The sequence below is a fragment of the Mastacembelus armatus genome, chromosome 14, assembly GCF_900324485.2.
Source record: "Mastacembelus armatus chromosome 14, fMasArm1.2, whole genome shotgun sequence".
Taxonomy (NCBI): domain Eukaryota; kingdom Metazoa; phylum Chordata; class Actinopteri; order Synbranchiformes; family Mastacembelidae; genus Mastacembelus; species Mastacembelus armatus.
The window spans coordinates 10,195,420-10,312,449 of record NC_046646.1 but is presented as its reverse complement, the minus strand read 5'-3'; the positions used below and the strand labels follow the sequence as shown (position 1 = coordinate 10,312,449).

General features: G+C 40.2%; 9 protein-coding genes across 16 annotated transcripts; 3 read left to right on the top strand and 6 right to left on the bottom strand.

Annotated features, from left to right (window-relative positions):
• The first annotated feature begins 1,596 nt into the window (after positions 1-1,596).
• hsd20b2 (hydroxysteroid (20-beta) dehydrogenase 2) lies at positions 1,597-4,582 on the top strand. Its single transcript, XM_026328757.2, has 11 exons — positions 1,597-1,747; positions 2,175-2,221; positions 2,391-2,466; positions 2,547-2,657; positions 3,059-3,126; positions 3,253-3,297; positions 3,418-3,452; positions 3,547-3,628; positions 3,743-3,808; positions 4,209-4,355; positions 4,445-4,582. Exons 1-11 carry the CDS (start codon positions 1,597-1,599, stop codon positions 4,580-4,582), a joined length of 966 nt encoding a protein of 321 aa, XP_026184542.1.
• Positions 4,583-5,798: 1,216 nt separating this feature from the next.
• On the bottom strand, positions 5,799-14,597 carry slc12a9 (solute carrier family 12 member 9). Its single transcript, XM_026328908.2, has 14 exons — positions 14,177-14,597; positions 12,240-12,481; positions 11,948-12,082; positions 11,698-11,835; positions 11,305-11,607; positions 11,065-11,172; positions 10,628-10,739; positions 10,348-10,505; positions 10,192-10,274; positions 9,989-10,113; positions 9,116-9,308; positions 8,848-9,022; positions 7,900-8,046; positions 5,799-7,803 (listed from the first exon to the last, which is right to left on the bottom strand). Exons 2-14 carry the CDS (start codon positions 12,448-12,450, stop codon positions 6,962-6,964), a joined length of 2,730 nt encoding a protein of 909 aa, XP_026184693.1. The 5' UTR covers positions 12,451-12,481; positions 14,177-14,597; the 3' UTR covers positions 5,799-6,961.
• A 732-nt stretch (positions 14,598-15,329) lies between these two features.
• Positions 15,330-22,773, top strand: gnb2 (guanine nucleotide binding protein (G protein), beta polypeptide 2). 2 transcript variants are annotated; one of them, XM_026328831.2, is made up of 11 exons: positions 15,330-15,993; positions 17,463-17,542; positions 17,640-17,678; positions 17,776-17,882; positions 18,535-18,598; positions 18,821-18,983; positions 19,817-19,883; positions 19,969-20,170; positions 20,714-20,930; positions 22,015-22,151; positions 22,349-22,773. In XM_026328831.2, exons 2-10 carry the CDS (start codon positions 17,486-17,488, stop codon positions 22,119-22,121), a joined length of 1,023 nt encoding a protein of 340 aa, XP_026184616.1. In that variant the 5' UTR covers positions 15,330-15,993; positions 17,463-17,485; the 3' UTR covers positions 22,122-22,151; positions 22,349-22,773. The 2 variants fall into 2 exon arrangements, with proteins under 2 accessions (XP_026184616.1, XP_026184615.1); XM_026328830.1 differs by having other exon boundaries at positions 15,332-15,993; positions 22,015-22,746.
• A 792-nt stretch (positions 22,774-23,565) lies between these two features.
• On the bottom strand, positions 23,566-56,642 carry mink1 (misshapen-like kinase 1). 4 transcript variants are annotated; one of them, XM_026328951.1, is made up of 32 exons: positions 55,246-56,642; positions 49,868-49,933; positions 49,408-49,590; positions 49,212-49,322; positions 49,040-49,130; positions 48,806-48,936; positions 48,665-48,719; positions 46,544-46,622; positions 45,363-45,538; positions 45,194-45,263; positions 44,873-45,083; positions 41,640-41,747; positions 40,946-41,032; positions 36,849-37,025; positions 36,584-36,754; positions 35,982-36,140; positions 35,450-35,529; positions 35,242-35,345; positions 35,050-35,141; positions 34,465-34,488; positions 33,946-34,097; positions 33,668-33,785; positions 32,254-32,370; positions 31,864-31,975; positions 31,349-31,498; positions 30,545-30,688; positions 29,831-29,965; positions 29,621-29,721; positions 29,366-29,515; positions 29,122-29,281; positions 28,897-29,036; positions 23,566-28,759 (listed from the first exon to the last, which is right to left on the bottom strand). In XM_026328951.1, the coding sequence occupies exons 1-32, from the start codon at positions 55,300-55,302 to the stop codon at positions 28,676-28,678; spliced, it is 3,795 nt and encodes a 1,264-aa protein (XP_026184736.1). In that variant the 5' UTR covers positions 55,303-56,642; the 3' UTR covers positions 23,566-28,675. The 4 variants fall into 4 exon arrangements, with proteins under 4 accessions (XP_026184736.1, XP_026184738.1, XP_026184737.1 ...); XM_026328953.1 differs by lacking the exon at positions 40,946-41,032; XM_026328952.2 differs by lacking the exon at positions 34,465-34,488 and having other exon boundaries at positions 55,246-56,641.
• Positions 56,643-59,543: 2,901 nt separating this feature from the next.
• Positions 59,544-75,582, bottom strand: pld2 (phospholipase D2). 3 transcript variants are annotated; one of them, XM_026328955.1, is made up of 24 exons: positions 75,417-75,582; positions 71,599-71,762; positions 71,352-71,479; positions 68,906-69,048; positions 68,681-68,774; positions 68,213-68,278; positions 68,061-68,119; positions 67,706-67,951; positions 67,463-67,606; positions 67,280-67,363; positions 67,101-67,179; positions 66,892-67,002; positions 66,570-66,779; positions 66,278-66,434; positions 66,082-66,200; positions 65,732-65,845; positions 63,836-63,940; positions 63,356-63,444; positions 62,630-62,743; positions 61,478-61,524; positions 61,046-61,180; positions 60,326-60,479; positions 59,948-60,065; positions 59,544-59,811 (listed from the first exon to the last, which is right to left on the bottom strand). In XM_026328955.1, exons 2-24 carry the CDS (start codon positions 71,729-71,731, stop codon positions 59,587-59,589), a joined length of 2,874 nt encoding a protein of 957 aa, XP_026184740.1. In that variant the 5' UTR covers positions 71,732-71,762; positions 75,417-75,582; the 3' UTR covers positions 59,544-59,586. The 3 variants fall into 3 exon arrangements, with proteins under 3 accessions (XP_026184740.1, XP_026184741.1, XP_033181443.1); XM_026328956.1 differs by having other exon boundaries at positions 75,521-75,540; XM_033325552.1 differs by having other exon boundaries at positions 75,299-75,420.
• Positions 75,583-77,556: 1,974 nt separating this feature from the next.
• chrne (cholinergic receptor, nicotinic, epsilon) lies at positions 77,557-84,154 on the bottom strand. The gene is made up of 12 exons (XM_026328296.1): positions 83,980-84,154; positions 81,396-81,529; positions 81,139-81,183; positions 80,892-81,001; positions 80,624-80,779; positions 80,419-80,519; positions 80,139-80,339; positions 79,611-79,725; positions 79,387-79,501; positions 79,100-79,307; positions 78,671-78,804; positions 77,557-78,515 (listed from the first exon to the last, which is right to left on the bottom strand). The coding sequence occupies exons 1-12, from the start codon at positions 84,041-84,043 to the stop codon at positions 78,348-78,350; spliced, it is 1,551 nt and encodes a 516-aa protein (XP_026184081.1). The 5' UTR covers positions 84,044-84,154; the 3' UTR covers positions 77,557-78,347.
• Positions 84,155-86,555: 2,401 nt separating this feature from the next.
• gltpd2b (glycolipid transfer protein domain containing 2b) lies at positions 86,556-90,474 on the top strand. 2 transcript variants are annotated; one of them, XM_026328298.1, is made up of 4 exons: positions 86,556-87,121; positions 88,787-88,836; positions 88,998-89,176; positions 89,271-90,474. In XM_026328298.1, exons 1-4 carry the CDS (start codon positions 87,052-87,054, stop codon positions 89,869-89,871), a joined length of 900 nt encoding a protein of 299 aa, XP_026184083.1. In that variant the 5' UTR covers positions 86,556-87,051; the 3' UTR covers positions 89,872-90,474. The 2 variants fall into 2 exon arrangements, with proteins under 2 accessions (XP_026184083.1, XP_026184082.1); XM_026328297.1 differs by having other exon boundaries at positions 88,787-88,845.
• A 1,332-nt stretch (positions 90,475-91,806) lies between these two features.
• atp1b2b (ATPase Na+/K+ transporting subunit beta 2b) lies at positions 91,807-101,995 on the bottom strand. Its single transcript, XM_026328299.1, has 7 exons — positions 101,311-101,995; positions 97,113-97,241; positions 96,913-97,020; positions 96,505-96,710; positions 96,182-96,241; positions 95,568-95,663; positions 91,807-95,400 (listed from the first exon to the last, which is right to left on the bottom strand). The coding sequence occupies exons 1-7, from the start codon at positions 101,399-101,401 to the stop codon at positions 95,233-95,235; spliced, it is 858 nt and encodes a 285-aa protein (XP_026184084.1). The 5' UTR covers positions 101,402-101,995; the 3' UTR covers positions 91,807-95,232.
• A 472-nt stretch (positions 101,996-102,467) lies between these two features.
• Positions 102,468-115,599, bottom strand: nyap1 (neuronal tyrosine phosphorylated phosphoinositide-3-kinase adaptor 1). Its single transcript, XM_026328623.1, has 6 exons — positions 115,452-115,599; positions 109,177-109,544; positions 107,316-109,094; positions 106,964-107,203; positions 105,929-106,035; positions 102,468-105,329 (listed from the first exon to the last, which is right to left on the bottom strand). The coding sequence occupies exons 1-6, from the start codon at positions 115,517-115,519 to the stop codon at positions 104,874-104,876; spliced, it is 3,018 nt and encodes a 1,005-aa protein (XP_026184408.1). The 5' UTR covers positions 115,520-115,599; the 3' UTR covers positions 102,468-104,873.
• Positions 115,600-117,030: the final 1,431 nt, after the last annotated feature.

The window sequence follows — 117,030 nt, the reverse complement described above, 5'->3', positions numbered from 1 at the left end:
ATATATTTTGAAATATTCCTTTTTAAAATTTGCACTAAAAAACACTTGGTCACCCTTCACTGGGGAATAATTGCATCCCAGAGGATTAAACCAGTAGAAATCCCAATGGCAAAAATATTTGTCCCTAAACACCAAAAGCAGTTTCTTCCACTTGTTGCATTGTGGCCTATTAGTAAGTAAAGAAGATAACAGAAACATGCAGGTTTTGCCCTAAACGCCTGTGATTTTGTGTTTACAGTGTGCAATTAATGAATTAATTATGTCAAAATAATCACAGTTTTTCTTCAGGCCCACTGAGGATCTTAGACCCCTGAGCAACTGATCTCTCCCCCCATTGGTTATGCGGTTTTGGAAACAATCCCACTCTGCCCCTCCTGTTCTACGTGTAAAATACTTTGCCATCACATGTGGCCATATTTTATACTTACTTAAGGATTTTAAAGGGAGGCAGGGCACACAAAGGAAAACTATAAGAAGTACGGAAAGAACAGAGTAACGTGCTGTAGGCTGAATCACTACGATAAAGCTTTATCTGAGGAATATAATAAAATATATCTTTTAGACGATAAGACACTTTTTCTCATAACTCTGCTCATAAGACTGCGACTGCAGCTTGTAGACTATCACGACTATTATCACTCAGGCAGTTGGTCTGGAGCATTTTTCATTTTATCGATGTACAGACATTGAATATTAACGAGTGGCTAGGACTGTGTCTGCTCACAGTAAAACCTGACAGATTGTAACTGGAGACTTATCAGCTGTCATAAATACCATGTCATGTTCACAACTACGTTATTGTTTTATCTCTTCTACAGCTTCTTGTGGAGCCACAGTTCTGTTTGGGCTTTTGCGATTAGATGCAAGCGCATAATGAGGACAGGTTATTTCACTGGATGTGCAGGAGAGAAATCATATTAAAGGAGCACTCCGCCAATTTTGTACATCAAGTTAGGCATCATGATAATCACTTATCCTGAAAAATATTGGTGTACGTCAGATTTGTAGCAGAACGTCTGTGTTTTGTATTTTGAGCATGGCGTTTGACAGGAGAGGGAATTTATTAGAAAGGATTTTATAAACTACAATATCAAGTTACATTATGGGAACTGTAGTACCTAATGGTTTTTTTTTTAGTTTGACTAAAAGTTAAGGTATCTCTACCTCTGCTGCTTTTATTTTCACAACTCTGTTTCTTTATTGTGAATAAATTCTAGGACAAACAGAAATCACTTGGTTGTTTCTAGTCAGCTCTGTGTTTTTAGAAAAAGTGATGATCATGAAATCTACTTTGCACGACTTACAACAGTTTTAATTAGAAAGTGTCTCTTTTGTGGTTTGAGGTTTTCGTTATCTTTGAAAAAAAACTTGAACCAGTGACTTGTGTTCAGTTTGCAGGGAGTTGGTAGAGTTTAGGTGTATAATGTGGGTCTAGGGGTGGCTGTCAAACTCATGCAGAAAAGTGAGGGGTGGAGCAGTGTGGGAGGAGCACAGCACTATCGGGTCTTCTAACATAAAGTCAGGTTAAACCATCTTTCAAACATTTGTGCGTCGTGCTACAAGGGACTCATGCTCAGTCAGAAGCTCTGTTGCAAAATGTCATTCAGTGATGTGCTGGCCACCATTGGGGGACTTACTGTTGCTTTCTACCTGCTGAAACTATCCTGGACATGTTGCTGTGGACTCCGAGAGTATTTCTTGTCAAAGCTTTGGCAAGTAAATTTAAGGAGATATGGGCAATGGGCAGGTAAAGTCAAAGAAAATAAGCATTATACACACATTTGTTACATGTGAGGACAGTTGCTGTTTTATCAGAAGAGGACACATCAGGCTCAGTGTGGATAAAACCTGCACAATAAGAGACTTGATAAGATGTTCACATTCCTTCTTGATGGGATGTTTCTGTTCTAACACCTGCAAAGGTTTAAAACTTTACATTTAATTCAAAGTCAGTTTTCACTTATGACACGTTTCCTACTGGAAAATAAACTAATTTAATATGGCCCAAGAGTGAATTTTGTGATGATATTGAAATGGAGAAGAAACTGGTCTTCTGGTCTTAGATCCTAAGGATCTACATGTAGTAACATTTCTGGACTACTAATGAGTTGATTTTAACTTAAATATAAACTTGATCAATTGATTCCTGTAACACTGCTTTCTCCTGTGTGCAGTTGTTACTGGTGCCACATCTGGCATTGGTAAAGCTTATGCCTGTGAGGTGAGTCTCCAGATTCTCTCTGCAACAAATCCTTACCTTGCTTTTTTAAATTTTATTGATCAAATTTCAAGTGTGCAACTGTGACCAGGTGACATTTGTCCTATTGTTCAGGATTAAATGTTTTATACTCCACCAATGCAGAGTCTTTTATTGTTTAACATCTTTCTAGTTAGCACGGCGAGGCCTGAATGTTGCTTTGGTGAGCAGATCTGCCAAAAAGCTTCAGGAGGTTGCAAGAGAGATCGGTGAGTAAAAATAATATCAGTGCTCTAAGCCATATCATTAAAAAGTAGAAATGATCCAAAATGTTCTTTGTCTCCTTTAGAGAAGCAGTATGGACGAAAGACTCGCACCATCCAAGTGGACTTCACAGAAGGTCACAGTATTTACCCCGCAATAGCCGAGCAACTACAAGGCCTGGAGATTGGAATTCTGGGTAAGCAGACGATTACGGCTCTATTATTTATGCTCTATCTGAAAACCTCACAGGACAAAGTACCAATCTGTGTACCAGCTCCTGTAAACAGTACGTGGGTTAGTACACGTGTGTTTCTGGGCTGGGTTTTGCACTGACTTGTTGGAGTGCAGTTATTGCCATGATGATGCGAGCCAATGCAGATTCAAGGAAAGCACAACTAAAAACAGCCTGCATGGACCTCACCTTTAGAATTAGTCTGTCATTTTTACACATTAGTTTTATCTGGATTAAAGGAAGAAAAAAAAACATAAAATGTGTAGGCAGGTGATTTTGTTACTTTTGCACGGAGTCAAGCATCGATTAGACTGACACAAGACAAATCTTATTAAGAGTGTTTTTTATGTGTTTGTAAACAACAGTTAACAACGTAGGAATGGTCTATAGTGACTGCTTCACCTATTTCCTGGATGTACCCGATGCAGGACAGGTAATTTCCCTTATACGTTTTCTGAAGCCAATATACTGATTTATTGTTATTGATTTTATTGACTGTGCCTGCTAGAAAACAACAAATTTGACACTCACATATAGTTTGTTTTTTTTTGTCCGTCAGAAAATCACTCAGCTCATATACTGCAACATTTTGTCTGTCCCTCAGGTAAGATAGAAGTGTAGAGATTTATTCTGTGACAGTGTGTTTTCAACACACACACGCAGTCAGAGCATTGGTTTGTTTCTTGTTGGCTGCTACTGTTAATGTTTTATTATCCTCAAACAGATGACCAGGCTGATTCTTCCAGGAATGGTCGAAAGGTACAGTCACACATTTTCAGAGGTTTACGGCGGATATGCGATAATGAGAAATTAAGATGACTTTGTGGACATTTATCTTTCATCTCCTTCACAGAAAGACGGGACTGATCATCAACATCTCGTCTGAAGCGGGCATCCGTCCGCAGCCTTTGCTGTCCCTTTATTGTGCCACTAAGGTACTTTCTCACCCAGAATCTCCGTTATGTTCACAAATATTTTCAAGCGCATTAACTCGATCACACTCACTTAGTGGTCTGCTTGTTTTGTGACTCTGAATCTTTTCATTTCAGATTTTTGTAACCTATTTCTCTCAGTGTCTGCATGCTGAGTACAAGTCAATGGGAATTACTGTTCAGGTAAAGCATCTGCTGACTTAAACCTAAATCTTCCCAATCAACTAAACCTACTTTATTTGTAAACATATGCATTACATATGTGTTTCTATGTGGCCTTCACTTAGCTGATATACAGTATCTGATCAGCCTTTACCCACTAATATTGACAAGAAAACATCCAAGTGACATTTGAGGCAGCTGCCGATCCAGTGGCCCACTGACACACTAACCAAAGACTAATTTGAACAGTGTCTTTTTATTGATTGAACAAACACGCAGCTTATAAAATGAACCTTTGACCTCTGCTGCTCTCGCTGAGACAAGCCACCTTTCGCTTTCTGCTCAAATTGAAAATAGTTTTTAGTGCATGCTTTCATGATGTGAAGGAAGTTTAACCCATCCAAAGTTAATGTTTCCCCAGTGTGTGGCCCCCTTCATCGTGTCTACCAAAATGACCAACATGAAAGTCAACAGTTTTGTGAAGAGCGCTCCAGAGTTCGCTCATGACGCTTTGAACACTGTGGGTCACTCCAACTACACCAGCGGCTGCCTGTCCCACGCACTCCAGGTCAGAGCTGAGAGACAGTGATCACTTGCTAAAAGTCGACCTCTGCGCTGTCTTAACCTTTGACCTTCTCTTTTCTTACCAATCTACAGGACATGGCTTTGGCGATACTCCTGCCAGACTGGATTCGTATGTCATCATTCCTCATCATAAAGCTAGCAAACCAGGCAAAAAGGATAAAAAGCGAAAGAAGAGTGTGCAAGGAAAATCTCAAAATCAAACTCAAGTAATCAGCTGCTGATTTCAACTCTATTTCGCGATGAGTATATGAATGTTAAACAACACATGGGTGCAACATCTTTACTTAGCTTAAATAACTGTAGATTCATAGCAAGGTTACTTTAAAACTGTTTTAAATTACTGCCAAACATACTGACTATAAAGACTATTATTACAATATTAGTTTTAAAGATACTATGTTGTACATTTTACTCTAGTAATAAGGACAATTCATATTTCATATTCTGAGACTTTGAAATGTTGAAAAGTTTATAATTGTACTCGAGTCGGGCAACAGTAAACAGTCGTCTACAGAGTTAAATATGTGGAGTGGCTCTGTCATTAGAGGGGGAAAGAGAGGCAGTAAGACAATATAAGATGAGCAGCTGGACAGGAACAGCCGTTTTGTTCATCACACTACTGAGATTAAGAAAACGCATAGGGATAAACCTGTTTTTATATATATATATATATATACACACACACACACACACACACACACACACACTACTCACAAAAAGTTAGGGATATTTGACTTTCGGGTGAATTTCAGAATGCGCCTAAAATGCACTATGACCTTTACAGCTGAACTTAATTTGACCTTCTCTAAACTTTTGAATGCACATGTCCAACTGTTTAATGTTTCAGTACTTACTGCATAACATGGTGTTCTCTAACAAGGTGATTAACCACAAAAATCACAACAAGTGTCTGATCCAAGACCATCGACCACTAAATGTTCTGGTTCATTGACAGTTTGTATTTAAACAGTCCTCTTCATCATGCAGAACATTTAGTGGTCGATGGTCTTGGATCAGACACTTGTTGTGATATTTGTGGTTAATCACCTTGTTAGAGAACACCATGTTATGCAGTAAGTACTGAAACATTAAACAGTTGGACATGTGCATTCAAAAGTTTAGAGAAGGTCAAATTAAGTTCAGCTGTAAAGGTCATAGTGCATTTTAGGCGCATTCTGAAATTCACCCGAAAGTCAAATATCCCTAACTTTTTGTGAGTAGTGTGTGTGTGTGTGTGTGTGTGTGTGTGTGTGTGTATATATATATATATATATAAAAACAGGTTTATCCCTATGCGTTTTCTTAATCTCAGTAGTGTGATGAACAAAACGGCTGTTCCTGTCCAGCTGCTCATCTTATATTGTCTTACTGCCTCTCTTTCCCCCTCTAATGACAGAGCCACTCCACATATTTAACTCTGTAGACGACTGTTTACTGTTGCCCGACTCGAGTACAATTATAAACTTTTCAACATTTCAAAGTCTCAGAATTAGTGACGTAAAGACAGCGGACATGCAAACAGGTTTTAAGGGGAATTAAAGATTTCCTGTTGATCATTAACCACACTTCAAGTTAGAACATACTCAGAGGGAAGCAGCCACAGTTTTCAGCAACTTAGTTTTCGTGTTTTGTTAGAAACCTGCTCAGTGTGGACCATTATGAAGCAGAACAGGACAAGAATGCAGTAACATTTTTATTCTGCGTTTTGTAAATATGGTGAAGTAATTAATGAGTAACAATGTGGCAACGTGCTTTGGTTCAGTCTTGACTTGCTCTGAATCATTGGTCCTGACAGAGGTTCCTAATTAATATTCATTATTGTTATTATTATTATTAGCATCTCCAGAGTAACCATCAGCATCACTCTCTTTGGTGGTTTTTTTTTGTGAGGGCACAAAAATTCATCAACAACAAATGATACTCATTCAAATCTACAAAATATTTCCCTTTGTAAAGACTGAAGATGCACATTTAAGAGTAAAAGAAACCAGAAACCAGAAATCCTAACCTATTAAAGCTCAGAAATAAAAAAGCATTTGGATCACTTAGCCTAGCAAACTGTGGACATGTGGAAGGCAGCAAATAGACAGAGCAATTAAAAAGACCGGGTGTTATAAACTAACACCAAACTGAGCTAATAAATTAAGGTCTTATGATGGTTATTTATCAATAAACCCCACAAATAAATCATGTTGTCCCTGATATCATATATAGACAGCTCTGTATTCACAGCCCACACAACCTATACTACACAGAACAACTGTGTTGTTGTTCTGGAGCATTTCTGACATATTTTTCTTTCTGTCTCGTGAAAAGAGACATAAAGCTAATGTGGACAAGCAGCTATACCAACAGAAAACAGTCCCTTATGTCTTGGCTCAATCACCAAGCCAACTCAAGTATATAAAACTCAGTGGTGTATTTGTGTCCTTCAGTACAAGGTACAGTAACTGGTGCTACATACTCTTTAGCATTCGATTACTATTACATTACGTGTAAGTTTTACATGTAACCAGATTATGCTTAAATAAGACTCACTGCATTTACAGGGGCAACTGACAAAACATGAACCAAACTGACTGCACATGCTCAGAGATCCGTGTATGTCACTGGGGTGACACCGTGAATCAGGAGCGTTGGTCCTAAACCATAGGTCACTGCTTCCAGCTGAGCTAAGTACTGCTGTGACTGGCTGCGATGAGCAGGAGGTCGAGGTAAATACAGGAAGCGAACAGCAGCTTGCGAGCTGTGCTCCGTCAACATGCAGTTCACCGCAGACAGAAACCCCTCAGACAGAGCTTGTGTCGGCTCTGAAGAAGGCACCCCGTCTGACTTGGCGTGATGCTGCACCACAGAGTCCCACGGCACGATCTTTATCGATGCCCTGATCCTCAGCTTCTTCAGCAGCTCTCGAAAAGTCTCCTCATTTACCACCCAGCCCTGGTCACTAGACTCGGTCTCCACATTCAAGAAGATTCTCATTCTGGCATGGCGCCATTTGTTAGACATGTTGAGCACACAGGCCATCTGCAGCAGAAAGAGGCTGCACACGTCCTGATAGTCACGGCTGCCTGGCTGAAGCAGGTTGAGAGGCCACACGTCTATTGTCCGCTCCGAGCCGTCGACCTTACTATCTTTACCCTCTCCCTCTAACTGGAAGAAATAACGGCCGAGACACACGTTCTTACTCATTTTAACTGCATCAGAAATGATCCCAACATACTCCTCCGGTGATAGCCAACGTGGGCTCTCGACATGTCTGACTGGGGGAAAATGGGCCTGTAAAGAAGGCAAGTCAACCCCAAAATTATATTCACCGTCACTATTCTGCCCTATTGATGAGTCACAGAATGCAGTGTCTTGTAGGAAGAAGTCCTCGGGAGTGCAGCTGTCATAGAAACCCAGAATCAGTGTGTTGGGCTTCATACCACCTTATGGATAGAAACAGAAAGGCAGAGTGCACAAAAGTCACCAAGTGTAGATCAAAGTATATCTGAAGAGTGTATCTAAGAGAAATCAGAGCTTACCTAGGCCTGTGATGCGCAGCAGATGCTGTGTTCCCTGTCTGACAGAGGGAGACAGAGTCAGGTCTACAAAGGCCTTAACCCCGAGTTTATCAACCAGGCTCAGCCAGAAGTTATACTGCTGCTGGACCGGGTCTGAGGGCAGGGTGTCTAAAACATAGGAAAAGTAGAGATGAACATGAACGTGTGGATTTGATGATTATATATATTACACACTCAGACATTTCAGTGTTTTAATGAATATAAGGGGACAGAAAGGAGAAGTGTGAGTTAGTGAATAAGTGAAACAATGTGTCTGCAGGTTGTTTTCTGGATTCCTGAGGTGCCAAAAATCAAATTAATAACAAATAATAATAATAAATTGTTTATAATAAATAAATTATAATAATAAATAAAAAAAATTAAATAGTTTCTCATAGTTTTATAAAGAAATGTACAATTTTGTGAAATAAACAAGGAACTAGATATTTGACTGAATTGAAACTGTCGGGTTTGATGCCAGTGTGGAACAAAGAAAACACTCTCTTATTAATAATGCAAGAGAAGCAGCAGGTTGAAAGTGAAAGTCCATGAAGTAACTGTCCATAATGGTGGCTCGACTATAGGAATGCTGTTACATAACTTCAGTGAGACCCAAAGTATTACTATATTTCCTGCTCGACCTGTTAGCAAACGGGCTGATAAAAATTATCACTTGATTCCAGTTGGATCAGTAACAGGCTCCAAGGGGGATTTCTACTCTGCTCTTCAACCTCCAGCACATGTTGCTATAAAGACACATTTTCAATCAGACAGCAGTCTGCAGTTCTGAATATAAGCTGATTATCCTGGGGAGGTGGGGGCATTTGCTTCAGTAGGGGGTGAAACTACAGAGGAAAACGATTGGAATAAAAGGATAATGTAATATAATTATCTGTGGGTGGCCAGCACAGACCATCATCAGAGCATTACCCAGATCTCCCAGCTGCACGTGGCCCAACACATACAGTCCTCCCTTCTTCAGCTGGTTCACAAACAAGATTAGCTGAGAGGAAGAGCGAGGGTTGGCCACCATTAACAACACCTGTGGCCTCCAGAACTTCACATGGTCTTTCCTCACATCCAGCATCAGCAGGTACTTACGCACCTAAATCACAGCGGAGAAAGGGAAACAGCACTGTTGATAAAACAGCACACATACTGCATGCAGGACTGTGTCTGAGTGGATTATTCCAGATACCTGATGGAAAATGAGAGCCTGGCTGATGTAGCCCCAGCTGCTTGTGGGCGATCTGTAGTGCAGGAAAAGCAGGAGCAGTAACAGGAGGACGATGCTGCCTGAGGAGTACACGGGGTTAATGACGAACATCATGACTAAACAGCTGAGAATCCCCAGGAGGCAGGTGTGCCAGGAGAAGAGCTGGAAGGTCGGTCTGTTAAAACACACAGGAAAAAACCAAACAAACAAAAAAAAAAAACAAAAAAAAAAACACTGTGGCCGTCACACATTTCAAATGCAGAAGTGGAGAGAAGCAATAAAGATTACTTCCACAGTCCCATGAAATACACACGCATAAAATAGGCCGATAAGATTGTTAATCTATACGATGTTATGGCCTTTCAAATCTCACTTTCTAACCTCATTTAAAGGAGACAGTTCTCCCCAGCGTCAGAGTTTTATCTTTGAGTGTCACTGTGCACTTTTAGATATTTTTTTTGTTCCAGGATTTATGGCCGTGCTCATTGATAAGACTATGAATAAGTGATTTTGAGCATTGGAAACATAAAACATGTTGTTATGATGGTATTCATGTTGCAAATTAATTATCAGTAATTACTTTTATATTACTGATGAACTTGTGGATTATTTTTCTCAATTAATCATTCAGTTTTTAAAATGTCAGGAAAATAAAAGTTAAAGGGCCCATAGCAATTTCTTAGGATGAAAGGAAAAGTCTTCAAATGTCTTGTTTTACTTATTTAATAAATAATAAAAAATATTGTGTGTTTAAGGATTAGATTCTTTTTCTGCCAGTGGACATTCGATTAATCGACTGATTATTGGGACTGAGGTATTTGACCTTGTTAGCAGGTGAAAATAATCTGAAATTACCTGAAATTTGGTGCTGATGCCCACTCAAGAGCCAAGCAGGCCAGGTCAACCGCCGCGTAGGCAAGCAGGTAGAAAACAGTCACTAGACTTGCTACTGCATTGAGCTCGCCTGCAAACACCACACACTGAAACACAAACACATCACGTGACCCATCATGCAATTCTGTAAACAGCCGATTACAGAGAAGAGAAGCTGCGCTCACCTGAGCCAGGCCCCAGGTGTACAGCACTGCCACCCACGGATTCCCTGAGCTTGACGTGATGGCAGCTGGTGCTAATGGCAGGCCTGTTTGGAAAACAAGTCTTTTAGGAAAAGGCTCAGTAGACAACGAAGGCACAGCGAAAACATCAAACCTCACCAAAAAGGTGATCCAGAGCAAGAGCATGGAGGATCCGGGACGCTCCAATCATAGCGCACATGGCAGCTGACAGAGAGGCGCAGTATATCCCGACAGTGACGAACGGTGGCCAGATGTTTATTCTCTGGAGGAACCCATAATCCTGAATCAACAGAGTCCTAAAGAAGAAGAACCAAACAGCATCTTATTTGTGTCGTAACTGCAGCTGCTTATCTGAGTGTTGGTCACTCTTTTCCCAAAGATGTTAATAACAGAAACACCACAAAGAGCCATTTCAGACCTGTCACAGGTGGCGCTGACCAAGATGAAGACGAGGACGTACACTGTGAAAGTGTACAACACGGCTACAATGGTGCCTTTTGGGATGGAAACACTCGGAGTCTTCAGCTCCCCTTCAGAGAAGACGAGTAAGAGCAAACATCAGGGTGTGCACATGCAACATTTACTGGACTGAAACATTAGGGCTGTAAAAATGATTCTGCACACTGACGTCATTCAGAGGTAAACGTAGCAACACCACAGTGGTGAAATACTTTAGCTAAAACTACTTACAGTACTTTTCATATCAAATAAAGTAGAGTTTGTAACATCAAATAGAAATACTCTAGTAAAGGCCAAGTACCTCAAAACTGTAGCAGTTTAGTGCATTTTTTGTACGTCAGTAAAGCATCTACATTGAAATGAAATATGTGTAACTTTATGACAACAAGCATTAACCTGACATGTTGGCTCCAGCCATGATCCCGGTGCAGCTGGTGAACATGACGGCAAACACGGTGGCAAAAGACATGACAGAGTTGGTGCTGTAGTCCAAAGAGTAACCAGCTAGAGAACAAAAATGAGGAACAGCGAGGCCTTCATTACAGGCTCCTTAGTTCAAAAGTGTTAAGTAGCTTCACTTGTGAATGTACTTTCATATCCTCACTAACATCGACCTCGTACCCCGTCAATACTCACGGCCCAGGTTGCTCTTCAGCGTGGCGGCGCTGAAGCCCGTGTAGCTGGCGTTGTAGCGGAGGGTCTGGTTGCCAGGTCCCTGGTGGGTGATGACAAAGTCACGGGGTTTGACTGCCACAGAACTTATGAAGATGGAAAGCAGGGACACGGTGACAACCAGCAGGATTACAAAGGCGGTACGGGAGTAGATGTGGGCGCCCACCAGACACACCAGCAAGCACAGCAGAAGGACGCCTGAGGAGTACAGCACTGTGTACCAGTAACCCTGAGGAAGCACCCGCACCCCCTCGGACACAGAGGACTCTGTAGAACGGAGGAAAAAACAGGCATCGGGTTGTGTATTAAATGATACAGAAGAGGTTTAGTTAGAGAAACACATAAGCACAAACTTACCAGGATCTGAACCAAATACGTCAAGTATTGCCTCCACAAGACCAAGAACATACTCTCCACACGCAAACACTTTGGCCAGAAAAAACATCAGACCAATGCCTCCTCCAAACTCTGGACCTAGAGACCGACTAATCATGTCTGGGCACATTTTGTTAAGGTGGATGTTTCCACTGAAATGAGGGAAACTGTGGCTAAGAACAGACAACACTCAAGAAAACACTGAGAAAGTTAGTTTGCTCTGCGAGGATACAGTATGCTCCACCGCCTTGTATAGCACCATTGGTTGATATGGCACAGATGGACAGTACGGTGAGAGATATAATGGTGTAGGCTACAATCACCATTAACAGACCCTGCAACAGCCCCGCATGACCAACCACAAACCCTGGAAGAGAGATCATATCAGTATTAGTCACTACAGCACAATGACTCTGGGATGCTACATGTGATTCATCCAAACAGCTTTCGTTTTTTTAAATGTCCTCACACACACACACACACACACACACACACACACACACACACACACACGAATCGCTCACCTGTTCTCAGGAACAGCACAATGCTGAACATGGAGAGGATGGTTGGCACCATCACTCCAAAAAAGGTGTTTAGTTTTCGTGGGTCTTTATTTGGCGTGCCAGATCCGGGGGGTGGCTCAGGGGTGGTGCCCGGTGCTGCACCACACGCCACTGTGGTAACAGACAGACCACACACCCCCGAGGTGACCAGGGGGGTGCGTTCGTTCGACATGGCTGGTGAATTGAGCTTCGGATCAGTCTGCCTGTGAGGAAGAAACCAGTGATGATGAGTGTCAGAAGAAAGAATTGTAAATATGGGACATAGTGAGACAAGTTATTACTGAAGTCACTGCTCACTTATTACAATATTTTTCCATATATCAGTTTATCTTCACAATGTAAACAGCAATCAACTAACTTTTGTTTATTTATTTTTGGACAAAACAAACCAACATTTGTTTTCCAGTCACAAGTGAACCAACGATCGTAGCCCAGCACGCACACACACACACACACACACACACACACACACACACACACACACACACACACACACACACAGCTGCACTCATGTATCACACGTTACCATCAGGTGACTGTGATTCATCTGACCTTCTCTTCCCTACGTTCTCCTCAACAAGTCTCTTCTTTCTTTATGAGTCACTACAAGATGCAGCAAAGCTCAAGCACTGACAACAGACTGAGGGTCCCTGAGGCCTGACTGAAGTCTGCCATTCCCTCTTCCTGATGAAACCGCTCGCTCACACCTCAGGTTGGTATTTGCAGTCAGGTGATTCGCAGCTGAGTGTGTGTTTTGACATGCAACTCAAAGCAAAGAGCAGGTCATAGCAGCATGGCTCTCTGCGAACAGGTGATCTTAGTTTTGCTTTTGTTCAAATGCCTGAATTCACCTTTGCCATTCACTCCCCCCAAGGGCAAAGTTTTCATCACTGAAGCTGTGGCCATAGTTGCCTCAACGCCTGAGATCTCATGATATCAAGCCCTAACTAGGGCAGAAGGTTTACACAACACAGCATGGTGAGACATAACATCCTAATTACTGAGGGCAACACCCAGCAACTGACATTGTTTTTTTTATTTCTTAAGTTTATCACTACTTAAACATTTAGTCATTTAGACTTTAATCAGCATTTTAAGCATTTTTGCTTGTGGAAAAAAACCAGACTGGTTCCAGCTGTGAGTGTTGGCTTTGTTTGTTACAAATGAATGAATTCAGCTTTGTGGTCAGATAAGTAACTTGGACTCTGGAAAACGAGCCTTTTACACAACAAACTGCCTAAATCCAGCAGATAACTGATAAATGAATCAATCGAGTAAATAATTGTCGGTGCAGCGCAGATGAATGTATGTTTCCGGTGAGCACCACTGGCTGTCAGGCCCTTCCAAACACACAGTCGATTGACTCTTCTTGCACAAGGTTCACAGATGTTGAGTAAAACACGAGTTGGGGCAGACTCTCTCTTACAGGGAAGTCACATGCAACGATAATCAACCTGTGAAAACTTTAGTTCCTGTATCAGAGCTGACGGGGGGAAGTGTGATGCTCTGCTGGTTGCTCTGCATGGCGAACTTAATGCAGACCGCCTGAACCTAAAAAGCAGGCCCTCTGTGGGTCCCCGGACCCTATTTTCCAAACAATAACCCTTTTCGTCATATATGCGTAATATGAGGGCGGGATAAATCCTTTGACGCACTTTTAATTGTCCTAAATGTGGATAATTTGTGGGTCATATTTGCAGCTGCATTTTAAGCAGATGCCTATTTACGTTTTGAGGCTCAGCGGCAGGAAGTGGCCGCAGAGCAGCGGCGGTAATAAAAAGACGCACCCGGTGTGGAGACAACGCTCCCGCACTGTGTCATTCAGCATCATCCCGTATTTACCACTACGTGAACCGTGCGGGGTTTACTGTCAGTGCTGACACGACATTCAAACTTACCTTGCTGAACCTCCTCCGGGACGGTTTAACCCGCTTCCTGCTCGAAAACTCCTCCTCGTTGTGGTCTCGCCGAGCCCGCCAGTCTCCGCCGCGCGTCTCTGGCGCACGATGCTCCGGGTCAGAGGCGCAGGGGGGGCGGCCTGATGCAGACCGGTGGACTGGGCTCACAGCTGTCCCGAGAGTTGGATGCTGCGGGAGATGTGGTGCCCAGTAACAGCATCGCAGCCATGGCACGCCTCGGCCCTCTATTATTTGTTCAGCGGTGTCACGGGACAGCACACAGCGCCCATGTGACATCCTGGAGGGGTGGGCGAAAAAACGCCACAAATACCAGCCAAGAAAACAAACACGCCCCTGAGCCACAGACCGGTCAGACACGACTCCACAAAGTCACTTTAACGACACGACGTGGAGATCTCAGCTGGTTATGCGCAAAGTGTGTTTTTAATGTGTGGAAACAAACAGTTCACACACAGACTGTGGCTGCTGAGCGTGGGGTGTGAAGTTGTGCCAGAGGATGGACTGTAAGGACGTTTCTGCACAGCAGGGGTCACTGCTGGCGTTTATTATGTTTTGCTCTTATTACCTTCCACTAACAGCTGAATCTGCTCATTGACGGATTAAAAGGTTTTGTCTCATGAAAACTAACTAAACTCAGTGACTACATTTGAACTAAATATATAAACAGTTTTATTAAAAGTCTGAATCTAAAGTTAAATAGGGGCCACATTTACACTAGTGGGACTAAAACAGTATCTCGATCCCGATCGACTATTTTCATTTGGAGACAGAAAAGGCAAAAATAAAGTTTTTAAAAACTACAATTCAAGTCTCGTCATATAAAAGTTGAGTCAGTGTCAGTTTTGGTTGAAGATCTGACTTTAACAACAAACACAAGCGCTTTTATTTTGGTCTCAATATCAGGCATCAATGCAGACTCAGTGTTTCTTCACTTAAATATCGACTGGGAACTCAAAAGGTCCAGAGACCCTTTGAGGACCCCTGACCTGGGGCCCTAGTGATCATAGTGTTCATCCTTTGGTAAAGGGGAACCTCAGACTAGACCCAAGCGAGGTGGTCTGAGCTGATCAGAGGGGGTCTTTGGGGCTCACTAGTATTTAAGAGATGGGTGTGGCTCAAACAGACTTCAGGCCCGGATTTGAGGACCCTGCTGCAAACGCCGGTTGCCTGATCCTCAATGGACCCGTCTGCCTGCCTTTACCCTGGAAGGAAATCCACGAAGTGCATCCACGGATTAGTGGATCTCCTGCAACAAGACTGGTTTTTAAGGTCAGTTCTGCAGGTTTCGGTCGGTCATTCCGCAGGCTGTCCTGGAGAAGTGTCGGCACAGGGAGGAGGGGACCAAACAGAGGAAGGAAACGAGGATCACGTCACGAAAAGCCGAGTCGGAGTAAAAGGGGCCGAGCAGTGTTTTAATGCCCAGCCCTTGATGCGGACGGGGACCGAGCTGGGGGCCGATCGTGTTTGTTTACCCACTGCCAGACAGAGATGTTTTTGTTCCCTTGTCGGGTGTGAAAGGGGGCAGAGCACTTCAGAGAGGAAGCAGCAGCAGATTTCGTCTCTGTCGGGACTTCAGCTAAAGCGGAGACATGGAAATGTGTGTATCCCTCCTCCGCTTGTCTTTTTGCTGAAGGACTGTGGAAACAACCTCATCGTGACACACAAGTGGATCTCCTCCGCGGCTCGTCCCTTTAATGACTGAACAACACACGGAGTCAAATCATCCACGGGACTCCGGGGACGCTGCTTTCAGTTTTCCACGGGAGGAAGAAACGCCCCATCGGGAGAATTAACAGGTAGCCACCCGTGATCCGGCACCGTGACCGCGGCTGTGAGGCCTGCCTGTTGAGTGAGGGCTGGACGGGCGAGGATGCGCCTGTTCACGGCATCTTTTCCTCTAGATTCGTTTGGCTAGTTAGGATCCGAGTGTGCGTGGGGAGAGGTGGGCCTTCATCAGCCACTCTGTGCCGCCCAGTGCGTGATGCAGCCCGCATCCACGCAGCCTGTCGTGGTTTTCGTGCACCAGTTTGTCTGACATCAACATCTGCTCTGTCAGACGTGCGGTGGGGGGGGGGGGGTACAGGGTCTGTATGTACAGTCTTCTCCAGGTGCAGATGCAGCAGTGCCATGTTGGTGCAGTCACACATCAGACATGCACCACAAGGGGTGGGGCCACTCACACTGGGCATCTTAGCATTTGTGTCTTCTTGTGTTATAACCCATGTTGTTAAAGACAGTGAACCCCCCATCATGAGAAGATGCGTGATTATACTAAACTCCCATCATCATCATCATCATCATCATCATCATCATCTTCTTCTTCAGCAGCAGCAGCAGCATTTTGCAGGGTGTGAGCCTCTTTCTGCTACTAGGCCATGCAGCAGTGCAGGTGCATGTGTGTCTGGGTGATATGTGTCTTTTCCACTCTTGTACTCTCTGCCCATTGACATGACTCCAGTCGTCTTGTTGAACCCGTCCAGCCCTGATCTCTCTCCCCCATCCGGGGAGCAGGGACCTACTGTAGCTAATTTTCTTATAGTGTGTACTATGCATGTTTGCAGTGGACTGTTTTCATGTATTTGAATAGCTTTACATATGCAAACACACTGGTTCCATATCTGGGAGACTGTTTGAATGTGTTACTGTGCTGCTATCAGTTAACTGGAAATGCTGCTTCCTACTCAAAGCCCATTGTGTGTGATGCTCAGTGTGGGAGCCCAGTTGGCCCATAGCTAAAGGACACGTCCGCTACTCTTTGACACACTGGCCCGATATGTTCATACTTAGGGACCACAGGGAGCCAATGGAAACTGACTGTGTCCAGCAGTAATATGAGCTTTGATCTATGTGTGCACAGTGTAACAGGTTCCCTCTGCTCCGAAGGGAGGGACTCTAAGCTGCTTTGTCATTACAGATTATTCTCCTCAGTTAAATCGGGCATGGTTGCACAGCCATAAACAGATTACAGGGTTTCTTCTCACTGTGTGGGTTCAGTAAAGCTAAGAGATTAGAAATCGTGTTTATATATTAATATTTACTTCCCCAAATCAGGGACGAACAGTATTTTAGGTAAATTATTTGACTTCACTCATTTTTGATGAAAGTGGACCCCTGGATTACTGGATTATAAAAGCATGAAATTATTCCAATCCCAGTGGGTCACTCTCATATACGGGGACAGTACTTTTTAAATTTTTTTTCATTTTGTGATGGTTTTCCATGTAAGTCAGTGTCTAATATTTGAAGTCATCCCACTAACCAACAGGTGACGGCTTGGACACATCCAAAATGAGTGAGCTGGAGCAGCTTCGTCAGGAGGCCGAGCAGCTTAGGAACCAGATAAGGGTAAGACAGATGTTTTCATAGTTACATTTTCACCATTAGCACGGTAACACTGACATATTCACCTCTTGGATTATCTTTTTCTTTGCATGCCCATCAGGATGCCAGGAAAGCATGTGGAGATTCAACCCTGACACAGGTAAGTGCTACTGAACGTCCCAGGTGTTAAGATACAGAGTTATAACTGGTCTAAATCTTTCCATCACAACATAGTTATCCTCTCCACACTAACCTAGATAACTGCTGCTCTGGATCCTGTGGGGCGGATTCAGATGCGGACAAGACGCACCCTCCGTGGCCACCTTGCCAAGATCTACGCCATGCACTGGGGTTCAGACTCAAGGTGGGTCTGTACTATAACGGAGCTCTTATGTTATTGACTTAATGCCTTTGATTTGCCTTTTACTTTACTGCTGACGTGCATCGGTTTTCCCTGAAGTGCCTCAGTAGGAAATGGACATTTTGAACAGGCCACTTGCCTCCTTACAATCTTTGGTTCAATACCATAACAACTTTTAGGTGGGATGATGCATTATAGTTGAGCTGTAGCAGAAAACTGTTTTCACTGTGCATTTACTGTGTTGTCAAAACAAAAACATTATTTTAATGCATAACATTACTTTTAATTGCCTGTAAATCCTTTAGGTCAACCACATCGAATGGAATAAAGCAATTATTCTGCTTGTTGGGTGAGAGTTTGTTTTTAAGCCACACTAGTGGCTTGGCTCAGTCGGTCAGTAAAGACCCTGGTGATCTCCTGACTCTTCTAGCACCATCATGAGGTTTTAAAATGTCCCATTGCAACAATTTCCACAAAATTCCAAGTGTAAAGGGAGCAAAGTGAGACTAGAGTTAAACAGCTAAAAGATGTTGTGCCTTCTTATTTATTATTTATTAACAGAAGGTTTGAATGAATGTCCAGCACCATTGTTGTACGAAATGACAACAAAAGCACGCAGAGAGGATATTAGATGTTTGAATGTTTGTCTCCACAGGCTTCTGGTTAGTGCCTCTCAAGATGGAAAACTGATCGTCTGGGATAGTTACACCACTAACAAGGTAAAATCAGCTAAATTATTCTCATCATGCTGGATAAATGGTCACAGTGGAATAAACATTCTTTTGCAGGCATGTGATTGACTAATAGCTTCTTTTACAACCATTGTTTTGACTTATTGGGACATTTAAAGAGGCGTTGGATCCCCAGCGTTAATACTGTCTCACTTTTACGCTCTTATGAAATGTTTGCATCGGGGTTTCCTTCTACCTTTCCCGTCTTAGATACACGCCATTCCCCTTCGCTCCTCCTGGGTGATGACCTGTGCCTACGCCCCCTCTGGGAGCTACGTCGCCTGCGGTGGCCTCGACAACATCTGCTCCATCTACTGCTTAAAGACGCGTGAGGGCAACGTCAGGGTCAGCAGGGAACTACCTGGCCATACAGGTGAGAGAACATGGCTTCCTGTGAGCCAAACTGATGAGGCATTTCAGACGGGCACGCTCCAGTCGCCTCTTCTCCCAAACAATGAGCATTTCATTCACAGGGCAACACAGTCTTACTGAGCTGAGACAGTGAAACTGTGCTGATGTATGTTATTAGATTTAAAACCTTTCTGCTTTCTCTTTGGCAGCATCATGCCATGCATTACTGTTATGTTTGAGTCTACAAATGTGTATTTGAAATTACAACAAATTAAATAGGAATCTATTAGGTTAAACAAAGCACTTTTTCTGCAAATGGGCACAAATATAAATACGAAAATAATCATGATGTCTATTGTTGAAAAATGGACGTAATATCAAGATGTTTCTATTGCAGGTGTGTAGTTTCTACTGGGGATGGGATGGACATACAGTAACCACATCACTTTAACAGCTTTAGGCTGAATGTGTCCAGCGAGGGGTTAAAAAAGAATTAATCTATGAATATTCTGGTAAAAAGACTAAAAACACGTTAAACATCATAAAGGTCTTGAAATGAAAACATGATCTGTAGTAGGTTCAGAATAGCAACATATAGCATGTGTATCTAAACATCTGATTTGGTTTTGATAAAAAAATAATTTCCATCAAAACCTGTTTGGTAGACCGATGCAAATGCAGGAAATGGCTTTCATATATTAACTCCATCCTTGCCCTAGTGTTTTGTTCATTCAGCTTCTCTCTCTCTTTGAAGGTTACAGTAACTCACAGTAGACACTAGTACACTGTACAGGTTTTATGAAAATGTGTGTATTATCTTTAATGTGCACTTTTCATTCATTTCTGTATCCTCAGGTTACCTGTCATGTTGCCGTTTCATTGATGACAATCAAATCATCACTAGTTCAGGAGACACCACATGGTGAGTCAGAGATCGCAACACACACGTGCGCACACATGCTTTCATGAGCTGACAGGAGTCTAATCTCTGCACTCTCTGCCCCCAGTGCATTGTGGGACATAGAGACAAGTCAGCAGACCACGGTTTTCTCGGGCCACACGGGCGACGTCATGAGTCTGTCCCTGTCACCCGACCTCCGCACCTTCGTGTCAGGGGCCTGCGACGCCTCGGTCAAACTGTGGGACATCAGGGACAGCATGTGCCGACAGACGTTCACAGGCCACGAGTCGGACATCAACGCCATCTGCGTGAGTACGCTCAGGGCACGGGCGGCCCAGTACCCAAACTACAGTTGTCAAATATGTATTGATTAACAGATAATTCTGTTGTCAATTAAACTCCAAATATCTGGCATTAGTGTCAGCCCAGCAGTGATGTAAAGTGGCAGACTGTCCCTCCTGTTACTGTTTGAAACAAGACCATGTGTGACGTCACACATGGTCTTGTCTCCAGCTTTGGGAGGGATTTAAACAATTAACACCATATCCTGACACTCTCCAGGTGGAGTCTGGAATCAGGTTGTCTGACAGTGTGACAAGTGGATAGAGTCAGTGTGAAAACGCAGTGATCACAACACACTGACTCACTCAGGTTCAAAGAGCAGACACACCAACAGTCAGTTTTTTGATAGCATGTGGAATATTGACAGCTCTTCCCCTACGCTGAACCACTTACTTGTACTGTATTTGCATGTGTTTACTGTGGCTTCGTTAGAGGACTGATGTAACCGTCTTTTTAAAGAGCCATCCACACTTCCTGCTTCTCATCCATCTTCCTGTGCTGCTCCTCAGTTCTTTCCCAACGGCAGCGCCTTCGCCACAGGCTCGGACGACGCCACCTGCAGGCTGTTTGACCTGCGTGCAGACCAGGAGCTCAGCATTTACTGCCACGACAACATCATCTGCGGCATCACCTCTGTGGCGTTCTCGCGCTCTGGCCGTTTGCTGCTGGCTGGCTACGATGACTTTAACTGCAACATCTGGGACGCCATGAAGGGAGACAGAGCAGGTGGGTGGAACTGGCAGGAAAAAAACAGCTGTACACTGGTGTGATGCAGTGTAAACTTAGAGGGTTACACAACATTTAGTTGGAACGCAAAAAAAATTAAACTGCCAAAATAGTGAAATGTATTTTACTGTACCACTGCAAAAACAATACTCAGTTTGAGCTGCAGTGTTTCAATCAAAAACAATGTAAAAAGCCTGTGAATCAATAACTGAAGACAAGTAACCGCAATTCTGATTTACAAAGGCTAACTACCTCTTTAATAAAGGAAGAATTGCTTAGCTTTGCTAAAGTAAATAAAAATGTGCAGTTAGTTGTGATAACTGGTTAAACTGCCTGATTAGAGGTGATAAGAAAGTACACCATTACCTGCTGACAGCCTGACTCTCACCTTTAAAGCTCATTACTCTACCCCTGGAGATGAGCTATTTTAATGGGTGGATGAATCAATTTGTCAAATTTAAGGGATTTCATTACCCCTTAATCATGATGGGGTAATTGTGGCTGGCCCTGTCATGAAAAAATATTTGCCAAGCGGGGGTTAACTTGGTGCTACGGAGCTGCAGATGCATCGTTAACTAAAGAGATTCCAGTGAAAATGCCTCAAATCTTCTTTCCCAGTTAACTATAGCTGCAACCATTAGGTGATTAATAGACTGACAGAAAAATAACAAGCAAGTATTATTTTTCAGTTTACATTTCTAGAAATTGCTGCTTTTCTCAATTTGTTAAAATAAGTATCTTTGGGTTTTGGTCCACCTGCTGGCTGGACCTAAAAAGCAGCTATGATACCTTCAATTGGATGGAGTATTGTGACATGCATTTTTCACTTTCTCTGTCATTTCATAACTAACAGATTAATGACATAGTTGAGAAAATATTTGTCAGATTAGAAGAAGTCATTAGTTGTAGCCCTGCACTGAAGAATTTGATGCATTTAGGTTTACATATGAAATCAAGCTCCACCCCAGACTTGGCATCAAATTCACACACTGGGTCACTGTGGTGTGTGTGTGGGTTTTAAGAAGTTTCATGGAGCAAAATATTTCACAGTTAACAAGCCTTCTTCTGTTTGTCCCTCCTTCAGGAGTCCTGGCTGGCCATGACAATCGGGTGAGCTGTCTGGGTGTGACTGACGATGGCATGGCGGTGTGCACCGGGTCCTGGGACAGCTTCCTCAAGATCTGGAACTGAGCCATGCACATAAAGAGCAAACACACACACATACACACACACACATATATATATGTCCAACGAGACAAGACACCGCTCTGATGCTGGGACCCAGCCCTCACACTGTATGTAAAACTCAAACTGCAACATTGTACTGTACATAAAATATATGACTTAAATACAAGTTTACACAAAACACACACTACCTGCAGCTGATTAAGTGCACAGTAGCAGGCTACAGTATATACACACACACACACACACACACACACACACACACACACACACACACACACACACACACACACACAGAGTCTAAAATGTCATGGTGTGACCAAGTACAGTTGAATCTCGAGTTGCTCAAGTAAAAACACAAATGCCACTATTACCTGAAGCCTTTTAACACATGTAACATCATCATTTAACACACACACAGACACACACACACACAGACACACACACACACACACACAGCTCCTCAAGTTAAGCAGGGGAGAAGAACGTATTTGACAATTGTCTTTGTTTACAATAAAGTCCAAGATGCGCTCCAGACAAAATTTTATGTACCGTCTTTGTCTCAGTACCACACATATTTTAGCAAAGATGGAGAATCATGTCCACTGACACACACACACACACACACACACACACAAAAAGAAAGAAAAAAAAAAAATCACTGAAAGACAGGACTGACGATTGACCAAGGGGGGAAGAAGAGTGAAGTTATTTATCATCTTAACATCACATAGTCACAGCTTTTATAGAAATGTACCCCACATACCTGAAGTTTTTGTTCCATTTTTTTTACACTTATATTATTCATGTTTTCCCTGTGTGCCTCGGATACACTTTGATTATTAATAGAGAATATCGATGCCATTAAATTAACTCAAAAAGATTCAGAAGGTGGTAAAAATTAAAAGCATTATAAGATACATCTGATTAAAGCAGTTGCCAGTATTTGTACTTTGACTTTGTCAATGTATTATCTGGACATTATGATGGTATAATTGTACATAATATTAATAAATAATAGCCTCTCCTGTCAGTTGTTGTGGTTTCATTCACCTTCAGCCACTAAGGGGTGCTGCATCTCATTTAGGATCTGTGGTTCACAAAGTAGAGACAAAAGCTTTATCTCTAAATGTTTTATCTTTATCACTAGGCAGTTCATTTCATTCATCTAAGAGTCTGGCAGTGAAAGCTAAACTGTGCCTCCTGAAAAGTAGGATGCTTACATAGTCTCATTTTTTTTTTTTTTAAATGAAGCTAGTTTAAGGGACAAGCAGATTAGCACCATCATGTGGTTTTCGAAAAATATTTCACCTGTATGTTAAAAGAATGCACATTATTATTTTTATTCTGGAGTCGTACTTACTCCTCCAGTAAAAATGTATTTCAAAAGTAGCATGATGGACATTTTTCAAAATACAAAGACATTAAACAAGACTAACACAGTCTAATATGAGATCAAGGTCATTTATTTTTCAAACAATTCTGTATTAAGACATGAATTCATTCAACACAATCTTTTGAAAGTTTAAAGTTGATCAGTCTATGAAATACAATCTGGAGTTAACCTCTTACAAGTAACACAGACGCGCGCGCACACACTAAAACATTGCAAAGATGTTTACTGTCTTTAAAAAAAAAAAACAAATTACTGAAAAAGAATATAGATATTGTAGTTCTGTCCAAAGATCCACACTGAATTAGAGCTCCCCAAGTTTGATCTGCGTCATTCTCAGCTACAGCTGCTAATCCTTTCACACGTTATTGATTAGAAATATTAGCTATGAGAGAGGAGTGCCTAAGCCATCATCAATTTATCGATACTTGAAAGTTCTAAAAGGCAGTTTCTGGGATTTCATGACAGCAAAACGAGAACAAGCATCTCGACAGGTGATTGTGTTAAACTGACAGAGAGAAGCAGTTATTTTCTTGTGATTTAAAAAAAATAAATAAAAAGATTTAATACAGAACAATTTCTGCAACAAGCAACACACAAACCAGCCTACATTCAGGCCAGTGAGGAATCACTTCCTGCCCATTGCACTGAGATGGACAGCCGCGGCTCTGATTCAGTCCGACGCTTGTATTGCTTATAAAAAAAAAAAAATTAAAAAAAATGTCGTCTACACCTTCAGTGCTCCACCTACATTTCATTGGTGCTGCTTTCTTTGATGACAAACCTGTTCATTCATCTTGTCTGCTCAGAGCCAAGTTATATGAAATCAGTGTTCAATACTGTTCGTACTTATGGTCGGACTGACATAAATGCTCCCTAAAACTAAAGTTGTGAGGTTTAGACCTTTTAATGGCTCTTGGCAGGAAATTAAATTGCACTTTCACACCTTAAGGGTCTTATGGAAAAATGAAGAAAAAAAAAAAAAAAAACACAGAACGACCGTTGTGTTTGCAAAGTGGAAGCAATGATTAAAGTCTGTCTACAGTGTACATGGAAAAAGTTGTACACAGCTCTTTGTGGGAGCTGCTTGAGGCTACATTAGACCAAAAAAGTCCAACCAAACAGTTGCCAAAACTGCTGGATCATGGGTAAAGTAGAATATGAAAAGAAGAACGTGTGAAATAATAAAAAGGGTATTTCTAACTCTGTTACATTTGTCCATCCTCAGTCAGACAATGTTCCAGGAGTGTAACACTCAATTAGTGGATTATTGTTTTACTTATATTTGACCACACAAATCCCAGGTCACTGAGGGAATCCTTTTTCAATGTTAAGTTAAAAAATGATCAAAATGAGCCAAAGGTTAAAAAAAAAAACAAACAAAAAAAAAAACAACCATGGCCTACGCATTTCAGGTGAAGTAAGATTTTAGATTGTGAGTCTTTTTAAAAATCTTTGAACAATAATTCCTGGGACATTACAGATCTGAGTTTATTGTTATTACGTGCACTGGGTGATGTTGCTAGGCAGCACATGAGATGTTCCAGACAAAATGTCAAAGGAAATATCTCAACGTGCTCGTGGACTTGTGAGTATCAAACTAAAGTTAACAGACAGGAAATACACTCTGTAATAACGAACTAATGCATTTTTCACTTGTTAATTGCTGCCTATTTGATCCAATCTGAAAAGCCTGGGCACATTAACAGCCTGTCAACCCCACACAGGCAATTTTCACCAGAGACCAAGAGTCCAACACCAATCTGTGAGTCACCAAACGTGTCTGAATCGCAGCCACGGTGGACTCCAGTGGTAACCAGAAGAGAGACTTTACATTTCTGTTTGCATAATATAATGCAACAGAAACACTGCAGTAATTGACACTGTCCATATAAACACAGCTGTCTCAGCAGACCGCTCGCTTCACTATAACAAGCTACTTAGACTGGTTACATACTGAGGTTTGACAGAGTGAATGAGGGGAAAAGAAAAAAAAAACAAAAAAACATCTCTCTGTTACTTATTGTGCTTCGATTAATAGAGTGGTACACATTTTTTATATAAATACAAATCTGTCTTATAGATAGATGTACATTCACTTTTATTTCTCAATATAGACTAAATTTACATATTTTATAAAACAGGCTTCTCAGAATATATCAAGCTACTTTCCCGACTACAATCAACACAATCAACATTATTGAAGAATAAGCGCTGAGCTCAGTTTTGCTGCAAGGACCTACATTTTCTGAGCAGACATCACACATTTGAATTTGATCTGTGCACAAGTACTATGTTTTGTCTACAAACATGTTTCACACTTATGGCTTTTCTCTACGCTGGCTCCCATCGTGAGTATCCTCTACATGTTACACTGGATTAATCGGACATTTGTTAGCTTATTGCAACATTCTGAATAGATAATTATCTTCTGATTGTTTTAGGTTATATCTCTGGTGCCAAAAAAAAGAAAGAAAGAAAAAAAAAAAAAAAAAAAAAAAGCATTTCAAGTCCCTCTAAGGGATATTCTGGAGTTGACTTAAGTGCACTTAACTGGCACAGGACATTTATCATAACAATAGAGCAAATAAACTCATGCCTCTTCTTCATGTGATTTCAAGTAAGAGACAAAAGCATTAAGGGTGTGGGGGGTGATTCACAACCCATCCTAAAACCTCTCATCTTCCCAACTCCAAGGCACTGCTTTGACTGTAAACATGGCAGACTGATTTAAAAAAAAAAAAACAATAATTTGATCATTAAAAGCATGAGCTCCTGGGGGATTGTAACTATGTTAATAAATATTAAAATGTAGGTCATGGCACATAACAGGTATTTCAGAATAGAAACACATTTACTAAATGGGAAAACAACTTTGATACAGTACTACATACTCTATCTCAATGGCTTACATGCACAGCAAAGTATCTGCTTGAGATATATTTATAAATGTACGATTACAGAAGTGAAAGTGCTTTCCATGCCCATTTACAGTTTAATAATCTCACCATAAAATGATTTATATAATCTTTGATTAAACTCTGCTATGACCATATACTGCACTCTTAATAGCTCTCTTTTTAGCTGTATAAAATATGTCTCCTTAAATTAAAGTGTGCCTTTTTGCACACTATGCAACAGATCACTAACCAAGATTTCTTTTTTTTTTACTGGCAGGTTCACACAAAAAAAAAAAAAAAATGACAGTCCTGTTTTCGTGACTAGAGTGAGTCACTGAAGAAAAAAAGATCTGTGTGTTGATCTGTGCACTGCTGACAGAAAATCACCAACCTACTTCCTGATACTGCTGCCTCATTCAGTACTACTACCATATTGCCTGGTGTATGAGTGCACACAGTTCCCTTGGGGGAGAAAAAAAAAAGAAAGTGGGAATGCACTTCTAACAAACACACAGTCGAGATCTATAGAAAATACTTGGATAATAAAGCACGATCCCAAAATACTGGTTAAAAACTGCAGACTTTTTGGATTTATGTGCTGAAAGAGAAACACTGGTTAGTGATCTGTAGGGATAGTTTCTTTGTAAATATCTTTAGTTACCATTTGAGTTGCATTTCCTTTGGCCTTGGTTCAAACCCCAGTTGCAGAATATGCTGTGAACTTTGGCAGAATGTAAAGATATAAAATACATCAAGTCTCATGTGTTCCAGCTATGTTCTCCAAAGCGCCTGATGAAATGGATTCCACTGTGGTATTGCAGTCGCCCAACATTTAATCTTTCCACTGGCCCAAGACAGTACCACACTTAGAGCTATTTCTCCCGGAAGAACACTTCTCACAAAAAGATCTACACTAACAAAATAGTCTAAAAACTGAAATATAATACAGCAGAGTAGATAGATGTGTACAAGGGTGAAAGGGCCCTGAAAATGATGGCCCTTAATCACTACAGTCTCAGTGACATCCTCTATCCATGCTTCTCTGACATCTTCCTTTACTAACAAATGTCTGCCTACAAATCCCCCTAACAATACCAGCCAAACACAAGAACTCTCCTCCTCAAACAGAGACACCACAAGAATAGCATATATTGCAACGTAATGGCAATATAATTACAATAAAATTAAGAATACCAGTAGGCTAATACCAATACAGAATCACTACATATAAATATCAATTTTTGTATTTTGTAAATTTATGAAAACAAAAAGTTCAGATACAAGTCCGATGATTCGAATAATTAATGGTTTCACCAAATCATAAAATAGGCAAGAGTAGGAGATTTCACAGTACTCATTTTAAGTACTGCAGATATAAGACTTCTGATTGGTTTAATTTTTTATTTGTTTTCGAACTGAAATTTATTTTGCTTTTGAAGCATTCAAGGCTTACTTGCCATAACTAAAAGCTGCAACATCATTTGCCATTCAGGCCAGGAAAAAAACAAAACAAAAAAAAAACTACTTTGTCCTGACAGTAATGTCCTTTTGTATTTCTTTGTACTAAACTATTCTTTTAAACCTCCATGAAATTGGAAAACCTCCATAATATCAAGGGTCCTCAGGCCACTGCAGATGGCTGATCCAGCATTATATTATTTGATGTCCACGTGTCTAGTAGCAACACATTGAATAGAGAGTATATAAGAGGCCTGCAAATGACTCAGATCTAAATGTTGGGTGCTATCTATTTACAGCTTCATTTTAACATGTAGTATTGGTAAATAATTCCTTCTTCAAAATGCACTGTAGAACCATCAAGGAATGTTTTTAACATACTTCACAATTAGAAACTAAATAGTTACGATTGAACACAGCTCCACCAAGTAAATCAAGACAAGAATATATACAATACAAATTAATAGATGTTATTAACATTTGAAGCTCATCTATCTGTGAGTTTCATGATGACTCCAGGGAGAATGTTATCAGGGGCTGCAGTAGAAACTGTATCTTTAAGAGTGTAGGCTGGAATGAATCTGGACACTGTTTGTGCCTGTATATAAGACTTGGTGTGTCTCTTTGGAGCATGAGTGATGAGAGAGAGCTAGCCATAGAGAGAGAGAGAGAGAGAGAGAGAGAGAGAGAGAGAGAGAGAGAGAGGGAGAGGGCGAGCATTTGAGTGCATGCGTTTGCAAGACTGTTGGATGCACTTCCTATTCCAAACCCTGCTGGGTTTCCACACACTGACCAGAGCAGCTGTTCCTTCACCAGTTCATGATGTAATTTCGGTTCAAGGTCATGAAGTACACCTGGCTGCTGCCTCCAGACCGCACTGATGCAAAGAACACCTGAGGGACAGCACAGACAAAAAGGACATATGTTACTAATGTCATGGAGGCAGATGATTCGCTGTGGCGACCCCTTGAAGGTGCAGCCGAAAGGAAAAGTAGACTATCCTTTAGGTTTAATTGTTTGCATCTCTTACCTTGTCATTTCTCTCACAAAGAAACTTCAGCCTCTGAGCTCTTTTGTGCATGAAGACACCATCCAGGTGGCCAGTCTCCACTGAGCGAATCTCAATGGCCTTTTCTCCCCAGCCCATGATCTGATTAGAGCAGATATGAGCTGCAAAGCAAAGTAATATCAGTATTAGACAATGCACTTACAGTAGCTCCATGTAAGTTTGTTTGGGATTTACAGTTTCTCATACCAACGGATGTAGGCATCTCGCCCCACTGCAGGACCACATCCTTGATGATGCGGCCGTAGGTGTTGACGTAGACGCCCTCATCTTCGTAGCACAGCAGCATCTCCATGCCATCTGAGTTGGGCAGGAACACAATTGCGTGTGGTGTCACATGGCTCTGAATCTGTTAGAGATGAAAACAGAAGGGATGATCTCCAGTGGATTTCACATCTCCAAAAACAGTACAGTGTCTGATAGTAAAACCTACATGAACAGGGATATAAATGTCATAGTTGTTTCCAGAGTCCACATCAATGGCATGGAAGCCAGCACAAGAACCATAGATGACCTTCAACCTCTGGCCCTCCTCCACAGTCAGGTCAACCAGGAGAGGCCTATGTGGCAGGTCTGCAAAAGACTGTTTAAAAGGAGGAGAGTAAGTATGACAGCAACCAGCTTGAAAGCTCTTCTAGTTGACTGACCCCATACAATTAATCCAGCACAAAGGAAAAGGGAGACTTACCTTGAAGGCCATGAATTTGTGATAAGGCTTGGGTGCCCAAGCATAAACCTCCACTGCATTCTTCAAAGCAATCACCAGGAACTTTATCCTCTCATATTTCACTAAATGGAACAACCGCAAGGCCATCGGATATCAGATACATGTAATCAATAATTTACTGTGCCGAACGCAGGTATGAGAATGTATACGAAACCATCATCCCTCACTCACCCACTTTGTAGTGCACACATCCCTCCATCTCTCCCACAGTGGTCCAGCCTTGCTTCTTCTCTACCTCAGGGTCATTGTGAAGGATCTTATTCCTTAGCCAGGCCAGGTAATAGACACGTACCTTGTTTTTCTTGCCTTAATAAATGTAGTGGGAGATCAATTACAAAGAATGCAAGTGTCTAGGTTTTGGTTGTCTTATACTGCTTTAAGACTGCTGAAACAAATGCTTAACCATACTGACTGCCTCTACCTATGTTTTTAAACATGACTCCTGCATTTTTGTGTGGCAACATCAAACAAAACTTAGTGAACAGAAAATTATCATAAATGTTTTACAAATAACTATCAGTCCTTAGAAGACCCAGTAAAGTTAAAGTGTGTCTTAGCACCTACAGAGCACAGAAATGAAAACAGCAAACCACAGGAATGTGATTTTGAAGTGCAAATTCAAAATGCAATGCTAAACAATCACCCTGAAAGCCTTAGCATCATTTGGCTAATAGCAGTATTTCACTTTCAATTATTCAACTCAAATTTATTTGTATCACACCGAATTACAATAAAACATTATCTCAGGATTCTACATAATAAGGTCAGTATTACAGAGAAAATCCAACTAATCCCTCTTTAACGGTCAGCAGTCATATGCCAAAAGCACAGACAGCTTAAACCAACAGTAGTGAGAGCAGACTGGCAATGAGCGGCAGTAATGACCTGATATAGTAATGAGCAGGTTGAGGCCCTCCAGGACGTCCATCTGTTGGAACCTGCGGGAGTTGATGAGGGGGTAAACCTTGCCCTGACCACTACGGTCCAGTAGCTTCAAACCATTCTCTGTGCCCACCAACAGGTTCACACCTGGGAACACACATACACAAGTAATTTGCTTTTTTTTCATTTGGCATAAAATGACTAATTAGTTACCACAGCTAGAAATAATTTTGCAGGATATATGGGTTGTAACTTATTTGACATTTTGTATGCTTTCATGTAACATTTTAATCCATAGCAACTTGACCACCATCACTTTTATTTTGTTTAGAGAAGTATAAAAGATAACTGTAAAGAATGCATGGCATAAATGTATCAACCAGCTCACTGAAAATAAATAGAATTTCACATAATGTTCAACAATACACAGATTTTGTTACACAAACACAACTGCAAAGTCACCAATTATTAAACAACAAGATAGTGGTTATCAAGCTTGTGAGAAGAGGGCAGAAGATCAGGAACTGATAAAGAGCTCTGATAATAAAACGACACACTGCTATTATCAACAGTCATCAGTAGAGCTAGAAGGTACACTGGTGGTGTCAAATATGTGGTATGCAGTATTGATCAAACTTGCAACCAGAGCTCTGCTGGAGCTGATAGAGATGTGGAAGGTTAATCTAACTTGTCCATAATGTGGTCACTCTGGTTACTGCAAATGTATACCATACTGTGGGCACTACAGTTAAAAATGTATATAATCTCTGTTTTTCCTTTACACTCAATTATTGAGGCCATTCTCACCCCAAAGTGCAGCACACAGGATCTCAGAGTTGAACCTCTTCTTGTACTTGCGGATCTCAGGTGTGTCATTTGGAGGGCGTGTGTTAGTGGGATTCACATTCACCATGGATCCTTTTCTCACCTCCATCTTCAGCTGCTCAAACCTGGAGCCTACATGCAGATGCAGCAGAGAAATTTTCAGTGGAAAAAAAAAACAAGTCAGGGCAGACTGATAAAAGATTAGGAACTAGATACAAATCTCCCATTCACCATTCTTCAAAAAAAAAAATAAACATGATTATCAAGTTAATACTTGTACAACATGTATGTTCTAACATTATACAAAATACACCCTCAACGTTGGAAAAAAAAAATAGATCTTTACATATTTTATTGGACAGGAAATAAATAATGTCAAAAATTGGTGAAAAATGTTGCAAACATCTATAACTGCATTTTTTAAAATATTTAAGAAATCAAAAGCAAAAGAAAACCCAAGCAGATGTTCCTGCAAGATTGAAAGGCTTCTGACTCACCACTGACAGATATGTTATCCCCTGTACCTCCTGGTGACTGGTACATCCCCAGATCCACAAAGGTGGTGAAGGAGGATTTGCCAGATGCTTTAACCAAACCTCTGGACTGATACTGGTAGGGCAGGAGAATGTGTGAGGTGGACAGTGTTGTTTAAATCAACATCAAGTCTGAGGAGATTTTAGCTTCTTACACTAAATGTTAACATTTAGTACTTTTTAGCCTTATGTGGTAGTAAAACAAATTATATTTCTATATTATATTTCTGAGAGCCAACTAACTAAAGTGATTTTCAGAAAACCCAGTGGACTTGGGTGGAATGATGGCAAGTTTACAGAACACAAAAATAAACCAGGAGTGTAGGACTGACAATTAGTATCAGGAAGACTTACATCATAAACAGAGTCCTTCCCAGGGGACGAGTGAGTGGCTGAATCTGTTGGGGAGTGGGAGGGTTGCACCACATCTGGCAAGTTAGTGTATCCATTATGGCTCCGTTTCTCTGGGGTCTTTTGGGTAAGAGAGACCATGGCGAGAGACCAGGTGCACGCATGTACACAAACACACACACATATATTTAATTCATAACAACAGACTTGGATCTATTGGAGCTATTCTGTTTACCAGGATAGGAAATAACAGTTGCAACAAAACTTGCAACATGTTCTTAACACTGGTTAAGTGTTGTGGGTTGTGTGTTTTATGTTGATGTGCCACTGCCATTTTAAAATTTTTATAATCCTCTGCATTGCTTTTTATTTGTTGTACATATCAAAGTCAAATATATAACAACTGCATATGACATTCTAAGAAATTAATAAGTATCTTACAATACAAGTGACAGCTGCTATTTTGTCTCACCAAAGAGGAACAATCTCACTTGTACAGTGGTATCTAACATGTCCTCCTGACGCTGATACTGACTGTCCAACCTAGTGTGTGACATATATGCAGGAATGTCACTGTTCTAATGTGGTGCAGCTGAATTTCTGTGCTGTAAGTGAAACCAGCTAAAGAATCGCTTCACAAACAAAAAGCATATTTATGGTACGTGTGAAAGTAATTAATCAAAATTCCCCTTCAGTGTATGTTAGTTACTTACAATGCCAGACAAATAAGTAACTCTGTATCTTTCCCTGATATTCAGTTATATAGCCACAGCTTAGCACAAAGGGTTGACACTTAGTGCATTTTCAAATAACACAAACAATTGCACTTCAGTGAAGGTGCAACATTCAAGTCATCATGAGCCACATGCAGAATGGATGCTGTCTGTGACTGAATCATATTGCTGAACCTAATGCAGACCAGCTTTACTCAAGTCATTTTTATACAATAAAAACAATATTCAGTTGTCACATTAATGACACACACTCAGTAACTGTACAATAGGTTTCAAACTGTTTTTGTGGTCAAGTAATATTACAGTGTTTTGACAGGAAATATGACACTGTATTGCACGTCTGCCTCCTTCATGATTAATGTCTTACTGTGCCCTTCTGAACTCTGGTGTAACATGCTGAATCTACAAATAGGCTCTTTGGCAATGAGGGAGTGACACCAAACAGTCATTGCTGACAGTCATTGCTGATACCTTAGAATTATTATTTTTTTTCTGCTTCACATAAAGCCATGCATTCCTCATTTGTTTGTGTATAAATGAATTAAAAACAACATGACTGAACAACAAAACTGAACCAATGCTCTAATCTTTCTGCTTTGTAATGTTTTTTGACATACACTACATTGATTTTTGCATCAAGTCACATAGAATTGTAGGCATCATTAAGTATACATATGACTCACGCGCTGCACCAGCATTGTCTGATCCCCATAGCCTCCAGCTTGCTCTCCCTCTCCCCCCTCGCTTTCATCTTCATGAACCACCATGGTGTTGACAGAATCGGTGTCTGCATCCCTGTGGCTGAAATCAAAAAAGAATGTCAAAGAATGGCATAGGGCCCCAAGGTTAATAAGGAAAGAGTGAAAAGAAAAGTAATTATAGAAACTACTGAATTCTTCAGAAGTAAAGTTGAAAAAACTTTACTTCCTGAATCATCAACATCTGTAAGTGACAGTGTTACCGATCTGTGGGGCTTTCTTCCTCCTCTGCTCCCTCGCCACTCTCACTCTCCTCACTACTCTCGCTGCTCTCAGAAGACGAGGAGTAATCATTTGCCTTGACTGGGGGCCTTGGCTGCTCCTCAGCACGTTCCTTAGCAAAGAGGCCATGGTCCTGCACACACATGCACCACAGTTTATTTCATGAATGCATTCAACAAGCTTTTCCACATAATTGCAGCTATTAAAAGTAGTAAATAAAAGTAATGTATGCAGTACTAATGTTAAAGATAATCCATACACAAGTGAGAAATAAACAGGAGGATGGCCTCATAAACAGTCCCCATGTAACTCCAGACTCAAAAATGCAAACACATTATAAAGAGTGAAAATTCATTCAAAGACACGATTTCTCCAATAAATGAAGACACAAAAGCATGCAATTCATTCTACAGGAACATGTATTACAGCCACTGAATGCAGATACAAACTCATGCACAAACACTGAGCACTGCACAACACACAAAGACAGTGATACTAACCTCCCCTATAGCTCTCTTGTAACTCTGTACATTTGAGGTAAAGTCAACAAACAGGGATTTGAGAAGAGGAAAAACATGAAGGGAAACAGCAATACTGTGGACAACATAATGTGTAACGGAAAGGCTGTTTGAGGAACAAGACCTTCGGTTAGTAATCTGTAAGGCTGGATTCGACAGACGTGCCCTATGTTAAAACGACACAAGGCTTATTAGGTGCCAAAATACTGCAACTTTCATGACAGCAAACTGTTTTGTCTGTGATGATCTTAAGGTAAACTGAAGGAATACAGCATTCACAAACAAATCCACCAGGAATACGTACTTAGATGACATTTACTTCAAATAACTGAGGAGGGTTGGGTTATTTTAAACCAGAGAAAATATCTGTGTGAATCCAGCCTTAGCCAATTTGCAGAACAGGTGTGTTATGCAGGGTTTGAGATCAAACTAAACATAAGTACAGTAAGTTAGTGCCTTTTATTTTCTAACTGCTTCTATCTGAGCTGTATTATCTGTTGCATGCACCGATGTAAGTAGGGGATACTGGAGAGACAGCCAATATGATATAAGTCTAAAAGGACATACAGCAGGGCGTCCAGGGCGAGAAGAGGTGCGAGACTCCCCTGGCTTATGACGACTATCATGAGACAGAATAGGCGAATCCATTTTGGAGGAACCTGAAAATAGCAATGTGGTAGAGTTTAGTCATAATTCTGAAATTAGGCTTATAGCAATGACAGCCTTCAGATAAATAGCACTAGGGAGGCAGGGACTTACTGAGGATGCGATGCCTCTCTAGAGAACCAGTCTGGGGTAGATTGGATATGACACTCATACTATCTCCTCTCTCCCAACGATCGTTGCGGCTGAGATCTGGATTGCTGCCAAGAGCAAATCACTTATCTCAAGCTATCATTACAACTTATCATGATTTAAGACACACTAATTAAAAGAAATATCCAATCAAAAGATTTGGCTCTCGTACCTGGCTCTTACTGGATGCCTTATGCCAGAGGTCAGGTTGGTGTTTAGAGCTGTGGCAATTGAAGCAGTTCTCTGGGGAATCTGAGGGCAGCAACATCATAGCGTGACATGTACCATTATTTAGTTCTACGAATCTACGTGATCAGAAATGTTTTCATTTTAAACCCTTAAACAACTCTTAAAAAATTACATTAACTTCATGGAAGATTCACTTGTCATCCCAAGAATTATATTGATTATTGCATATAAAACCTTTGAAGGTATTCACATAAAAATAGTCCTAAACTGGACAAGAATTTCCCCAGATATAAGCATGTGAGTACAAGGTCAAAACAGTGAATGGAAAAACAGTTTGATCCACAAGTTACAGTTTGGGACAGTTCGTATTACTTATTCTTTCGATATCCACTTACTAACGACGGCTCACTAAAATGATATTTGTGTACAGATATAGAAGAGTTTATTTAATAGTACGTTCAAACTTGGTTTATGTTTCAGGTTATAAACCTATTGCTAAAGCAAAACCAGCTTACCTTGGGTGGGAGTTCCACATCTGGCAAGCGGATCCAGGGGCCGCGATCTTCTCTGATCTGGTGCGCCTGTGGTGCTTGGGTTTCAGAAGTGGGGTCTGAATTTTGACGTACCAGCTCTCTGGAGTGAACGGGACGGGGTGTGGGGGTAAGGGAGGGATCCTGGGTGGGGAAGGCGGACATGGTCTTAGTGGGCTGGTCACAGAGGGACTGGGAGCGAGGGACAGGGGCAGCATAAGGCTTCAGAGGAACCAAGTGAGCCATCTGGAACTGCAGAGGAAAAAAGCAGCAGCAGCAGCAGCACGCCAGGAGGGAAGAGCAGTTGAGCGGAAGGGAAGAGTGCACGAGACAGTCGGAGAAGCAGGCCAAAGTGAAGAAGAGCGCAAGGTTGCATTTGTATTCCAAGGTGATTTTTTTCCCCAACATGAAGGAATAAAGTGGAAGTAAAGAAAAGGAGGGAAAAGAAGAAAAATGCATAAAAAAGATAGCACAGATAAAGGGTAAAGCAGCTCAAGAATTAGGGGGCAGAAAGGCTTAAGCAGTTGTACTGTACCTTCCACTGTTTCTCCCAGTTTTAATTAGCTGAATTTCAAACAAACACCCACCTTGCTCTGACCACCTTGGGGTTCAACAGGCCTCTGCATTGGTGGAGTCTGAGCAGACTGGGCCGCTGCCGACTGGCTGATCGAGTCAGAGCGTGACTGGATGGCAGTGTCAGAGACAGTGGTGCAGATTTTGGGGGAGCCCTGTCTGTTGAGTTTACTTCGCTCCTCCACCTGGAATGACAGGATGACAGTGAGTGAAGGATTTACTAGAGTACAGTAGTATGACAGTGGTATGTAAGGCTGGAAATGTAGGTAACAGTGCTACCTCACGAGCCCAAGAAGGTTTGTTGTTGGGCTCCAGGTTTTTGTTATAGTGGTATAGCTGGGGTTTCTTTTCTTGCTGCTGCTGTTGCAGTGACACCAGGTAGGCATGCTCCTGCTGCAACTGCCTCTGCAGCCGCTCTGACTGACGCTGTTCCTCTAGCTGCTTGCGTTTATACTCCTGAGCAAAGAAACACAGTGCAGTGAAGATGCTGCTTCTCTCAGATAGGACACAACAACCAGGTCAAGCAGGCCATAACCAAACCAGGACATTTGCAAAGGGAAAATCTGCATTCCGTTAATTAAACAACAGGCAGGTTGACATATGTTCACATATGTTGCCTACATCCACTGACTTCACCCACAGAGATAATGCAATGTCTGTCAAGCGCGTAGTCGTATTTTTAGTGCAGCAGTCAATTATCAACACACATGAAAAGAACATTGATCATGTCTGTAGTTAAACCTTTTGGTGCTGTACATTAAACAATACAAAAGTGTGTCAGTTGATATATGCTTTTCAGTGGGAGATGTGGGCAAAGGTCTCAGCCTTTCATGGCCACTGTGTACACAAGGAACTTAAAAGAAAAATGAAGAGTTCTAGCTGTAACTCACTAAAATAGAGACACTTGATCAGCTTCTTACAGAAGTGATTAGATAACCATTCTCAAGCAGTAAATGCTACTGAACAATTGAGCATCTCACATCACACAAAGTTACATTTAATACACAATCTTGGATAACTTGCCAATAGACTTAAATACTTAAGTGCTTTTCTTCTTGAATTGCAAATCAGTATAGGTCACAAATAAAACACTATATTTACAAGTGAATCTTAAGTCGTATGCTCACATATAGCCTGTGTGCTCTGGGTTGTGAAAGCATGAAACTGTGGATATGAAAAACTAAAATACCAGTTTCAGTATAAACAACAGAAATGGGAGTGCAGCAATTTAGGAGGCTTGTGGGATTTTTCCACAGTGAGAAATCCCAGTTTGGCAACTGATGGGGATGTCTTATCCAGGTGCTTCCCCGTGTGGGAAGGGACTTTAGAATAGACCAAGGACATAATGGGGGGTTTGCAGTACTGTGCATCTCTCAGAAGGAAGTTGAGTAAACTGCTGTGGACATCTACGCTGCACTGCTGCCACTGTGACCCAAAGACTGATATGAACCTATGGTTTAATATATACAGATTTATTTTAATGGAGAGTATTCTGTATTTTTATGATTTCATCTATATTTTACTGTTTTTAAAGAGAGGAATCCTCCACAGCTACAACACAGTTTTGATTCTTGTTTGAGGACAGACCAGTTATCTATTTTTAGGCAAAGGGCTGATATTCCTTCTTGAGGGATAATAAGTTAGATGGCACAAAGCAAAAGACAACAGCTGAACGAACTCTACAGCTTGTTCATACCTTTATATTAACATTCAAAAAAAGCCTTATTGTCGTGATATATATAGTTATTCCAGAAAGCACCAGGAAATGTCTCAATATAGATTCAAACTAATGAACTTTATTGAGCAATGAAGTGTGACTGACTTCATGCTTCCTGCAGCTGCTCAACAACGCTGTCTAGCACTTCCTCTTTATTTTTTATGCGTGTTAGAACTCCTCTGATTTTCTGAAACGGCTTGGTACTACCTGATTCACATTTTGCCTACTACTATATCCATTACATCTAATGAAAAGCAACATGAAGAGACCCAGAAAGTAAGTTTGTATTAACACATTTCAGTGAAGAAACAAGAAAGTAATAGGAGTTAACCCTCTGGGGTCTGAGGGGGTTTTTGGGGCCTGGACAAATTTTGACATGTCCTGACATTTGTGCTTTTTTCAGTGTTTTTTAAACATATTAATGTCTAAAGTCTAATAACACTGTAATCAGCACAAAATTGGCTACAATAATATGTGAGCTTCAAGTTTATACATTATTGTGTTTTTGAGAAAAAAAGTGTTTATGCATGGCTAGTGAAAAACTACAATTTTTTACTCACTGAAATAAGACCATAAAACACAAACAGAACATTGGTTCACAAGACTTTGGAGACCAGCATGTTGTAGGCTCAAGTGTTTACTTCAGAGTGCTGTGAATGTCATCTTGTTCACACATTCACAGAAAACAATACACTGATTTAAATTTTCTAAGACACTTTTTGTCCAGAAAGGCCATATGCAAGCGGGTGTGTCTGAGGATGAATAGTCATGTGATTTACCTGAGAACACAAAAGACGCACTGAACGTCCAGACAAAGGCGCGCATAATGAGCCTTTCAGTCAATGTAGATGGGACGGATTAGTGCTGTACAATACAACACAATGAGGAGCAAACGATCCTCATTTGAGTTAAAATCAGTGTTTTTACAAACTAAACTATTTGTCTCTGTGTGGAATGTAAGGAGCGCCGCTTCACATGCGTAACGCGCCATCATCCAAACACGCCGAAAAAGTGAGTAAATTCTATGATGAAGTTTGATATTTTGTGTCATTTCTCGGGGGCGTGCACATATTTACCTGGTTCACCTGAGATTATTTACATGTGAACAGTGGACAGTGTACAAGGCGGGACCGCATTACCTGTAATGAGGTGAGACAGGAAAAAAACGGACTTCTCCTTACGTTCATACAGATTAAATAAAAAGTGATGATTTGTTTTCGACTTGAATTGTGTCACCTTAAAGAAAACATTTCAAGCTTTCTAGCCATATAATTCTTATTTTTATGAGCCAAGTATTCGCTGAGATTCTGGTTGTTTTATTTACACGTCTGTGAAGAGAAATGGCAGAGACAGAAAAGTCCGAGAGCGCACCCTGTCGGCTTTCTTTATTTAAAAAAAGCACAACGTTTTGTTGTTATTATGATGGTATACCACTAAAACTAGACCCTTTACAGATTTGAATGATATACTTCTTTTATCTGTACGATCAGAATTGACGGAGTAATTTAAGTTTGTTTCGGCCTTATCAGAAAAAGATGCGTCAAAACGCGCCGGCGCGTTCGTCGACCCCAGAGGGTTAATTATAGGCAAGTCTATTAAAGTTGTTAACAACAGGATGGTGGCTTATATCAACCATACACAATTGATGTATTTAGAGAACTGGATACTGTGTTCCAAGATGGCACTGTAATCACTCCAATAATGTACTAAAAGTTTCTCTTCATGCTCCCTAAAAATGTAGTGGCATTGAGCAGGAACATCAGAGTCCTTTTCTGGCCAGGCCAGAGTGTCTATAAAAGAAACTTCCTAATATGATGGATAAAAATCATCTTACTACAAGAAGCCATTTGGGGGCTTTGTGAGAGTCTGAAAACTATATCCATTGCTTCACAGATTCGATCTGTAATTACTTTGCATGGGGGAAAAAGACTTTTGAGCCAGTGTACTGTATGATGCTGCAGTTCCAACTCTGGACATTGTACCAAGATTATTGTGATTGCACAGCACCGTTACTGGAGATTTCCCCAATATATCATTACCGTTGAGCATGGCGATGAACCCGTGTGCTCTGAGGACACTTGCGTGTGGCTATTCCTGTGCTCTGGTGCCCATAAAGACATGCATATCAGCAGGACTGGGTTTTTCTTCATCCAAATAACAGCAACAAAGTGCTCAGTCCAAATGACAGCAACTCCTACGCTCTACAGGAGCTAGCTAAAACACAGATGTCAGGAGTGTGGTAATTCCTCCCCTCAATGTAAGCATGATACACTTACACATTGAAAGCTAGTCAAAACTGCCCCAAAAATCTAGGTCAGAGCATGTCTTGTTAAGACATGCAATATTGCAATCATGCTCTGCAACATAGAGAGTATATCCACATTGAGGTATTGCAAACCAAAAACCTGAATCTGTGTATTTTGTTACAAATACAAGTAGAGCTTTAAGAATCTAATTGTAAACGTATTCATATCAACTGCCATTTAAAAGCATCGACCCCTGAGACAAGCAGATGTAAAACTGCAGTGTTTGTTTTTGTGAAAACCAAAAGAAGTAATGTTGTTGTGAAGACGAATGCAGTATATTTTACAGTTAATTTAAAATGGGAACCTTGGCAGTCAAAACAAGAAATGCTAAAGGAATAGTGAGGACCAGTTACCATAAGCAGTGCTTGTTCCTGAAGAAGCTGCTGCTGAAGGATTTCTAACTGCCGCTGCTCTTCTTCTAACTTATGCCTGATAAACTCCTGAGAAAAGGTAAGAAAGCAGGAATGACAGGCATTAGGGTAAGAAAAGAGAAATTAAAATATAAAAGGCAGAAGGGTAGAGGATGCAGGCTTATAACAGTTATTTAATAACTCTGGTAAGCAACAGAAGCAACGTGTACTATAAACATCAAAACTTCAAACACTGAATTGTAGTGACAGTAACATGCACCTTAACCTTTTAGAGGCTCTAAGAGTCAAACAAAACTTAGGATTAAAGCATAAAATTGCTGACTAGCTCTAGATAGACTATGATTAGCAGATTAAGAGTAATTCAAATTATCAGCAGTAGATTGTTGTAAGGTACTATCCAAACATAAAATCAGTAATTGGCACTTCAAGATGTTGGTGTTATGATGCCAGACTTGTGTTACCAAGGGTAGACTGGAAACAGCACACAAGAGAGGCACAGAGCTCACCCACAGAAAACTCATCTCTGAATAAATACACTAATTTAGACCCTTGCTGCTATGGCAACCTACTCATGGAATTTCACCACCAGAGCAACTTGCACTGTGTTACTGCTGGACACACCCACACTTCATATTGATTGGCCGATTGCAGCCCCATGTCTCCTCTGGTTGGTTACCTGCTCCCTCTCAGCCAACCTTCTATCTTCCTCTCGCCTCATATCGTCAAGTCTCCGATGGGGACCTTTTTCTTGCTGCCTCACCATCTCTCGCTCTTTTCTCTGTTGCTGGGAGAGAAGGGTGACAAGAAAAAGAGAAATGAGCATAGTCGTTATGTTTTCACATGGGATTCTATAATGGATAGCCTGCATATAAGCAAACCCTCTCTTGTTTTTGGTGCAAAGTGTTGGGGGGGGGGGGGGGGAGATGGAGCGGGAGCACAGGGCAGAGAATTGAGGCTGTGAGTCATTCTCACACAAGAAAAACACACACACACCTATTGCTTTTGAGTCATCTTCTGAGTCTGCTGCTACAAACCCAAACCACAGTAGAGCTCTGTCCAGTTATTCACTTTACAGTGAGCAGTCTGTGTGTATTTTAAGAGGCACTGAAACAACAGTAACCTCTCTGGGATTACTACGTTGTGACAAAACACTCAGATGTTGTTGCACTCTACTGTAGTAACAAAGAGCCAGATATGACAGAAGAGCAGCTGAAAGAGGTACAACATTACTATAATAAAATAGCTTACTTAACAGCAGTCCTAACTGATCATAGAAATCAGTGCAATTATGTGCACCTCATTCAAATCCCATCTTCCTCTCATATCACAGCTGCTGCCAGTTTGCCCAGTAAGCTGAGTTAAGCAGGTATGTCAGCAACAAACAAAATTTTACATAAATAATGTTGCTAACTCAACCAGAGGCTACAATCTGCTGGTCAATAATAAATTAATTTAACACAAAAATCACAGAGCAGCATATTTCCAAAGTTTCCTGTCATTGTTTGGTAATACATAAATGCTTATCTGACCAGTATACCAGTCAAATCAATAAATAAATTGGTAATAGCTATAGGATGTAAGGCAGAGCTTTCAACAACGTTTTATTAGTCTAAATGAACACATTTCCTGTCACTGCAGTATGTTGACAGGTAAAACTTTCACAGGATGTAGACTTTGTCAGCTGCTGGATTTTTTAACCAATACTTCGCAAGCTTTTTAATTAAGAACTTGTATTATGCAAACGTTTGTTTTAATTGGACATCAAGAAGATGATTACATTTCACTTGTGATCCAATTCATGTAATCAATAAGATTTGTTCCTGCATGTACTTTTAAACTGCGAAAGTCGAATTTCTGTCATTCATCACTGTTTTGCAGTTTAATACATCAAGCTATAACTTACAAAAATAGCATGCATATAGAATAGTTTCTATGCAATATATTGGTCAAATTAACTTGCAGCTTCTAAGGATAGTTTTTAAAAAAGTTAAGGTTTTCTCACAACAGGCAAATGATCTTAGTGTAGAGAAAGTCAGTCTTGAGCCATAACCTCCATACTCCATAATTGTTGACTTACAGTTTCCATGCATTTTACAACCTTTATAATAACAAACCATCACTCTCTAAGCTGCAAAAACCTCTCACAAAAAAAATGTTTGCAGAATGAATAATTTATACCTTCTAAAGAGCTAGACTGACTATCTTTTTTATTGCATTGTTTTTTTACACTGTTACTGTGTTTAAATATGAATGTTACTGAACATTTTTTTAGAAAAGGTACTGCTGCCAGTGAAGGTGACCTCAGCTTTTATTTAGCAATTGCAACCAGTGATTTAGTCATGGAAGTTCTGAGTTGGTGACAGGAAAACTGGATATGTACCGGTAAGCATACTGGTGTGTTTTATGTCCACTGCATGAGCATCAATTGCAAATCTCTAAATATAAGCTCTTGCATGCTTTTTCATTTTAAGATATTTAAACAAGATCAAAAACAGATTAAAGACAGGCTATGATCAGAAGTTTGACAAGCTGCTGGACAGTTGTGAAATTTTGGGAGTATATGTAATATCTGATGTTAATGAGTGAACCTAAACTACAGACACCATGCATTTTCAGCCCATTGAGTAGGGAGACACTTTCAGTTCAACAGAAGTTCAATTTCAGTCTTCACACAAAAGTATTTCCAAAAAAACCCACATATTCTATAAATGGAACATTAATATTTCTCCATTACCTCTTGGAAAACTTTGGCTTTTCTTTTACTGGGAATATGCTTTTCACAACAACAACTTTATGCAGTAAGCTGTTGGACAGATGGTGCTGTTCCATGGAAATGTGTTGTTGATGTTCTATGGTGTAGATGTTCCATGGTGTTGGTGTTCTATGCCTCTGTGTGTTCAGTTTTTAAGTGTGGTTTGGAAATGCCACAATACAGGACAGGAAACATCTCAGTAAAGTGGCCCAAATAGATCAAATCGTATGTCCAAACCTTTGACTGGTACTGTATATAGTCTAACAAATTCCAAAATAAGACCTATATGTCCCATGCAGTTCATTATCTTTTTACTTTCCTTCATTCAATTAAAAGACAGAGCGCTTAAAAGTAGGACAGCCAGGTTTAGTATCAGCACTTTCCTGAGGCTGTTCATTTTGCAACTCGATTTTGTGCAGTAATGGCGACATCTTAAAAACAGAAATATCAGAACAAATGAGCTCTTGAACACAAATCAGCATAAAATATATCTAAAATCAATCAAATCAAAAATTGATTTGTTCATGGAGGTGTGGTTTATAACCTATAATGCAAACAGCCACCAGGGGGGGATCCACTTATGGTGGTTTTACTTCCTGGGAGCTGTCACATTTTTATGTAGGCTGAATCTCAGCCTCGCTCCTTACTGCAGAAATAAGGGACATCCTTCATCATGGCAGATCGGAATGACTTCTGTGTAGGCAAAGGACTGATAAAACAAGGGAACTGAGATTCATCCTGTGTTTCCTGGCTTCTCTTATTCTTTGCATCTGATGTGGGCACTACTAAGACGCAAGGAAAAGATGTTCAGTAGTTTCGTGTTGATTATGTTTTTAAGCATGTTTTAATTTGAGTACTGCAAGACCATTTGCGTCTCACCGCTTAACCTGAATGTTTTTATCGCAGCTACAGAATTGATCTCTGCTCTTTGTGACTCTACTCGCTATTAATAATTAATACATCCACAGCAGTAGCACAAACTTTAGAGGCATATTTTTAACTGGGTCAAGACCTAATATAAACTTCCTGTCTTTATGCTATAATTACCTATTTACCTGAAGCTTCGTATTCAGAGTCCAGACTTGAAGATGGTATCAATCTAAACAAAAAAAGCATATTCCTTATGAAGTCTAACTACTTCTTTAGTTGACAATTACCTCTTCAAGTCTCCGGCGCTGCTCCTTCTGCTCTTCAATGCGTTTCTGTCGGTCATGTAACAGTTGCCTCTTGTGTTCCTCAGGGTCTCTGCGTTGAGCAGCTAGTTGAGCCTGTTGCCTCTTGTGTGCCTCTGAGCGCTCTTTGTTCTCCTGCTGCAGACGCTGGAAGTCGCGCCTCAGGGTGGACTCACCGGGTACATTTAGAATTGAACTGATGACCAAAATTTAAGATAGGAGAAAGGAGAAAGTGAATTTGTGGGATGTCCACAGACAAAACAAGTCAAGAACTCAAAATATTTTGCGAAAATACATTGAAATTACCTTGACTCTCTGTCATCCCCGCGATTTTCATCCTCTTCATCACTACCACTGTACTCATACTCTGTTTCCTCTATACAGAAAATGAAAAAAAAAGAATAGTCAAAACATTAAACAAACACAGTGACATACTAATGTACACTGTCCAAGAAGACACCACACATTTGCTTACCTTTCTCTCCCCTTTTCTTGCGTGTACGGTCAATATGGTCTTTCAACTGAATTCGGACCTGGCGCTCAGTGGGCTGGTCCCTGATGAAGGAGTGCTTAAGCAGCTGTTCTGTTGATGGTCGGCTGGGATATGTCTTCACAAGACAGCCCTCTATAAAGTCAATAAATTTCTTGGACCTGGAAATTAGACAGATGATAAACTGGTGAGGGAGAGTGGGAAGTTAGGGAGGCATAGAATAGTTGTCAGCTGGGCTATTATCTGATTGTTTTTTATCCAACAACAATCCAAAAGATTCAAGTGAGATAAAAGTCTCTCTTTAGCGTTCTTCACATCTGGAACTGTGAGCATCATTTATTACAGGAAAAGGCATTTCTGAAAATCCTGAATGTTATTTGTATTGTTACTATTTCTTTATATTTGTTACACAAGTGTGTGTTAATTTTAAATAACACACATTGACTGACCAGTTCTTCATGATTACAATTCAAATTTTTATAACTTGTAGAAAAACATTACAATTTGCATGTTGCGGACTCAATACTAGTGCAAAGCGTATGGGTTCACACATTGTAAAAACCAGAAACTGCTAATCCAAATGTACCTCAAGTAACCCTAAACATATGCACTGACAAGTCACACATTTTTTTTGGTAATTTTGCATTGTCTTGTACAGCACTCTTTCCACTAATGCTCTTCTCATTAAGTTTTTTTTTTTTTACATGCACTTAACCAAGTTATCATGGTAGCACAGTGCATGTCAATATGCTATGCTGCCATTATCTGAGATTTTCCATTGTAACTAACTAATTATTGAATAACTTGTGTTATTCCAATGCAAAGAGATAGTTCATTTATGTTTAGCTGAAATTTAAATAGGGAGGCAGTCTTTTGCCATTTTATATGATGCCACACCACACAAGGCAAATGTTTCCATGTAATTTGAGAAGCAAAAACACTGGAACATTATGTAGCTACTGTAACAATGCCTGATTGTAAAAATTATATATTCCTCTTGTTTTAAATGTTTTAGGCAATGTCCTCTTTAATTTGTCTTTGAAAATTGAAAAGGTTTTACGTTTTTTTTGGGATTAATCACAACGTGAAGAAGGCCTGTTAAAGGTCTATGACAGTAAATAAAGAATGGCATGTAAGAAGAGACAGAAGGATGGTTGATAACTCACCATTTTTTGGACTTAAGTTTTGGAGGGGGATTTCTGGGAATCAGGAAGAGGGCTCTCATCGGGTGCATGTCACACAAGGCTACAGAAATAAAGAAGGTGAGAGCTGTTACAGATAGTATTACTTAATCCTCCTTACTGTACTGAGCGCTGTGGTACAAAAGGAAAAAGGAGTGCCACAATAAATATTGTTAGAGTGTTACATATCCAAACACATGGAAGTTTGTAAATAATACTAGCCACCATTACACATATTTTCTGTATCCTCAAACATGGTTACAGCTGTTGTTATCCAATCTTTCCTGGTGCCTCAGGCTTATTGTTACATTGACTCTAAGAGCAAGGACTGTGAGTCATTTTGTTCCCAGCGTAGGTAGGTAGCTAAACCTGACTGGTTAGCTTTGGAGTTTCTCAGTAAATAGGCTTTTGTAACAGTCTTCAGGACATATGCAACGTGACTGAGACAGTCACAGGCCAGAGGGAATTTCTTTTCAGCATTTAAGCATAGAACATAAAGATCACAGTCTTTGTAATAACGTGTGCCTCATATAAAATGCATTTACACATAGCAATCACATTTAAAAAGAAATCAGTGCTCATTCAGGAAGCTTGTATGGCTTGTTTGCAGTTTTGGCATTATCAGTTTTGCTGTAAGTTCTCTCCTATTTTTAAGTCATATATTTCAAATAGCCTGGCCACTAATGTAAACACCATAACAAACTGGTATCACTGTAACAGTTTAACTCATTAAGACTGTTAGAGCTCTATCATCCTCATCACGATGATAAAGAATAAGAAACTCCAGAGACAGGGCTGGAACTAATGGCATTTATAATGCTTTAAAACAGAAAAAATAACTTAAAACTGTTGTCCATTACTTTCTGTTTTAGTGCAACTTTTTTACGAGAAAGCATACTTCAGTAGTGACTGGAGGACTGAGCTAGTTCACACTGCATAATTCATTATGGCACATCAACACCAGCTTGTCAGTTGGCCTATGTGCCTTATGTCATTCACAGCAGCAGCAACATGCTCTATAGAAGTCTGTATGCAATGTGACATATGCATATGTCTTAATGATGTGGAAAGAGGCTTCCACTTTCAAAAAATGTGTGTGCCAGCAGTAAAGATTTATTTATAGACTAAAAACTGGAGTTTAAAGATCCCCTTCAGACATGTTTTACATACCTGAATGATGATTTGTGTCTGATGTTGGTCCACTTAAGTTTAACTATTGAACACAGGTTATTGCCTGTGTTATTAAAAAAAAAAAAGTCCATTCACAATGTATGGCCTTGAAGTATCTACAAGTTTTTCTTTCTGAAGGTTTCAGACTGGACAATAACCCCTTTCCAAACTAGTTGTGAAATGACAATAAAAACCATAATTATGTTTTTAAACTAAGGTTTAAAGTGAGCATAGAGAAATTTTCCCTCTTCGAGTGCTAAACATTGCACATATATCCTTCTGCAAAGTGGAGTTGAAACATCTAAGGGACATAAGAAAAATAAAAAAGAAAAAGTATTGCCTTTAATAGAGCCAACAACTGCCACAAACTCGACAACTGCCCATAGGTGACTGACACATTTTGAAAGCACACTGTAAGCATGCTTTAAAATGTGTAAAGAGGTATTTAGAATTATTACTATTTATAATTAAAATGTACTGTACTATAACTGTAACTCTTGCTCCAGGAGTTTTAACAGAACAGCTACCAGCTGCTTAAACATGGCAGCGACTCAGGCACATTAAGTTACTCATGTTGAGCCACTGTTTAATATGGGATTTCTTTAACACAGCTGTGATATATTTTACAAACATTTTAGCTGTTACTCTTGAGTGAGACTTTATTTGCTTCTTAGTCAGGTTTGACACTACTTCTCCAGGCAGACAGATCTCCTCACTAAACAGACCAGAGATCTGTGCAATCAGCCTCCACAGGCCAACTACCAACTCACGACTACACTACATGGAGTACCATGACTCATCTGTCCATCTGAAGACATAGACAACAAGGCCCCATATGCAAGACAGGCTCATTCATGAGGTCTTTTAGAATGAGCTTTGAGATCATGAGAAAATATTTATTGCTTAGTACATAGAAATACAAGTATATACACTTACGGGGAGCTCCCTCCGCCATCTCAATAGCTGTGATCCCCAACGACCAGATATCGCTCTGTAAAATCCACAAGGTATCAGGTCTCTATTTTTCATATGATTTCAAATCATAGTGCTCACACACAAAAAAGGTGTGGGTGTTACCCTGTAGTCATAAGTGGAGTCAGGGTTTTCATCACAGGCAATAACCTCAGGTGCCATCCAGTAAGGTGTACCAATGAAGGTGTTCCTCCGCCCAACGGTTCTGTCCAACTGGGCACTCACTCCAAAATCAACTGAAAGTGGACCAAGTATTGAGATGAGGTGTGACAGTGATGGACAGCATATACCAATAGTATTGTACTTTTGCAATATAATGGCCAAAAACCTTCAACATACCAAGCTTGACCTCTGCATTTTCTGTTAGCAGCACATTCTGGCCCTTGATGTCTCTGTGGATAACTTTATGGGCGTGGAGGTGAGAAAGGCCCTAGATAAAGACAAGGAAGTCAAAACTGGCCAGTAAGGAGCAAACTCTGCTGCAAACTTTTGACTGACTGCAGTTTCTCACCCTTAATATCTCTCTGCAGATGTAAGCAATCCAGTCCTCCTTTAGAGAGCTGCCCTTGGTGTTTTTCACCAGGTCCGTCACTGATCCTGCCCCACAAAACTCCATCACCAGCTACATGCAAACACAAATTTAGTGAACACAATAAATGCAGCATACTGCTATAAAATCATCATGGCAGGTAAAAGAGTAGACAGACCCAAAGTTGGTCATCGTGTCCTGGTGGGCTCTTCTTGACAAAGGCACCGTAGTATGTGGCTATATTTCGGTGGTGGCTATATTTTTTCAGCATGTTGATTTCTGCTTTGATCTCCTCTTCTTCCTCCTCTGTAACATCCATCACTTTGATGGCAGCCAGCTGCCCCGTCTTCACATGACGGCCCTGAATCAAGAAAATGGTGGATTCATTGTAAAAGTGGTCAACAAAGTTGAAAATCAACCACGGACTGACCATTAAGTGTGCCTAATTTGCCTCACGGCATCATTTCACATTTCCTTCTAATAAATCTCTTATCTCTCAGTCAAAACCACTTTAAACTTATCAGCCTGGGCACTAAAATAGATCCACTGTAATCTGAGAAATTTATGCACAGAACCTTTAAGAAAATGGAGGCAATGGAATGGTCTTTATAGCTGCACCCAAAACTTTTCAATCTCACCTTGTACACCTGTCCGTATGTCCCATTGCCGACAACTTCAACCAGCTCAAAGATTCCTGCTGGATCCTGTGGGGGAGAGGGGCAGATTTATAAGTCACACAACAAGCTGAGAGCCCAAGATATTTATGTTTTTTTCTTTGAATTAGGAGATCAGCTTAATATTTTCAAGATATAAAACATTCCATATAAAATATAAAAAAGGTTAAAATAAACTGTAATTAATTGCATTTTTTTCCAAATCTAGGAAAAATGCTAAACTAAAAAGTCTCGACTCAAAGCACACCATATTTATTTTTGGTTTTAAGTGGGTGATGTTTGCTTTGTTCTTCGTTGAATCCTCCACATTTACACTTCAATGACAACCCTAAGTGGAGGTTGTATTTCATGTTTTTTTCATTTGCGAGTCATCCTTAAATACAAAAATGCTACTAAACTGCACCCGCTTTAAACTGTTCCATAAAGGATATAAGAAGAGTTAAAACAAGGCTAACTACTGTTGAGGCACTGCTGCGGACACCTGGGAAACCATAATATCTGAAATTATTTTCCTGTGCAATAGAAGCAGTATACAACTACCCAAGTAAGCATAACATATGCATAGCAAATTTCATACACACAGACCCAAGAAAAAAAAAAAAAAAAAAAAAAAAAAAAACATATATAAAAGTAAGAAACAAGAACCCCAAATTGTTGCCTCTGTTTACACTGAAATTTCAGGTTGAAACTGTTTTTGCAGTTCTATATTTTCATACAAATCATTTGAACTCAATCTTCCCAACTCTCTACTCACACACTCACTACCCACCCACAAGACCTTTCCACGGAGAAAACAAGCAGATAGACTAAATATTGATATTAGATTAGATATACAAAGATGGATTCTGACAACATGGGCACGGTTTCTGGCCTTTCCATTATTTGTACATTTTAAGTTTCAATGCTGTGAATGCATATTTCACTGACACTAATAATGAGTAGGTTGCTTTGACTTAATTATGCAACCCCCTTCGAATAGACAAGGGAAAATGACAAATAGTTCCACTTTCCTGCAATTTCAATATGGCTTTAAGAAGATGTGTGGGCGGTGAGACTGCCGATTTGGGTTTAGAACGTACAGCCTGACCTATCCGGCTTTCATCTGTTTCCAGGGATGGGTTTTCTGTGTTCAACAAGGAAAGGAAAAATTCCTTTGCAACAGGAACACTTATGGGGGGGGGGGGTGTAAATATAAGCTGTATATATAGCTATGAAAGATTTAACAGTAAAATGGGGAATAATCACACATTTGAGGCAAAACGCACATAGCTCATATGATGAAATAAACATACCAGCCAGATTCTGAAGCATGTTATATACAAGGAGACGAAGGAGGGGGAACCATGACGTAAAGCAGGAAGCAAGAGAATGATGGTATGGTATGGCAGAGAATAATGTAATGATAGAGTGGGCAGCAAGGCAGAGGCGGTAATTTCACCCACGTCCAGCGCAGAGAGTGGGATGAGAGGAATGAAGTGATAGAAGGGGAAGGATGCAGTTCTTTTTGAAGAGTAGCACCAGCAGCACACACAGTCAAATAAATAGCAATAATTGCAAAAAAAACACACAAAGAAGCAGTAAAGCTACAAGGTAACTCAAGGAGAAATCTACACTCAGCCTATAAAAATGCCAGCTTTAATACTTCTTACGGAAATCATGCTGGCATGTTAATGTATAAACTCAAAATAGTGACGAGCCTCAGGGAACAATGCAATGAATTTTTCTCAATTGTCAGGCTCCATCCAGCCCGTTATCATGAGAACAATCTCAGTTCAGGAGGGTTTGAACTTTAAAAGTCACTGGCAATAGTAAAAAAAAAAGCCTCACAAAAAAACAACAACATTGCAACCCAAACATTTGCATTCCCCCAGTATCATTAAAGAACTGTTTTCTATTTGACTTTAAGGGTTTTTAAGTGTCTTTGTAAATACTAAATTCTGAGATAGGCAGAGTCTTTTATTAACAACTGAGATGAACTTTTGTTTTTAAATTACAAACTAATCCCAACAGCATCTGAATTTCTCAGCAACATCACATCATTTTAACATCACAAACATTGATAAATGATGTAAACATATTTTAACTCAAGAATGCTACTGTTGGATTAGGCTACCATTATGGGCCTGATGTCAGTAAACACACCGCAAATGGCCTAAATTACAATCCATCCCATGTTAAATATTAGCTACAAACATCTGAATGTGGATTTTTAATAAATTGTTGGTTCTTTAACCCCCTGTAGACTATTCTCGCAAATTCACCTCAAACCACTTTTGATATGAGTAAATAAAATAATTTTTATCGATCCATCCATCATCTATTATTCCTATTTAGGGTCATGGGATCTGCTGGAGCCTAAAATAGTTCATATAATCTCAATAAATAGAATATAAATAATATATTTTTTTATATAATTGAAAATAAATTTAGGGAGTAAGGGGTTAAGTCAAACAACAGAATGACTGCGAATTGATAATCACAACATGAAAAAAGATGACACTGAGGAACAGGTGGCTGACTGTCTTTAACCATTCAATATAATTTTTACTCATATTTCCAATAATGCTGTGAAAAATTCAAACCAATCTGAGTCCAAACTTTCTTTCATATTACTCCATTCATCTCTTTCATGCTTATGTAAAGTTATTTATGCAAAACAGAGTGAGGAAGGTTTCATGACAACAAAAAGTCATAAGACTAAATTTCTCCTGCGCTTCATTTTCACAAGGATGGTATGACTTACTAATCAACATTCATACATTTTCTGAGTTTCTGTTTAAAACTGAAAACAATTATAGCTGAGAATTTTTAATGTGATATTAACAAAACAAGTTAAATTCAACAAATGTTTTTGTGGAAGTCTGACCTTTTAAGTTTTTGTTTAGTACAGCCATACGTAACCAATTATGTCACCTGTAATCTACACAGTTGTGCAAATGATTTGATTTTATTCCGTGCTATTGCCACTGAAATGAGGTTATTTCTACACTAATGATGAATTGCCTGTGCACAGTGAGCTGTCGTTATGTAATGCTGAAGTTCTTTCATATTCTGTAGCAGATTTCTTGATCTGTGCTTTGACTGAGTTACTTAAAGCTTCCCTGTGGGGTTTTTATCCTCTGATAGCATTATGGGTGTTTTTTCCTATGAGCAGCTCCCCATTTTGTCTATTTTGTGCATGCAAAAGGACACACATTCACGCAGGAAGGCACAAGTGATGTGGTACCCAGTCCTGCCAGTGTTTTCACACTATCCCACACTATTCCACTGAACAACATCCAAGGTATGCAAGGCAACGCACCACCAAAGGCAAGGAAGAACACTGCCAGCCATGTAATACAGAATGTAAACATATATACTTTTTTTTTTTCTTTACAAGAAATCATGGTGAACATTTACAATGGTCAGTTCACCAAAATCACAAAAACTGTTTCACACTTATCTCTAGAAGAGGCTGGCTATGCATTGACACAGTATTTACGCCTCACTACGATAGCAGTTCATTCAACTGTCTGTACTCAACTTCTCTTTCCACAACAACTGATTGCTCAATGCCCCAAACAAATGGCAGCTGCTAGTGGTGGGACAAGAAGAACTTTAACCCGTTTCCCCGAATGCACAACCAAGGTGGAGAGTAAGAGACATTTATTCTTATTGGGTACAGTATAGTGTATTTAAAAAAGTATATAAGTAATATGCCATATCTGTTTCCAACGCATTGCTATATTCAAACATCACTCCAATTCATTTTCTAAAACCAGGCCACAAATTGCACTAGTTTCTCAGAAAGCCACTGAAAATACTCAGAGCACAACACAGATTTGACTGAGACTGACAATTCAATAAAATCAATGACACAGTGGTACTTCCATTCAAAACTATATTATAAACCCAGATAAAATGAGAAATTTCTCATATTTAAATTCCATACATATTTTTAAATAAAGAACTGGGTCATTTCTAACAATGTACTATAGTTTTGAAAAAAAGTCTAATTCAAGACCTAATTCAAATCAGAGAAAGCAACAACACTGGAACAAACAAGCCACGATTTGGATAAACTACCTCTGATCCTCTGTTAAGCTCCATAAACCTACAAAGCTACACCAAAGTGCTGCAGAACCGCCTGACAATTACAGTGAGTAGAGGAAACCCTCTAAAATGGCTTTTCCTCTTGAATATCATCTTGGATGTTCTGATGTTTCATCATTGGCACATTTTGTACCTCTAATTTCAGTTCTTAGATAAGATAAGGTAAAACAAGCTTTATTAATCCCCAAGAGGAAATTCAGTAGTGTTTATTTTTTTATTAAATATAAATGTAAACACTATGGTTATATTTAAGATGCATAGCTTGTTGGGGGTGATGAAGCTATAACCTATCTTTTCAAAAAACAAGTGATTGAATGCATAAAACATTTTTTATAACGGTAATAGGACTGTCTAAAAACGATTTATTGCTGCAAAAATGATATCCGACACCCCTTTCATTGTGACAGAGCAAAATATCAATAGGGTATTAGAACAGAGATCTTAATTCAAAAACTCCACACTGCACAAGAGGATTTGTCATCCAATAGAAAAAATGGTGGGCAGGTTTTTTTTTTTTTTTAAAAAAAAAAAGACTTTCATTTCTTGCCAGGCAAAGTGATGCTCAGGTTAGAGAATGGTGGTCAAAAAAGTAGGGCCTTCAGGTTGGACCACAGAACAAAAAAAAACAAAAAAACAAAACAAAACATGTCAATGTTTGATATTTGGTATTTTGGAAAGGTACAGTACTCGAATATTGCCAGTGAATCCAAGTAAACTAACCCAAGCCAGAAAGACCAGATCCAAAACTCACAAGGACATGGTCTGATTTGAGGATTTACCATTGAGCTTGGCATCATGGTCAGGCCCTGAAAATGAAGAACCTCCAAAACAACAATGACTTTAATAAAATAGATGCTGTTTATACCGCAGAGGTTATAATTCGCAGCTGAAAATAAAAAATGTAATCATTTAATGATCAAATGATGTGTGATTTAGTCCTGCAGACAGAAACAGCCATGATTAGTGTGTTTCCTTTAATTACCATACTAATCACGAAGTTGTCAGGGTTGAATATTTGAATTGTTTATGAAGGAGATAAATCATTAAATATATCTGATTGAAATCTGTGACACTGTGCCTACAGCAGTACCAGGCCAATGGATGTTTATTCCACCTTAACTTTGTTGCGTGGGTGTAAAATGGTCGTGCATGTGTCAGACGCAAACTGACACAACGTCTAATGAGTCGGTCTGCCATCGTTTGACATGAAAAAAAAGTACAGCACACTTGTCTTTAAAAACAATACTCACCCTCAGAGCCGCGAGGTCTATGTCATCCAGGCTTCGTGTGGGGGCGTTTTCAGACATAGCTGCCCAAACTTACAGCGCTAGCTAACAAGTTAGCCAGTTATATTGACAAACAGTACTTGAGGGATTTTAAGCGGCTGCTTAAACAGGCTGCAAAGCGCTTCAGCAAACACAGCAAACGGCCTGTTCAGTTCGCTGAACAACACGGTCTGACTTAGATTAGCAAACACATCGCAGATAGCGCTGCAACAGACGCACCCAGCTGGCTAGCTCACGTCAACTCTGGCCGAGAGCTGGATGTTACCCGCAGTTGTTTTACAGACAGTGCCGGGCTGCAAATTTGTGCTAAAAACACATTCAACTTCAAATAAGAGGGTTCAACAAACTGTTAATGTCACCGTTACCCGGTCATCGGCACCGTACTAACAACTGTCAGGTCTTCACTGCGGTGCACCTCCACTGTTGTTGAACACCTTGCTGCGTTCATTTTGACAAGACTCCGCGTCTGTGCTGCTGTAAACCATCCCAGCTAATGATACATGGGATAAGACGACGCGTGTCGCAGGAAAAATAAATAAATTTAAAAAAAAAAACTACCAGGCAGGTCTCTGTGCTGATCAAGTATTTAAAAAAACAAACAAAAAAAACATTTAGGGCTCGGCAACGCAATGGTTGTTTTTAAGGAGAACGCAACGTCTGATGTGATGGCGTCCGGGTCCGTCCGTACCGCACCAGAACCGAGACTCAACCTGTCACCAGCAGCCCTAAACAGTCCTCCTGTCAGAATATCTCTTCCAGGATAAGACGAAAGATGATGGCCTGGCTTGTAAATGCGACTCTTTGCGCCAGCAGTTGTCAAACTTGTTATCACGACTTTTATTGTCCTCGTTCCCGGCCGGGGCGCGCGGTAATCCGAATACGAGTCAGGTGCGCGCGATCGATCTAACGTTAACTAGCTGGCTAACGTGGCTAAGCTAGCAGGCTAAATGGTCTTTTCCAGAATAAACTTTCCTTCTTCATCCATTTTCTGTGTTGACAGTCGCGCCTAGCACTGCCAATGTTCCGGTGGAAGCACAGGCAGGCACTGTGTTCTCGCCAGCCACCGTAATGCTTGTAAACGGGGCCCCTCGGTGCTTCAAAGTTGAGCGTTACTTTGGTTCTCCACCGTCCAAATGTTGTGAACCAGCTGTAGTCCAACACTGCGAGATACGAGGCAGCTTCAAACTGTGAATAACAGCCAAACTTGATATTTCGCCATGTTTTGCTTCCCGAGTCCGCCCTCCCTTCCTCTCCCAGCTTCGCTGTAGTCTTTCGGGCTTGGACTGGCGATTGGCTGCACTAAACACTCCTCAAGTGTTTTCTTCTCCTGGATGGCTACGGAGCTGCATCAGGGACAAACCAGCTGAAATTATACAGAGGAACTCAACCCACGCTACCTATTTTTCTTTGAGCAGGTCTTCTTCTGACATATCTCTTCAGCTCTGACCCTCCTGGTCCCTCAACACACCTCAGAATTGAGTTAAATCAAAGTTAAATTATGCTAAATAACAAACCAACACGCTGCAATGTGACATCCCTGGTATTTACAGTTTTCCTGCTCTTTATTTTGCTCTTTAGAGTTTCAATTGATCAGGCCCAACCTGTCTCCATCATGCAATGCTTTGCAGTAAAACATGATTCATTTGTAAAGCTGTACTCCAAGACAGCAATCTGGCACATCATTAAAAACAGAGGTTATGGTAATAACCTGTGTTATATATCGAACATTTCATTATCACCATAGAAAATGCACTTTTTGTGGAAGTTAAGAGCATTTTTTTTTAAATCAAAGTAAATCACTGTCTTTTTGAAATTTCATAAAAACAAGTTTATTGATTAAACAAAAGGAATACCTAAAGTACACGTAGTTCATTACTGTACTTCAACAATTAAGTGATATTTATTATCTCTCTACTCGTCTGAGTGTTAGTGGTCTATATGTCACTCATTACAACTATATCTACAGATTAGACAGACATACATGAAGGTCTTCACATAGTGACTGTTAGGAATAACAAGAATCAGTTAAAAAGTTAACAAGTAATATCTCCATCCTGTATTGGTAATGCTGGCTAGGAGTTAAATACAAAAACAAAATCATGTTAGAAACAGTATAAGGTCACTTCTAAGTATATTATAGGCACTTCTATAGAATCTTTAAACAAATACCACTCGTGACAACCATTTTGTGCTTTCTAAGAAAGCCTAACAAATACCCAGCTTCTAGTGTGCAAAAGCCTATAGCGGCTTTTCAATCTCTTCCAAAGGAATGTGTCAATGTTTCTGAAGTCAGCAATGCACCATTTCTAAACACAGATGGTTTTACTGGCTCCTCTGTGAAAGGTGCTTCATGTCAATCAAGCCAACTTTGTCTGTCACATTTACACACAAGTTGTAACCACATAGATAGTGTTGTCTTGTGTGCTGGTTTCGAAAGCCTTCTGTACAATTTCACTGGCTCTGTCATGGATTCAACCACTTTTTGAACAAACTGGATTATCCACATCAATCCATCACTCAATATCATCAGTTAACACACTGTAATGTGCAACAGTAATACCTCCCAACAGGTATTATATAAATATATAAACAAAATGTCCCCTTTAGTTGCTTCATAAACATGTTTTAAAAAGGTCTGGCCTTTTTTACTGTTATTTATTCAGGGTGGTTTCAGTGAGAGACAATTCTTCTTTTATAGGAATGCCCTGATTACATTCAAACAGTTAGACACATTCACACTCAGAAGTACAACCACAGTCTGACCTGCTGCTCATGGAGCAGAGCGGTCAACTGGAGCTGTTTGATTAAGGGCCTTGTTTAAGTGCACTATAGTGATGATGTTGAGGGAGCGATAAGTACTGCTTTTTTAACTTTTCCCACCCAGATATAATCCTGCCGGTCCAGGGAACAAACCAGCAACCTTCCAATAACAAGCGTGTCTCTCTAGCCTATATCACAGGTGAGTCAACACCAACACAATCTCATTCGAAGACAGATTGTCATTTTGACCTTGGATCATCACTGAGCTCCACTACAAAATGACAGATGTGCTTGGCTTCAGTTAAACTTTTAACACTGCTCATGCAGTGGTGACATAAAGGAAACACTTGGTCAATAGTTCCTCATTGCTCAGCAAAGGAAATCAGCTGGTTTCAAGAGACTAAAAAGCATGATTTTCTAATAAAGAAAACCTAATATTCTTGCTGATGATGCTAAATCTATGGAAGTCACACCATGAACAAAAACCATTTCATTACTCATTTACAGTGTTACGACTAAATGCAATGCACCTTCTGTAAGTAAATGTGTAATATAATGTGAAACCATTTAAAAAAAAAAAAAAAAACACTGGTCATGCAGCATTTTACAAACCAAGGATATTGGAACGTTCTGTTCTGGGCTGCTGAAAACATGGTGAAATAATAATTCACTTGACTGATGACTCTTAAAAAGCATGACAAAGGTACATCAACCTAGTATGCTTTAATTCGTTTGTTCTATATCTTTTCCTATCATAGTTTCTCTACCTAATTCATCCATCCCTCATCTATACCTGCTTATTCCTTATACCTAATTCATGTATCCAAAAATATTAAAATGTGTTTGCTTCCACTTTCAGTATCTTACTTTCTATTTTCCAGCACACTAGTAGGTTATAATTGTTATTAGTACTCTCCCTTTTCTGTCCTATCCAGTCTTTATTTCGGCTACAATCCAGTCATCTCTTTATAGCCGTCACCATAACAACCACAAATGTTCCGACAGATTTGCTGGCACTGCAGTGAGAGGCGAAGCCTCAGAGGGAGAGAGTGAGAGTGAAAGAGAGAGAGACATGCAGCCACCCACCCATCCAAAAGCCTTGCACCAATAAATGTACATTATAGTTCCAGATCATGTGAGATACTTGATTTCCAATCCAACCTCACAATCCTCCTCTTCTGACTCATACATTCATTTGTTTGTATTTTGCACCACTACCAGCCCTGCACAAGTCAGGAAGCAGACACTGCCATCAAGAACAAACTGTACAGGTTAGTACAGCCAGTACAGAGTGATCTATTACGGGTTATCAATCATCCTAAAATCTACATTTCATTATGTTCAAATATGACCATTGTCAGTCAAAAACATAGTATAAATATCACAGATTCACTGATAAATCATGTTAATGTGATGAAGTGCCAGTGTTGTAAGTACTTAAGTGTACTGTGCAGAAATGTAGGTGAGCAGTTTCTGAAAGGAGGAGCCTGTGGCACAGCAGCCCTCTAGCAGTTATGTAGTGGTCTGATCTGGTCTGAGCTGCGGTCATGTCCACAGCTCTACAGGAGCCATGCCCTCTTTAGTGGCCCGTGGAGGCAGCAGGTTCTCCTCACACAGGAACTTCAGGGGGAAGTGGACCAGCAGCCCTCGGATGGCCTTCAACTCCTCTCTGGCCTGCTCAGGATCTGTGTCACAAAGGCGCTCCTTGTTGGAGTACTCCTTTAGCTCTCGCGTGTTGTGGACAATGTTGTGGGGCAGGCATTTAAACACCTGTATCACAGCAGAACCGCAGCACAGGCCAGCCAATGGGAACAAAGGAGAGGTAAGAAGACGAAAATACACAGTGTTGCTGTAAGGAATCAGGAATGTCATGATTTAGGATAGATCATTATGGTTTCATTCATACCTTGTCATAAATGGTGGCGTTCAGTTTAGCAGAAGCATTCCAGACCAAGAAGAAGAACTCGTCACTAATTGGATCATCAATATTGATACTGGGGTCTGAAGAAGCTCCAACAAGAACACTGGTAGGGAAAGGAAATTGCAGCCAAAGGTTCAGCAAACACACTACATTTAAACAACACAAAGGGTCTGTTAATGTACTGTTAATGTCACAATATGGTTTAAACATTTTAGATCCTTCACAAGAAGATGTATTACTTTTTGCCCCAATATGTGAGATGATCTTCTTTTGAACCAAAAACAAACAAAAATTTGTGCTAGTCTTAATGTTGTCATGATGGACAAACAGGTAATATATATATGTTAACTTTTTTGTCCTGACCTGAAACACTCTTTACGCAGAGCGAGTGTGAGGGGTCCTGCCTGGTACTCCTGCCCCCCCATGATGGATGGGACTCGCTCTTCATCTTCCACAAACACTGCCAGCTCACTGTCCCTATTGCCCAGCATACTGCGGTCATTGATGTTGGCTGATCCTGGAACACAGGTAGAAAGTACAAACATTCATAGGCAAGCAAGTGCTCATATATGCTGAAATACACATTCATAGGTTGAATGCTTTTAATTTACATTTCTGTGACCAGTTGGAGATGTTTGGTTTCACTAGCAGTAACTTAATACAGGTCCAATACAGTATTATAGACAAGTAAACAGTAATCAGTGAGGTGACAACCCATAAGATAAAATGAATGCTGGATTACATGCATGCATTTTAAAACTGGTGAAATACTGACCGAAACGGTGACTGATCTCAAAATAACATCCTTACCCATTTGTGCTGCTTTCATTATCTATACTGCTCTTGTTATTTCTCCTAATCTTTCATATTCATGTAGTTGTTCGCTTGCACATTCTTTAATTTTACTGCAGTCATATCTTCCAGTTTTGAAGCCACAGCTAAAATGTACTGACTAACCTACAGTGTAGTTTCCTAAATGTAAAAACAGCCAGCAGGGATGTGTGAGGTTTGTGGAAGGATATTACTTGTCATAGAGACAAGGTCAAAACAATAATCTGTCTTTTAATGCTGGTGTTGACTCACCAATGATGTAGCAGCGGTCATCAGCAATGAGGGTCTTGCTGTGAACATAGATAAGCTCTGTGACCAGCGACTGCGAGAGCTCGGAGTGTGTTCTCAGGCCGCAGAATGTGATGTACTCTATCCACTTTTCCTCAACTTGCGGGACAATTAAGAAACACATCATTCACTAGATGTCATATAAAAATACATTGAAGTGATGATTTAAACAAACTCATAGAGGTACATGGGCCTTTTTAAATGAATATGAAAAAAAGATCAACAAGTCAGGGATGAAAAATGAAGATGGGTGAGCAGATACCTAGTACGAGTAGCTTCAGTTTAAAGGAGGAACAAGAGGAGAAAGAAAGATACATGTTAGAGAGGAAACTGGTGGTATTTGATGTCAGGTGGGTTTTTCAGTTGAAACAGAAGCAGCAGTGACACAACACTAACCTTCACCAAGTCTTGTCAGAATGGAGTGCTCCCCTCGGCACATGGTCCTAGGACATAGAAATCCATTCAAATTAAGCAATTACAGAGAAGGAAAATATAACACACACTTAAAACAAGTAAGAAAACAATAATTCACATTCACATCTGTGTAAATTGGATGGATTAATGCAAAGAGTGATAATGCTGCCCTGGCTCCACCCTGGCAGTAACAAAAGTCTGACTAGGCTCTTGATGCATTATCACCTAATGCAGCTTTAATTTAATAAAGCACTCAATAAACAGCAAAGCTGTAATAAAACAGAAAGCTGTAAGCTTCTTTCCAGTTGTACTTATCTTTGATAGAAACCACAGCCTCATGCTATTAAAACAATTTTAGAGTGAAAATTGCATTGGAAAAAAAAAACAATTACTGTACAATTACTGTACTTCTTACCATATCAATGACATGTCTTATATTACATAGCAGCCAAAGAAATGGGAATTTCATAAATTCTGTTTGCCAGTGTAGCCTTTGACAACTTTCCTGCAATTAATCCTACCTCCATGGTGGTTATAATGTTTAGTTTTTCAGCAATACACATATGAAATGATCTCAAACACATTCATCCATCCATCCATTATCTATTCCCACTTATTCCTAACCAGGGTCACAGGGATCTGCCGGAGCCTATCCCAGCTCTCTTTGGGTGAAAGGCAGGGGTACACCCTGGACAGGTCACCAGTCCATCACAGGGCCACATAGAGACAAACAACCTCACACACTCACACTCACTCCTATGGGGAATTTAGAGTCACCAATCAACCTGACATACATGTTTTTGGACTGTGGGAGGAAACCAGAGTACCTGGAGAAAACCCACACAAGCACAGGGAGAGCATGCAAACTCCACACAGAAAGGCTGGGTTACGAACCCAGGACCTTCTTGCTGTGAGGCAACAGTGCTAACCACTTATCCACTGTGCTGCCCTTCTCAAATACATAGAACCAATGAATATAAAATACAACTTCACATAGCTGAAAACATATTTGACTGATGAAAATTCAAAGGTTGTTTTGTTTTGGTTATTTTAGGTCATAGTGCTTGGTCTCTTATATCTATATAAGATCTATGTGCTGAGTGCAGAATGCTAATCAGAGGAAAAGGCTCTTACCTGTATGTGAAGTGCAAAATAGCCTGGATGGCATTTCCACCTCCTGCACTGATGTCTCCTTCAAATCCAGGAAGCAAAGGAATCACCACAAACACTCTGTACTTCTTCTGCTCTCTGCAAGTAAAACACAATGTCTACATGTCATGTACATTGTACTATTTAAACATCAACACAAGTAGACTATACATTCGATTAATTTGTATTTATATTGAATTTTATAATTGATTAGTTAGTTAAACCTGCTGTTATATAATACAATTAATTTTAACTAATGAGTTTCTCTGCTTTGTTTAACACAATATAATCCAGCTTGACCACAGATTGCATGGAAAGATGCTTTTAAAAATGTCTACACTACCAGTCAAAAATTTGAGAACACCTCAATTTTAACGCTTTTTGTTGAAATTTCCTGAAGTCTAATGTCTCAGTGTAGGCCTGTTCAAATAAACAACAAATAAAGTATTGGACATGACAAAAAAGCATGGAATCAACAAATCAACAAAAGTTGTAGAAATTGTTTGCACCAGCTTTCGAGGCTTCATTTAATTTCACTGCTGCAAAACAGCTCTAAGTTGTTAACCTGTTACTTCTTCCTCGGAAAAGGTCTTTTTGTATAAACGTACATTTTTTTTTTTTGTACACAAGCTTTTGACCAGTAGTGTATATACAACATGAATGAAGTGCGCACATACATACAAACTCTTGCTAAATACACTCAAACCACACCTGTGTGCTCGTAGGATTCGGTTCACAATTGCGTCACCAATCCCATTGTGAACGTTCTTCCCATCGGCACAGCTGATGAAGAACTGGTTCTAAGGGCAGAGAAAAGGCAGATGGTGGCTCAGTATGAGGTGAAGGCTAAAACAGGTAGGTAGCTGGCAGAGAGGGGGATGAGTTACGACTACATTCAAACTAACGACACCTCATGATTAGACCCACATTGACCACAGATCTTCTCAGTGATGTGAAACTAATCTGTCAAATGGCATATAAATAAGTAACGATCACATGCTGACACTTCATTAATAAGAGAAGGCCAACGTACAGTACAAACGGTACAGACGTGGATCAGCAACTATCAAATGCACAAAATTTGATTTATTTAAATGTGCTATAAATTACTATGTAAATTACTAGGAGCCATACATAATAAACAGTTAATATCATTCAGGTATATAAGGATGTGAGGTGTGCCCGCATTACCTCAATGTAGATATAATGCTCGCTGTTCTCAATGGCGTGGATGTAGGCTTTCTGAATCGAGTTCTCACAGGTTCCAGCTGACCATCGATCAACAGAGCGTAACACCTTGAGAAATGACATGGAAAAACTAAATATCTCACATTTCTGGACATGAGTATTCTTACCTATGCCAAAGTGGCTTTACCCTAAGATAAGCTGTAAGACATGGTATCCTTGTCTTCACTTGGTGTCACCAAAATAAATGCAAACACTGAAGTACTGGTGCATGACAAATAAGCTTAAGATGATTTTCGACACATATTACTAAGCATAAGTGAAAACTGAAACTGTTGCGTTCATTTTTATAGTTTTCTATATTCACAATGTATTGATCTTGCTCTTTGCATCAATTTCCACCCAACTTACATACAGGTTTAGTTTGGAGGATGCAGCTTTAACAAAGCACAACAAAAGGGAGCAGACCATTTGAAGCTCTAACACGCCTCACCTGAAACCTGAACACGGGAGAAACCAAGCCTGGTTGGAAAATTGAACATAATGGGGATTGAGGGTTAGGGTTACAACCCACAACAGAGTAAGAAAATAAAACTGTAGAAAATAATTTTGAGTTAGAATAGTTATGCATATAAGAGAATAAATGTTTTTTTACATGTAGCAGAGACTATTTCCTTCGCTGTTTAAAATGTAATTTAATTTTATTAGCTAATATGTCAGGTCTATTTTTGTTAGCTTGTTTTGGATTTAGTGTATCCTCTAGTGGACAACACTGATTAAGACATCTTTACAAAGTTCCCTCGTGAAGTCTTGTTAGCTATATTTTAATATTAGATTAGGAATGAGGATGACAGCCTAAATTTCATGCCAGTTGTGTTGTTAATGGTGTGTCTCAAAATCTGGATGACATTTCCCAGGAAGCCTGTTGAAAATAAGATGTTTACTCTTGTTCCCCTTCCCTGTCTTTGGCAGTGTATTTATTTTCTCTGGCTTTATTGAACAGGATAAACATGTTGGAAGAGAATTTGTTCCACAGGCTTCACTGTTACTCGACCATCTGTCACCACAACAAAAAAAAAAAAACAAAAAAAAAACTGAATCCTTGAGCTGAATTTCAGAATCTAGAACAGTGTCTCTTTGTTACACTGTAAATAACCCACTTGATTTCCTGATAGATTCGACTTAAAAGGCTGAGTAGAAACCAACAGGCGCCTTCAAGCTTCTTGGCAGTGGTTTTGTTTCAATAGGATAATGACAGTAATTTGATGGAATTCTCTAGATGAATATGGAGATGACCAGCAGCACTTTTCTAAATGCAAAATATTGGAATTTATTAATGAAAGGTCCCTTTACTTTCCCCAGTGGAAGATGTGACGAATGTGACACATGTACATTAACCCAGACTGTAAGCACTTTATTGCAAATAGTAGTTCTCTGTATTTCCATGAATTAAATAATAATACATTTAAATGACACATGGTCAATTTTCTGTGCAGAACACTGGCTCTAATGTGAAGCTGTTGTGATTCTCTGGTGGACGCTACAATCCTTGGCAAACTTGTTTACAACTTGCCACTGGTCTGCAGCAGTGATACAGCTAGAGAGAGTTTTCATCTGAAATACCAACATCACTTGGGAACAGTGTCTGTATAGGAGACTGAATGTGAGCCTGAAGGCTTCACCTGGTGATGTGACTTGATTTGTCATCATTTCAAAAACAGATACAGACACCAGATAAAAGATTAATACTCTGGTAAATCCCATAGCATGCAATTCGTCCATCATTAACTTATTTTTAGATTCACATATTTTGAACACATTTTTCTTTTCTCTAATGAAATCTTTGCACAGGTGAGGCACAAATAGTTACATGATGTTTGATGAGCATGTGTGCAGAAATACCTGCACTTTAGCCTTTTTGGACCCAGGCACAGTAAATGAGAGGGAGTCAGCAGTACAGCGAGACTTGGGAAGAAGGTAAGGGTAGAATTCATCCTTGTACTTGTTTTTGAAGATCTAGAGAAGATGAAACAAATTAATAAGGCCTGACTTTTTTGTTCTTCTTGTTAACCTTTCCTACAGAAATGTACAAGAGTTTAATTGTTTATAAAGCTAATTCCAGCAGAGCAATAATCTCCCATTCTCTAAAATGATGGTGATGTTCATAATGTTATTATGCTAACCAAATGATATTTAGAAAAAATGATGACAATAAAACCTACATAGCCAAAAGACAGAACTCTGAGTCTGACCTTGGTGAAGTTCCAGCGCTGAATAAAGTGGCGGGCTACATCCCTGGCAGCTCTGCCATGAATAGCTGTAGACAGATCACGCCATGGCATGCGAGGAACTTGAGTACGGTCGATGTTATCTGTAAAAATATGAAAAGCAGTCTGTTCAGCTCTGTGCTCACAGGGATGGAGCCTGATGGAGATTTAGATAATGTACCTTCAAATGGTCTGTCCAGTTGGACCCAGTCCTTCCTGATAAAGTTGCTGTAGTCTTTGCCAAGCCACAGCTTAGTGTTGCCAGTCAGATCATCAGGGTGCCGCTTCGCTTGCTTATTTGGTTCAGATGGTTTTGGACTTTCAGCCACAACATTATCCTGTTTAACAGAGACATCCATATGTTTCTGCAGGGTTTATAACATACTAAAAGACATATGAATTACTGTAAACATATACAGGCTTGATCAAATGCAATCAACTAGCTGGAAAGACAGTTTTTAAAATGTTCTTACCAGTGTATCTCCCTTTGGCACCTCCTCAGTTACACTGTTTGATGCCTGTCTCAAACCCAGGTCGGTTAGCCGATAATGGCTGTCATCCCATCTCCCAAACGCCAGGTCAACCCCTCCCACAAAGGCTACTGTTTGGTCAATGGCCACCATTTTTTCATGATGGGCCCACAGGAACACCACAGCTGCCACATGGTCAGGGTGTCTCATTACCTGATGTATGTCAAAGGGAGAAAACTGACTTTAAAGCAAGATACGTGGTTTCTTTTAACTGCTGTAACTGTTCAGACATCTTTATATCAAATTCTGCAGACACATGCCAGACCTTGATGTTGGGGTGCATATTCATTAGAGTCCTCTTGCTGTGGTCACTATTGATGCCAAGTGCTAGTTCCACCTCTTTGTAAAGCAGAATACACACTTTGACTCCTTGTTCCTGTAGAAAGCATTTCAAAGAGAGGAGATGCCATTATGAAAGTACAAAAAATATAAAATTAGAAAGAAGGGAACGAGATGAGACGTGAGGAATCTTACTGCTTTGCGTTTGAGTATCTCATCTAGGCGCCAGTATTTATCAGTTGCTGGTCTTTTCAGGAACACTTCAGGGCTGAGCCTGAGAGAAAAGACACATAATGCTCTTAATTTGAAATATTTTAATGGCACAACATTTTGTTTGGTAAAACTACAGCTCTTCAGATCTTGGTGACACATACCACCAATCTGTGATGAAGATTTCCTCCTTAGCTTGCTCAAGAGCATCAGCCAAGTCTGCAAAGTAGCCACTTCCATTCACATACCTTCAAACAATACCAACAAACCGCAAACGCTTGTCAAATGAGAACAAAATCTGACAACAGATGATAGTAAATTTCAAGAGACTTTGCACAGTATCTGACCATTTAGTGAGTGCCTTCTCCCGTGGTGGTGCAAACCCCTCAAACCGCTGCACTTTGAGAAAATCACTGGATTCTGCCAGCTGGTTGATTTCATGACTCCACCAATGCGACTGTCTATAGCTGCTGCATTTGATGATCAGACTCCTGAAGAAAAATAAACAAACGGTGCACGTGTCACGGCCACAACAGGACCCCAGGCATGCACTGTAATCCTCAGTACGTACACAGACACAGCTGACCTACCGAGTGAAGTTCTCAATGCAGACTCCGTATTTAGTGTCTGTGTAAGCCCGGCCTACTTTCACTTTGAACTCAGGGTCAAAGAGCAACACAAAATTGATGCAGCCAAAATCTCGGTTCATATACATCAGGAAGGAGTCTTTCACCACCAGCCAGCGGTGTGACCAGCGGAAACAGATCTGATGATGGCCGATGCAGTTCAGGCCTTGGATCCGGTGACCGCCCGACCTCTTGAAGATGGGCCCCTCCCTGAGACAATTTGACAGATGTCAAAAAAAAAAAAAAAAAAATCTCTATCATGCACTGTGTCATTTTTCCATTGTCCCTGTATCTAATACACTCAACAGGGTTTGCTTACAAGCCTTTGGGTCCCAGATCAGTGACAAAGGAGAGAGCACCGACGGACAGAAATTCCAGCTGAAAAACAAACGAGAGCCATCAAGCTGCATGGCATCCACTTTGTACAGGTAAATGTCTTATATACAGTATGTTTGCATTCAATGTAATTACCATGCTCTGGTCATTCTTACAGAATGTGTTCTCCAGTAGATCATTAAGGTACTCTTCAAGGTATTTCTGCAATAGAGGAGGAGGTTACAGTAATTCAGTTTCGCAATGCAGCTCAGACCAGGAGTCAATGGGATTCCCTGAGACTGTATAAACCTTATAAAATGACATGTTTTTGTTTGGTTTTTACAACAAACTTATGATATAATTTGATATAATAACTATTATTACAATAAATGACTGCAATGAAAACTTAAATTTAAAAAACAAAACCATGGCACTTCTATAAAAGTACCATTTTTTTGTGATTAACAGAATATGTAAGAATCAACTCAGCAAAAAGCTTGTTTTTTTTTCCTCTTAATATGTAGTTACTAGAACTCAGATCTTCTCTATTTAAAGTCAATTTTTAAAGCATATGTGTGTGTATGTGTAATTTAGAGGGCATTGTCTGATTGGTGTGTGTAATACCATTTTGCTAGAGGTCCTTCTGCTCCGTTCAGTCCCATGAAGGCTGGGCAGGCTCTCTGACATAGCTCTCAGTTGCTGCCTCTCCTTTGCATATCTTTGAGAGAAATTTGAATATTCTGAATAGTGCTTGAGAAATCTGACATTAAAAACTGAAGGCAACCCATAACTCAGGTTTTGACTGCAGGTCATTTGTACAATTTAAAACCAACACACTGGAACACCAACCTTCCCAGAGGCAACAGGTTAACCATCATTTTGTGCTTGTAAAGGTCTCGATCCAGCTCCTGGAAGTGCTTGTACTTCCTCTTCACTGTCCAGTGGAACTGGCCGTGTGTTAGCCGCACCGTGTACAGGGTGCCTACACGGACCTGGATGGACATTATTACAATGATGAACAGTAAGCATTATGCTGAAAAAAAAAAATTACAAATGACTTTGAATAAACCTTAATTTTTATCATTTTTGCTGTTCCTTCTTATCGGTCATAGTAACATTTCCCTCACAGATTCTGTTGCTGAGATTTGAACTCTAATGTCAGCAGCCACTGAGTCAGCCCAATGTGTAATGTGAAAAAACCACAAGAGATTAGACAGACAGGCAAGTTTATCTCTAAACCACTTATTTGGAGGTTAACACACCCAAAGTGCTAATTATAGTTATCAACTGCACTCTGCAAACTGTACATAGTAACCACAGTAAATTAAAGTTGAATAGTAATGTAGCTCGTACACATATAATAGACATGTAAACTGAACAGTTTGCGTAACATACTGTTCAGTTTTACTTCATACACACTACCAGACAAAGGTTTTAAAACACCTCCATTTTTCCATTTTATATTGAAATTTAAGCTGTTTAATCCCAGTGAATAACCTGAAATGGTACAAAGGTAAATAGTAAACTGCCAGAGGTGAAAAAAGGGTTTAGGTTACAAAAATCAAAAAATAATGTACTTTTATACAAAAAAAAACAGGTTAACAACTTAGAGCTGTTCTGCAGCAGTAACAGTAAATGAAGCCTTGAGAGCTGGTGCAAACAATTTCTGCAGCTTTTCCTACAACCTTTGTTGATCACTCTCTGTCTGCAGAAAAGCAGTGTTGGAACAGATTGTGTTAGTACACCCTCTTATGAAACATTTGGATAATACTGTTCTGTGGCAAATAGTATATTGTTCTCATAATGATGAGAAAAATGTAATGAACAAAGGAAGACAGACAGACCATCATAACCCTTATAAGAACACTAAGGTCAGTGAGGACAGTTTCCTACACCATCAAAAGACACTTGGAAACTTGGAATGAGGTCTGGCAAACCCAGACTTAAACCCCATCGAGCTGGTTTGGGATGAACTGGACAGAATGGTGGAAGCAAAACAACCTGCAAGTGCAACACATTTGTGGGAACGTCTACAACAGTGTTGGGAAGAACTTTCCGAATAATATTTGATGTCTGCTGTAGAGAGAATGCCATGGGTGTGTCCAGATGTTCTACAGCTGTGCTCATGACTTTAAATACCCCTGCCTGGCACAAGCTGAGAAATGCTGGCTATTTTTAAAAGCTATAAATGAACATGCAGAAAACTTTTCTTTATAAGGAAAGTGGCCAGATATTATCTCTAGTGATTGCAGTTGTCATTATGATTTTAAAAAGGCAGATTTTTATGTCCAAGTGTTTGTCATATGCTTTATTTTTCAGAGTAGGCCTACACTAAACTGCATAAACTTCAGTAAGAAATGGGAAAATGGGGGTGTTGTCAAACCTTTGAAGGTTAGTGTACATAGTTTCATGAACATGGTGAATATGTTTCAAATACAGTCACACTGGGACATTTTAGAGTTTCCTCTGACATGTCTGTTTTTGGACTATAGAAACTGAGACACAGGAAGAACAGGGAACCGGGCTGATTCAGCTGTTCTTAGCAGTATTTTTAGTTAAAAAATGCTTGGATACGTAGCCACGTCCCATTAGACATCTTGTGCTTTTTATTATACTGTAAATACCTATGCAGAAGTATAGGATTGAAATTTAGGGAGAATGGATTCAAACTGATATATGTCACAATCACACAGTGATCTTCTGATAACTAATCAATCCAATCACCAATCAACACTACACTCATCAGTTTAACCCTAACATTATGTCTGCAATAAATATGAAGCAATTCATCATATCATTTCCAGCATGTCTCGGGCTGATTAACAGCAAACTAATACAACAGCTGAGCCGCCTGACCCAAAACACACCGGTCAAAGTTCAAACACCTAAAAAATACTTCAACATTTACACAATATAGGGAAAGCTGCCTGGGATTACTTAAAACAACCCACTCACATGTTTAGTAATAAAGTGTAATGTGCAGTTTTACTACTCTAAATGATTTGATATGATAATGTCATTATGGGAAAACAGGTCAGATTTAACTTAGGTTTGTTTTCAGCAAATACTGAAAATAACATTGAAATCAGCAGTTAGAGATGATTACACTCTGGTCTATAGGTTAAATAGTAGAAACTGATTTTGATGAAGATGAAGAGAATGACTACTCAAAGATGCATTTGAGTTACTAAAGGTTATTTAAGGCTTTCTATAAATATACTGTAATCTTTTATCAACCACCAAAACAAAACAAAACATGACTAATGAATGCCCATACAGAATAACATCAATGTACCTTAGAGCGCGTAGTGTATTTCTCTGTATTGTCCACTTTGCATGTAATAGGGACACCAGACATTAAATAAGGGACATCTGCCTCCTTTATTTCTGGAAGACGATGCACCACCAGGAAAGGACGCCCCCCTGTGGTTTGGAATATTAGAACATTTTAAGGAAATTCTTCTGATGCTGTTGCTACAGTTTCTCTGTGGGCAGATCAGACTTAATATCAATGTATTTTTAAAAAAGACAGTTTTTCTTACCACTGCTGGATAAGAGGCCATCTATCTCATCTGGACTTAGATTGTGGATATCATGTGAAAAACGCCTTCTACCAAGGTTTACTGCTGCGGAGCTATGAGCCACTGGCTCAATCACATCCTCTGGACTCCCCATAGCACAGCTGCTGCAAGTGCCAGCTGGCCTGCTGTAAAGACAAGAAAAGGGAGATTTATATTTCAGTAACTCAACAAATAAACAATAAACTGGTTTCAGTTTTTCAATAAGGAAAATAATGAGTTTATTTTTTGACATAATTATCTAGAACTTGAACAAATTAGAGGCCTGAAGTAAGATAAAAGTACATCCCTTTGATATCTGCTTACAGCATGGACAGCACTGTATTATTAGCATGAGCAGTAGTGTAGTGCAGCAGTAGTGTTTGCAAAAGCAACAGCAATACAAGGAACATAAATAATTTTATAAGCAACAGCAACTGTACTAAAGGCAATAACGCAGCAACAACAGCCATAGCATTAGCAGATCACACCAAACAAGAGAAACACATATGTCTACCATGTCATATGTCTACCATGTCTACCATGTGGTTTACATTTTTGAAAAAGCAGAAGAATTCGTGAGGTTATCTAACAGAGCACACAGGATCGTAAAGTGAATCTAAACTATGATCACACAGGAAGTAATTTAGTATTACACCAGTCAACCACATGCAGTGTAATATTAGGCAAAGCAGAGTTACAAGGTCAAAGACAGAGCCTTTATGCAGGTGTCTTGGAGTGTTTACCTGTTAATCGGGTCATCAACAATGAGACATATGAGAAGTCTAGGACAGTGACCAGTGAGTGAAAAGGGTGTGTGCATATTGTGTGGGAGGGTGTTTTGAATGGCTCATAATCTTTCCTTAGGAACGAGTACGAAGAGGGTGTGTTGAAATGACGGTTAGACATATAAGAACAGATTATGTTGTTAAAACGTCAATTATGATTTTGATTCCTTCAAAATACAAACTCCTCAAACTATTGTTGTTTACAAATGTAAAGCCTTGTTTGCACATACTGTGTTGACTTTTTTTGCTGCCACATTATTGCTGATCTTAACGTGGCATGTTGTCATTCTAATAACATCTACTGTTTAAACTTTGCCAAATTACTTCCCTTGTACTCCACAGAACAGGCCTGTCTTGTAAAGAAAAAGAATCACAAATATGTCAACTAACCAGAAAAACCAACCAACTTTATGGTACATTCGAAAAAAAGAGCCACTTCGTATCTGCCGGATATATGCCGGATATATGCAGGAAACTACACATGAGACTGAAAAATAAAACGCAGGTAAAAGTAAAGGTAATATTGAGCAGTGTCAAGATAGCTGTACTGTGCTAGTCAAGGCTATTGGCAGCATCTCAAAAATCTGAAGAGAGGCAATAAAAACAAACACCAAATCATTAATGACAGCAATAAAACAACCATTGCTCATCACCATGCAATACATTAAAACAAGTTTGTTTTTAATAGCGGTGCATTATCTTGTAAAAAGTAATAAAACTCAATATCGCTATGGAAATCAGCTACTGGTTAGACAAACTATTTGAGATGTGAAGTTATTAGTAGTACAGTATAGTACAGCCATAGTTTTATTATGGGTCTCTGCTGTGAAAATTACATAATTAGAAAAAAATAGATGTTTTGTTCTCTATTTATTGTTATGATTTCATTCATAGGAAATACCGTATTGGAATCAAGTCTTTTATTGTGTGTGTATCTTTCCAGTTCTATATGATGTTGGCACAACATCTGAGCTAATATTTCCATGATCTGGTGAAGAACTGGATGGATTCTCATTAATGTCAGTCTTCACCAGATGTTGCTATGGTTACCAAGAGAGGAACAAGATTTATTTTGATTGCCACAAAAACCATTTTAACATTGCAACATTTGCTCACAGCTGTAGTTTCACTTTTTACATTTTTCCCACTTATAATTCTGCAGCTTTTTCGGGGGAGCATTCAGTCATGAATCACTTTCAACCGTTTGTTGAGACAGATATGTTGGCAAAACAACACCTATTGTCAGTTGAGTACTGTCAACATCGGGAACAGCTTTTTCCCCCTCGGTTCACTCTTCACTGACAGATGAAAAGCTAGCTTAGACCTGCCACTAAAGCATACATTATGATTGATACACTGGCTTTCATGAGAAAACTGAACACTAAATAAACAAAGGTATAACTGCAATCAATCTACAGCAGACTGTGATGATCCATAAACATTTTAACATTTGATATTAAAGGCAGAGGAGTCTGTGCTTTTCTTTGTTTTTGGCTTGTTGGGGTGAACCTTTGTCTGTACTATTTACTCAGGTTTGCTGTAACGCTATCCTCACTCAGGGTCCTCTACAACATGAGCCAGACTGGCGTGCTCTTACTGAAAGCCAAGCCAGACATTGTTAACATCTCAAAAAGACAACACTGGATCAGTTACCACTAAATGCTGTGGGCAGCAGTGACGGACAGGTACAAAGCACCTATGTATATGTAGCATATGGAAATGTCGGCGTGGTGACTCATAGTGATTTTAACAAAAAAAGGGACACCTTGTTGACATAGTGTCACGTCTTCGTAAAGCTACCCTGTAACAACAAAAAAAACCGAAAAGCCTTCTGTTCTATAGGTGATTATGTTTCCGTGTCTATAACCATCTTAAAACTCGATGTTATTCATTTTTTATGGGTCCTGTGACTTGACCTACAGTACCACATACCTGCACATAATCTTATTCTGATCAGGCAAATGCACATCTCCAAGTTTCTTTCACTCCAGATTCGCGGGGTAGTCACCTGGAACAGTTTTCCAAAAGTCCTAAAGGAGTTCCTACATATGCTGAGCTTTTTCTCAAAATGTCAAATTTGGATTCATCAGCCCAAAGTACACAGAACTGCATCATGAAGGGCTGCTTCACACAGTCTGGGCCCTAATCTGAACTGTCACTAATGGGTGGTTCCTGAGGCTGGTGGCTCTAATGAACTTATCCCCTTGCAGGAAGCCTTTAGTCTTCTCCTGGGCTTTTTGCTTCCTACATAATTTCGCATGTCACTTCATAGTACTGGTATAGGCCACTATTAATCTAAAATGTAGAAATAAAACAACCAAACGATGAGAAGCTGTGCCCAAACTTCTAGACCGGGAATCTACTGTAATTCACAGACTGTGTTAAGTGCAGAAAGAAATGACAGGATGTGAACAATCGTCAAAAATTCCTACATGACCACAAGAACAGTGCTGAGTCAACCCCTGTACTAACTAGATATTTTCTGATCTCTATAAAAGACACTTTTCCACATTGCTGACCCAGTGTCAGTCTTTTATTTTTATTATTTTAACGTGTCTTAACCACGAACCATGTTACTTATGAAAACATCTGAGAAAAAACTCGCATTATTATTCACTTCTCAGTGAGTTGGTGGGATTTCTGACATCTGCGTGGAGTGCTATTGCTCAATCAGGTTAAGACTGAGTGTTTTTAAACTTACAACAGGCTTCAGCTGTAAAGTCTTTTGAAACATATGACAACTACGTCGCTACGGAGTCGGAAAATGATCAAAGCTAAGTTTGGTCGTCTCCACCCTTCCTCCGTTTTCCTACAGCTCCACATTCCGCAGAGAAACTACACTTTCGTTTTCCAGACCTGGGGTAACGCGTAACATACACCCCAGGACGGGATCTTACTGTTTGATGTTTGTTATCGAGCCTCGGTCACATCTGCAGCTGGACCGTCTTAAATCGACAGCACAGCCAGAGGAGAGAAACGTGCCTCCACCTCAGGCCTGAAAAGTGGGGTACTTACTGTCAGGTCAAGCCACGACTCAGCAGGCACAGATACTCCACATACCGGGCAAAGGCGATAAAATATACATTCAGGCTAAAAATAATCCTTCGCCCTATTCCAACCTGTTTTCCAGCAGGGTGGCTCGTGTGCTCTTGGTAGGTGATGTGTGCTCTTAGTCCCTCCCATCGGGTGTGCGGCCGGACAATGTGAGGGAAATGAACTGTGGAGTCTGCAGGATTTATCATAGCTAGCGCAGCAATACTCTCATGCTTTAGACATCATTCGCAACAAAATATCACAGTACATGGAACCAAATTGTGCATTTTGTTTGTTTGTTTTTTGCACGTGTGTGACAAGCAAACAGACGTGAACTGGGCTGTTGCTGCTGCTGTAAACATAAACTTGAAAGACAACTCCTGGGAGGGGTACACGGGGACATACAGGACTGTGGACGGGATTGTACCCAATTCATTTATCTGTGTCGGCCTGTGCCACGTGAATCCCGACAAATGTCACAATGTCAAGAGATTTCCTGGTAGCGTTTTCAAAGTAAATGCCTCGCACTGAATTTTTGTCTGTTGAATAAAAAACAAACTCACATCTGATGTGTGTTTTAGAAACAGCCCAGTATTTTATATAACCTTTATATTTATAATCTCTAACGACAATTCTCGAATAAAAAGAACAACATAAATAAATAAATAAAATGTACACCAGAAGTACAGGTCGCGCTAGCTTCCGTTCACAGTTATATCACGTCTCTTGGGGCGCTGCCGTCGTTACCATAGAAACATGTTCACCCGCAGGCATACGTCACCGGCCGCCATGTCGGACAGGCTAAGTTAACCTCCTAATGCATGTGTGTGAATTAATGAAAATATTCATAACACACTGAGTTTACCACCTTTTTCAAGTAGTTTAGTGTGTTACAACCGTCAAAAATGTATTTATAAAATATGACACTTGGTTACATAAAAAAAAAAATCCTTTGTAATTGGAAAACTATTTTTTTGTTATTTTGGAAATAATGAATAAAAAAATCATCACATCATTGAAACAAATAATAGTAAATAATTTGGGGTGCTGAGGGAAAAGCAGAGCGGACATGAAAGCTATGATAGCTTAAGAGAATGATGAACTTATTGTTATACATCAAATTCAACACTTTCTGTAACAATAACATCTCATATGGTAGCCTGTATATGAAACGTCCCCTACTGTTTGTTCTTGAACATCCAAAAGCAGCACAAAAATCTGGTCTTTTCTTCTATTGAAGCTGGCAGAACAGCCAGACTGCCCCAGGTAACAGGTTCCTAGAAAATCTAATATTAATATGACAGCTATGTTCTTTGATTACATTAGTACTACTACTTCCTATGTACTGAACAGGACAATATACTTCTTATATACTTCTAAATAGGACACTGACCCTATAAATAATCCTGCCATATTTCTGAAATAACTATCGTAACTAATTTCTGAAAGCTTTATGGTCAGTCTTTTAGATAGGCTAACAGTTCAAAACAATTAGATATATCAGTAAATTTAACATCGAACTAAAAACTGAATAAGTGGTAACAGTTTGAGGCAATTTACAATAAACCCATTTATGAATATTGGCTTGAGGTGGTGCTATTAATGGAAAATGATTGCTGTCCACTCTGGTGTAGTACAGTTTCACCCCACATGGTGGTGTTAAACTACCCCTAAAACCAAATTTTGAGGAGTTTGTACATTTTATACACTTCCCACTGTACAAATAGAAGTTTCTCAGTTGACAGACAACTGCTGCTGAAGGATAAGCACACACACTCAAATTGTATTTGCCCATAATGCTACTCTGTTAGCAAAACATAGTTTTCAGGTCACCAGTCCATCAAAGGGCCACATAGAGACAAACAACCTCACACACTCACACTCACTCCTATGGGCAATTTAGAGTCACCAATCAACCTGACATACATGTTTTTGGACTGTGGGAGGAAACCAGAGTACCTGGAGAAAACCCACACAAGCACAGGGAGAGCATGCAAACTCCACACAGAAAGGTCCCTGATGGGTTTTGATGCAGGAAACTTCTTGCTGTGAGGCAACAGTGCTAACCACCAAGACACTGTGCTGCTGAACATACTTTGTAATAAAATGATTAAATAGGTCATCATGGACAAAATAAAGTATTTATTTAAAAACATGGCAGTATTACCATGAACAAGACTTTCTAATAAATAAGTAATAGTAAGAACAATAAGGCTTCAATGCAGAACTGGCTGGCTCAAGTTACACACACAGGTTCAACACATAAGACATAGTACATGCAGATAAACCTATCCAGACTTTAGCAATTTGGTAGAGTGATATATAAAAGTTTCCTATAAGGCCATAAACAAATGTTACTACACCATGTATAAATTCAATCCTTTCACTGGTTATTGAACCTTCTGTATTGTTAGTTAGGAATACACTTCTATACAGTACTTATGGTTCAATTTAATACATAACAATGTCATAGTAGTTCTTCACTGTAACAGAAATGACTTTCTCTGTATAGCAATGAATCAGCCTCAGCATTTTCCTTGAAATATGCTTAAAATTTGACGTTTAAACTTAAATATGCACTGTTGAGTGCTTATACCACGTGACAGATATTAATACACTTTGTATGATATTTTTTCATAATGATGATTAAAAGATCACTTTTACACTTTACTATTTACACTTAGATGAAGAACTTAAGAGTTAAGTTGCCTGTTTGAATGAAAACCCTCCTTCCTGACAAGTGTTCACGCTGAGATGTGAATATAAACACAGACAGGTTCGGTGCTACATCTCTGTTATAAAAACTTTGCAGACTTAACCCTGAATCAATCGACTGGGACTCAATAAGAAAGACTGCCCAGCTTTATAGGACAGTGACCCTTGGAACGGTTTCAACAGAGTGAATCGATATTTTTAACTTGGGGCATATTTTTTGTTCTGCCCAGGAAATGGAAATTCTGGCACCTGGTTGAAGTGTCCTGTTAGGAAGATCCCCACTGTGCCAATGATGAAGAGCAGAATGGCAGCCCAGAAACACACCTTGTCAATCATCTTCCCAATCAATACCCAGCTTTCAATTTCCTTTAATTGGAAAGAAATTTAAAGAAAGATTAATGGACTAAAACAACAGATAGCCTAAAGGAAATACAGACCAGAAAATATATAATAAATATATTGATCCAAAGCGTAATTTAAACATCACGATCTGTTGGTGAAGCAGGAAAAGTAACACTCACAGATCCAATGTTATTTTGTTGTCTTGTACTGTCCGCAATGAAGTTACAGGCATCCACACACTGTTTGATCTCAGGTGCAGCCTGGGCTAAACTCTTATACAGATTGGCTGTGCTGCTGACATCTATACTATCCACTGAAAAAAGGAGACATGGACAGTTAGACCGTGAGCACATCATTACCAAAGACAGGTGCAGGCATCGTTGATGGTGATCAAAGACCAATAAGCTGATGAAAAGCAAAAAAGTGGCAAATACAAAGTAAACAGAAACAGGAGATACAAACCATATAAAACTACACCATGATGTTTATACAGAATGACTGGGGCTCTTAATGAGTTATTCGTATTTAGCACACAATGATCAAAGTTAGCAAATTCCAGTGGCGCACACTGGTGTGCTGGCTTGTAGCTGTAGAAATAGGAGTCTTACCAATTGATCGTGTGAGACCATGCCTCTCTCTTTGCTTGTCAAACATCATTTCACTGCGAGGTTGTTTCAGTACATACTCCTCTGCTCTCTGCATGAGGCCGAAAGAGCTGCGTCGCCGCTCCCTCACCCCATTTACCTCTGTTGTCACCTCACTCTCATCCACCAGCGGGGACATGCCCAGAAATCGAGGTACCATCTCTAGGAACACCTGTGGCAGGCAGTAGTCACTTCAAATGCAATAATTCTTGAAAAGACAGATTTGATTGAATTGCACGGGATGTACTTACATGTTTGATGGTATGAGACATGATATGAGTGCTCGGGCTACGCAGGGAGAAGTTCAGGACCACAATTTGATTAGTAGCAATGAGGGTAGTGACACACATGACAAAGATCAGGTACCTGAGGAGGACAGTAGACATGATCTGTGTTGAAGAGAGACTCAGACTTTATGGATTAAAAAAAAAAAGCAAACCCTGCAGAAATCTGCACAGAGCACACTCTAACTCACTTGCCAATGAGAGGGACTGAGAGAGATGTCTCAGGGACCTTCTGAGCAATAAGAAAGAGGAAGACAGTCTGAGCCAGCAAGACAGAGATGGCCACAGTCAACTTCTGTCCTCCAGCTGTGAAGGGGACAACAGAGACACCACATAAAAAAAAAAAAAAACAACCACACACTGCATGCAGAAAATTATATCTTTTATATTCAAGTGTTTTTTATGTACAATATATATATAATAATATGAATTTGTCTAAAACATTTTCTAAATTAATATATTTAATTTGGTTTAAAATTTTCTTATTCAATCTGTATAATAAAACAAATAAAATGGGCAGTTCTAAACAATGGCAGTTCTTTAGGTAGTTTTTGTTATAGTCAGCTTAATAATAACTGATAGAAATTATTATTAATTTTTTATGCCCAGTTACAAAAATATTGTGAAACTTGGTATTTGTTACCATTCTTCAGATATCTATAATGTTGCACCCTTTGAAAAAAATAACAAATAATGAACTAGGCACTGGCCTTACTTACCTTGTGCAGGTAGAAAGTAGGCCAGTACGACCAGTGAGGAGATGAGTGAGCAGGGCAGGATGATATTGATGATGTAGAACAGTGGCTTCCTTTGGATGATCACATTGAAAATGATCTCCTGATATTCCAGGTCATCTGGGGAATAGCGCGTGTTGATCATCTTCCTGGCTGGACGATGGACGATGGCCCATTCACCATTCTCTGCATGATGACAATGTAATAAGCTGTAGAGGAGTAGTGTGTTTCAAATATTAAGGTAATGAATGTGGATATACTATACCTGTGAAAGCCGCAGGGTCAATATCCACCCACTCAATAGTCACACCCTTTTCATCAACGGCCAGAGTGAGGTCCACTTCATTCGCACTGTATGTCTGGGATCTAGAGTTGCAGAAGAACAGAACATGATAGAATCAAACTGATAAATCAGAATACTGATATAGTGTTTGGATCAATTAATTAATAATAATATAACTGTGCCACACCTGAATGCTAGTGTGCAGTTTTGATAATCAAATGGGAAGTATGTGATCTCAATGGCGCAAGTGCTGCGATAGATAGCTGGAGGTAGCCAGTACATCCAACCACTGCTGCTGATCAGTACATTGGCATAGTAAGCCACATCGAACTTGCCATCAATGCTTCAGAAAATAAAGAACAGCAGAAAAAGTTAACACCAGTCTTTCAACAACCACCTCAAAACTAACCAAAAAAAAAAAAAAAGGATTTCATTCCTCATTGAAACTCTCTTACTTGTTTTCGAGGACGATGTCAGGAAGCCAAACAGTGTTGTATGGCACACGAATAACTTCAATGCCATAGTTGTCAGATGAGTTCCATGCAAGCCGAAGATCTTCCCATTGCTGTAAATGACATTTGAGAGAAACATGACCAGTGACATTAAAAAACAAGACACAGGAAAAATGAATGTTACTACCAAAAGTCTTTTCAGGATTTCTACAAAGATTGAATCATAAGTATGAAGAACAGGAAAACTTACAATCTCAATCCAAACATTGGTCGTAAGAGTCTCCTCCTTTTCATTCTGTGGTATAAATGAAGAAATATTAAAAGTAAAATCACACACTGTTAAGTTACCTTAGTGACCTGACAGCCACTCATGTCTAAACTCTGGTCAGAATGATTCATATTACTGTCATGTGGGAATGAAGGTGGACTTGTGGCCTTTTTGTAGATTTTATACTAACTCACACCCTTTGGTTATTGCTGTAACAAGTGTGATGAATGAACTCTCACCAAAGAGATAAGGTTGGTGAGGGTCAGCTTGATCTGAACCTCAACCTTGTCTTCAGGACGAACTACTGGGCGAATATTCTTGTTGTAGTTTTTGAACAAGTTGCTGATCAGCTGCGACTCCTCATTGCACTGCACTGCATTCAGGACAGATGAGAAATGGAGTGAGGCATGCTAGATTTATATATGAATAATATGTCTCAAGGAGAGGGGGAGACACATCTGAACAAGTCAATGAGATGGGCCAAAGAACCGTATCATGATTTACCAGGTGTCCAGAAACTAATCTCTCTGCCCTTACAGTCACAGCCATGGTACCCTTATACCATTATCCTCTGCAGCACTATGTTTCAGAATAAAGATAGACTAAAAAAGAGAAAGGCAGAGTTTATTTCCAACCCCTTGCCTCTTTCCTCCCAGCTGTCACTATCCAAAGCTCAGGTTACACAGCAGGTGGGAAACTCTAAACTAGGACTTTAAGTCACACTCGGGTCATCTACAAAAATCACCATTAGGCATTATTAGTACATGTTACTGGTAACATATACTACACAGCTGTAAAGATGTCATCCCCTATGATCAATTCATTCCCTGGTCTGCCTGGTCCAATCAGGCACTAATATGTCACATCGTTTACATCACATCTTTAATTCTCCCACGGGACAATCTTCAGCATGTTGATCGGATGTCTAACTTCCCAAGGTTTAGACAGTTAATTGCTGAACATGTTAGAGCAAACCACAGATGTGACAATTAGTGAAACTGAAAATGTGATGATTCAAGATAAGGTGTCTGTTGTGGAAAAAACACTTGGAGGCAAATCAGGTCAAAGGACGGCAAATTTAATAGGCAAAGCAACAGGCAAAGCAACAGAGTCACAACAGAGCATACGTTCTGCAGAACTGGTCAATACTGATTGACCACGAGCACAGAAAATGATCAGCTTTTGTATCAGTTGAACAGCATTAATTTACACATCAGTCACTCACATGTAAATCATGCCGGCAGGATGGCATACATAATATAATTAGCATCTCCATGACTTTCCGTCTGCTTCCTTGTGACTACAAAGCCGTGTTAAAAGTCTTTGTTGAATTAACATAGGACACAGAGGGAGGTAGCAGACATTTGTCTGTCAAAGTATGAATTTCCCCAGTGTCAGTCTCTAGTGTTTCACTAAAATCTACCAGCACTGCAGGTGAATGTCAATGTGATCATCCCATGCTATGATTTAAACAAATGAACTACTGTAAGTATGAGAAACAGTGAGTAGACTGATTCTACAGTGACAGAGAGAAACAGACCAGCTTTACTCTGTAAGTCTTTGGAGTTGCACAATATCTGATATGTATATTTGTACTTATAAATGCAGTTCAGTCAGCTGGATCTGTTCTATCATTATGTAGATACAAAGTACAGTTAATGTTTAGCATCTGTGATGTAACTGGTTGCTTCCCGGAGCTAATACTTAAGCCAGAGTAATGATGGGAAACCTGAAGTAGAGGCTGACCACTTAAGGGATTAAAACAGTTAAAGTGTGGATACATGGAGCTGCTTGGAAGCTGAAACCTGCATTATTAGATAACACTGGCTGAAAGTGGGAAACCCAGTTGAATGGTTTCCTTTGTCCAATGCATATTTCTATTCATGGAGCCCATTTTAAACATGAAATCGATCTAGCAAGAGGAAGAAAGTGTCAGGACTGTCTCTCAGCAGGCATGCTTACTAAAGGAGTTCAGCTCAGCACATGAACCCTGTCATCAGTCAGTTGAATCACATCACCTTCAGATCAAAACAACCCAAGAGAGCAGAGCAGAGTTCATTGCAATTACCCCACCAGCTAACATTACACCTCTACACCACATAAAATCACTGTGGCATAAGTAAAACTCTTGCATTCAAAATGTTTCTTCAGTAAAACTTAAAAAAAAAAAAAAAAAAAAAAAAAAGTATTAGCATCAAATTCTACCTTAAGCACCATAATGAAAAGTACTCATTATGAAGAATGACACGTTAATGGTCAATGGTGAATGTCTGTGTAGGCTACATCATTTTAATGTTACAGTTAGTAAAGATGGATATAATTTAAATTGCCTTATATGCCTATAATTTGTAGTGCTTTACATTCTGCTGGCTGTCATATGTGTCCTATAGCTCCGACCAGCTCGACAACACAGGCGCACTCTCACTCACACATCTCCAAACCGTGTGTAATCCATATTAGCAACAGCTGGAACAGCTGGATACCTTCATTAACTATTTAAATCGTCTGAGTCAATACACAGTTTACAAAATCATTAGTTGAATAGAAAGTCTGCTGCACCTGTTCCTGTTGTGTTTTGGTTTGTTTAGGTTCAGGTTAAAGTTAAGACGACAGGGAAAGAGACACAACAATGTTATTCAAGAATAAGACCTGTACATTTTAACTTGTCCAAAGTATAGACAGCTGTTTGCATGAGGTCAGTTAATGTAGTTTGAGTTTTAAGGACTGGTTGAGCACTGATCTGATACTTGCACACGACAAACAGAAGATTATTTTTAAAAATAAGAGGTCAGTCATCCAGAGGTTTGCGACTGCGCCACTTACCCTGAACAATTAAAGCCCCCAAAATAATTCCAACTCCACAAAATATCCAAAAACGTGCTGCCATTATATTCAAAGAGCCCTCCACTGCACGGCACCGAACTATATTTAATATAATAAGTCTGAGAAAGTGAGACAAGGCAAGAGCAAAGACAGAGAGGAAGAGTCCTAAATCCCCCACACCAGACCCCCTGAATGTCCCCACCACGGCTGTCGCTGCCCAAGGCTCAGATTACACAGCACTAAACCAGAACCAAGTCACTCTCCGGTCACCGACAATAATCATAAGCATGACCATTAGACAACAGCTTTCTGAGCTGATGCCAATGATTATAGTCCATTCAGTCAATTTTCTTTGGATAAAACATAGGTAGTAGTGAAACCTTATTCTGCCTTATGCTTAAATATCCCTCTAATGTTCCAGGTGTTGGAGATAATAATAGTTTTACTTTAATAGTTGTCGTATTCCAAAATATACTGTAGAGTTACTACTGTATGAGGGAATCAGTTGGGGTACATATTCAAAGTGATGTAGCTTATATGTCAATAGAATTAGGGTCCAATACATACACCCATGGGTGAACAGGTGACAGTCTGTGCAGGCCTGCTCTCCTACAGCTGTGTGGCCACATAGAGCAGAAGAAAGTCAAAGAGCTTCTGGACATTTTACTCATTTCAAATCATAGACTAATTTTGCTATTATAATTAGTACTGTGAGTAATTTAAGCAGTGTTACTCTGCAGTGTCAAGGGCAAGAGATTGTTTTTTGGAATGTACCATGTGAGTTGCACAGTATGTGATGTACTTCTAAATATACAGTTAGGGAATCAGAGATGAGCTTCTTTAAGGTAACTGGAGCCTCCAGAAGGCAGATTATGTGTCTCACACTCAGTTAGAGCTCAGAGACAGTAGAACGTCTGGATCTGGATCTGGTCCATTCACACTGCAGACATGCAGTATACTACTGCAGCACAACAACATGAATCTTTATTTACCTTATTAGCACAGACAAATAACAGATCAGAGGCCAAAAGTTTTTCTTTTAAAACTTTTAAATAAACCCTCCAACAATGATTAGTTTAAGTTGTTTATATTTCTCCAGTATAACCAGTTACAACGAAATCCACTATTTGCTTTTGTACAGTAGCTTCTTCTGAACAACTGCAGCCAAGAACTTTCTTTCAACTGCCCTCAGTTATATTCAGGAATTCTTTAAAATAATTGAAATGGAGGCCATTGTCAACCAGGCCTGTATACCTCTTTTATAAATAGTGTTATAAATATAGCCCAATCCAGATAAGCAGGGGGTTCAAACCATTGTATGGTTAATGCAGCTGGACCAAGAGCTGTATCTGAATATGCAATGACAACATTTTTTAAATTGGCAGGGCCTGTTGTGCATGCATACACAGTAACATTTAAATCCCCATCAGTCTTTAAATGCACTGCAGCAGATTGAAAATCTGAATGCTTGTTGCAAATTGAAATTTGAAACTTCACATCAAGGCTGCCTCTGTTTTTCACTAAACATTTGCTCTTGAATGTTGACACTATTGTTATTTATCTACAGCAGCTTGGGGAGTTCTATGTAAACTTGAACTTTGCACTTCTGTTGAAGCCTCTTGAGAGTTTAGGAAAAAATTAACAAACAGCCAAATTGGATTAAATGGGCAATCCTGGTATTGATGTTAAAGGTTAGGACTCTCCAGATGTTGCTCTCCAACAAGACAAAACTGTGACAGTAGCAAAACTGAAGGGGTCACGTGTCTCCCCTGATCAGTCTCTGCCTGTTTGAAACGGGATCATCTCTTAGTTGCACAGAATAAAAGCCTCATGACTGCCCCTCCCAACAAAGTAATGAATGCCCCTGCTTTCACTTACCCTTGTTAAGACTCTTTTAATAAGCACACATGTGGTTTGGCTCAACTATGGAGTTCAATGTCTGTGCACCTCCCCCCTGAGCAGCAGCAGGAGCAAACCTACTCGACCAATCACCAAGTTCCCCAGAGGTGAAAATGATGGGAAACTAAACTTTATGTGCCATGTCACTCCTCCTGTCTTACTGACATATCTCAGCCATTAGATTGAACTAATTCAATTAAATCAATAAATAAGACGTGCTGACAGGAGCAAGGAAATTGCAGTTTGTATATGTTAACACAGTTAACTGCGTTTGCATATGTTTTGCAGAGCTGCAGATGTGTTTGTCATATCTAGCATTAGATTAGAGTGCACGTTTTGTTATTCATTAACAAACATGAATTCTGTGTCACCTCTCAGCCGCCAAAAGGAGATTGTGGTGTCCCACAAATGAATCAATACAGATGTTTACTCTAGGTTGTCATGACTGTAATGAAGTCCAGAGAGAGAACAAGAGGAGACAATGCAACAGCCTACATTAAATACTCGTATTCCATATTATATTCTCATTTAAACCATCATGTTCTCAGAAAGTTGTCAGCACCAATGTGTGGTGACTGTGTAGGTGCTTCCAGGGATGTTTGTGAGAGAGCGAGAGAGAAGGGGGAAGAAGGGAGGGTGGTTGTGGGAGGAGGAGAAAGAGCAAGTGTGTACTTTTGCTGACTGGGAATATAGCGCTTACAGAAGATAAGATGAATCTGGAGGAAGGGTGTTACTGCAGGACAAGCTGCGTTATCAACCAATGGCTGATCTCTGAACCCTCAGATTGAACAAGACAAGAAGAAACACGCAGTTCAAATCAGTTCAAACAAAGCCGCGATAGAGTGAATACGTGACTCAGAGGGAATCAAAGAAAAACACAAAAGGAAGAGAAATAACAGGCTGATTGAAAGAGGAAAACAGCAGTTGGAAAATAGAGTTAAACATCGAGGCTCTTTGGAGATACAGTAATGGGCGACGGAATCTGAGGTTTTGGGGAGGGCTATGAAAGATTTTGAGAGGACGGGTCAGGAGGTCAGAAGCAGGGGTCCTTTAGTAAATTGTGGTGATTGCCAGTGCAGGGAGACAGGGACTCATGTGAGAGCCAGAGGAATTAAAAGTTAAAAACAGAGTAGGAACAGAGAGGAACTGGCAGACACCAAACTGGACTTCAGTATGGGTGTAAAGTGCAAGGCTGCTGGAGCGGTCCTAATCCTGCTGCTGTTCCTCGGCTCCCTGTGGCTCCGTGAGTATTTCTGTGTGCGAGTGCATGTGTGTGTCTGAGAAGAGGCAAGAAAAGGCCTGTGAACCTGTTGGGATTTCTGGTTTGTCCCTTTGATTTAAGCTGTCCAGTTCAAGAGAAAGCACAGAGTCCCAAATCATAATGCTCTCTACATATACTGTTGGTATACAGTCCTGTCTGTTCTTTCAATACAGTTCAACCCTAAATGTAACTTAGATAAAGATCTGACCATATTTTAAGACAGATTCTAAAATAAATACAGGCTAAAGGGTTTACTTACTTTTTTCTTGCTACTGTGTGTGCGTGTGTGTGTGTGCGTGTGTGGTTTCTATGTTGACCTAAGATCTATACAATCTCTTCCTTGTGTGGACTCTACAGGCTTAAGTTCAAGAATGTGTCACATGGTGGTCACACAACTTTTCTTCACTTTTATGCACAAAAAGGAATATGATCTAACTTGTTATTGAAACGTGTGATGACTGTCAGATAATAAATACTGATGTACATGTTCGTACATAAACCTGCAATGCATCCTCTCATATCTGCATCCTCACTGTAACTTAAATTTAGATACATCTCTTATTACTTAACTGAGATTTTTGGCAACATCTGTAGTTGGACACCTTCAAGTTAGAAACTGAAATTAGACAGGCTGCGTTTAATTTGACCTGAGGAAGTTTGCATGGGACTAAGTGGTTATTTCACAGGCTTGTTTGTGGGTTAGTCTGCAGGCTCAGTGACTTAGGGTCTGTGTAGTCTGGAGACCTGCAGGGGCCTTTGAGGGAATGTCACACATGGTCCCTCCAAAAGAAAGCTGGAAAACAGAAGAATTCCTTTTCATCACAATACGCAGATTAAAGGCCTAGATATGAAGCTGAATATGCTGAGTGCAACATTTCTACAAGAGCGACTTACATTATCCAGGTGCCACAGCTCCAAATGAATCGAAATGTTGCTCCATAACTGCTGCTTTCAATTCTTCGATTTTGTCCATTTAAAATCTAAGTTTTTAATTACAAGAGTGGAAATTCTGCCTTCAAAAATAATCGTCAAAACGGACGTGACTTGGAATTTTCACAGTAAAAGTTCCGTTGTAAAGCTTTGTTCAGAATTTCCGTTGATCGTTTTAGGTGACCATCAAAAAAAAATCTAAATCCACTGTGTGTTTTTTTGTTTTCATCTAAAAGTAGAAAATCTAATAAACAAGAAACACCAAAACAGAAAACAAGTCACGTTTCAGGTATCTGTTTAGATGCGTCACCTCCGCCACACGCATGCGCAGACTGAACAACTGTGTTCACGCACCTCGAGGAGGCTGAGGCCAATGAAAGAGTTTTAAGGTGAAAGTGAAATTTAAGGTGAATTTTAAGGAATCGAGTCCTGTTCATGAGAGATGATAAGAGCCTGTTTGGAGTTGGAGTCACGGTCACTACTGGAAATAAAAACGTCACGAATTTAACTCCACAGTCTCCTCAGCAAATACTCTTATAAAGTGCTGCATGTCACATATTTGCGTTATAATTTCTTTAACAGTAAATGCATCTTACTTTTGTTATTATCAAACATGTTGATGTGCTAGGAGCATTGACAAGACTTTAAATGTTCATGTGCCTCAGCAACAAAAATGTTTTATTTATTTATTTGTTTCTTTTTATAATGTCTCTGCAGAGGGAGGTCTGGATTACCACTGGGAGTCATGTTTAAAAGGTTATAATCAGGTGAATAAGGTAAGAAGTACAAGCCAATGATAAATCTGCTCATCAGTTACAGCTTTGCAGCAGATGGGCAGTTTTAATAAAGTCAATCACTTATTCGTTCCTTCTCTTTTTGTCCCGTCAACCGGCCCAACACTCACACACCTCCCATCCCCCACCATTAGCTTCACCAGCTGTCCAACAGCAGTGGTGCTGATGGGGTTGAAGGCCCACAGCTCCTGGAGGCGTGTCCTGATCAGACCTTCCAGGTGTCGCTGCTGCTCTCCCACCTGCTGGCTGCACCGGCCTACACCTCTGACGTGCTGCTGCATCCTTATCTGTCCAGCTGGGATGAGCTTGTCAAGTATGATCACACAGCAGGAGCACATAGACAGACATAGATTCATTTACCGCCACTAGAAAGAATGAAGTCATTTGTGTTACTGTTATTCCCCCAGGTTTATGGATGCTCTGGGCCCGATGGTGGGACTGATATCTAAAGAGATAGAAAGTAAGACTTCTACAATCCGTCAGCTGGCCCTGTTTGCAGATGAGAACCGTGAAGCAGAGCTGGGCCCAGACATTCGCTCAGTAAACTCTATTAATGCAAATGCAGAAGACTCACAGCACACAGGAGCTTACCACTCTGTGCGCTCCATGATCGGAGCGGAGCTGAACCGAGGTGTGGTGGACTTCCAACACCAAACGAACTCTGGATGCCGGACCCTTCTACGTCTGCATCGTGCCCTGCTTTGGCTGAAGCTTTTCCTGGAGAAGCTGGCTGAGACGCCGGTGGCCGGCCGGCTCAGGAGCCCCTCAGACCTGTGCCGCGAGGCCTACCAGAGCACCCTCGCAAAGCACCACACCTGGTTCGTCCGCAGAGCTGCTGAGCTGGCCTTCATTGCCATGCCAGAACGGGTTTTCTTCTTCAGGTTGGTGTGTGTGCAGAACCAAGAGCAGCTGAGAATAGTGCTGAACAGAGTAGTTCAAGCCATTGTTGAGGTTTATAACAGGACTCAGAAAGCCCTGGAAGAAAATGGCATGCTGGACCTGCCATAGAAAGGAGACCAGACTAGACAAACTACTGTTTAACCACGTTTTGCACCATCCCTGAATCTAACATGTAGCTACAAATGTGGTAAACTCAAGGAAACATGAGTGCGCTTTTGCTGAACTATAGCTTACGTGTGATATTTTTCCACAGTGCTGTCACCAATCAAATAATAAGTTGCTTTCAGTGTGACATTCCTCATCTAATTTCATGAGACAATAAGGCAGCTGATAATTCATTCAGACTGGGTAACCACAGACTGAATTATTTAAGCTGATGGACAGAATAACATGATCATAATCAGGAGGTAATGGGTCCCATCAAATGGTACAGGCCATGTTTTGTGTCTACCTCTACCCATATGGGAGATAAGTGTTTTTTTTAACATAGAAAATGGCATTAATAATGACTGTTGGTTTTATTATAGTTATTATTTTGATGATTTAATATGCTACCTCAGAAATTGTGGGAATAATCTCTCTTAGTTAAAAACAAACATGAATATGATTCTTTACTGTAAAACGTGGTATGAGTGTGTATGTTTCTCAGATTTACATGGTAAGTTTTTGTATAATTTTCACCTTAAATGATTAAATACCGGTCAAATGAAAGGAGAAATTCCAGTTGCCTGTTTTGTTGCATAGTCCAGCCGGGAGATAACTGTGACATTTAACTAAATGCCACTGAACTGTTGTGCAATGTTATCCACCCTCCAGCAGAGGTTCCAACGCTCTAGCTACAGACTCATCCTTACTTTCCTTACACCATGGTGGATATAATCTGCTCTGGGTGACCTTACCTGGACACATTTTGTGGATTTAGCCCAGTGGCCATAAGAACAGGTCTTGATCTGATTCATATTCAGATCTTTTTAATTAATTAGAATTAGATTTATTTTGATTAATTTATTGAACGTGTGCGTAACAGTGATTAGTATGCACAAACTATCCATCACTGGCACTTGATCAGACTATTTTAAACTCACAAATACCTCTAATGCTATGTAATCCTGGCTCTCTCCCCCTTTCCTGCACTGAACTCCCTTTTTTCTGAGGTGGAGACAGCAAAGAAAGCAGAGATAAGCACAGAGCCTGAGGCTGAACAGGAGAGAGGAGCTGGTTTAAGGTCAGTACACTTTAAGGTCAGCTACACTTCAGCTGTAATCTTGTCACGCTGTACCGGTGGCAGATTATAATAAAGCTCCCAAAGGAAAAAATGTGTAACCTAAAAAAGCACTAACGTACCTTCGATCTTAGGTTGACCAAAATTATACAACTATGAAAACATATTTATTCTGATTAGCACCAACTATCTGCTGCACAAGAATCCAGACCAGACTTTACTCTATGACCTTTGACCTGTCATGTGCATAGAATAATGACCTGCTGGTGGTATGTCTACTGCGTATTCATGCTGCTGCGAAAAATAAACTGCAGAGATTCATTTCAGACATTTTACTCTACTTTAGATTTTTTTTGTCTTTCACTCTTCACCATGTACCAGCATCCAGAAATACTGTAGGTAAACACTGGTGCTATAGGCTGTAAAGATTATGAAGAGAGGGCTTACACTGGATCATATCCACCATGTGTTATACTTTTGACACTCCATCGCTTCTTTTTCTGTCTAGCCAATAATAAGATCTAATGAAAGGATCAGCACTGGCATGACAACCGTTCCACATTAATCTAATGTCTGTCCATCAATTATAATCCCTTCCCTCCTGCTATGATGACGCCAAACACCAAAGGAAAGATGACTTCAGAGGCAGAAGCAAAGATGAATTTGAGTTCCCTTAAATGACATTTATTTATTTCTCTATCTTGGTTTGCAGTAAACATGAGCAAAAATATACATACAGTAAGAGCAAAAATAAAGATCCAGAAGTAAAGTTATCCTTTTGGGCAACAAATTTCATGTTTGTTTGTTTTTTTTTTCTTAAACCGTCCTTCCACCATGTATTAGGCAACATTATGATGATTCTCTTATCGCTCAGCTTTGGGCTATGTTGTGGTTTTGTTCTGAAGATTTTCTGAAGGTTTTGGACTTGAGAGTTCTCTAAAAGCACTGTTCGTTCTGATCCACTTCCCACATTTTCATATTTGCTTTTAATGACCCTCTTTCATCTGGTACAACAGACCTCAGTGTGTTCAGAGAACTGTCATTGCTTTACCAGCTCAATTTAAGAACGCAGAAATTACATAAAGACAAAAAATATCTTTCTAACTTTTCCAACCAAGCTGCTGACATGTTTCCATTCACTGAAAGTTGAAAATCTACCCAGTAGCTCCCGTCACATGATGCAATCCAAACTAATACATTCTCTCCTTTTGTTACAACAAAACTGCAATAAAAATACTCTTTTAAAAACAAAGCAATAATTTTCATATTATTCCATTGTGGTAATTGACAATTGCAGTTGAATGCAATATATATATATATATATATATATATATACGTTCTTTCTTTTTTCTTCTCTTGTTGCTGATAAATGTTGCACTGATTTTGTTGCAGCCTTTCCTATAAATACATCATACAGCCACACAAGAAATAAATATATTGCTTTTTGAGGACATCTCCAAATTATCACAGAAAAGAGAAGGATAAATGGAGATAGGAAATAACATTCTGTGACACTGGGGGAACAACGCTGTCTGTCCACCAGGAGGCACTGTTACATCTGTTCCTTTTGTGCGTATTGTTATATAAGAATACACCTCATAATAATGCAGAGTCTGTTGCCCTCCACGGTATCTCTGCTTATGAAAATATGTCAGTGAACCACAAAAAATAAGGGTCTTTGGTTGAAGAATCTATGTCCAATGAAGCAAGACATTTGATCTGTGGTGTTGTGACTTAAAGAGGCTTCACTGACTTTAATAATGACAGGACTGAATGAGATCGAATAGGACAGGATGCTTTGTAGGCATGAGAAATGATTGAAATTTGCTTTATCTGTCTTGAAGACGATGCAAGTGAATCAAAGTGTTTGACATGAGTGGGAGGAGCGATAAAGTGGGGTAAAGAAGTTCAGCGTGCCTCCTCTGGGATTAGCCAACCAGATTAAAAGGTTACAGTTAAATTAAGTAAACGTTATAGCGATGCCAGAGGAGAAATGCAAGTGAATTTGTTGGTAGACTGACTAAAAAAAGTAAAGAAAGACCCTCAGATGACAAATTTCTTTATGAGCAACCCCTCAGCTTTACTGTAAATCAGATAATCACATTAGCTATCTATCTTTTTTTGTTTTCCAGCCTGGATTAGATAATGTTGTCCTCTTTAGACCAACATGAGATATTTGTGAGCATCCAGCAACACATTGCTATGAGAGAAATTAAGCGGTGGAGTCAAGCCAGACCTTAATCTGAGTGAACAGATGCTTGTGTTCCACATTTGCTGCCATCACAGCATCATGGCCACATTGGGACACTTTGGTAGTCATGCTGGGGTAATGTGTCTGAGTTTAAAAGTGTGACTCCACAAATTTTTACAGCCAATATTTGCAAGTGTTTCTTGCAAGTTTGAGTGTCCAAACTGCACAATGAATGCATATTAGGAAAACAGCTCCAGCACGAAATTGTTGTTGTCTGGTTGTTCAAACTTGTTGACTAGTTATCACAATTTTCCCTTCTGATTCATACAATAATGGATAATTATACAACAAAAATGTTGGGAATGCAAATCTCCAATTTTTGTTTCATTTCCTACAGGCCTATAAAACAACACTTTGATGCACTAATTTTCACAGAATTAAGACTCTAGTGACATCTAAAAGAAGACGTGAGCAATCCAACTGAATGAATATGTCAGAGGATGGTGTGTATGTCTGAAACAAAAGGAACTAACACAAACTTTCAACATCCTTCTCCAAAACTGTACATACATAAAAACTCAGAAAAAATGAAAAGCACTCCTCCTTCAGGGCAAATCAATATAAAATATGACAATGGCATCTATTTGTGACATATAAGAAATAGATGCAAAACACACAAACTCTAAATATTCATATTTAAATTAAACAGAAAACGTGACAAGGAAATGGCTCTTGGTTTAACTTTAGGAATAACTTTAAGAAATGTAACGGCACTGCGCTGCAGGAGGATCAGTTTTTCTGTTTCACATGATCTTCAAATGGTTGTTGGAGCTAATGAGTACTCAGAGTTACTTTATTCTATGAATTGTACTATAGAAACAAATGATTGATCAACTGATTGCTGCCCGGGAGCCAAAATTTTGTTTAGCCACTAACAGATTGGGAGTTTTGGTGAGAAAAGGAGCCATGCTTCTGTTAAGGTGATGTTGTCAAGATGTCTGATCTACGGTCTCCTGTCATAGTTCATGGCATCACTGATATGACCAAGCGACCCTGACACCCATATCTGTTTCATAAGATGCTCAAATGAAGCAACCAGTGCCAATATCAAATTACATAAAATAGTTGTTGTTTAGAAGAAGTCCTCGCATCTATATGAAGAATGGACTCAAGCATTCATAATGTATGTCACTTAATGAATATTGCACATTGCATGCAACTTCCCGACCTACAGTACGAGCTGGGTAATGTGAACGAAACGCACACAGACACAGACACACACACACACACACACACACACAAACACACTCGTAAAGGTTTGACCTCTAATGTAACTCCGACTTTTTTGGAGATAGCTATCTTACTGTATGTGGTATTTTAAACACACACCTGATGTGCATGAGGTTTAGAAGATTACAGTGTAGTCCCTCCTGGTGGTCAGTGGTTTAATATAACCTTATTTCACACTTAGCGGAGAGTTGGGACACAGGGGCCTCCTGCCCTCATAGCACACAAAGACAGGACACACATGCAAAATGGCTTCATCTCTGCATCCATCCATCAAGATATATGCAAGTCTGTTGGATTATTCTTTTAAGTGCAACAAAATAGGCGTACTGATTTAGGGTTATGATACCGTATAAATATTGTATACACATTTTGTATTTTGTGTATATTCATATATAGAGGGATACTCTATAAGGAGGCAGCAGGAGGGGAGCAGCAATAAAGTGGTAATGTTGCTGATCTTTGCAAACTCTGAAAACACACATTCACATCCTTTATATCCCCTAGTTTGTCATGCAGTATAAATAGATGTCACCTCAAACTAATGTACAGAAAAGAATTTGTCCCAAAGTGCACAGACAGAAAAAAATGACAGGATTACCACCCTTTTATTTTTGCCTCATCTCATAATATTCTGGGCAAATTTCCCAATAAAAACTGGGGGTTGTTAACTTATCCAACAAAGGGTGTGAATACTGTCATGTGTTTCTATGTACGTGCGATGCTGCAGAGAATGAGAAGGTAGTTTTCAGGAGAGGAAAAGGTCAACCTATTTATCAGAGTTGATCCTCAGCTTGAACGACACTCTTCCAGCAAACTTGTCTCTTTCACTTCCAGTGGGAATGTTGTTTGCGTTGATCTTGCACTCGATGTTGACGTCTTCATTCCGAGTAATATTAAGGAACTTGACGGCAACCAAAGGCTGAGAATAGTTCACCTGCAGAAACATATCCAATCACAACTTCAAAAAAAGGAAGGAATATTTGTTTTTTTTAGGTTGGTACACATGATAATAGATAATCTGGCAAAAGGCAATGTAATATAACAAGTTGCTAACAGCAATGTTTAAATAAACATGTGTTTTCATTTCAAGCAGACTCTTACCTGAGCTTTCTTGCCATAGTAAGGGTAGTACATAAGGTTGAAAGTGCCATTTGGGGGGAAGTACACCAACTCTCCAATTTTGTCAGTGTCTTCTCTCTGAGGGGTTGAAAGCATCTGTTACAGCCTGAAAGACGACTTCATGTACGTAGGAGAGACGACAGTTACCCTCATTAATCTCCTTATTTTCTCTAAATCTCATTTCCCGACATGCCCACCATCTACTTCAGCAGTCTATTAGATGCAAATCCCAGAAACTTGAGCCTTATATAACCATATTTTACATTACTGCTATGTCTTTGTAAATATAATCTAAACACTACAGACATGTATTCTGACCTGTTCTTACCCATTCATCTTTGCCAACTTTGTATCTCTGAGAGTGGATGTATTAGAGGAACACAGTGGAAAAAGGACACACACACAGGATGTGTAAATGATAACATGGCATGCAACAAAGATATGAGAGGTGAAACAATGCAAACACAAACATTAAAGAAAAATGGAGGTGAGAGGTAAGTGGCATATGGCAGATGAGTGAGGCACAATAGCTTTGAATGGGCTGAAATCCAAATAGTTATGTTAAGCCCTTCACTATGAAAAACAAAAGGGATTACCTTTGCACCACAGGTGACATATGGAGCCTCTCCATTCTTTCCTGGCAGCATCCCAATCACCTGGTGAGAAAGTAAGAGAAGAAATGAATACAACTGTATTTGATCAAGTCCAGTAAAATAGAATATTTATCTTCCTTAAATGAAAGAAAGACAACACGTCTCCAGTATCATTCCCATTTCACTCTCATGAGCTATGAAAATGAAAATATTTTTTTTAAATATTGGGATAATATTTTTCTCATTCACAGCCGGTCTCATTATCTCTGTCATTCCATGTCTCCTAGCAACAGCATCCATTTCTCTTCCCTTTTCCTCTTTCATACCCGATTCATCTTGATGATGATGCATGGCTTGCCATCAGGGTATCCATAGAAACGGTCACTGAATCCAGAGCAGCTCCCCAGAATGGTGCGGTTGAACTGACAGGAGCGTTTTGGGTTGTTCTTCACATCCCCGCTGTCCTCCTGTACAAAGTACTGGTCTGGGGTGCACTCGTCATTTTTCTGAGCCTGGATGGAGTTGTTGTAGGCTGCAGGGCAGGGGAGAGCAGGGTTGGGGGGTATTTTGTTTGTAAGCACTTATGACTAAAACCCTGGAGTAAGGCAATTTCCAACCTGCTAACTGTAAAGGTTATCTCTTATTAGGCAAAAACAGTTCATTCAGGATCATTGGATAATCCACAGCAGTAAGCTTTTTGAGTCACCATAAGAGAAGCAGGGAGCCAGACTTACGTGCCAGGAACTTGTCCAGGATAAAAGGGTACATGTCCCAGGTCTCTGTGTTCTTGGTGTCGTAGACAATCTCAAAGGTCTCATCTGCTTTGGGTCTAATCACCATGCCTGTGAGAGACACAGAGACAGCGAGGTGTTCAAGACATCAAGGCACAGACTGTGACCTGTGTTCATGCAGATTGTATTATTAGTTGCTGCACCTGGTGTAGCCAGTCTGTCTTGCCAGGTTGGTTTGTGGTCATCCAAGGTCTGCAGCATGACATACATGGTAAGTGCAAACAAGCCAGCCAGGAAGATGTAGAAAACTAAATAGAAGAGAAGGATGAGACCTGCAGAAAACAAAAAGAGAAAGTCGTGTTAACTGATTGTAATATCAGTGAGAATATTATGGTTTAATTTATGGATCAAATTATTCAGTTTAATACATTTAATTCATCCTGTGTGCATTTTAAACCTGTCCCAGTCTGGATAACAACAAATAACTAGACCTACACTTTACTGACTTCAATTACATTCATTTCAGTTCAGTTCAGTTCGATTTTGAAACACATAAAGGCCTTCACAGTGAGTGGCATATACTCTAGAAGAATAAGGCAGCAATATCTACACTAACAAGCTCTGTGCAGATGCAGCTTTTACTGGTTTGTTCGGGGTTACAATTATCATTTTTGCTTTTGCAGTGATTGCTGTCTCACAGTAAACTTGCTGAACTGCAGTGTCTGTGCATTATGCTCAAAGGCTCTTTATTTATGCATGAAGGTTGCATTTGACTAACATCTGCAACTTTAAGTAAGTGCAGGTCATTTAATAATTACGTTATTAATAATTAAGTTATGAACAAACACAATTTTAAGTGCGAACGTTCGTACATCTGAACTGATAATAGAATTAGTTCATTTAAATTGAATGTTGTTGCTTTGTCATTTTCTGTTAATCTTCATTAAAACTGCAACATCTGTCTCTCCTTCTTCTCGCTCACACATAAACTACTATCATTAACTGCACAACAAGGTCTAAAATAAAGTTAAATATATCAAATAATGGTCAAAACACAAACTCTATACTGATGTTTACTTTCCTCACATTCTTGCCTGCATTCTTTTAACTGAGACAGAGCTGTGGTCTGCCCCCAAGCCTGAAACTAAGTTTCTTAAACCAGGATTGAATGGCTAGTCCCTGACCAGTTTCATTATAGAACTGCCCTGTCCACACAGAGATGATGACAGAGGGGGATACAGGAGGAGGGAGAACAAGGACCCCCTGGAGACTGGGCCACAAGGTCAGGGGATTACAGGCTATCATTGACTAGGCCCATTTCATGGTTAGTGATAATGTTACATTAGACAGAAAGTAGGACTGTCCATCGTTTTTCTTATTGATAAATTTAATTCTTTCTTTCTGATTAACGTTAATAATTGTTGTTTTCTCTGAAAATAGGGACATTGCCATATCATGGGGATGTTCTAATGCTTCTTATGTGCAAAAGTCCAAAACCAAAACATATGAAATTTATCTAATAAATATTCCATCCTGACATTTGAGAAAATTAATCTTTAAATTATTTAATTTAAATCTAAAACATCAAAATGTAAAAACAAAAATCTTACACTGTGCCACTGTCTCACTGCTAAATTTTATTTTATGCAATGCATAGAGCTTAAATGATCCATGCCTGAATAGTGCCAGTCAACCCAGTGATGCACCGATGTCATGTTTCCTACTAATAAACATCAGATGCTTTTGAAGCAGCTGTTTGGTCCCATCTCATACATTCCTGTCTACACAGAGCAGCAAAATATCAGCAGCACTTTGTATGACACAGTCTCCATTTTAAGCTTCAGCACCTGAGGCTAGAGTCAGATAGCAGCTGAGTGCCCTGATGGTCTGTGCCTCTGGGTGGTCCCTAGTGTAGAGCTGTGCCGCGCTGTCAGCAGGCTCACCTCTGCGTCTGCCTCCCCACACAGCCATAACAAAATGTCAAGGGGAGGCTGCTTCATAGAAAGCACTCACAGAGGGGTGCTTTGATGATTTGGAGCTACTGTTTGGGTGTTTTTTTATTTTCATCCTATTACTCATTGAATTATTGGAAGTGGAGGAGAAATGAATGAATGATGGAGTAAGATTTCAGAGAGGAACCCATCTGTAACATGGAAAAGACCTGAGCTGAGTCATTAAATATACACAGAATCAAGCTCCAGGCCTTGAATCAAGCTGGAGGGACTACATCAAGAGAGGCATCAGAGATGAGATGTGACTGAACATAAGTGTTTACGTGTTTTTCTATGTTATCCAGAGGGAATGTTTTGCTAACCACAAATTTAACACCACCCAAGAGACACTGGATATGCACACACGTGCACACAGGGTCAGGTGTGCAGGCAGGTTGGCTTTCCCCCTGGCTCAGAGGGTGTTAGGTTTACAGTCTGTCCTCTCGGTTCAGGTTGGTGACGGACAGTGAAGCATCTCTCATTCGCCCTGGTTTTGTTGATGACAGTTGAAAGAACAGGACAAAAGCACAGGATGAGATGGTTCAGCATCCTGTTCTTTCTTCAGTGATAAAGGCAGGAGGTGTCTCTTTTCATTCAGAATAATTAGAAGGACATGCTGTTCAGTTGCTTTGTAAATTGATGATCAAACAGAGCTCTAAACTAAATTAACAGGTCTGGAGAGAGAGTGGGTTGAGCTGTGGATCTTTTACTGTCAAACTAATTATTATCTTGCACATAGTGTTCAGTCTTACAGAATAGACTACATCCTGACTGTGTTCCATATTAAGCCCTATAAAGCTCTTTTCCCATGCTACAGTAAGAGCCTTTTGTTTTTGGAAGTGGGAGGTGCAGAACACTTAATTAGTCCTATTTTAAATAGAAGTAGAGTTGTTTGAGCATGTTTTCCTGTCAGATGGTGGCAATGTACCTTCAAAATTGCAGGACTATTATCAAGGCTATTTCCATATCATTGCAGCTCTATACACAAGAACGTGCTCTGTGTTTTCTGTTTTATCCTCAAAGACGCCTTTGATCTAATGCCCTGATTGCATATAATACTGCATTAAAAAATGGGATCTATTTGTGTGTCAATTAAAGAGACTGGAAACCAGCTTTCTTGCCTTTATCTCAGCTCATGTTGGGATTAGTGTGTATGTATAATAGATGGATGAACTGTAGATAGAGGCTCTTGGTCAAACAACCGGATGTGGAGATACAGTACGTACAGTGTAAGCATCAATAAGGAAGTGCTAAAGGTTAAATGCCAACTTTAGCAGACCTACATATAATGGCTCAATACAGAAATAGCCTAATTAACAAGCACATCTTAAAAAAAGCCATCAGACTCTAAAGCACTTGGGACGCACTGAGCTGGATTAAGTCGTACGCTGTGGGAGGAGTCCAGCAAAGGAAGCTGCAGTCGCTGAGCCCAAACTCTGCACTAATAATACAGTGTCCACTCATCAAACATAATCACAGAATATCTTTGCATTATTACAACCACAAACACTAAACCTCGGTGTTGCCATTATTAAAAGAAATTCACCAGTGGGAAGAACACAAATAACCTAAGTTGCTGAAAGTGGTTTACTTTGCTAGAACATCCTGAATTGATACCTTCCCCATCAGCCAATGAAGTCATTAGATTAGGATTAAATCCCTCAGTGAGTTACACACACTGGGAGAGGCTGGGTTGGGGGTGATACAAATAGCATTTGGCCCTGGGCTTTACTCAGATTAAAACACTCCAATGTCATTAGAACAAAGCCTTATGTGCCCTATCAGTTCATGAATCTTTCAGACAGTTGCATGCTGGTTGTGGGGCAGAAAAGATGACAGCATATGGCAATAGTACTGTGTTATTTAGAGTCCAATCTCAATCCAAGTTTGGAAACGAATGACATGATGAAGCTGGTTAGATAAAGCCACGGGCTGAGCGTCCTAGGAGAAGTCTTGTCTGCAGCAGGCTTCATGTTGAAGCGAAGATATGCACTTTGCAACACAGTGGAACCTGTTTCAGCAATGCTGCAGTAATCTGACTATTTCATATGCAAAATCCGACCATATGTCTCCACCCTTAAGCTGAGCGCATTGCGCAGGGCCATAAATTAATAAATAATACAAGAAAGAAACAAGACAGCAGGTTTTTGTTTTTTTTTTTATCATGCCGGCTTCCACAGGAGCGGTGCCGCATTCAGATTCAGCAACAGACTGTGTTGGACAGCGACAGTCATCTCATCACCTGAACACTAAGGGAAAATTATACAGCTTCAACCATAGAACGGTTTATTTTATTGAGCTCCATGGTCATTTTTTTTGAAGGAGTCTCTAGATGAACCTTTGGGAAACGCTTTAAGTGCAGAGGGACCTTATCTTATTTGCTGCATTGCTGTAGCTGGATTGTACTTACCCCAGCTGCTCGCCGTCCTGCCCAGAAACTCCCTCGTCCTCGGGTTCCATATAAACTCCTTCCAGCCGCTTTTTTCTCCATCCTTTGCCATTTTGTCATAAAAGTTCGGACCTCTAATAAAAGCGCTCTAACGCAATAAACGCCGGGTTGAAACAGTCAGTCAGGCAGCAGAGAGCAAGAGAAAGAGAGGAGGAGATGGAGTCCCTCTAATCCACCGTGGATATGGAGAGAGAGGCAATTAAAGAGGTCTACTTAAAAACCCAACATGCACAAATGAAAGGGAATTAAAGTAGAGTCTCTAGTGTAGCCTATCTAATAAGAGGGTTGGATAGAGGAAGCGGTCCTACACTCAGCACAGACTTAGTACCTGCCCTCCCCCCCTGCTCTTGTCTGCATGCCGCAGAGTTTTGATGAGTGGTGCAGAAATCCAGTGATACTGCGGTAAAGAAGTCCCTCCGCCTCTCACTATACAGACACCAACACCCTCTCCGACCCACCATAAGGATGCTCCCACCTCCTCCTCCAGCACGGCCAATCACCTGCACCGCATCCTTCCTCCTCACGACCTCCGACGCATGAAGGACAACCATGAGAGCAAATCGGGTGGTGGCTGAGGGCAACATCTTATAGGCTCCAAAGGGCCGTATCTTCAGGGCCCTATAAAAAAAAGAAAAAAAAGAAAAGCAAAATAGCCCAATGATATTCCTAAAGTGTCTGTTACTCAATGAAAATGTTATAGTCCCTTTATTGTACTTATCTTAAAATCAGCATCATACCTGGCTAAGTTTGCCACAGGCCACATGGGCAAATTTTCTTTCCTTTTTTACTCACAGTTAAAGACAAATACACTCTTTAAATCACTTAGAGAAACATATCTGATCAGAGGATGTTGGATTTGGAAAAACCATGAAACAAACTGATAATTTAGCAGTAGCAGCACCTATAAAACTACAGGCACCAGCATGTGCTGGTTAAAATAGCCTATTGTGGTCCTCTACTAACCGTTCAACTTTTTGCTAAGAAGTAAATGATTTAAATCCAAATAATGAAGGCTGAGTAAGGCTTGATGGATACATCTGAGTGGGTATACCAAGCCACATCAGCAGCAGTGGAGAGGGAAGGTAGCGCCCTCACTTGAAAACTGTGGGTGTTGCAGCACCTGGTGCAGAAGTGCAGTGAGAACATAATGTCCACATCTCCACTGTAAAACAAGATAAGACATGAAAACATGCAAACATTCTGTTTGTTGTGTAAAGTTCGTTATATAAAATTTATTTTAATGACAATATCAATGCAAATATAGCACTACAGTGATTTCCAAGGTACACCGTATCTTACCATATCAATATAGTATGGCACTCATATAATGGCCACTGTTTTAGTAGACACACAAAACCAACAGCTTCTGTAAACTATTTTGGAAATGGTACCTAGGGTCCCACATCAGTCTGTGAAAAGGAATCGCAGTAAGGTCATTACTTGGTATCTGAAATTAAATTGGTCACAATAGTCAATATCATTGGAACATTTTCAGTGTAAGGAATCTCTGCATGCATTGCACTTGCCCATTTCCTTCAACCTGACCTGTGTTTTGTTTTGTTTTTGGGAAAATGGACTCAATAAGCTTGAAAAGCCTCAGCCCTGAAACACAAGCAGGTGGAACTAAAACAAAAGGCCAAGCAGTGACTCTCAAACATTTAGATAGGTCTTCTTTTCACCTTGTGTACTGCACTGTACAGTTTTGTGCTAACTATCATAAAACAACAACTACCGAGAGACATTCAAGTGCCTTAATACTTTTACAGAAGGGCTCACTCCTCAAGGTACAAACTTCAATTCACGTGGATTTAAGAAATAAAACAAATATGTATCAATAACCACTATATTAATAACGCTTCTCCTGGTAACACCATTTAGTTGAATGAACAACACCAGTAGTTCAAAATAGCAGCAAAGTATTTAAAATGTCAACCAGTTGTTGAAATCTGTACACAAATAAAAAGGAATGTAGAAAAAAAAGGACAAATCAAAGAAGAACACAGCTTAAAGGGAGTCTTGCATAAATTTAAATAACTGTTGGGCCGTGCCTTTCTTTAGAGGGCTCACTGTTTTTATTAGTAGAACTATAAGTAATGCATGGACTGGCTGCAGCAGATAAAGTACTTAATTCTTTTAGAAAAAACAAGTGAACAAAGTTATGTTTATACAGTATATGCTACATAATATGTATTGATTACAAGTATGAAAATGGAAATAATTGCTACATTTTCAATACAGTTGTACATATCTATTTACACTACATTAGGGTTTAAATTCCTCTAAGCGTATACCATGTTTTGTGCAGATTGTTCCAGCATTCTGTTTGAGGTGATCGATACTCACAGTCTTATCAGTTGCACCATATGTTACAGTCTGTGTTGATGGGTGTCAGTGCTTGTTTTTCTGTATGGAGGAACAATCACTAATGTGCAACTGTGGGTAAGCATGAACGATGAAGTTTCTGAACCACTGATCTGGATCTATATTTGACTGGACTGCACAGTAGCCTATGTGCCATCTGTCAAAGCCACCTTTTTTAATGATAACCCAAGCAACATATTCATCTTTTTACACAACCACATGATATTATCATTGTGAAGAACTTCTGTATGTAAAAGTCTGACATGACCATCTCTACATATATTTTTGTTGTTTTTTTTTTTTTACAGTACTGTATGTCTATCGTGACATGCAGAGAATGACACAGTAAATATGACTTATTCAAGTCTTAGATATGTATGTTAGGCTAGTTGACACAAGTTTTAATTATGTTACTCCAACATTGGGAGCATATTGCTATAAAATTGCAGAAACGTTGACAAAGTAAATAGATTTACATTACAAATATGCAAACAGATACAGTAGGTAGCTTTTACTCCTCGGTGATGATTATTTGCATCCACAATGACAATCTATTGATATCAAGACATCATCATATGCATTCACGATTTCAAGAAACACTTCAATAACTTATCAATGAGTCTCGCCTTGTCTCGCCCACAAAGTATTTTCTCTGTGTTACATCAAAATACATGATTCTTATGTGTCAAGTAGTCAGGAGGAAATTTGGCAACACCAGTTTCAAAAAACATCCCACCCATTATTATTTAGTTGCTGTCTTCATCTTATTACTGGTGTTTTGTGGCAATAACCATTGGCAATTAGAACACACCAACATAGTACATGGTACAGAGCAAGTACAAATAAACTGGGTAAGAAATTAATTTAGTCTGATTGTAATACCTCTCTTCTCTTTCTCTGCGTCAGCCCCCCCCCCCACACATGTTCATTCTCAAATGACCTGTATTACTGTCTTCATATCAGTCTATCGCACATTAAGAGTACTAGCAAATTTCTTCTTTGTCAACAATCTTTCGTTCCTCTGTGGTGATTGTCTCACCACAAACTATTAGGAGAATATTCCAGTTACTCAACTCATTTGATCACTTGTCATTTCTTCGACCACCTTCAGGTCCTCTGTGTTTTTGTCTCTCTTCACTGCTATTCTTGCTGGCCTCACCACCTCAGATAGCCGTGTCCCACACAACGGCCTGCGGCCTCTGGCATGGTGGCGTGCCGGTCTTACGGGGCTCAGGTGTCCGTCTCCAGCTAGGGAGGATGGGCATGCTGTCCTGCTTGCACAGGCTTTTGTCAGGGCGCCTGTGGGCCTTGATCTCTTTGCACAGGCAGCGTTTACGCTCGATGACTTCCAGCAGCTTGCCGTCTCTCTGGGTCTGCGTTGTGAATGGGGTGGTGCCACTGCTGACAGGGGGCTGTCCCTGTGCCAGCTGGGCAAGCTGCTGGAACTGCAACTGCAGATGGTGCTGTTGCTGAAGCTGCTGGAGCTGCTGTTGCTGGAGCTGCTGGAGCTGCTGCTTTAACTGTAGTTGCTGCTGGTGGAGCTGAAGCTGTTGCTGCTGTCGAGACACACTGGGACTGCTGGGACTGCAGGGCACTTGAGGCTGGGCCATTCCCTGCAGCTGAACACAATAGAAAAGGTCAAGTCAGTGAATTTATTTAAAAGGTGAATAAAATTATAATATTTACAATTCTAAATAACTAGAAGGATCACTGCAGTGCCTCAAGCAGGGACAACTAATCCTAGCATAGTGACTGAAACAACAGTTCCTCTGGACAGCCACCAGGATGCAGCGTTGCTTCATCTATTGCAGGTTGAGGGAGGGTCAACCAGACGCATGCAGACAGTCTCTGCAGCACACTCAAACTGCGTCAGCACTTGCGATGCAGCCAGACTCTGGGCTAAAATGCGCTGCTGGAAGACTGCAGCTCATCTCTCCAAAACACAGTACAGCATGTTCTCTCATACTCTTTCCTCTCGCATTTACTGATTACATATCGGCCTACGTCATGTACCTTTTCGAAGCAGGCCAGAACCTTATTCTGCTCAGTGGGCATATTACCAACTATAAATAGATCTGCAAGGCCACTGTCTCTAGCAGAAGAGGAAGTAATAATGAGAACAATATTAATGTTCACTCTCAAATCTACCATGAATAAAGTGAACAGTTTCTAAAGATAATAAGGCTTGGTATTCTACCAGTCGATGGTATATATTCACCTGATTCAGGGCTTCTCGTGCTGGTAGACTGCTCTGTCTCTGGACGTCTCCTCCACCCACCTGTCTCACTCCAGCAGCAGAGGAGGAACGGCCCAGCCGCCCCACTTCTGTGAAGAAACAAACACTACAGTGTGTGCCTGCTAATGAGAACACTGGAATCTAACTTTTCATTTCAACACACACAGCTGTCAATGTCTAACTATACTCATGTGAATTGAGACATAACCTCTGCACACTGTTTACTCCCATTTTATTTTAAGCTACTAGACAAATATAAAGTACTCACGTTTATGAAGAACAGATATTAAAAGAGTATGTTACATTGTCTTGTAAACTGAGTTCCATAAAATTATTGTCTGTCTATCTGTAATATCTGCAACAATTAATGCGCATCCAGAATAAACTGTGATTAGATAAAGACTTGACTGAAGATAAGTTCAACATTCAAGCGGTAAAGTGATGTAATTGAGTGAAAAGGCAGTTTGTTCAGTATTGGTGGGGGGTGTGCTCTTTGACTGCTTTAATCTTTAAACCTGCAGTATAATTTACCTTTTGTCTGTGTATATACTTAGCTCATATGGCTAAATGTAATTCAATTCTGGAGTGTTTTGGTTTGTTGAAATGTAAACACCATAAAATGGGACCGCAGCTCTTCAAATGTGTTTGTGCAGGGATGTGGGCCTGTTTTATCTTTTACTGGCTCTGCGTCAAGTATTGCACTGATTCTCAAGGTAAACATCGTTTCTCAGTCTCTGGAGAAAGGCCTTAAGTGCAGATGCAGGGTCTGACAAAGAGAGACAGTGCTTCAAGGTTAAGTTCAGAACAGGAGGAAGAACTATTAGTGATTTGTGACTGCCAGAGGAGAGAAAGCAGAGAAAGCAGCCCCTGCTAGTTTCTCATCTCTGTAAGCTCTGCACCGCAGCGGAGCTAGCAAAAGAATTCCCATTTAAATCCACTGATATAGCTCCTTTTTAAATCAGATGTTGTTATTAGAAGCTGTCGCTAAAAGATTACAACAACTAAGCGTTTGCTTACCTCCATTGCGACAGGCAGGGAAAGTCTGGCAGGGAAGAGGCAGCCCTCTGGGTAGGGCTCTGAATCCTGGGCTGCTATCCGCACCGGCCAAGGACTCAGTGTGAGCAAGAGCCCTGTTGGTGGCACCACTGAAGTGGACCGGGATGCCTGAGTGTCCTCCTCGAGACCCCATCCCCAGCTCGTCTTTATCCATCCTTAACAAGGCATCAGCGCTGCCATTCCACGAACGCCCTTCATCCTCTGAAATGGGCAAGGGACAGAATATTTCAAATAATTAAAATACCTGCAAAGGCTGATTTTTTTTTTCAATGCAGCTCATGCACTTTGTATTTCAAAATGACCTCTGACTTACTCTCTGTCTCTCTGCTCCCATGGCTGAAGGACAATTTCCTCTGCATCGGCCAGTAAGACCCCTCATCTGCAGCTAAGCTGGCACTGCTGTCCCAGGGCATGAAGCCAACTTTTGACTGGAGGGATGCAGACCCACCATTACTCTTGGATGGCCCCTCACCTACACCAGTAAGGCTTGAGGGCTGTTGCAGAGATGGCGTCTGAGAGCTCCCTCTCAAGCTCTCATAAGCCGGTGGTCTCCGAAAACCACCAGAGGGGTAGGTCCACAGCAGGGGGCTGTCTGAGGAGGGAGGCTTGTATGCTGGCAGGCCGTGAGGAGTGTGAGAGCGGAGATGTGGGCGAGAATGAGGGCGCTGGGATGAGGATAACGGTGTAGGGGTTGAGCTGGTGCTGCTTTGAGATGTTTGGCTGCTAGTCGTGCTATCCATCTGTAAAGAGTGCGGCCCTCCGTCCCTGTCCCGATCCCTTTCTCTGTCCCTGTCCCGATCCCTTTCTCTGTCCTTGTCTTTCTCCTTGTCCCTGTCTCTACCCCTATCCCTCTCTCTTTCTCGGTCTCTGTCCCTATCTTTGTCCCGGTCCTTGTCCCTGTCCCTGTCCTTGTCCCTATCCTTTTCCCTATCTCCTTTATCGGACTTCAGGAGGAAGCTAACAGACTTCCCTTCCTTGCCTGTATTTGAGGTTTGGGTCTGCACTGTGGCCTGGTTCGAAATCTGAGAGGTGCTCTTTGTTGGAGCAGGGGAGTCTCCTCTGTCTGGCTTGCGATAGTGATGGTAGTGTGATGGTCGATGGTGCGGGTGGTGGTGGTGATGGGAGAAAGGAGAGGTGGATTTGGAGGATGGAGGCAGGGGTGTGGAGTGACTCCTGGCTCTAAGTCCAGGAGCTGGACCCAACTGGGACTCTCTGCTGTGTTTGTCCTGCTGGGTTGCACTTCCACCTGATGACTCCTTGGAGCCTGACAGTGATACAGGAACATTAGAAGAAGTTGAGGAGGAGGTGCTGGCTTGAGTCGTCACATTTGATGTTTGAGTTCCCATTTTAACAGAAACTGATGCCTTGTTTTGTACCCCAACCCCACTGGAGGCTGCTGCAGGCTGAGGAAAGGCGAGCAGCGGAGGCCGGTGCTGCAGGAGATTGGGGAAAGGAGCTGGAATCTTTGTGTTGGCCTCAGATTCAGATTTACTCCCTTGGAGCAGGTAGGGAGTAGGAGCACGTGGGGTGTGTGGACTCGTGGATAGGATCTGGGGGACAGGGGTGGAGGACGCAGATGAAGGCAAAGGAGAAGAATGAGAAATTGACACCGTAGCTTTGGGTTTGGAGTAGGAAGGAGAGGAAGAGGAGGGTCGCGGCAAAGAGGATGAGCTGCTGGAGGAGGAGGGAGTAACATGGAAGTGTTTAGAGGTTTTCAGCTTCTCATGTTTGGAAGGGAGGTGTCTCTGGGACTCTCTGTCCTCTTGCAGCGGGTATTTCATCTCCTCATAAATGGCCTCACTCTGGTCTGAGTCAGAGTCTGGTGTGGTGGCCACAGGGGTAACAGGGTGGGGGGTGGCAGTCTGGCTGTCTCTGGTAAACACTTGGCCCACCATTTCTATATAGACTGGCTCATCCTCCCCGTCTCCTGTCTGAATCTGAGAGTCAGCTGCCTGGAAAGGCAGGGATGTGGCAGGAGGAGGCACACGTGGAGGAAAAGGGTCAAAGGAAAGCTGGGTGCTGGGACTTCTCTTGGGTTTTAAAGGAGGCACCTTCTTTGCTCCAATTTCTCCAGAGTCAGACTTCTTCATGGCTGTAAAAAGAAAAAGAATAATAGTCCAGAAAATAAATTATTTTCATTGTAGAATAAACAGCTGAACACACACATTTCTTACCATTTTTCTTGTCTGAGTGTTTGGTCTGTGAGTGGGTGGGTGGAGGAGGTGGTGGCGTCTCTGGAGGTCCTCTGCTGTCAGCAGATGAGGAGCTGAGTCGAGTGCTGGGGTGACGTTTGGGCTTGGCTGGGGGGCAGCGGCCACCATGTTGGGACTGGGTGTCAGAGTAATCTCCGTTCTCTAGACTTGTATCCCCGGCACCGACAGCGTGGCAGGACTGTGAGCGTGGCGCCATGGCGGAGGCACAGGAGTGAGGGGACAGGTCCTGGGAGGCCGGCATGGTCATGAAACCCATCCGGAAGTGCCGTCGGAAGGAAGCCAAGTCTCGGACTTTGCCAACAGTAGCTGAGGGGTCGTTTTGGGTGGAGCTGAAATTTGAGAAATAGATTGGGAAAATACTGAAGCATGAAGAAATCATAGTGAAGTTAAAAAAACATTCATGGACTGTCCTTTATTGTAACCTCCCATTTCCCCACAATCTCTTTGCTCTTCAAAAATCCCCTTTTCAATAAATTAATGCCTGCAGGGCTCTGCAGAAGGAGAAACCCTGGAGGCTCCTCCATCTTTCACACACACATTCACACACACACACACACACGTTTCCATCAGAATTCCTCCACATCTGCTTCCCCTTCAAACACATTCAATTAGGAAATCAATACCCTCATCAAAAATACTCTTTCTGTACACTGTGCTGCTGGAATTCCCTTATTCTTGTGATCCTTATATCCACAACCCACATCTGTAGTCTATGCTCATAATCGCCAGAAGCATTTAATCTGTTACCATGGGAACAGTTTTGATTTTCAAGTCTTTGATAAACAAGCTCCCAGAACAATAAATAAAACGGACAAAAAAGGAAAAAATTGACAGCATTTTTTTTTTTTTTAACCAAGTTGAACAACAGTTGAAATTTCATTTCTGCTGGACCTGAAAAATGAACTATAGCTATTCCTGTTCTGTGGTGTCTGAGGTCAGTGATCCTTTGAGGATAACTGGTCATGCCAGCCTGTGTATGGACTAAACTCTTCTTGATCCTGATTAGAGTAAAAAATATTAAAGTCTTTAAAGAATATTTAAGTTATAAAACCTTAGATCATCAAATAAATCTAGATACTTGTTTAAATTAAATATTAAAAAATGATAAAAACGAAGCTGGAGACTTGAAGTCAAGCACAATGATCCAGGTTGTTGACATGACACTGAGGTTTGATGCCCCCTTGAGTTCAACAAACACTTACAAAAAAAACTTCTGATAACCCTCTGGTTGCTTCTGCTGCTTCAGAAGTTCAGGTACTGGAATGTCCTCTCCAGGGGGGTGTAGCTGCTTCACCCCACAGCAACACAAGATAAGACCCTGGCCTTTAAGCCAACTTGGATCGAACAAGGTCAACTTACATTTCCCATACAACAGACTTTTCTTTTTTTTTTTTTTTTATTAACAAGTCTACTGTGAAGTTACTGCACAACACAAAATGTCAGAAGAGAGCAAAAAAAGCCTTCCTATCTGTGGTGGAAATACCATCATAGGGGTAAAAAGATATATAGAAAACCTGTGAGCCTACGAAGCACAGAAGAAAACAAGTGGAGCTTATAATTTGTAGTCAATCTTGCAAGATGCAGAAGCAGCGCCAGGGCAGCTCCTAATGGAGAACACAGTCTTCTATTTTCTTCCTCATGTGTGAAGAAGTATGTGTGTGGCACAACAACAGTGTTTGCATCTGTAAGAGTACGTTTGTGCCCTTGAAAGCCTGTGGAGATGTACTTGTGACTCCTCACAGTCGACATAGATACTACAGGGCCAAATTTAGCCCAGAACAGAGGCAGAGCAACTCCTTCTTCTATCAGCTCCAAGTGGTTTGTATTTTTTAGCTTTCAGGCAGAAGAAGCTCTCAACAACAAAATGAGACAGAGCTGCTCAAAAACCTGGACCTTCACACTTCACTTCTCTTTCCTTCTGCATTATTATAACAATAGCTTGACATTTTGAGAAATACATTTATTGGCTTTCCTGTCAACAGTTAGATGAGAAGATTGATAGCATACTTCTATATAAACCTAGCATCAGGTTAGCTTAGCTTAGCTTAAAGACTAAAATCTCATCTCCTTCCAAAGGTAACGGAATCTACCACCCATCGCTTTTAGAGATTAATAAATTAATATTAAAACATTTCTTGTTTATTTAATGTACAGAACAAAAGATGTGTTTTTCAGGCAGTTATGTCTTGTCCAGACTCTGCTGGTTGTCTGCTAACCTCATGGTGACCTCAAGACTCCAGGAATCACTGCTCCAGGCCAACAAATGGTCCCACATACATACAAAGCAGCCTCCACTGTGTTTCACTGCACTTTTTACAACTTTTGTACTGCTGCATGTTCTTTCCAGACAATTTAACTTTAGTTTTGCCAGTTCACAAAACACTTTACCAGCAGTGTGGTGGTGCATGAAGGGGCTAGAGATCAGAACTATTTCAGAGAAGTTTTCTTCGCTCCAGTATTGCTTTGTCAAAATCAAGAATTTATTTGCATATTTATTCCCAGTTGTCTTCTACTTCTCCGTAGCCTTTTGAAGAACACCTTCGGTAGGTTTTTAGTTGGACAGACTAAGCCTCTCCTCAGAGTGCAAGATATTCCCAGATGCTTTTAAGGCTGGGGTGGTGATAAAGCTTTCACTGAAGAAATCCAGTTTAGATAATTCTGCCCCTAGCATCCGACATCCTTTTTCTAATTTACTTTTTTGGGGCAAAGTATAAGAGTGGGTTATGTTTAAACAGCTGAATGAGATGATCTGTAAAAATATTATCTCCGAGAACATCCAATCTGGTTTGAGGGCAAATCAGAGCGGTTAGGTCGTCTCTTGCTGAGGTTTCAAATGAGTTAAGATTGAGCTGCTGACATTGAGCGTAGAGTTGTCCTCATTCTGTTGGACCTTACTGATATATCTGACACAATACAAGACGCTTTAATTGACTGCCTTAAGTTATGGGTTTTCTCCAGCATGATTTTAAACTAAGATGATTTTCTTCACTAGAACATAAAAAGTGAAACAGTTTGGTAGTTTGACTCAAAACTCATGATTTTTTCCTATTGATTCTTCTGATATTAGTGTTGTAGTATTCGCAGCATGTGACATATGGTCGTAGGTGCACCTAAAGCATCCAACTACCAGAATAAGTTTTCTTTTATTATTACATCCCCACAAAAAACCACACGGAAAAGAAATACTTGCAGCTCCCCCCAACAAGACAAAGCTCGACTTTGTCTGCCTGAAACTCAAGAGTTAGATATTGCCCTTAACGTTAAAGTATTTTTTGTTGTCTGTGTTCTCGAAGACTTATAGTCACATTGAGCAGCTGCGGTAAATGGTATTCCTGACAAAACACATGAATAATCTGGTATAGGTTTTAAAGGTCTGGAAAATGCTCTGAATTACATGATTTAGATCTTAAAGGTTTTTAAAGATGTTAAGGACATGTTGGATAAGAAATACCTCTTATGATGTATGTACAACAGGGAGAGAACAGGGATGTAAATCTCAGACTGATTCCCTGTTTATTTTAATATAGTTGGCGGTTCAGTACTAAAGAGTAAAGGGATTTACCAGGATTCATGTGTGAATCAAAACTTTAAAAAAGTTTTAAAAGAATAGTTCAGTCACACTAAAATTTTTACCATAACAAGACATCAGTGTGCGATGTGAATGATGAGTGGACAGCTCATATTAATGGAGCTCCAAAAAATAAATGTAGATTAAAATAATAGTCCTTTTTGATCTACTGTTGAAAATTATATTAAACTGATTTGTAAAAAAAAAGCATAATTTATGAATTCAGTTATTTAGAAAATCATTCATATTTATCCATTTTGTTTATTTTATAAACCCTTTTGAAATTTTCAATAATTTGTCTTTTATTCATCCAAGTTGAATGTCAATTACTGAAATCCTTTGATGGGATTTAAAAGGATTTTTCTAGTCATACACAATGAAAGTAACAGACTGGTGCAAGAATAAAACCTCAGCTGGCAGCAAGGTTTTCTTCACCACTACTGGGAATAGTCTGTCTGCCTGTATTAGCGCCATAAGAGACAGTTTTCTATTATTAAAACTCATATTGAAACTCACCTATTTACCATTTTGTATCTCCACAGCATATTTCTGCTTCATGAATGTGACTTTTCTCCTGAGGGCCTTGAGACCTCAAACGCTCTACCAGTGTCATTCATACTGCAGTCTTTGTCCCCCACTCCCACCGGCTCTGCAGTCGTCACAGGTCCTGCCTCAAGTCCATTCGGTTTCTGTCCTTTCGTCCAGCGTGGTTTCATCCCTGACCCTGCCCTGTTCATACTCATCACTGGTCATGTCCTGGCTCTCACCTCTGCTGCTGTGGCCCTGCTTTCATTGCTCATCATGTCCTGCTGTCCCACTTGCTGCCCTACACCTCCACTGGCTTGATGTTGACACGACGCTGATCTCTGCTGCCACACAAAGGCCTGCAATTACCGCTGGGAGTCAGAAACGTTTCCAAACAAACTCAACTGTTATCGCTGATGGTCTCCCTCTGCTCTGTGGCACAAATAGTCCTGTACACAGTGTGGAGTTTGGCGAATTATAGGTGACACACTCAGATGCACACAGATCGCACACTCACAATCCATCCACACACTTTTTCAAGACAATACTGTCACGATCCCAGCTGTGATTCAGAGTGTGATGATGTTATGTTGTTGACAACTGTTTTGACACTTCTGTAAAGTGCTCGAATTAGTTCTATTATAATTTCACTTTATTTTCAAGTTTGGGTGTCTTTCAGCACGCCTGTGTAAAATGCCATCTATATGCATTAGATTTCATTTGATCCTAAATTCACATAACATGTTTATGCAAAATTTAATCATCATCATTTACCATCATTACTAATATTATTGGCGAGACCAGCACTTTGTCTATGTTGTTAATTATTATAATTACTTTTCATTTGTGCTGGAAGGAGTTCAAAGAGAGGAGCTGGATGTGATACGTCATCAGCCAACTGTCTTGTAATGGTGGAGAAATTAGAGCCCTGAACACACTCTGCCACCTCGCCTAACAACAACTTGTCAAGCCGACTTAAGACAGTGCTGGTAGACAGCGGCAGAAGAAGTATTCAGATTTATTTTCTTAACTAAAATTAAAACAAGTACAACAATATAAAAATCCTCCATTACAGGTGTTACTGTATGTTTAAAATCCTACTTATGTGAAAGTATATAAGTATTATCAGCAAACTGTACTTATAGAATAACAAGTAAGTAAAAGTACCCATTCTGCATCAAACTGGCACCCATGAGTGCTATATTATTATACGTGACATTATTAGATTGGTAATACTGATGCATAAATGCATGAGTAGCATTTTTCCTGCTGTGGCTGGTCAAGGTTGGGTAGTTGTTACTGGGTAATTGAATCCAGCAGTTTCCAATATAAGACTTGGGCTCCATCCAAATGGTCAGAAGGTACCGTAAATCTGAGGGGTCATGACTCAGTAAATGATGTTTGAATGAAGAAAAAAAAAAAAAAGAAAAGTTCTGCTACATAAATTTATACATTTTATGTCACTTTATTATTTGCTCATTTTGTGAAATTTTGGATAATTTGATGTCTTTGGGCCTTAAACAGATCTTTAAATGAAAATATCTGAGAGGTTGAGAGGGGATTTTACAACAACTCACAACTTCTAAGCATCTGAAATGTGAAAAGGGGCTTCAATTAAATGCTATTTCTCAACAATGTGGTGTTTTTATAGACTGTTAGGGAAAATCTTTACGTGTGTGTGGTTAATACACTTCACTGATACAACAACTGCTTCCTCTCACTTCATGGGAAAACTTTTTAAAGGAGTGAATGATCCAGATCTTTATTATACATTGCTCTGAATTAAAAGAACTGGTCTCATTGTAGCTTAAAGGTCGTTTGCCATCTAAAGACAAAGTACTCACACATGTACTGAGACAAATCACACAACAGTATTGAATTTTTAGTTTTTCTGGTTTTGCCCTGTGACATTTTGGTTGATGTGGCGGTGGTTTCTTATCTCTACAGAACATATTAACTTCACTATGAAGAGCTTCTATGCAAATTTATCCAGGACTTTTCAAACTTCCGAGTTCATGAACTTTGCATAGAATTAAGCTTTTGAAATTAAACTCATTCACACCAGCTGAGAGGTTTATATCCCCACTGAACTGAACCCGAGTAATCCCATATATGCACAGCTCCTGCGAGCTGATCCACTCACCTCTTTTTACTTCCCTCTTGGTCCCTCTGCCTCCAGTCCAAACGGCTCTTACGATACAGCAGGTTCATGTCGCTGCGGGGTCGCTCCTCCTCGCAGCCTATCACAGCGCAGTGTAGCCGCTTGCTTTGCCTCTCTATGTCACGCAAGAAATGCTCGACTGCCACATCCTGGGCAGAGCCAGAGCTCATGGTATAGAAGAAGAGCTGGGAGAAGTGGACGTATCTCACAGGTAGGCTTTTCCAACTCACCTAAACAGGAAGAAACAAAGGCAGTGTTTGAGCATTCATCATTAAAAGACATGCTTCAGCTTTCCAGCCTACTTGCAGCTGGCACGCTTGACAGTGACTACATTGTGATGTGGTGATGCACAATAAAACCCAAATAATCAAACCCAAATTACTGCCAGAACTTTGGGGGAGTCATAGCTCCTCACGGTTACTGTGTCATAGCGAACAACCCTCCCCACCGCTCCAAGTGACAGGCTTTAAAGCAGAGCCACAGTGAGGCATAACAACAGAGGTTGCAGTTTAGTTTATCTCAACCCCTACTGTATCACATGAAAACTATTTATACTTTCATTATCCATTTATGAATATTTGAGTAAGCATGGTAACTCAGCTGCAGAGTGTCTCTGGCTGCAGGCCCTGGGATGGCCTAGCTAAGCCTGTCTGCAACCCACAAAGTAATGTGGTTTGTCATATGTGGCGCATGCACAGCTTCCTACTCACGCTCACTCCATGAGAAGTCAGGCTTGTTGTGGGGCAGATATCTCAGGGCCCAGCAGTCTTTTCACAGTGTTTGGAGAATGTCAGTGTGCAACGCAGTTGGCTAAGAAAAATGCAGCTGTCAGCTGATACACGTTTCCAGTATTTTTCCATCAGAAACTGAATTTTAATGATTTTTTGGTAGTGGACACTGGAGCATTATCTTTGGTAGTTTTGGCCACAGCTTGATTTGTTGAAAATAAAAAACAGCACCAGTCATGTTTTTTTTTTAATATTAAGCCAGATTTCAAATAGCATATTGTGTTTGTAGCATTTCAAGGAAATACAGAAAATGGAGAAAATAAAACAATTTTAAATTGACAAAATCTTATTTATTAATTTAATTTTTTACTTTACTTAATATGGTTTTAAATCAATGCTGTGCATTTGTAACATATTCCAGTGAAAACCATATTTAAATGTAAACTATGCTTTTTTATATACTTACATAAAACACATCTACTATAAATTGTACAGAATCTGTTCTTCTGGAACAAAAGCTTAACCTGATCTCACTATGAAGACTAAAAAATGCACAGTGAGAGCATTAGGCAGTGTCACCTGGACCAGGCCGCATGTTGAGTTGTGTAGCTGTGTGTGATTCTTTTGTCACAGCTCAGTGTGTCATCCAGCGTGTCAGCGTGGCTACTGCTATTCTTGTATCCTGACCACAATCCCGGCTGCTGCTGCCATGCTTGCTGACTCAATGTTAATTAGGTTAGGGAGCTGCGACTGTACGTTGGGCCCTTTGTTAACGGGAGCTTTGATTTGGGTTTCTAGGATCTGGCAGCTGAGCAGGCAGCCCTGCAATTGCC

Coding starts and splice junctions, on each gene's coding strand:
- slc12a9 (XM_026328908.2), bottom strand. CDS start 12,450: ATGTCGAACGAACGCACCCCCCTGGTCACCTCGGGGGTGTGTGGTCTG. Junction 11,608..11,697: donor CGTATTTGGTTCAGATCCTG/GTAAGTTTGTGC, acceptor TCCGTTCTACAG/AGTCCTCTGTGTCCGAGGGG. Junction 10,740..11,064: donor GGCTGGAGCCAACATGTCAG/GTTAATGCTTGT, acceptor TCTTCTCTGAAG/GGGAGCTGAAGACTCCGAGT.
- hsd20b2 (XM_026328757.2), top strand. CDS start 1,597: ATGTCATTCAGTGATGTGCTGGCCACCATTGGGGGACTTACTGTTGCT. Junction 3,453..3,546: donor CTTCCAGGAATGGTCGAAAG/GTACAGTCACAC, acceptor TCTCCTTCACAG/AAAGACGGGACTGATCATCA. Junction 3,809..4,208: donor CAATGGGAATTACTGTTCAG/GTAAAGCATCTG, acceptor ATGTTTCCCCAG/TGTGTGGCCCCCTTCATCGT.
- chrne (XM_026328296.1), bottom strand. CDS start 84,043: ATGGCAGCACGTTTTTGGATATTTTGTGGAGTTGGAATTATTTTGGGG. Junction 80,520..80,623: donor AACTGCACACTAGCATTCAG/GTGTGGCACAGT, acceptor CTGCAACTCTAG/ATCCCAGACATACAGTGCGA. Junction 78,516..78,670: donor AACAAAATAACATTGGATCT/GTGAGTGTTACT, acceptor TTCCAATTAAAG/GAAATTGAAAGCTGGGTATT.
- gltpd2b (XM_026328297.1), top strand. CDS start 87,052: ATGGGTGTAAAGTGCAAGGCTGCTGGAGCGGTCCTAATCCTGCTGCTG. Junction 88,846..88,997: donor GTTATAATCAGGTGAATAAG/GTAAGAAGTACA, acceptor CCCCACCATTAG/CTTCACCAGCTGTCCAACAG. Junction 89,177..89,270: donor AGCTGGGATGAGCTTGTCAA/GTATGATCACAC, acceptor TTATTCCCCCAG/GTTTATGGATGCTCTGGGCC.
- gnb2 (XM_026328831.2), top strand. CDS start 17,486: ATGAGTGAGCTGGAGCAGCTTCGTCAGGAGGCCGAGCAGCTTAGGAAC. Junction 18,599..18,820: donor ATAGTTACACCACTAACAAG/GTAAAATCAGCT, acceptor TTCCCGTCTTAG/ATACACGCCATTCCCCTTCG. Junction 18,984..19,816: donor GGAACTACCTGGCCATACAG/GTGAGAGAACAT, acceptor CTGTATCCTCAG/GTTACCTGTCATGTTGCCGT.
- mink1 (XM_026328951.1), bottom strand. CDS start 55,302: ATGTCTGAAAACGCCCCCACACGAAGCCTGGATGACATAGACCTCGCG. Junction 45,539..46,543: donor AAACTTAAGTCCAAAAAATG/GTGAGTTATCAA, acceptor TCTAATTTCCAG/GTCCAAGAAATTTATTGACT. Junction 31,499..31,863: donor GGATAACATATCTGTCAGTG/GTGAGTCAGAAG, acceptor ATCTGCATGTAG/GCTCCAGGTTTGAGCAGCTG.
- nyap1 (XM_026328623.1), bottom strand. CDS start 115,519: ATGAACCTGCTGTATCGTAAGAGCCGTTTGGACTGGAGGCAGAGGGAC. Junction 109,545..115,451: donor CAAGAGGGAAGTAAAAAGAG/GTGAGTGGATCA, acceptor CTCAAATTTCAG/CTCCACCCAAAACGACCCCT. Junction 107,204..107,315: donor TGGGAGCAGAGAGACAGAGA/GTAAGTCAGAGG, acceptor TGCCCATTTCAG/AGGATGAAGGGCGTTCGTGG.
- atp1b2b (XM_026328299.1), bottom strand. CDS start 101,401: ATGGCAAAGGATGGAGAAAAAAGCGGCTGGAAGGAGTTTATATGGAAC. Junction 96,242..96,504: donor TCATCATCAAGATGAATCGG/GTATGAAAGAGG, acceptor CTTTCTCACCAG/GTGATTGGGATGCTGCCAGG. Junction 95,401..95,567: donor ACTATGGCAAGAAAGCTCAG/GTAAGAGTCTGC, acceptor ATGTTTCTGCAG/GTGAACTATTCTCAGCCTTT.
- pld2 (XM_026328955.1), bottom strand. CDS start 71,731: ATGGGGAGTCCAGAGGATGTGATTGAGCCAGTGGCTCATAGCTCCGCA. Junction 71,480..71,598: donor TGGCCTCTTATCCAGCAGTG/GTAAGAAAAACT, acceptor TCCAAACCACAG/GGGGGCGTCCTTTCCTGGTG. Junction 69,049..71,351: donor AATACACTACGCGCTCTAAG/GTACATTGATGT, acceptor ATGTCCATCCAG/GTCCGTGTAGGCACCCTGTA.